General features: G+C 48.3%; 5 protein-coding genes across 13 annotated transcripts in view; 4 read left to right on the top strand and 1 right to left on the bottom strand.

The window, feature by feature from the left end:
• The first annotated feature begins 2455 nt into the window (after window positions 1-2455).
• Window positions 2456-22258, top strand: UCK2 (uridine-cytidine kinase 2). The gene is made up of 7 exons (XM_054212748.1): window positions 2456-2773; window positions 13169-13328; window positions 14259-14355; window positions 15220-15362; window positions 19064-19161; window positions 21228-21276; window positions 21843-22258. The coding sequence occupies exons 1-7, from the start codon at window positions 2675-2677 to the stop codon at window positions 21980-21982; spliced, it is 786 nt and encodes a 261-aa protein (XP_054068723.1). The 5' UTR covers window positions 2456-2674; the 3' UTR covers window positions 21983-22258.
• Window positions 22259-31925: 9667 nt separating this feature from the next.
• On the top strand, window positions 31926-58477 carry KLHL20 (kelch like family member 20). 4 transcript variants are annotated; one of them, XM_054211954.1, is made up of 13 exons: window positions 31926-32025; window positions 34095-34155; window positions 42060-42633; window positions 46953-47111; window positions 48275-48369; window positions 49592-49707; window positions 50076-50259; window positions 51467-51610; window positions 51829-51962; window positions 52580-52788; window positions 54416-54522; window positions 56534-56614; window positions 57366-58477. In XM_054211954.1, the coding sequence occupies exons 2-13, from the start codon at window positions 34133-34135 to the stop codon at window positions 57373-57375; spliced, it is 1836 nt and encodes a 611-aa protein (XP_054067929.1). In that variant the 5' UTR covers window positions 31926-32025; window positions 34095-34132; the 3' UTR covers window positions 57376-58477. The 4 variants fall into 4 exon arrangements, with proteins under 4 accessions (XP_054067929.1, XP_054067930.1, XP_054067927.1 ...); XM_054211955.1 differs by having other exon boundaries at window positions 56534-58477; XM_054211952.1 differs by lacking the exons at window positions 31926-32025; window positions 34095-34155 and having other exon boundaries at window positions 42028-42633.
• A 993-nt stretch (window positions 58478-59470) lies between these two features.
• CENPL (centromere protein L) lies at window positions 59471-64626 on the bottom strand. The gene is made up of 4 exons (XM_054211960.1): window positions 64465-64626; window positions 64018-64269; window positions 62797-63339; window positions 59471-61465 (listed from the first exon to the last, which is right to left on the bottom strand). Exons 1-4 carry the CDS (start codon window positions 64603-64605, stop codon window positions 61394-61396), a joined length of 1008 nt encoding a protein of 335 aa, XP_054067935.1. The 5' UTR covers window positions 64606-64626; the 3' UTR covers window positions 59471-61393.
• Window positions 64627-64692: 66 nt separating this feature from the next.
• On the top strand, window positions 64693-94032 carry DARS2 (aspartyl-tRNA synthetase 2, mitochondrial). Of its 6 annotated transcripts, XR_008468066.1 has the most exons (22): window positions 64694-65120; window positions 66183-66282; window positions 67592-67658; window positions 67939-68040; window positions 69235-69330; window positions 70336-70459; window positions 71104-71150; window positions 71870-71976; window positions 72797-72866; window positions 73481-73660; window positions 74470-74577; window positions 75815-75877; window positions 76058-76210; window positions 77058-77276; window positions 77713-77823; window positions 78013-78088; window positions 79415-79606; window positions 80531-81084; window positions 86196-86390; window positions 89723-90048; window positions 92516-92823; window positions 93321-94032. XR_008468066.1 is itself a non-coding variant. In XM_054211947.1 (18 exons), exons 1-17 carry the CDS (start codon window positions 65006-65008, stop codon window positions 79600-79602), a joined length of 1926 nt encoding a protein of 641 aa, XP_054067922.1. In that variant the 5' UTR covers window positions 64694-65005; the 3' UTR covers window positions 79603-79606; window positions 80534-84118. The 6 variants fall into 6 exon arrangements, 5 of the variants coding, with proteins under 5 accessions (XP_054067926.1, XP_054067922.1, XP_054067921.1 ...); XM_054211947.1 differs by lacking the exons at window positions 86196-86390; window positions 89723-90048; window positions 92516-92823; window positions 93321-94032 and having other exon boundaries at window positions 80534-84118; XM_054211946.1 differs by lacking the exons at window positions 86196-86390; window positions 89723-90048; window positions 92516-92823; window positions 93321-94032 and having other exon boundaries at window positions 80531-84118.
• Window positions 94033-103363: 9331 nt separating this feature from the next.
• RGS8 (regulator of G protein signaling 8) overlaps window positions 103364-122472 on the top strand; it is a 19326-nt gene continuing 217 nt past the window's right edge. The window contains exons 1-5 of the mRNA XM_054211962.1: window positions 103364-103854; window positions 105794-105895; window positions 106822-106886; window positions 116548-116714; window positions 118464-122472. The exon at window positions 118464-122472 is cut by the window's right edge and continues 217 nt beyond it. Coding sequence (XP_054067937.1) covers window positions 103829-103854; window positions 105794-105895; window positions 106822-106886; window positions 116548-116714; window positions 118464-118646 — 543 coding nt within the window. The 5' untranslated portion in view covers window positions 103364-103828 and the 3' untranslated portion in view covers window positions 118647-122472. The remainder of the gene's footprint in view (window positions 103855-105793; window positions 105896-106821; window positions 106887-116547; window positions 116715-118463) is intronic.

Raw genomic sequence — 122472 nt, 5'->3', positions numbered from 1 at the left:
TGATTCACACAACATCACTTATCAATACGGAACATGGTCTCTCTCTGCGGCAGAAGCCAGGCCAGGAGGAGACGGTCAATGACACGAACCTCTTTCCTCTCTAGTGTCCGTGCTTTGAACTGGAGGTAGAGGTGACATGGGCTCTTTGTAATTTCATCCTGTCATTTTGAATCACACCAGGATCCTTATCAGCAGGGTTTTTTTCAGACAACAGAAGGCATATTACTCTCAATGGCATTTCCTTTTTAAAACAGCATTCTGTGCTTTGATCAACATGTAAAGGACAGATGAGGAGTTGGGTGCAGTTTGGTTCAATGTAAGAAGCCTCGGATATGAGAAAAAGGAAAGCATTTGCATAATACATAGCTCAGGGCACAGGAGTAGGGGCCAGTGCAGTCTACAAACATTCTAGCTACAGCAGAGGCAATATTTATGGAGGTACCTCAAAACTAGGTTAGAGAGAGACATGTCTGAACAGATTTCATATGCTGAAGTCTCCGGACTTGGAACAAAAGATGAAGTTGCTTTGCATAGCATGTTAGTGACTGGCGGTTAGGAAGAAGGGTGTGTAAAATTCTCCGGTAAGTTTTGAGGAAAGATGCCACCTAAAACAAACTGGGACTTGGATTTGATTCACTTCCAGTTTACAGCCCTGGCCTGGTTTTGAAAGAGCCGTTAATCTGATCTTTACAAGTTCTCCTTTTGTTCTGTATACTTAAGCCTTGAACATCCTTAGCTTGTACCCCTTGAGGGCCCATCAAGAGGCGTTTACTTATCCTTCCCTCAAGTGTGTCTGCTTTTGCCACGTGTCAAGCGTCTGGTTTAGAAGGGCAACTGGAGATGATGGGCATCCTGCAGAGATGCTCAGCTCTGGGGTGGACGGACAGCGCAGCCTGAAACAGCTTCAGCAGGGCAGAGGTTTTGATCTGTCCCCGGGCAGGGCAGCAGAGAGATCAGGCAGGAGGAGAACCAAATAACCCGGAGGACAGAGGTGCTGAGGGGGTTTTGCCATTCAGATATGGGTGTGTTGCTGTGGGGGTAAGAAAGCAGAGCTGTGAAGGCGGTGTGCACAGGAGCCATGCCCTCGATTAGTGTATGGAAACTGGCACAGGGCCGTGGGAATCCACTGGAATTCATCCCCGCAGGAAGTCCTCATCCGCATATAGCACTTCCCGCCCTGGCACTGGCCGTGCGTGGTGCCATGTTCCTGTGCCACAAGCCGCAGTCCGCGGGGGCATGGTTGGAGGGGAATTGGGAGCGGCGGGCAGAGAGGGACCGCACCTTCCCAGGAGATCCTCTCTCACGCTCTGCGTGATGCGATCTGGGACATGGGACCCCGTCTGGCAAACCTTTCCCATACCTGTTTCACTGTATTGAAGTGGGAAGTTAAAAACCTCACTGAAATTTAGGGTCCTATGAACAGGGCTGGGAGGAACCTTAGGGCATCGCTTAGGCCATCCCCTGCCCCAACGCAGGATCAGCTTTACTAAAAACTTTCTATACAGGAGCTGGCCTAGTGCATTTTTTTTTACATCTTCAGCAGTGGAGAGTCCTTACTCTCCCTAAACAACCTATTACCAGGACTTAACCATTCTCACACTTAGAAAATGTCCCTGAACGTCTATCCTGAATTGCGCTTGTTGCAATTTGAGCTGGCAACATTTTGTTGTAATCCCCATGGGTAAGAGAAACGTATTCCCTTCCTGTCTGTGGAAGCCTTTTATATATTTGGAAATAGTTATCATGTGTCCCTAACAGTCATCTCTTCCCCAGACTAAACGTGCACGGTTCCTGTGGTCCTTCTGCAAAGCCAGACCCCTGCTGTTCCTGAGACCCCACTGGAGTCTCTCCATCAGCCCTCACCTTTCTCGAAATATGGTACCCTGCCGCATTTGTACCCAGCAGAGGGTTAGCCACTGCCTCCTGCCTACGTTTATATGTCCCAGGTGGTTGTTTGCATTGACTCTGATGCACTGTACTCCCGGATCTTTGTCTCGAAAACGGCTAGCTAGCCAGCACGTTCCCACCTTGCATTTTCACAGATGATTACTCCTACCTAAGTGCAGGACTTGGCACTTGCCCGCATGGACTTGCACCCTACATTTTGCTGAGCCTTTTTCCATTTTGTCAAGAGCATTTTGACTTGGAATCCCGGCCTCCAGAGTGCCCGCAGCTCCTCTTAGATGGGTTCTGCTTGCCAAAGGTTTAATTTTTATTCTTGGTCTTGGGTCATTAATAAGCGTTCCTAAGTGCTGGGAGGATCAGGGTGGGGTGGGAGAGGGAGAGTGGGGAGCATAGAATGGGGGTGCTGCTGGGGACCCCCTTGGTGTGGTGCTGGAGGTTGATGGTGAGCGAGCAGAAGGGACAAACCAGCCCGGCGGGGAGAGGGAGCGCGGCCGCATCGCCTTTGTCCCCGGGCGGGCGAGCGGCGGCGGCGAGGTGCGGGCCCATGTGGCCACCGCGCCGCGCCGTGCCGTGCCGCGTCGCGTCGCGTCGTGCCGCCCGCCGGAGCATGTGCAGCTGCGGCAGGCACCTGGCAGGGAGCCGCAGCGGCGGGGATGTGAACCAGGCGGGGAGGAAGGCCCTTGACTCATCAGATAAATCCAGCCCCGCACGGAGAGCGAAGGCGGAGGAGGAGGCAGCGAGGTGGCGGCGCTGCTGCTAGGAGGGGAGGATGGCGGGGGACAGCGAGCAGAGGCTGGAGGAGCACGGGCAGCCCAGCGGCGGCGAGCCCTTCCTCATCGGGGTCAGCGGCGGCACGGCTAGCGGAAAGGTGCGGGGGGCTTTCGCGGCGGGGTCTGGGATGGGATGGGATTGGATTGGGGGGAGCCCGGAGCCTTTCCCCGCCGCTCACCCCCCCCGCCTCCCACCGGCGCCGGGCGCGGCGGCCACATGGCAGCGCGGCGGGTCCGAGAGGCCGCCCCGCCACGTGCGCGGCCCCGGGGACCGGCCGGGCCGTGCCGGGGGAGGCGGCCCCGGGACCGGGCGGGCTCGCTGCCCCGGCGGCTCCGGGAAGGACGAGCACGCCGGAGGGTGCGGGGCCGCCGAGGCCTCTGCCCGGCCAGCGGCTGCGGGAGCCCCAGGGACACGTGGAGGGGGGGGGCTGTGCGGTGTGGGCGCAGGCTTTACCCCCCCCCCGCCCCGGACCGGGACCCCGCTCCCCTCCGCCGCGCCGCGGGGGGGGCAGCGGGCAGGGCTGGGGGCTGCGCGGGGCGTGGGCGGCCCCGGCCCGGCCGGCATGGAGGTGGCATCCCCCCCCCTCCCCTTCCCGCAAAATCCTCCCTCCCGTGGCTTTAAGAAGCGCCTTCTCTCTGTCACCCTTTCGCTCGCAGTGTCCCCCAAGGGCTGCTCGCCCCGCGGTGGTGCGATGCAATTATTTAATATCTTTTTAAATGGTTTCGGTCGTGCATTGCGGGGGGTGGGGGAATATGGTGTGTGCGTACCCTTTTGTGGCCAACTTTGGGGTAAGCAGGAGGGGAAATCCTGCAGTAAATGCTGACTCACAGCGGCAGAACGACCTCCGCGCTGCGCCCGGGAGGGGACGGTCCTTGGCAGCGGCAGGTAGGAGCGGGGCGGGGGGCTGCGGGCCGGGGGCAGCCGCGCCGGCCGCCCTTAATGCGGGCTTTCTCTGGAGGGCTGCTACACCCAAACTGCAGCGCAGGGCAGCTCCGGCAACGTCACGGGTATTTATTTTTAATGTTTTTATTTAGTTATTTCGTACAGTAGGTTTTTCTTTAGGTAGGTTGCTTTCTATCCTAATATGAAAAGAAAATTACTTTTTTTTTTTTTTCTTATTTAAGATCAGTAAAACTAGATCCACGGCTACTCATCTCTCCTGTGCAGGGTAGCACAGACATTCTACCTGCGTTTTTAAGAGCCATGGAGATTTGGAGAGCATGGATTAGAGAGCATGAATAGATTTGGAAGTAGCAATATCTTTGAAATATTGCTTGCTAAGGAAACTGAATGTGCGGCGTCACGGGAGGAAGACAGAGCCTATATCTCCAGGTTGATTCGTGTTTGGAGGGGGGCCCTTTTTCTTTTGAGGGGCAGCATAACCCATCTGCTGCACCTCAGCCTGTAATAACAGTGTTTTAAGAATGTGTCTCTAAGTAGCCTATTGATTCTTGGATCACTGTTGCTACTGCAAGGGGGAAAAATCCAGATATAACAGGGGAAGGATGGTGAGAGAGGATGCAATCTCCTCCACTGGGAACCAAAGCTGGATCATTCCTGCAGTACGGCTCCTGGTGACTCAAACACACTGGGTTTGTTGGCTCTCTGATGCCTGGGTCTGTCTCTCTGTAGCTGTCCCAATAACATTGTGTCTGATGCTGCTGCTGAACTGTTATGTCTCTGAACACTCTGGCCCGAAAGGTAAAAGCAGTGATTACAGTACAATACGCCACAGTTGTTCTCAACTTCAAAGTGAAAATGCTTAGTAGCAGCAGGCTGCCTTAGAAAAAAAAATAGGGAAATGGTTCTTTCTAGCAAAGGAGATGTACTAACTGGCTTTTCCTGTCTCTCAGCTTTGATTTCCCCCCCTCCAGTGATAGCTGGCTGCTAAAAACCTCTGTGCAGTGCTGCCTGTTGAAGGGAATCCAGCAGATCAGTACAGAGTTTGTGGGGAAAGGCTGCAAGAAATATGCTGGCAAAAAAAAAAAAGCTTCCTCAAGGTGAAGCAACAGGAGAAAAAAGGACCTGGGGCTTGTGCACACAGACCCTCAAATCCACATTTGATGCAGCTGCAAGGCCAGGGTGCAGTGGGGCTGTCCCCTGTCTGGCTAGTGAGAGTGCCCTGAGCCAGGCGATGCCGAGTGCCGCAGCACGCTCTGGGAAAGCAGCGGTGGGGCTGGTGCAGTTTGCTCAGCTAAGGGCTCGCCTGCAGCTAAAATCCAGCCCAGGGACTGCCGTGCCGGTGTGCTGGCTCTGGGTGAAAACAAAATGCTTCTAGAGGGAAAGCGATGCAGGCACCTTTCCCACTGGGAAAGCGGCAAATCCATCCGACTCGCCTTCACACCAATTGAGGGTTGTTGTCATAACACACCCCTTTGGCAGGACACCAGCCCGAAGATAACGGAGGGCACTTGCCTTCCAAGGGCCCCCCCGGCTCCTCCCACTCCTGCTTTTGTTGAGTCTAAGATGGGGAAAAAGGATCCATGTCGTCCCCCCATCCCACTCGATGTACCAGCACAGTCAGGCTGTGGAAGGAAGGGATCCTGTTTGTAGCGTGCCACAACTTGTTGTGTCGCATGGTGCCCTGGGGAAGCTGGCATCTGGAGCGGCCAGCCTTCCCCGAAGAGCCGGGGGGGGAAGTGTTTGGCTGGTATTTCTTAAAGGCAAATTGGTGAGAACTCAAATTCAAAGGCTGACTGCTGTTCCCTAGTGAGCAAAAGAGGCTTGAGCAACTTTCAGTACTCAAATAGGAGGTGGAAACATGAGCGCTGTCCTGGTTTTGGCTCATAAAAGAAATCCGGGCTGTGTTAGGAGCAAAACTGGGAGCCGCAGAGGTCCTGGGCAGGCTGTGATGATGCAGCCTCTAGAAGGGCAGTGCCAGCCTCATGGTGGCTGTTTTGTGTTGGCTCAGCTGGGACAGGCTCTTCACAAAGGCTTGCTGGGAGGCAGCATTTCTCCCACCGTCCCCCAAAATCCAAGCACTGTGCAGTCTGAGCAAAGCTTGCTGCCATCTCCTGATGTGGAGGAGATGACGTAGCATTAAGACCCTCTCCTGTGCCAAAGCCAGAGAGAACTGCAACCGCCTCGTTTCCTCAGAGGGATTCCCAAGGCTCGTTGTAGCATTTTCTTTAATCCTAAGTGCTCTGCTAAAGCTCTTGTTTCCGTTTTATATCCATGGTCTTGGTGCTAACAGCTTCTTCCCTCCTTCTTGCAAGAGATTCCTGACTACCAAGGACTGCAGCATGCAAGGCAGGTAGCCAGGCTGAGGGCTGGAGGAAAGTTCAGCAAACTGGCTACTGGGATGAGCTGGGAAGTGCTGGGATACCTCCTTAAGCTCTTCATGTATCCTTACTTCAGCTTAGCTCCTGGGATCCCTCAGCTCTGCTGGCAGTGCTGGAGTGGCTCGCTCCCAGCAGCAGTGGAAGCATCTGGTGCTGGGGTGGTTGCAGGGGTGGGGAGAGCTCTTCAAGCATTTATTGCTTGTCCCCACGTGCCACAAAGCGAGGTGCTGATTGCTACCTTCCAACGGGAGGTTGTAAGAGAAGACAGATTTACAAAGGGCTGAACACTTTCATTGGATGCCTGGCTAATGAGGGATGAATATGGGTGCCATCATGGCCCAGTGGCTGCACCTTCTGGATCTTGAGTTGGTACGTAAAGTTGGAAACGTCTGTTTGAACAGGCAGCCTGAGAATTTCCAGATTGCAGAGCACCAAGATTGCAGCGTGTGTTCGGCCAGGTGTATTCTTCACTGTTAATCCCTTAGGCACTTCTGCTTTAAACACCAAAAACGCTGTCTGAGGCTGAGCTGGCTGCCTAGAAGAGTGAGCTAGCCAGGAGGCTGAAGAAGGCCACCCACCAGCCAGGGTGGGACAGCCAGCATGTTGGTCCCCAGGGCAGCAGTGTCCTCAGCTGCAGCACGTCTCCGCATGAGGCAGTTCCCTCCCCACACGGGGCTTCTTGTGTTACAGAGCTCAGTCCCCTACAGTAGCAAGGGCTGAGGTCCCCCACAGCAGTCTGGGGAGTCATTGCCACCGTGTCACCACCTGGATGCCAGACAAGGAAGCCCGGGGGAGACCTGGGGGGAGCCACGGGAGGGGGACTAGCAGGGATTGCAGCAGTCCTGTGTCGGTTCGGCACCATTTCCTGGTGACGTTCATTCCGTGGCTGGCAGGAGCCCTAAATCACAAGGTTTGACTTGTTAAACACTGGTGTCAATGTGCGCTCGAGACTCGTCAGACTTTCTAGTTGAACATTATTTTGTGCCAGCTCCCGATCAGACTGATACACAGGACGTTTTGATGGGTCAGCCCTTTCCTGTTACTGATTGAATATATGCGAGTTCATTATGGAGCCTGCTTACCATAGTCCCATGAGCTCAGCCAGCTCCAGGCTATGGAGTTTGCAGCAGGGGCTCGAGAAAAATATCCTGCGTCTAAAACCAGTGGATGGGGAGGGATTGTGCTAAGGGGTTTGTTTTCTTCCGCACATGTAATCTGTGTTCAGATCCTCTGTGTTTGTGCATGCCTGTTTACGTTCCAGCCCAGGACTGCTGATCACATGCCCAGTATTCCAGGGTAAGTGAACAGAAACCTGGCTATCCCAGTCCCAAACTGGTTAGCCTGCCTCTCACAAAGGGAAAGGCAGGAATGGTGAACCTGCCTGGGAAAGCTCTGGGTGGAGGCCCAGGCTTTTGGTACAAGAATAGCAAGTTTCCAGTCCCAGTGCTGCTGTACGGATGTGCTCCATTAGGACTGGAAAGGATTGCGTGGGTCATGAACTAGGTCTCTGCAGTCGCAGGCAGACATTTAATAGATGCTCTGGGACCCTTCCCAATTTGGTATCTGTTCTGTGTGTCACCCTAGTCCAGCAAGCACTTCCTAATACCCTATAATTAATATAACCTTACAAGAAGAGACCAAAATCCACAACTAGTGTGCTGCTGGAGATGAGCTGGAGAGAAGCAGGAGTGCTACAGCTCCTGATTTCAAAGACCCAATTGAGTAAAAGTCCCCTGCGATGCCTGGAAAGGGAACCATGCTACAGGGGACATCAGAGAAACGCAACAAGTAATCCCGGTGGTCCTTGATGTGATCTTAGGGAAAATCCTGCCAGATCCCAAAACCGGAGGCTATTTTATCCACAAGCATGTGATGAGGACAGCTCGGCCAGGCTCCTGTGGATGCAAAGCTCTCGACAGCCCTTGCCAAGCCTGTTCACATCCAGATCCTAGAGGAAGGGGGTCATGGCAGCGGCGTCTGTGGATGTAACCTCTGGGCTTCTCTCCTTGGTGGGAGGTGGGATGTGAGTGCTGTAGTCTCTCCTTGCTTCTGGCTATAGCATTTGTTGTGGGCCAAGGGCATTGCTCTGCTGGGCAGGACTGTCCTCATGGTAAGCAGCGTCTTGGCTCAGGGCAAGCAGCCTGCAGCGGTGGCAGAAGTCTGTACCTCTCTTCCTTCTATGCTAGAGCCCAGCACATGTCTCCCCTGGTCGGTCTTGCTTCTGGCGCAGCCCTTCACCCTTTACCTGCTCCTGAGCAGACTGGCAGCTTCAGTACTTCTTTAGGGCTGAAATCACTTTATCTGGCGTAAGTCACTTTTGCTAGGTGTCTAGTCTCGGGTCCTTGGGAGGATGGGAGGTCCTCCCTGCTGCTGTATCGGGAGCCTAATGAGCAGCTCGGTGTAGAGATCCCTCTACAGTGCCAGGCTCCCTGGGGATGGATGGACTGCTCTGAGAGAGTGGGTTTTAGCATATCCACATGCACAAGGCTTATGGTTTCCTCCTAGCCCAGGACAGAAGTACCTGTACTGCCCCATCTGCCACAGCAAACCCAAGGCTGAAAGCATCCTGGTATCCTGCCTGGTACCTTGAGATGGTGGTTGTCCATCAGCTTCCTCTCTAATACCCATCTGAAGTTGTAAATCACTGGCTGATCAGAGCTACCCAAGAGGGACTGTGGGATAATCTGCATAGTAATATTGGGGAATTAGGCAACTCCTAAAGAATATCTGAGCAGCCGGCTATAGGCCATGAGTGAATATGAATTAAATATGTAATGTAATTAATATCTTTCAAATAAATGTCAGGGGTAGAGCTCTGAACACCCGTCGGTTGAGTTTCTTCGCCTGTGCACCACCTCTTTCCTTTTGGGAAAATGTGCAGGAGTTCTTCCCCAGGTGCCCTCTGCGTCTTCCCCTCCCAGCAGAATAAAGCTGTACTTCTTCCTTAAACACTGGTTATTTGTGTGCTGGGTTCAGAGGAGGAATCCTGCAAGGGGAGCTGCAGCTGCTTCTGTGCGGCAATAACATCTCTCTAAGCTCCTTCCTTGCGTTGTGGTGTGCGGATGCCTCCCTCCCCGCCGTCTCTGTGTGGTGTGGGTTGGTTTGTGCAGCTTTCCCAGGGAGCAGCTCAAGCGCAGACCCTGGGGGAATGCAGCTCAGTGGGTCACAGCCAGTCTGCTCCAACCTGCAGCCGAGTTCCCCTCGCTGCAGCGTGTGGAAAGTCCTGAACAATGGCAGAGAGGCTGGGGCTCCCTGCCTGCACGCTCAGAAAGTCCTGCACGGCTTTCATGTGGCTAATATGGGAAAGGTCCGCTTGGCAACCACGGAGGCTCGGAGGCTGCTGCCTCTTATCTATATTTAGTTTTAAACAAGTTCTGGAGGAGGGGAAGGCTCTTGCTTGAGAAAGCGTCCTGTTGCCGGCAGTGCACTGCAGCTGAATCACCATCAGCGTTTGCTTTGGGTCGTGGCGAGGTGTGCATGGACAATGTGGATCTAGGGAAGGGGCTGAGCGGAGGTGAGAAGCCCTGTCATGCCTCTCATCTTCCCATAGATAGGACATATCACACAGGGCAGACCTACTGATGGGGCCCAAATCCCGGAGTTTCTGGGCTGGGATTCATCTCTAGCATCATGTCATCTTCCTCAAGTCATCCTCCATTTGCCTCTGCAGCCCTGGGTTTCTCAGAGAAGAAACAATTGTCATCTTCTCCCCTGGGAGAAGCAGTTAGGAATTGGCAAAGGAAGGAATCTGAGCCCACGTTGTACCTTCAAGTGGGTGCTGAGCGCGTGTGTCAGTACCACGTGTCCCCTGGGTTACCGTGCATCCAGGCTGGTCGCACCCCGGCACGGTACTTCGCAGTCGTGCTTTGGTTTTGGTCTGTGTGGGCATCTGGGCAGGCCTCCCCGGAGCCTAACTGCTATCATTTCCAGTTGATAGCGGATTTTTCACACCTCAGATTAACACCAGTCACACGTATGTATGCAGTGCTGGTCTGGGAGAAGGGGGTTTAAGCAGGGGACATGCGTCATTCATTTGGACAACGCTTCCTGAGGCTGGGAGTTTCTGTTCCCACTGTGTAGGGGATTTTGTAACCTCCGTGTTTCTGGTTTTTCTTCCTCCTTAACATAGGGTGTTTATTGACCGTGGGGGAAAACTGCCTGTCCAGCTGTAGGAGATATTCAGACAGGCATCAGGGAATGCCCCTCGTGAACCGTTCTTGTTTCCATCACAAATGATTGTGAGGAAAGGAAAAACCTTCTTCACTTAGACCTTGTCGAGGTTTGCTGCCCCATTAAGGCAAACTGAATGCAACCCTCGGGTCGGAGGAACGTGCCATGTCACCTGATGTCCTTATGTCCCGCTGCACTTATGCAGGTATAATGTGTGAGCAGTGCCCTGGCCCACATCTTCTGCCTTTTGTGGGACCAAGGTGACACATGTGCCTCTTAGCAGAGCCCAGAGGTGACATCCCTGCCCACCCCGGCAACACGGTATGCTAAACCTGAGCTCGGTCCTGAGAGCAGGATATCCTTGTGATCATCTTTCTCCATCACTTCTGATAGCTGTCCAAAGCCCACCAGAGAAAAGGGAAGGGTCTGTAGCATCTGCCTGGATGCTTTCGCAAGAGGCATTTGCCACCCCAGAGCACTGGATGGTAAACGCAGCCAGGAGACGCTCCGGTCCTCGTCCTGGGCCCCAGTGGGAGGACGTGTTCCTGTTTCCAGCTGCCGAGGGCTACTTTCTCCTTGGGATTTTCTCACCATTGGGTGTCTCGAGTTGTGGGGTATGGAACAGGAAGGTGATTTTCAGAGCTGATGAGGACTCTTTTCTCCACTTTTCAGGATCAGTAGACCAGAGATTAGTGTGCATAAGGCAGAAGAAAGATTGGCAGGAATTATCTGATGCCCTCAAATGATTTTATTGTCCATCCATGTGCTGAGGTCCAAGGGGAGAGCGTGAGTGCAATTGGTGTGCTGCTTCCATTGATCCAAAATAAAGGAGCCCTGCTCCCTCCCCTGGGCTGGGGAAAGCAGTTTCTGATGCAGATCCGTATGGAGCTGTTGATCTACAGGCTGGGGATCTGTCTGGGTGGCTGTGCTGGAAGGTGGTTTGTTCCTAATTGCAAAGGACCTGGGAAGCTTGGTGTCCTTGGCAGCTGTGGCCAAGGCTGAACCCTTCTGCACTGCATCTCCTCACTGCACGGACAGCACGGAAAGGCAGCAGCGTCCGGGGGAGGGAGCAGGGAGGAAAAGTGGAGGAGAGGCACCGTGCACGCCCTGTTTTTGCGAAACCTATGGGATACAGCTGGATAAGCAACAGAGCTGACGCAGGCTGGAGAAGGATGTGGGGAGTGGGAAAACAGAGGAAACGGAGAATGGGTTCCGGGTTTGTGTTTGCACGTGCCGAAGGGCGAGTGACTGGCACTGGCTTGCAGTGCTTTGTTCTGGGTGGTAGCAGCTTGCTGCAGGGCAGGGCTGCCGATGTGGCTCGGGAGGCACGACTTGCCATCTGTGAGAGGCAGGAGAAGAAGGTGGGATGCTCGGCGGAGACCCCATCCCTGACCCAAAACCCCAAACTTGTGCCCGGGGCCACAAGGACTGCTGTTGGGCAGCCCGAGCCGGTTTGCTCTGCAGCAGTGCTGTGTGTGGAGGCTCTCCAGCCGGGCTGGGACTGACTCACAGCACAGCGGTCACAGCCAAGTCAGGTCAGCCTGGCCTGGAGGGGAAGAGACAGTCTCTGGGGACAGGAATGCCGTCAAATCTTCCAGCTTCTCAGGCAAACAGCCTTGCCCTCTGCCTGCTGGGGTGACCTCCTCTGCCAGGCATGCCTTCCCCGCCCTGTTCCCTTCACCACTGCTGTCTTCAGCTCTGCGTCTCTAGGTTGCCAGCCAGGTACGGAGCAGATGGTTGAGCCAGCAGGGAGCTGGGAACATGGAAAGAGCCACAGGCAGGCTGGGGCAAGCAAACCTCTCTTTGCAAAGCAGAGGGCTCAGCGGAGAATATTTGTGGTGATCGAGGCCAGGAGTGGCTCAGCTGGGCATCTGCAGCAAGCGTGATTCACAGGAGGCGAAACAGCTTAGTTTGGCACCAGGTGCACCCCCTTTCTCCCCAAACAGTAGATGCTGTGGGGCTGATGCGCAGGGCTCCTGCAGGCAGCAGAGCACTCCCCCGCCGGCCTGACCTTGGCTCTCGCTGGCCGGAGCAGGCGTGTTGACTGCCAGTTAGTGATGCAGTTGACACCGCTGTGCTGCACAGCAGCCAAGGACTCATATAACTAAGGAGAAGGGACTGAAGCAGGCTTTGGGATTTGCCCCCTAAGCTGTGCTCTGATTTGTGTTGCAATGGCAGGGTCCAGCGTGACCCTTGGCTATGCAGCCAGTGCCTGCTGCGGTGCCAGCAGAGTTGATGCCGGCCACCGGCACCCAGCCCTCTCCATGAGGGGTGTGAGGTGCCGGTCCCTGAGCCAGCAGCGCTCGTGGGGATCTTGCACTGGCAGTCAGAGCCACGTGGCTTTTCAGCTGCTGGCTCCGCAGTGCCCTCAGCCTCGCTGTGCCAAGAGGCACCAGGATATGCTCGCAGCTGCTCCTCCCAGCCCTGGCAGTTGTGGCAGAGATCCCTGATAAAGTCCTAGGGCTCTCTTCCTAGTTTCCTTTCATCCTGGGCTTTGTTTAGGGCATGAAAGCAACCTGGCTCTCCCTCTCTGAGGACTCTGTCCCTCCTTGCGCGTGCTGTGGTGGGGTTTCTGGGCTGGAGCAGGGCTGGAGGAACCAAGGCACTGAGGCTGCCGCCCAGGGAGGAGGCTCAGCCCTGGTGCCGCACGCAGCTCTGCTCCCTGGGGAGCTGCTGGGCAGGCGGGAGCTGGCTGCGGGGGCCCTGGGGGTGCGGCTGAACGCAGGCAGCAGCCGGCTGGTTTCCTGCTGCCATTTGTGCCCAGAATAGGAGCTGCGGGCAGGCCACAGGGATGGAGGAGAGGGAAGCAGGGAGCAAGCTTGGTGCTGCTTTCACACCGAAGGGCCCCACGGCAATGCCTCTGGAGCGCTTTTCCCTCAGTGGCTTTGGGCTGTGCCTTTGAGGGGACCATGAACTCTCGGCTGGAGGTCCAGCAAGCAGGGACCCCATGCACCCAGGAATGGCTGTTACCTGAAGACACTCCCTGTGCGGCTCAGACACCGCTTGCTGCTGACTTGCCTCTTTTGCTGTTCCTTTCCCAGTCCTCAGTATGCTCCAAGATCGTCCAGCTGCTGGGCCAGAACGAGGTGGACTACCGCCAGAAGCAGGTGGTGATCGTGAGCCAAGACAGCTTCTACAGGGTCCTCACCTCAGAGCAGAAATCCAAAGCACTCAAAGGCCAGTTCAATTTTGACCACCCAGGTGAATGGAGAACAGAATCGGGGCTCTGCCACACAGTGGGGGGGGTGAGGGCTGGAGTGGGACCCCCTGCTCCACCAGCAAAGAGCCTTGCGTGGACTTTGGGACTCTTGGGGCAGGAATGAGAGGCTTAGTTAAGCTCTTGTAGAGCTGGGTGCATCCCTGGCAGGGTGGCTGGGGGCCACCTGTGTCCCCTGCACTATGGCCTCTCCCTCTCTTGGGAAAGAAACTGCCTTTGTGGTGGAGTATTAGGGATACGAAAGGGCAGGTTGTGAACCCTCAAACTCCTTAAGACTGCAAAAACATCCCCCAGTTTGAAAACCTTTCTGGTGCAGCTGGATCGGGACCAGGGAGATCTGGCCTGGCACAGCCCCCTGAAGCCAGCAGGTCTGTCTCCCTCCTTCAAGGAGGGAACCGTCTTGTGCAGCTGCTCTGCAAACCCCTCCACCAAGGGGCCCATGCCCTCTTGCTACAACAGGGCCTCTTTGAACCATCTGCGGCTTTGGTGGGGAAATTCCAGAGCCGCTGTCCCTTCGTCCCCCACGAGGACAATGGCTGGAGGCAGCAAGCACCAAGCAAACAGAGCCCTGTCTGTCCGTTGACTTGAGCCTGAAACACTGCTCCAGTCTCTGCGAGGGCTGGAGCCCTGGAGGAGATGCCTTCCCGAGCCCGGGCTGTCGGCGCCACTGTACAAGGGTGGTATTGATCTCTGTGGGACAGATCCCGGGCTGGTGCAAAGCAGTGAAGACCCGAGGGCTGTGGGTGATCTAGGCCTTGCTACATGCATGGGAATGTGCAGGGCTGTCTTCCCAAGTCTGTGTATCTGTGTGTCCCCAGGGCGGGGTGCCAGTGTCTCTGACTAGGTTAAGCTCAGTATCTGGTGAGTGGGAGAGGTTGCAAAGCTGCCTCGGGTAACATTTCCTCTCTCCTCAGATGCCTTTGACAACGAGCTGATCGTGAAAACGCTCAAAGAGATCACGGAAGGGAAGACGGTCCAGATTCCTGTCTATGACTTTGTCTCCCACTCCAGGTCTAACAGCCGCTCCTGCCTTGCTGTGCCTCTGCTAACGCCCTGCGGCGCAGCACGCAGCCCTGCCAGCCCAAACTGCCTGCCCCTCCGCTTGCACCCACTCTTAGGCGCCTAACGGGCCAACAGAAAGTTTCAATCCTAGCTACTCCAGACCCCTTGGTTAGAGGATCCAGGGCAGATACAGGCGCAGTCTGAGGGTCTGGAAAGCTGCGCGGCCATACAGTGGCATCCAGCAACATACAGGCATCAGTGGAGGGCGGTTATGGCCCCCCTTTTCTTCCCCCATCCATGCTTTCTATCGCCATAAAGTCTGTGTTTGCAGCTTTAACGAGTGTTCCAGGCTCAAACAGCCCAGCACTGCCAGGAAAGGAGGAGGAGGACAGTTCTTGCTCTCGTAACTCTTCCCTTGCACGTGTTCAGCTTGTTTTTGCATGCCTGTGCTGGTCATGGATGGTGTGACCCTGCTCCATTTCACACAAAAGCGCTGTGGTGTCAGGGGGGGTGCTGCCTAGTTCCCAGGGGAGCAGAGCTGGCCCTTGCAGGTTCCTGTGGATCAAGCCCTGTGCATAGGCTTTCTGGGCTTTATGGCTTGGCACTTAACGCTTGCAAGCAGCAGCTGGCCAAGGTGGGGGGAGAAGGGCTAGTCTGCTTCCTGCTCTGCCGTTTGTCCTTCTAGGAAGCGTACGTATGCCTTGGATTCCCTCCACCGCGGTGGGGTAGGTCTGCCCTCTCCTTGGTCGTCCCCCTGGTGCAGCAGTGATGTCCCAGGGTTGGAGCAGTGCCTAGGAGCACTGCTGTTTCCCCCCACCTCTCTTAGCTTGTTTCCCCCCACCAGCATGTTTTGACTCTTCTTCCCTCTGCTAGGAAAGAGGAGACGGTGACTGTCTACCCTGCCGACGTGGTGCTCTTCGAAGGCATCCTGGCCTTCTACAGCCAGGAGGTGCGGGATCTCTTCCGCATGAAGCTCTTTGTGGACACGGACGCAGACACCCGGCTGTCCCGCAGAGGTGAGGCCTGAACACGTTTTGTGCAGCAGGGACAGAAACGTCACTTAACTGATCTGAGCAGCTGGTCATGGAGGCAGGTGACAGTGACCGGAACTGGAATTGGCACAAAGCTGTGCTGCTGCTAGCAAAGAGCCAGGGAGCTTTTCTTCCCCAGCACAGAATGTCACGTAGGGCAACTTATGGCAGTGGAGAGCACCTTGCTCCACGTCTGTTAGGATTCAGTGGGGGTTTTGCTGCCTTGTCTGGGATTCCTCCTTTGATGCCTGCAGCAGTGTGACTACCGAGCGTGCTGTGTCCTCACATGGCCCTGTGTCACCAGTCCTGTGCCATCAGCTGAATGGCAGCTACTGCTGGTCAGCAGGTGCCAGCAGGGAAGGGTGCAATGGGCAAGGCAAAGCATCTCCAGTGCTCCGAGGGTGGCATTTGCGGGTGTGGTTATCCATCGTGGATGATGCAGACAGGGAGTTTGGGTTTACATCTTGGTTTGTGCAAGTACAGCCAGTGCAGCGTGGAGCCTTGTTATGGTCCTTGGCACTGGGGTGATGGCTCTGGGGGCAAAGAGCCCTGGAAACCAGAATATCCCTCTCTAGGACTCCCCATGTCCCGCTGGCTCGGCTGTGGGTTGCCAGCTGACATAGGAGGGACTCCAGCTCTGCAGGGTCTGCATGGTTTGAGACGCAGTTCATTTCAAAGCAGCCTTTAGGAGTGGGGTCACTGATGTAGCACCTGAGTCTCCTGGATGACTAGGAAAGCATCTTGGCACTCCCGGGGCACAATTTAGTTCTGTTTGAGCTGTCTCTGCCTGCCTGGCTCTGACAGCCTTCATAGGGTGTTTGGGGATGCAGAAGATGACTTAGAGTAGAGGTCCTATCCACACCTCTGTGCTGTGATGAGAGGAGCGTGTCTCAGTGCGTCAGCCTGGGACTGCTTGTGAACATGGGACTGTTCCACTAAGCGATGGAACTGGTCTTGCCTGCCCTCCTGCTGTCAGACAGATACACAGCCTCCTCCGCTGTTGGGATGTCATCAGTGTTGATGAAGATTACGCATCCTTCTTGACCCTGCCCACTGTTCTTGCATGACTCATCCAGGGAGGTGACAGCACAGTCATTGCAGGGAGACGTATTAGCAGGTTACAGATACGCATTTGCAAGATCCCACAATGTGAGCCTTATCCCTTAAGCAGACTGTGCTTCACACCCAGCCATGGGGTAGCACACGTTTTTGGCAGTGCCCTATGCCACACTCTGGAGTGTGTGGTTCAGTCACTTCGTAGTTGGTACATAACTGTGAGATCAGGGCTTGAGAACTGGTTGAGAACCCATTAACTAAGAACCGAGAGCATCCAGCTGCCGACTACAGTACAGAGCTAAACCCTGTTGTGCTGCAGCTGTTGGACGGGGTCCTGAGCCACATGGGCCCAGCCGTTCTTGGGGTATTTCTCCCACCCCCCCATCAATCGCTAAATCCTTGCCAAGGGGCAGCTAGGCTGGGTGAGGTGCTGGTGTCTCCTTGTTAGGGCAACTTGTCCTCTTGATAGCGAACTGACCATTTGGCAGCCTCCTGGCCTGCCGTCAGCTATCGGTAGGACCACTGCAGCAGCAAATCTGTTTACTGTATGCCTCCCTGGCATTTCTGGGAAAGATGAGCCTGTGTGTGAGGTGCTGAAGGTATAATCATGGCCCTGGAACATAGCTGGAGGCATATTATAGCAAAAGTTGGGATCTTGCATTGCGACATGGCTCTGAGTCATCTTGGTCTCCCAGAAGTCCTGAAGAGTTGCGGCAATGGGTTTTTCAGCTGGGCAACAGCGGGAGATGAGATTCCTGGAAATGTAGCTGACAGCTCAGCTAATCAATAGTGCTGGGGTTCAGTACGTGCAACTTGCACTGACCCCTTCTCAGCACCTTTCCCGAGAATAACGCTGCTACCAGAGCGCAAGGGACAAGGTCTGTCGGGTGCCTCAAACGGCCTGATCTGTGCAAAGCTGATTCTGGCTGAGGTCCCTCGCTGCCCTGTTCTTGATCAGCTTCTGTAAAACAAAGACTAAGTCAGGTGCCATGCGTATGTTTCAGGCCTGATTTGAGTGATGTCTACCTGCTGGCTCTGGACAGGTGCCTATCCATCCTTGGGACATTTGTCTGCCCTGCAAGTAGAGGGTGATACCTCCAGACAGGGTGCCTGGTCTTAGTCTGGGTTGCTCTGGGGCCAGGTACAAGACAATGGGTGCTTGACTCGTGTTTGTGTGTGGGGCGAGTGCCTTGCTGTGGTCTGCCCTGGGAGCGGGCAGGAGTTTTGCCCTGTCAGGACCAGCCCCTGCAGCCTGGGCACTCGCCCTGTGCAGCTTGCAGGCCTCCCGCATGCCATCCTAGGCGGGGTGTGCTGCAAATACACCCTCACTGTGCTTCTTCCATGCCCCAGAGCGGCCAACAAACAGGGTGTGGGACCTGGGAAACAAAAGTCTCTCTGTTTTATTTTCCTTGCCTGTTTTTCTGTATTGTTTGAGCTGGGGCTTGCTCCTGCTCTCTGGAGAAGGCAAGGAGCTGGCTAGAGCGGCCTGGGCTGGGCTGAGCTGTTCGTAGAGCAGGCAGGGAGCTGGCACACATCTTGCTGTCAGCCCTTTCTACCCCCCGTCACCTCCTCTGCGCGGGGCTGCGAAAGGGCATGCTGTGAAGCTGCTGGCCGAGGGCAAACAGAGCCGCGGGGACGGTGCCAAACCAGCGCTGGGAGAACAGCACTGTCCTGGCCCTGCAAGCATATGGGCAACGGCTGCTGAGCAGGTCACGCAGGCTGGCAGTGCTGTGCCTTGGCTCTGCTTGGCACATGGAGAAGGCTCGCTCCAAACCCAGTGCCAGGTGCTAACATGCTGGGGAGAAGCCAGCCAGCCCCTTGGGGAGAGCCAAGAGCCGTCTGCTCCACCACAGGGCTATCTTGGCTTTTACCCGTGGATTGAATTCCTGCTGAACTGGGGCACTTGTCCACGCTGAAGTGGCTTCAGACCAGAGATGGCAATGACCCAAATACCTCGTGCAAACAGGGGGTAAGGCCCAAACAGCAGAACAAGCAGGAGGCCAGCTTGCTCTCCTGCCTCCTGGCTTTCTCCTGAGCTGATCTCCGCCAAGCACCCTCTCAGCCACTGCTTGTGGGAGCCTGCTTCGCCTTCCCATCCCACTCAGCTGGGGACAGCACAAGGAGCCTGGCAGAGATGGGTAGGTGGGCGAGTTTTAGTCTCCTCACCTCTGCAGACCTGAGTTTAATTGCGCCTTAATGTGTGTATGGGTGAACCCCCCTGCTTTTCTATTCTTTGGGCACCTCTGCACGGGGCTGACTGGGAAAATGCCCCATCCTTAGGCCAAGGGCAGGGCGGAGTGACAGGAGGGATCAAGGGCTGAGGCCGGGAACAGTCAGGACTAGGGTGGCACTGGTTACAGCTGGAATATGCTTGCAGAGCTGAGAAGGGAGGGAGGCCAAGAAAAGCCCTTGGTCAGGTCAGCCAGCCCCTTGGCTCCCGGGAAAGCCTGGAAGTGGGTTAAAAAGCATGTAGCTGGGCTGGGGTATGCTCGGACATGTGGGCAGCAATGTCCAGGAACAGAGACCTCAGGCAAAACACCCTGGTGGTTGGCCAAAGGCTGTACTGAAGGGAAGGGGGATGGAGTGATTCATGTCTCAGGTCCTGACTGTGCTTTACGTCTTCCCCGCAGTGCTACGAGACATCAGTGAGCGAGGCAGGGACCTTGAGCAGATCTTATCTCAGTACATCACCTTCGTTAAGCCTGCCTTCGAGGAGTTCTGTTTGCCAGTAAGTAAGGGGAGTGACACCCACTGGAGGCTGCCAAACATGCCTCATACCCTGCCCAGCTCCTCAGACAGGAGCATTTTGTGTCCCAGAGCTCAGGTCAGCCTGCCTTGCCTTGCTCCCTCCCTGTGGGTGATGGCAAAAATGGGGGTGCCAGTGCTGGCTGGGCAGGCTGAGATGGGGACTATTTTTACAGCCACCGCCTTCCTGGTGAGATCACCCTCCCTTATGGGAAGGCCGACACGGCAAGAGAAACCCCTCCCTGCACAGGGTCTGACAAACCAACACCAGGCAGCTCAGCCAGCCCGAGAGGGAAGATCCTTGGCTGCATCTAGGTGGGGAAGGGAAGATCCCTGCCCCCAGGCAGTGTTTGCAGTGTCTGCCTCCTGTTTTGGGCTGTCCCGCCTGCCCTTTTTCACCCTGCAGTGCCACAGGCTTCTTGCTGGGCGGATGCTTGGGAGAGCAGGGGAGCTCCTTCCTTCGCTCTGTGCTGTGGGATGTGGCCTTGCAGGTTGCATTTCCTGGCTGGTGAGAGGCCAAGGTGCAGAGCAGCCAGACCTCGCTTGGGGCCAGTGTTGCAAGGTCTGCCTGGAGAAAGGCAGTTACTTTGGGAGCTGATAGCCAAGACACAGCTCCCTAGCAGACAGGGACTTTGCATGTGTGAGACCACTGCAGTCCTGCAGAACTTGCAGGTGAAATAGCTTGTGTACAGGACTAGCCATTGCACACCTCTTCTGCCTCTCATGGAGAGGAGCCTGTGCATTGGTTTTCAAGGCTTTTCCAGCAGATGTGGTAGTTATATGAGGAATTTCTTTTTATTCTGGAGGAACTGGGCTAGCAGAGTCCTGCAACCTGGGAACTCCTGGCCAGCACCACAGGCAGGAATTGAACCTGTGCCTCCAGCCTCAGGAACATCTTTGTGCCTGTCTATGTGGCCAGCTTTGCCCTTTCCTGTAAGAGGGGCTGATTCTTTCTGTGCTACAAGAGCTTTTTGTGGTGCCTGAGCAGCACCCTTTTCTCTGTCTCACTCCGTTGTGGCTCTGGGGACCAAGGTCCAATTCCAGTGTAATCCCTGAAAGGCTTTTCCCAAGAGGCAGGTCCAGCTTGGTGGCTGCCCTCCTTGCAAATCCCCCGCAGCTTTGCAAAGCAGCAGATGCTGCATCAGTCTCTTCCATTGAAGAGTCTGTAGGAGGATGAAATGTGAAACAAGGAGGGTAGAAAACAACTGCTTTGTCCCTACCCACCAGCTTTGCAGTGGTCTGCTCACACTTCCCACCTGGTGGTGGGCTCAGCTGCAGAGCAATTGCATGTGGATGTCAAGCAGACTCAGCACCCAGTAGTCACTGTTATTCGACTCCTAAACCATCTCTGGGCCAGGTGGTCCAGCACTGAAGCAGTCCAACATGTCCTGGTGACTTTTGATATGGCTGGAGACACCTGGAGGTGTCAGATGACACCCTTCGCCAGCATGGGCTGGCTTGTTTACTGATGGTAGAGCTTGGCTGTCAGGAAGCTGATCAGCTGTAAAAGCTGACACAAATAGGTGAAGAAACTGAGACTGGCACCTGCAGGTGAAAATAGGTCAGGACTGGTGTCCCAAATCAGACCTTTTTTGCAAGCAATGCTGGTAGAAAATTCTCCCCACATCCCAAGCAGATCATATGGCTGTGCCCTGCATGTCCACGCGGCCCAGGCATGCCAGCTCTTGCTCTTGTACTAAGTCTGTCTGGATTCAGTGGGGAGGTTCTTCCCAAAAGCATCAGCTACTGGAGTCTTGCAGTTGTGAGGCACTTTAATTTCAGGTTTTGTTAGGGTGCCTCTTATTGCCTCTTAGTGGAATCTGTATGAGCTCATGAAAGTGGAGTCAAGGCGCAAAGCATGGCCCTCAAAACACAGAGCAGAAGACAAATAAGAGCATCCAAAATGTATTATCAGCAATGACATACCTCCCAGTGGGTTTGGGTTTGGAAAGGGGAGGGGAAAGAGCTTCCCAAGGGAGCAGGGACAATGCCCAAAGCCTGGTGGGTCTCCACTTCCCCTGTAATGCAGTGCTCTCTCTCTCCTTCCAGACCAAGAAGTATGCTGACGTGATCATTCCCAGAGGAGCAGATAATGAAGGTGAGTGGACCCAGACCCTGCCGTTATGTCCTGTCAGCTGGCTTTGGGCTGCTGCTCTTGCAGCGGAGTTCGGTAGGAGGTAGCAAGGCCTGCCATGGAGGTTGACTCAGGCCACTGCCACCCCAGAGTGCTGTTACCACACACACGCTGACGTGAGCCTCTCCCCTTTACTCCTGTCTGGAGCATTAGTGACTGGGAGTTTGTGCTCCTCTGATCGAGCCTGGGAGTCCATCTATGTGCAGTGCCTCCAGGTAAACTCCTGGTTCATCCCACGCAAAGGGAAATGTGGGTCTCCAAGGCCAGATGTGCAATTGGGACAGTCGGGTCTCTGTCTGGCTGGAATCAGCCTGACCATACTGGCTTGAGTGTGGGGTTCAGCTGGGGCAGAGGGATGAAGTCCCAGCAGGGCAGCTCCTCCCAGCAGGGTTGCAGTTCCCCACCATGCGATAGGAGGGGATAGGAGCAGAGGAGACAGGAGGGTCATCGGCTCTGGCTTGGCTCTAGTTTATCTGCGGTTATCCTAATGCAATCTCTCCCTTATGTCTTTCCCTCCTTTTTGCTCACAGTGGCCATAAACCTGATAGTGCAGCACATCCAGGACATTCTTAACGGAGGACTCAGCAAACGCCAGAGCAACGGCTATCTGAATGGCTACACTCCTCCCCGCCAGCGGCAGCCCTCAGAATCCAGCAGCCGGCCTCACTGACCCCGGGCGGCAGGCGTGAGGCTGGGGGTGGAGGGCGCTCGGGCCGTGCCACTGCCCCTCTGTACATACTGTCTGTTCATTTCCCCCCTTATCTATTTAAGAAACCAGACGGAGATGAATGCCTTTAATTTTGTATGTTGGAAATGCCGAATGAGAAGCAGCCGGCTGCTCGGGAGCCCGGACCGCCCACAGCTCCTGGCCTTGCTCAATAACTTCTCCAGCACGGAACCGGCTATAAATCTCTATAAATATAGAATTGCTCTATTTTTGTGTAAATGCAGAATAACGTAAAATTACTTGCCATAAGGTATTTGCCAGGCTCAGTGTTGCTGGGAGGGGGCTGGGAAGAGGGTCCTGGGAAATACTGGTGTCAGGCACTTCAAAGGCGATAAGGTAGGAAGAGCGTTCAACAACTGCTTTAGTATCGCAGTGGTCTCCATCCCAGGGAAACGGATGTGCTGTGGTGGAGGTGGCAGCTTGATGGTGGCATGGGTTTTGCAACTGGGCTGGGGTTGCTGCCTCCTGCCGTTGCTGTTCAGGGCCAAGCAGCCTGATTTTGGCTGGCAGGCACTGCACAATGCCACTGGGAGTTGGGAGAATGATACCTCCCCTGACTGTCTGCACCTCCAGGTCTCAGTCCCTCAACGGCATTCCTTTTTGTGTCTGACACCCCTTCCCACCACAGGCGTGGATCTGCTTTCACACCCTCCAGCAAGGACCTGGTAGGTGATGCTGGGTATGTGATCATATAAACATGGCAGCTTGCATCTTTAGCAGTCTCACTGCCTGGCTTGGGTGGGGACAGCACATGGATACCTTCAGCCCCTCTGGAGCTCTGTAGCCACATGTGTGGTAGGACTCCTAGCTGAGACCTAGGCTCGACCCTAAGCCTGGAGGTTGGCTTGCAGAAGGTCAGAGCTGTGTCTGTCATTCCTCACTTGGAACAGTTTTGCTCTTGGATGGGGGAATTTTGGGTCTGTAAGATACGGTTAAGGGAGAACTAGCTTATTCTGAAAGAAAGGGGCAATAGATGATGAAAGGCAGCTGCTGAGCAGCCTGTCTGAGGTGGGGCAGCAGTGTGTAGCAGTCCCTGGGCTGCCTAGCATCCCCATATGGGACATCCACAGGTCCCAGCTGGGTAGCATGAAACTGGATGTCCAGGAGTCCTCTGCTCCCCTTTTTCAGAGCATGCTCTTCCCTGGCCTGTGTCCCTTTCATTGCGTCCTGGTGGAGGACACTTATGCCCCTGCAGTATGTTGTCCCCAGGGAGTGCCCTCACTTGCCCAGGGTGAGAATTAGTCTCCCCTAACCTGGTAGTCCTGCAACAGCGGTGTCCCAGGAGAGCCTGGTGGGGTTGTACTTCAGGTCTGGGGATGCCTGGAGTGCAAGCCGGGGCAGCTGGGCTGGGGCAGGGGCTTGGTGGGAGCCGGGAAGGGGATGTGGTGGAGTGGTAGCCAGGAAAGATCCTTTGGCCCATGCTGCTGGGACTAACTCGACCCACTGAAAACAGTTTAATAGGCATGCCACGAAGCCTGGAGCAGGGACCCTTAGCCTTGCTGACTCTGATGATTTTTAAGTCTTTCCAGAGCATTGGCTTTGCTCTGCATGGTTAAAAGCTTAAGAGCTTAGAGACTCGATGCTCCATCACTCTCCAGCCCCATGTGAGCTGAGACAAGCTTTGATTTTTAACAAAGAGAACAAGAAAGGAAACACCTTCCCCAGTGACCGCTGCTGGGGCAAATTCATTCCCTCTTGATCTGTGATGGGGGCACACGGCAGCCCTTTATCCCCCTCCCTGTCTGCTGCAGACACTCCCCGAGGCATGTCAGCTTTGCCAAAATCAAGGGCTGGCACTGGCTAATTCTAGGTACAGCCATAGGCAGCGGGGACCAAAGCCCTGCAGAACTGGTGAGGCTTCTCAGGGCTTAAGCAGCCACGAAAGCCCTCAAGATGAAATATGGGCCTCCGCTCCCCTGTAAATAAAGACAGAACAACTGGATGCTGGTGTTTCTTGTCTCCTGTTTGGTGCTGTATTTCGCTGGCTGCAGTCCCAGTGTAGAAGCAGACTTGGCCAACATTGTTTTAGTTCTGCAAGTCAAAGCCAGACCTGGAGCAAAGCTCCTGGCACAGACTGTTTTGGTGAAGGAGGTGCTGAATGCAGTGGCTCTGGCTTTTGGCTGGCCAGCTAGCTCTCGGCAAGTCCTGGTGCACACATGGCTTAGGGCGCTTTTGTGAAATCCCTCTGTGCTCTCAGGACAGCAGAGAGATGGACAAGTTCAGCCCTTCCCAGTAAGTCTCTTGAACAGATGGCAGTCAAGTGAATTTCATCAAAAGACCTTACAGGCAGTGTGGCATTAGCACTAGTTGGGGTATCAGGCAAGAGTGAGACTGCTTTTAGCAAAGGGGTAGACCAGTTCGGGGCAAATCACTTGGTGTCAGCATGGATTCACGAAGGGGACGTCATGCTTAACAATCTGATAACACTCTATGATGAAATGACTGGCTTGGTAGATGAGGGAAGAGCAGGGCATATTGTCTAGCTTGACTTCTGTCAGACTTTTGATACAGTCTCCCACAAGATCCTCGTAGCAAAACTGTTGATTTATGGGCTGGATGAGCAGACAGTGAGATAGACTGAAAACTGGCTGAATGACTGGGCCCAAGAGTGTGGTGATCGGTGGTATGAAATCTGGTTGAAGACCAATAACTAGTGGTGTAGCCCATGGGTCTATACTAGGTCCAATCGTGTTCAACTTCATTAAAGATCTGGATGGTGGGGCAGAGTGTACCCTCAATAAGTCCGCTGATGACACAAAACTGGGAGGAGTAGTTGATACACCGGAGAGTTGTCTTGCCATCCAGAGGGACCTTGACAGGCTGGAGAAATGGGCTAACAGAAACCTTATGACATTCAACAAAGGGAAGTGCAAATTCCTGCACTTGGGGAAGAACAACCCTATGCACCAGTACATGCTGGGGGACACCGATCTGGAAAGCAGCTTTGCAGAAAAGACCTTGCGGTTAACCACGAGACAGCAATGTGCCCTTGCAGCAAAGAGGGGTAATGGCATCCTGGGCTGCATTACAGGTAGTGTTGCCAGCAGGTCAAGGGAGGTGATCCTTCCCTTCTGCTCAGGTGAGGCCACACCTGAGTACAGTGCCCAGTCCTGGTCTCCCCAGTACAAGAGACGCTACTGGTGAGAGTCCAGTGAAGGGTCATGAAGATGATGAATGAAGGGACTGGAGCATCTCTCCTATGAGAAAAGGCTGAGAGAGCTGGGACTGTTCAGGCCGGAGAAGAGAAGGCTGAGAATTAATCCTATGAACGTATATAAATTCCAGAAGGGAGGGTGAAAAGAGGACAGAGCCAGTGACAGGACATGAGGCAATGGGCACAAACTGAAACACCGGAGGTTCCCTCTGAACATCAGGAAACACTTTTTTGCTGTGAAGGTAACTGAGCACTGGCACAGGTTGCCCAGAGATGTTGTGCAGTCTCCATCCTTGGAGATACTCAAAAGCCATCTGGTACAAGGTCCTCAGCAACTGGCTCTGGGCAGTCCTGCCTGAGCAGGGCGGGTTGGACAATCTGCCTCCCCCTGGTGCCTTCCAACCCAAGCCATTCTGTGATTTTTGAAGTATTTTCGGCATTGAGAAATGCCAAGGTTTTCCTGTGGTCAGCCTCCTAAGTCACAAGCCACGAACCTCCAGTGCCTACATCAGGTTCCTGGAAGGCCTTGGCAGATGGCACTGGTGGGCCACTGTGCTCCACGTTCAGCTGGGAGATGAGTTGCTGCCAGCTTTAACCCTCCCCCCTGTGTCCCTGAGCTTGGCTATGAGCTGTGTCCCTGTCCCTCCTCACGGCGACTCCCACCACCGCTGCCCGTCGAGCTCCACCTCAGGCCGGCCTTGAGGTTTTCAATATGGCGCGCGGGGCGGGGCGGGCCCTGGTGTGAGGGAGCGCGCGCTAGAGGGCGCGCCCAAACCGGCTGGAACCGGCTTTGAGGGAGGCTGCCACCGGCCGGCGGCCGGCGGAACTGCCGCTCCTCGGGAGGGCACCCGGGCAGGGCAGGCTGGCGGCCCAGGGAGTAGCTAAATGGCGGGACGGGGGGGGGTGGCCGTCTTCAGCCGTCCTCTGCGCCCAGATCTGCACAGCCGCTAGTCTGTGGGCAGAGAGGGGTTCCTTTGCCTGAGCTGCTGCCCCTCTGCAGGGAGAGTGAACTGCTGCAGCGCGCCTTGAGGGCGGACTGTGGGATGGGAGGAGCGCGCCATACCTAGGGCCAAGTTTGGGGGCGTACAGAAGGACTGGGAGAGCTGGATCTGACGCCGATGCATGCTGCCCAGGACTGCGGGGAGCCTGTGGTTCCCCTCAGCATGTGTCACTGCCATATGTGAGCATGTGGGTCTCTTGTGCCAACTGGAGGTATTTGTGCAAGAGATGGTGATGCTGAGTGGGCGAATTACAGGTCATAGAATCATAGAATCATTGAATGTGTTGGGTTGGAAGGGACCTTTAAAGGCCAGCTAGTCCAACCCCCCTGCAGTGAGCAGGGACATCTTCAACTGGATGAGGTTGCTCAGAGCCTCATCAAGCCTGGCCTTGAATGTCTCCAGGGATGGGGCCTCCACCACCTCTCTGGGCAACCTGGGCCAGTGTCTCACCACCCTCAGTGTAAAGAACTTCTTCCTAATGTCTCATCTAAACCCACCCTGCTCTAGTTTCAAACCATTGCCCCTCGTCCTATCACTACATGCCCTTGCAAACAGCCCCTCCCAGCTCTCTTATAGGCCCCCTTCAGGTACTGGGAGGCTGCTTTAAGGTCTCCACGGAGCCTTCTCTTCTCCAGGTCCTAGATCTGTGAAGGTTTTACTGCATTATAGATCGCAGCAGGCAGGCTTGCTTTCATGAGAGACTACCATGGCCTTTCCTCAAGCTAAACAGAGTAATGGCTGCCCTAGGCTGGCTGTAGGTTCTTTCCTCAAAATCTGCATTTTCCTTCATGGCTACAGAAGAGAGGTGCATCAGGCCTTGATGGGTCTCTCCTCTCCTGGTTGTGCTGCTGCCAAGGCAGGGACAGGATTGCTCTGGTGAAGAACGCGCCTCTGGCTGTGGCCATAGCTAGGATCAGCAACCCCTGCTCCCGTTCCTAAGCCTCACTTGTCTTGCTGCATCCTTGTGAGCTACTGCTGCCTCTGTCTTAGAGAAAAGAGATGGATGCTGTTGCGCCTGGGACAGATATTTTCTATTGTGCATCTTTGGAGGCGAATGTTTAAATGCTACTCAGATCTGAGTTGGGGGGATTGTTGTAGGGCATTAAAGCTGAGACCAGCATCCACAGGGCTCCCTGACGGTCCTTACAAGGCTGGCTTTCTCCCCTGGTCACCTGGCTGCCGTCCAGCTGTCAGATCACAGAACCATGTACATCTGCAGCCTCAGTCACTTCTGATGAAAAGAGAGAACTGCATGGTCCAAAACGCATGCTTTGCAGAAGGCATTTCATTCTTTCATGATTGATGCAACTTAACTTTCACCCTGTAGAGGCCTGCTGTTTTCTGCCTTGCATTACTGCTGGGTACTGAGGCAGAAATGGTTGTGTGCCTCACCAGCCAGGAATCTTAAAAGAAAGCCCAGCACCTTCCTTACCCAGAGGCAGGCAGTATGTGAGTCAACAGGAAAAAGGTCTCACTTTTCATGTGGCACATGCTAAAGGAATGATACATTTTGTTGATATGGAGCATGCTAGAAAATGAAGATGGTAGGTTGGTCTTAAGCAGGAGCTTTGATGTGTTTCCCAGGCAGTGTTGTTGCATGAAGGTGCTCTTAACCATTGAGAATGAGTGCAATTTGTCCAGAATTATTCCTAGAGGGACATGATCCACGGGGTCCTGGGCATGCAGCAGCCACTGCCACCTCACTGGGACATGGGCACTCCCTGGGAACCTCACTGGGACACGGGCAGGTACCCTGCCGGGATGCAGGGTCCTCCTCCTGGAACATGGGCACCTGCGGGGCAGCTCACAGCCATGGATGCCCATTCTCTCCGGCTCCAGCTCTCCCACTTCTCCCAGAGCACATGCTCTGCAAGCTCGCAAACAGCAGCTGAGCTCGCAGCACTGCCTTTCATGTTGCCACTTCCCTGGATCCCCTCGGTACCGAAATGACACGTGCTACAGGAACAAAACACCTTATTGATCTGAACAGCATTAGGAGATTGAGGAAATAGGCTGCTCCCAGCAGGAGTTTCGCCGAGTTTCCCAGATGTCTCTGCTGCACAGGCATGCTCTGCTGTCACCTTCGGAGAGACAGAGATGAGCCCTGGCCTCTAGTACCTTTCGGAGGGTGGAAATGGGGACCCTCCCCAGACATCCTCATCAGAGTTGCCAAATGCCCATTGGCTGTGGTGCCGGGTGAGCATGGGCAACCTACCCTGCAGGAACACGATCATCAGGGCAATAATGGCCTCCAGCCAGCAGAAGAGGTTGTAGTCACTGTAGATGCCCTCACTCCAGGACCTTTTGGCGGGCTGAGGCATGTCCTGACGTACCAGCTGGCTATCACCCTGAAGAGAATTCACTGTTAGCTGGATGAAAATGCTACAACAGGACTTGTTACCAACCCACTTCCTAAAACCTGCCCCTCTTCATGGTGTGAAGAGGCCTTTGTGGCCAAGGCTGCTGTGGTTCCCTGCTCCCCAGAACTTGGTCCCTTCCTGTGTGACTGACCTGAACTGCTCACCTGCCCCTGGAGTCTCTTCACAATTTTCCAGAGGCCAAGGGCAACCAAGCCATGCAGAGCAGTCACGTGGTTTGCCAGGCCCTGCAAAGCAGCCGGGTCATGTCCTGTGCTCCATCTGGGCAGCTGTGTCATGGTTCCTGGGGACAAAGTGGCAGCCCATGTTAAGAGGAAAGCCAAAAATTCACTCACTTCGACAAAAATCTTAACCGTCGAGTATGAGGAGTGCGATTAGCCTAGAATTATTCCTGGAGGGACATGACCCACAGGGTCCTGGGCATGCGGTGGCCACTGCCATCTCAATGGGACATGGGCGTCCCCCAGGGAACCTCAGTGGGACATGGGCACCCTGATGGGATGTGGGCTGCTCCTCCTGGGACATCGCACCCACGGGGCACCTCACAGCCACCACCCAGCCAGCGTGGCTGCGAAAGCGAGGTGGAAGCCTGCCACTCCGTGCCAGCAGGTAATTGTCTCAGCTGTGCCCCCTACTCCTAACTCCTAGTGTGCCGTATTGTGGGGCAGGTGGCCACTAGATATGGGCAAGCTTGTCAGGTACCCACTTTTCCTTTAAAGGGGGACTTAGGTGGGATTTAGACCAGAGCTGCTGGTACTGGATGGCAGACTCGTGATCTGCCGGTTGTTGGTGTCCCCTTCACCCTTGGCTGCTTCCTCTGAGGCTTGAGTGAGTTTTGTGTGTGTACTTGGAGCTCAAGTTTTGTTTAATCTGTTAAAATGCCCTGATCTGCAGAGGGTCTCCAATACTAATTTTGTAAAAGGACACAAACTGCAGAGGGTCCAGGTTAAAATAAATTTTTGATTGTAACAACAACTTTTTCTGTCATCGTTCTACCAAGGATCCCCAACAAATCTGACTGTCCCCGTAGTGTTGGGTGACAGAATTAATTGGTGTAGTAGGCAGGATCCTTGGGTTAGAATGACAACTGATTCCCCTGATAAATGGTATCTCTTGCAAAAGGGTTTTATGGAAAATGGGTAAAATGGATGGCAAGATCTTAAGTGAGATAAGCAGTGACTGAGGGCAATAAGCCATGATCTGAAAGCCATATGGAATTAATTCAGTAATTGGAAGGATTTGTGTAAAATAGAGACAGAGGGAAGGAAGGGATGTGCTGGCTGTTAGCTGCGATAGGGAAAGTTGAGAATGAACAGACTGAGAACTTTGAAGAAGAAATTAGAAAGTGGAAGAGTGAATTTTCAACAAAGGATTGAGATGTAAAGCTAAATTAAAGGCTGGCAGCGAGTCTGGGAAAAGGGCACATCTCGAAAAACAACTAGTGCCACAGGTTATGGAGAAAGCAGGGAAACACCATGAAATGCTATTATAAGGTAGAGATCTAGAGCCCATAAATGTCTGCACAGCTGTGTATGAGAGCAACCGGGATGGAGACGTTTGGAATTGGCCAGATGGGTCTGATGAGGAAGTAAGTAAAGTAAATGACTCTGTACCAATACGGCCCCTGATTAAACAAGAACTCACTACTGATGTCCCACATGGAGACGAATTGCAGAGATGGGATACCACTAAAGTTCATGATTTTAATACAGATGATCTGCGAAAAATTTAGAGAACGTATCAAAGACAACCCGGGGAATTAACAGCTGAACAGTTGTACCGACTTTGGTGTGACAGGGTCTATTTGCAAGAGAAGCAGAAGATTTAGACCTAGGCCCTTGAATTTTCCCCACCCTCCGAGAAAATGCTGCTTGGACCTTATGGACTCTTAATTATTAGATGGGCAAGAGGGGTCCATTGTCAAGATGGGGGTGAGGAGCCCATGCTCTCTCAGCAGGGCCCAGCTGAATCGCAGGGACCGTTGTTACAAGCGGCTGCTCTAACATTGCATAGAGCCGAAGGCCAAGGTGATGAACTTCGTCCTTGGGACATTCCTGCTACATCCCCTGAATTGAGATCTGTTGGGAAGGGGGCCGTGGGGACAGGAAAATTAGTTTTTATGCAAATAGGACAGTGGAAACCTGTGGAAATGCCTTTTCCACAAGACAGGCCGTTTTGCAAATGTGAGAACTAAGCCCTGACAATTAAGACTCCGAGACGCATCAGGTCTTAATTGTCTCGACCTGATCCGGAAGTTGAATGAGTACCCCACGATACCATGGACTAACGCAATCAAACACAATAAGACCATTAGCAGATTTACCAGCCCAACTGAGAAGTGATCGAGCCACGCGAAACAAGTGGTGGCACACTGTCTAGATTGAGGGTACAATCACAGATCACTTCATGTTTATAAGTGATAGGACGAGAGGAAATGGCCTCAAGTTGCGTGAGGGGAAGTTTAGATTAGATATTAGGAAAAAATTCTTCACTGAGAGGGTTATCAATCATTGGAACAGGCTGCCCAGGGAAGTGGTGGTCATGATCCCTGGAGGTATTTAAAAGATGCGTAGATGTGGCGCTTAGGGACATGGTTTAGTGGTGGACTTGGCAGTGTTAGGTTAACGGTTGGACTTGATGATCTTAAGGGTCTTTTCCAACCAAAATGATTCTATAATTCATTTTATTAGTTTACCAAGGAGAGGCACCACCATCTCCGAATCCTGACTTCCTTCAGCTTTCACGGAGGCTTGAGTAATTTCCAAGATTGGGTGATCTTTTTGTCCCAGTAGGGAAGGAATTGTACGTGATGGATTCTTTAGCTTGGACTGCCCTGGAGTGCACTCAGGGAATCATTGCTTTCGTCTGAGTCATACTCATCTTCTTCACCGTTTCATTCTCTGTGGAAACCTTGACTGTGATGGACAATCTACTCTACTGGCCTTATTTTGATTTGTATCTTGTTGCTCCTTATCTCGTCAATTGAGCAACCACCGTGTCATCAACTCATGCATATCATTTCACAAAGAGGCAATAGAACAAACAATTGGTATTTTTTACACTGTGCTCAATTTGCCCGTGCTGACCTTACATGGTCACCTCGCAGGGACACGGGCTCCTACTGAGAACACGGGTCACCCCGCGGGACGGGGTCATCCTACACTGGCCGCCGCCTGGCGGGGTCAGGTGGGCCCGACCGTCGCGCACACCCGGGCTGACACGGGCCCTCCGGGGACCGGCCCACCTCCCGGGACAGGCCGCGGGGCCGCCGCCGTTGCCGCGGGAGGGCGGCGCGGGGCGGGGGCGGAAGGGGCGGGCGCGGCCCGGCGCGGCTCGGCGGCGGTTGGCGGGGCCGGGCCGCTTCCTGCCGCTGAGGAGGGGCCCGGCGGGGTGGGTTCGGCTCGGCGCGGCTGCTGCGGGACCGCGGCTCGGCGGCGGACCCCCCTGCCCGGCGTGAGTGAGCGGGCAGGGGGGGCGGCTTCCCTGGGCTGCGGGCGGCCGGGGGGGGTCCTCCCTTGCCCCTCCGGTGCGGTGCCGGCTCGGGCGCGCTGCCCTGCCCGGCTGCCGCCGGGGCGGCGGGGCAGGGCCGGCAGCGGCGTGTGTCGGGAGGCCGCCGGGGCGCTGGGCCCTCCGCTGCCGGGGCCGGTGGGGTTGCGGCCGCCCTGCGGGAACGCGCCCGGCTCCTCGGCTCGGTCTCCTCCTGCGGGCCGGAGGTCCGCGTCCCTGCCTGCCGCTGGCTGGCGGCGTGGGGTCTTCAGGGGAAGGGGGCGGGAGGGGAGCGGTGCTCGTCCCGCGGGAGGAGCGGCCGCACGCCTCGGGGAGCCTGCTGGTGCCTGCCGGTTCTCCAGGGGCAGGGCCGCCACGTTTTGCTGGGAAAACCGTCGTTTCACCTAGCAGCCGTCCCGGGGAGAACGCGAAATCGAGGACCCTGGACCAAAATTCCGCGCCCCCCCCCCACCCCCGACTTCTCATGTGGGTTTTAAAGGGATTAAATCTGATGCAACCAGGGGGCGAAGAATAGCGTCCTCCACGTTTCCCAGCGTGTGCGAAGTGCTCGGAAGGGCTTTTTGCAGCGTGTTCCCGCAGGCGGGCAGCGGCGGAGATGCCGCGCTGCGGCGGGGCGTCCCGGGTCCCCCGCGGGTCCGGCTCCCCCAGGGAACCCCCTCGGCGCCGGGGAAAGAGGCTAGGCGTCCGTAGCTCGGCTGTAAATCGGGATGGGGTGCCCTAACCGGGAGGAATTGGCTTTCTCTATTTGCAGGAAAGTATGAACCTGAGTAATTTGCAGGTGTCGGAGGGCAGCAAGGCTGAGCTTGTTCTTCATTAGCTGGCAGACTGCTCCGTTTTGTGTTTTCTGCGATAATGTACCTGGAGAATGTTGCATATCTAATAAGGTTCTCGTTCACCTAGCCAAATAAAGCGAGAAAGATTTTGTAGTTTAATTTAAATTGTGCCAGAAGTATTTTGTTATTGTTGGATGCAGGGCTCCAATCTGACAATCTCAGTCTTCCAAAAATGATATTATTCTTCCTAAATTTAAGTTTTTCTATTTTAAATGCTACTTCTGTTTATTTTAAGAGTTATTCAGTCTCATTCTGTCATTGCTTCTCCTACAGTTTCGCTGGTTTCCCGTTTCTCACTCCATTTCTGGATGGGAAGAAATCTGTGAATATCAACATAGAAGCAGAACACGTGTCTGTTCTTTTAATACATGATAAAAAGTTAGGCTTACTGATTTAAATAATGACTGAATTGAATTTATTCCTAATTGAGTAGTCATTAAAAATGAAATCGGGATGAGCGATGCCCTTGTAGAAAGGGTTAATCTACATTAGACTTAGAAGTTAGTGGTTGAATATGGAAGGCCTATGCAGTTTGCAATTGTTATTCCTCTCAGAAAATGAATATTTGGAGAGGAAGAATAGTGAGCATCAGGCAGCATCATTAATCTTTGCAGATGTAGTACCATTATTAGCATCCCTCTTACCTCTGGGGCACACAGTTATCTTCAATTTCCAGACACGAGTTTTATCTTATATCAAATTCTGGCTCTGCAGTGTAGCTGTTGAGCAGTGCTGTGGTGTTTATTAGGTGCCAGCCTGCCTTAAATCTGCGGTAAATGTATGAGGGAGCGATACCTCCTGGCTCTGAGCAAGGAGTGAGAGCGAGCACCCTGTTACTTGAGATATTTTTTTCCTTTGGTAGAACAATTTTAAGGATTCAGGGAGGCAGGCGGTTTACTGACTTTATGATATGTGTGTGTTCCATTTGCCTAAAGAATCATTATGCAGCTGTGATGAAATTACTTTTAATGATGATTATATTTTATTCTGCTTTACTCTCTGCAATCCAGACATCGTTAATCTAAGCTGTGAATTTTATAGCTGGATGAGAGCTTGAAGGCGTATTAGTACCTGGATCTGGTCAGTTCTGTTGTCCTAGAGCCAGACCAAAGAGAGGAAAGAAGGCTCTTTTGCTTCAGAGTATAACCCCCCCCTTTTTTTTTTTCCCCTCTTTTGGGTCAGGTCTTGAAGCATAAGGTGAAGGTTTCTCTTCACGGTGCATGGACGGAAAGCCAATGCGCAGGTAAGACGTGAAAAACAATTGTCCTCTTATCTAAATATGATAAAATATGTGAGTTAGTTTCATAAGTGCCTAGACCATAAAATGTTTGTGTTTGTCTTTTTTTTTTTTAAAGGCCTGGCTAGGAGAATTAGAATATAAAGCGTTCATCTTTAGTCTTTACTTAAACGTATATAGTTTTCAGTATTTACAAGACCAGATGTCTTTAAATGAATACACTGTTACGAAGACTGTGAAAGACAAGTTATCATAATTCTCCACCCACCCCCCTTGCTTCCCCCATTTACTATTTAAAACCCAGTATTTAATTACTTAGGTATTTAAATTGTGTGAAATAAACTGCCTGGGAATAAATTCAAACTTGATTTCTAAGGGGCGTTATTTTTCCCTTAACTAAAGGAGTTTAGTCCTTTTGATGGGGAGAGGTCTTGGGTGAAAAGGAGATTTCCTTTTCTAATTACGGATGCCAGCTGCCTCAGTCCTAATGAGCTGAAGATGCAGCTGAAGTTTAATTCAAGGGAGTTCTTGCTGTGGTTATGTCAGAAATGTTGCCTGTTATATAGAGAAAAAATTGTCACGGTAAATCAGCACGATGGCAGGTTGGTAAACGGGATTGCCTGCTAGTTCTAGTTGCTTTTCGCTCTCCCATGGCAATCCCGTGGCAAAACTTAACAGCAGTTATATTTCTGGATGTGATGCAGGCTGCATGGAAGCAAAGTTTCCTTAAGTTCCACGCCTCTACATGAAGTAAAGAGAACTCATGCAAATTGCTTAGTCTGTCTGCACTTTTTAGGATGTTGAAAGTAGGGAAACTTTTATCATGGATAATTCTGTAAACAGCTGTGTAAGAGAAGGCGAGGCATTTTAACCATAGGTGAATATGTAGAGCATTTCTAGCTACAGCATTTGCAGAACCCATTAGCGTGGGTTCTGTGTTGTGGAAGGAGGTAAGGAATAAATAATCATTTAAACCCTTGAAGAGTGACACTATGTTGTTCAATTAAATGAACCCCTCAAGTGCAACAAAAAGAGACTGTGCCGCTGCTTCAGTTAAGCTAATGAGCAAACCTTGGGACATGATGTGGGCATCATTGGGGCTATCTATTGTTCAATATTTTTGCCAAGATAAGAAGTGTGGTTTAGACAATGAGGAGCTGTATGTGACTTTTACAATGTGTTCCTTTTTCTCCAAGACAGATTAAGTAGCAGACTTGCTCTCTTCCGTCTTAGTCTTCCACAATGGAGACTGTTTAAATCTTAACCAATGTAAAATCACAGCTTTTCAGGTTCTTATGTTGTGTTCCATTTATCAAAAAGGTTTTGCAAAATGACATAAAATTGGTGACTATCTTGGCTTGTGTTCTTGTTTCCTCTCTACTGTCTTCCTAATGGAAAAATTGAGATTCTAAATTTATTTTATGTCTGCCGTTTCCTGCATGTCGCGTTGAGGCAGAGAAATAAAGTGCTGAAGTTCGTATGTCTTTTGTGGGTTTGTGGCTTTGGATTTGCTGTCATGGAAGTTCTGTTGGCCACTTGGACTGGGTAATTGTAGTGGTGGGTGACAGCACTGGGCTGAAGAAGTAGAGGTTTTCTGTTGTGGTGCTGATCCTGGCACTTCAGGCTGCTTTTTTTAATTTTTTTAATTTTACTCGGGTAATGGATGCAGACCAGACCTTTCAGTACCTTTTGTTTTCCCTCCCTCTCTGGCAAGCCAGGGCAGAGCATGGTTTACACATTTGACATATTTAGATGGCTTTACTTTTGAACTAACCTTTCAGCTGACCTCTGTGCCTAGGCGTGTTGTATGGCTGCAGTCTAGCAAGGCTCTATCGTGAGCTGTGGATTTCAGTTCTTGAATATGCTTGCAGGTTTTAAGGGTGTCTGTGTGGATTGTTAAAATTTCTGTTTGTTATTCTACTGCATATCTTAGCAGAAAATGCTAAAAGGTTCCTGATTGGATTTCAGGCTTACAGATCATCTTATGAAGTCCAGCTAAGCAGATGGTGGAGCACTTCCTTTTATCTTTTTACTCAGGGCTCTGCAGCCATTTAGTGCCACATGTGAGGGTCCTGTTAGGTATTGCAAGAAGAAGGGAGTGGGACTTGGTCAGTACTGTGTTAGTAAACATGGTGACTTGGTATCAAATGCATGCAGCATTCAGAGGATGGGAAGTACAATTGGAACGGAAAAGGCCTTGCAGCTATTTCTGTCAAGATTATAGTAGAGAAAATGCATTGCTGTTCAAACAGGATTTATCTTGCGTTAGAAATGAAGTGATAGTTGGGGCAGGCTATTCTTTCTTGCTGTCAGGCAGCGGCAAGCGAACATTGTTTTGCTGAAGGTAGAAGCAAGGCAGAAGGGACCTCTCCAGTGAAGGGCATAGTCCCGCAGTACCCAAGCAAGGAGGGCAGAGCGGATCTGATGACCAGGGTCAGCCAAGAGGGCTGATCAGGGCTCATCAGGCAAGTCCATAGTGATGAGGGAGGGCTGAGGTCAAGCCAGGAAGTCAGTGCAGTAGATCAGTATCAGTGGGGTACATGACCCCATAACCCCAACATAAGAAGGACATGGACCTGTTGGAACGGGTCTGGAGGAGGGCCACAAAGGTGATCCGAGGGCTGGAGCACCTCTGCTGTGAAGAGAGTTGGGGTTGTTCAGCCTGGAGAAGAGAAGGCTCCGGGGAGACCTTATAGTGGCCTTCCAGTACCTAAAGGGGGCCGATAGGAGAGATGGGGAGGGACTCTTTATGAGGGAGTGTAGCAGTAGGACGAGAGGTAATGGTTTTAAACTGAGAGAGGGGAAATTCAGATTAGGTATTAGGAAGAAATTCTTTCTTGTGAGGGTGGTGGGGCACTGGAACAGGTTGCCCAGAGAAGCTGTGGCTGCCCCATCCCTGGAGGTGTTCAAGGCCAGGCTGGATGGGGCTTTGAGCAGCCTGGTCTGGTGGGAGGTGTCCCTGCCCAGGGCAGGGGGTTGGAAATGGATGATCTTTAAGGTCCCTTCCAACCCAAACCATTCTATGATTCTGTGAACAGGTACAGGTGTATCTTTCCCATAGCTCATGCCAGGCATGGGGGCTTGAGCGGCTCCTAAGCAAAGTGGGGATGCCGTCCTGGTGCTCTCTCACGCAGCTCTTTCCTGGCAGCCCAGTCCCTGGTTACAGCAGCGCTGGAGCACAGGCCGCCAGACCCCCCTGGGGGGAGAAGCTGTTAATCCTGATTGTGCACTTGGGGACCTGCATGCACTTGGGAAATTAATCAGCTTGGACATCTCTCTTGCCCAAAACAAACTGCAAAAGGCTTAGGAAGGTTACGGAGGACTCCAGTAACAACCTCATCTTTCTGCATATGGACATCCTCATTCTTGGTGAAATGGAGTTTTCTGTGTTTGGTCTGTGAAAATGAAACTAAACAGTATAAATAGGGACATACACACCAGATCCTTGCTGTTCTCCTTTTGAATAATGTAAAATAATATTGTAGTCAAGTTTATCTGCTTGTTTTCATAACTCATCCGCATTGAGCACGAGTACCTAAACCTCGCTGTCTAGGTAAGAGAAGAAGTCAGTGGCATTTTTACTAATAATTAGACTTCTAGCTAACTAATTCCTAGGGTATTGATTGCCACAATTAAACATTTCCGTTTACTTAGTTGGCAGTGTTGTGGTGGTCACTTCTGTTGCTGCAGGTTTCACCTTTGTCTGGGCCAAATCAAAGATATTTGTTCTTGCAGGTCTGTAACGAGTATAGGAAATATTTTCTTTGTGTACGCATTAAATTCAAAGCGAGGCATTGACAGAAATCACTACTGGCTTGGTTTGTTTTCTTCATTTGCTACTAAAATCCATTGCTACTGAAATCCCCTAGAGCAATGTGTGTGATTTTTGGATTTTGGTTGATGTTTTCAGCCCAAGACTTGTTCTGTTTCACAGGCCTTAGGTCAGCCTGTTGTTTTCTGCTGAACTGTATTAAAGCTTGCTTGTAATCTCATGCTAAAACATACGTTATCTTAAACAAAAAATGCAGGCTACTTTGACTTTAAAGTTAAGGAGCTCTGTGACTATATTGGAGAGTACTTTTCTTAGGTATGTATTATTAGATATTTTTTGAACTTTGGAAGAAGGTGCTATAAGCTCTAAGGATGGATGTCTCGTAGATGCCTGTGTTAATGAATAAAGTTTAGGGAACTGGCATAGCTGAATAAAATGGAGGCGAAGCAGCTTATTTATTTAGCTGACTTAGTGTTGCAGACTGCCTCTGTTCCCATTTGTACTTTCCAGCGGCGTGCTACAAAAACTGATCCTTTGTCAGCCCTTTCTTAATCTCATTGTATTTGCTGATTTCCCCAGCCCTGCATTTTGATGGAAGCTAAGCCTAGAATATCTGCGTAGCTGAGTGTGAATCTTTTATCCTTGCATACATACTTCCTCTCCGATCCTCAGCCCTTCTTAATCACCCCGAGTATTCAGGGAGCAGCTCTTAGCTTTGCATGTGTGTGGAGGGAGGCAGCTGGCCTGCCATGTGAGAATCAAATGCTGCCTTCTGTCTTTCACACCTCTAAGCTACTGACTCATCGTTTCGTTCTCTATGCATATATATGCATAATACACACATAATGCAGTTAAATTATTATCCTTGTGGAGACACATGCCATCAGACGGTGTCCTTTTAATTCACGCTACTGTGCCTAGCAGCAACCCACAGTGCTTAACATCAAGCATCTGGATTGATCCAGTATGGAAATTCCCAAGCCCATTGATCACTAGTGTCTGTGTTACCCAGAGAGAAGCTGTGGATGAATCAAGAGTGCTAATTTGATGATTCCTCTTTCTCCCATCCATTCAGTTTTCTTTAATCATTAACCAGCACTTTCTCTCCTGGAGGAAGGAGGCTGGATACAGTGCAGGCACTCAGATAAACGCTGGTGGGAACAATGCAGGACTGCCTCCAGTTCTTACTAACCAGACTCGTTTTCTGTTAGTTAAAGATGTGTTCAGCAGAGTCTCCTCTGGGCAGAAAAATCCTGTTCTGTCCTGGCTAGGAAGGACTAGGGCTACTGCCTAAATCTGGCCAACTAATCACGTGGCATAAGGTAATCCTCCCCATTGCTCTGTGTCAGTGAAGACTCTTGGGTGGTGGGATTGCCAAGGTACACCATATTCCTTGTGGCAGTATAGCCTTCACCTAATCTTTTTTTGTAGTTAGAACCTGTGCCAGTCCAAAAAGCTCTTTGAGGTCTGCTTTAGGGCTGATTTTACTGGGAGTCTTCTTTGAGGAAAGCCAACAGGCATAACAAAGGGGTTCTGCTTTCCAAAAGGAGATCCTGTCATGGACATAGACTGCCTCTTGTGAGCTGTAGTTATGTGAAATGGGTTTTTATTTGAAGAATGGTTGTTCTGTGCATAGGTGCTTTGACTGACAGCCTGGTCAAGACAGACTGTCCAAAATTATTACAGTAGCATGTGTCTTAATAAGGCTCTTATTTTTTTTCTTTTTTTCTCCCAGGGGTTGATTTGACATAACTTGAAATCCCTAAGGCACAGTAAAATCCATTTGGCCTGTATAGCAAGAGCTAAACTCCACAGGGGGATTTTTGTCACCACCTTTCTCCATCTCTTGGTAGAGGGATTAAATTACCCTCTGGCCTTTAGCTGCTAAGGACTATGAAAGTAAGCCAATTTGGTAAATCTTTAGCCAAGGTTTCTTGGGGTTTTTGTAGGGGTGCCATTAAACTTAGTTTGTGTATGCTGCTGCGAGAACTGCATTGTTCGTGAGGAACTTGGCAGAGCTTTGAAAATGGTTGTCAAACCCCACAAGGTGAATTTGGGTTGTGAGGGACAAGAGTGGGTGGAGGAGAGCGAGAGGCAGTGTAACAGCAGAAGGGTTTGTCAGAGGTGTCAGAAAAGGAGAACGGTGATGGATATAAAAAAGATGGAGTAGGGATGAAAAAACAAGGCATTTAAGGTGCAGAGGCTGAACAGGAGCAAGCAGCAAAACCCAGAGGGGAGAGCCAGCTGGATCTGTGTAACTAAGATATGAGGAAGAGGTAATGGTCTGAAACATCTGAATATGATGATCAAGAAGAGGGGGTGCGGGGGGAATGGGAAAACAGGCTAAGATGCAAGTGAATAATTCGAACTGCTGCAGTGAGACTGGTTTCCCTGTGGTTAGAAAGTGCATTTGACATAATAATGAGAGGAAAATATGTGAGTTATTTTTTTTTTTAATTCTTTCCTGCAAGCATGCTGCAAAATACATTGAGCAATGGCGAAGTGAAGTTAGATTTCATTTTAACTCTTCATATGAAGAAAGTGAGGTAGTGACAGCTCACAAGTGTCAGTACACCAGAGAAGCTGGTAATGCACGAGATGTATTGGGTCTTTCATTATGTCTCCAGCAGCCAGTGCACTCTGGATAATTCATAACCAACAGTATTCTGATATTTTGCTCAGTGTGCTTTAATTGTTCTTAAGTGATGGTTTTTCTTTAAAATGGAAAGAGGCAATAGTTACATATATTTTGTTTATTTTCATAGTAATTGATATGTCACTGGTGCTCATGCACCTTTTAATAATTGTGCATATGATACACAGCAGAAATTCACATAAGCTCGAAACATGCAAAATGGCATGTCAGCTACGTGTGCACTGATGTGCTTATTTAGTCTGGTTGCTGAAAATAGAGTTGGGTTTAATTCTCCTTGTTTAGCGCTGATTTCAGTCATAATGTGATAGTGGAGCCTGGGGTGTAGGCAGACGTCTCTACGAAGTGAGGTATGAGATGTGTCATCTTTGTTCATCCCTGCGGAACTGCAGAAGGGCTCAGGGCAATACTGCATTCCCGTTCTCTTGAGTAAGTAGCCTACATGGTGCAAAACGTGATCTGTCAGCGTTGTCATGCTGCTGTGCAGGGGGGTGTTGCACTTAAGCCATGGTAGAGCTGACATCTGCTCAGGGATGTGAGGGATAAAGGAAAGGTACCAGAAATTTTGTAAAGAAGGACATCAGATAGCTAGAATGTTGCACGCGGAGCTGGGAGTTTTTCCTACTCTGTGCCAGAAACTTGGTTTATATATTCTCAAGTGGTTCCTCATCTCTAAAGTTACTTGACTTTATTTTCTTCCTTTTTTGGTAGGCCAATAGTCATGGATAGATACTTTGGTTGTTTTGACTTTTTCCTGATTGGTCTGATAATCCTGATTGCCTTCTGCAGTTTTTAGTCTGCCGTTCTTGGGAAAGATTAACCTTCTTTTGAAACATGTCAGGGAAGGTGGGTTGAGTCAGAAGCCTCCATAACTCAAAAACATCCGAAGAGGTGATGGTTAAATGGATATTCTGTGAACCTGAAAGATACTTGTGGTAGGCTGCAGGCCATTTTATGTTACTGAAGTCTGTGTGACAGTTTAGTGTGTTCAGATATCACAGTGATGAGCGACCTTATAAAAAATGTGGGTAGAAGAACAGAGAAGTTTGGTTAAATCATGCAGCTGGAAATCCATCTCCAGCTCTGTGAAAACTCAAGTGACAATGGGCAAGTCAGCTAATCTGCTCTGCTTTGAGTCACTCTCTATGACATGGGGGTAATACTTTTCTACCGTACAAGGCTATTATGAGGTTCAGTTAATAAATATGTGTAGTTGGATATTACAGCGGTGTGTCATAGAAAGCATATAAAAATAGGTATAAATATAAGCCTGTTGCAAGTTGGCATTTGTTTACTTCTGGGTACGCTTTGGTTTGAGACAGATTCCTCTTTCACGTGATCACGTGCTTGTTTCCACGTTCCACCATGGAGTTATGGGCATTGCTGGTTTTGAGCTCGTAATCGGTGCGAGCGCTAGAGCTTTGGGTGACAGTTGCTGGTAGATTAGTTCATGATGGTCCTGTCTTATGGCTTCCTCCGCTGCAGGTGTACCAGTACTCGACCAGGAGAGACCGGAATGGATGTGACTAGCCGTTGCACACTCGGAGATCCTAACAAGCTGCCAGAAGGGGTGCCGCAACCTGCTCGCATGCCCTACATCTCTGACAAGCACCCTCGACAAACTTTGGAAGTCATCAATCTTCTCCGGAAGCACCGGGAGTTGTGCGATGTGGTGCTAGTAGTCGGTGCGAAGAAGATCTACGCCCACAGGGTGATTCTCTCAGCCTGCAGCCCTTACTTCCGAGCCATGTTCACCGGGGAGCTGGCAGAGAGTCGGCAGACAGAAGTTGTCATCAGAGACATCGATGAAAGAGCCATGGAACTGCTGATTGACTTTGCATACACCTCTCAGATCACTGTGGAAGAGGGAAATGTCCAGACCTTGTTGCCAGCTGCTTGCCTTCTCCAGCTGGCCGAGATCCAGGAGGCCTGCTGCGAGTTCCTTAAGAGACAGTTGGACCCTTCCAATTGCCTGGGCATCCGAGCTTTTGCTGACACTCACTCGTGCCGTGAACTGCTGAGGATTGCTGACAAATTCACACAGCATAACTTCCAGGAGGTAAGAAGGTAGCGTGCTGGAATCGTGGCATAAAAGGTGTGAATGTGTCCTGTGAGAGCTGGGGCAGCTCTCATTTTGTGCTTTCTAAATTCTGCCTTTACATTTGTTGTGTGCCCTAAGAGCGACAGGTGCCACACACTAGTTGGAGAAGAAAGAGGGAAGAGGCACTTACAGGACTGCGTTGTAGTGATGGTTTATATGTGATCCGCAGCATTTCTTCTCTTAGATTTGTGTGGCGAGTACTACGTGGAAGGCAGGGTCGCAGACATAGTTGGCGTTGGGTACTATATCTGACACGGCTGCATGATGGTGTGATGTTCCACTCCCCTTTCAGAAACGTTCTGGGCTCTACATGATTGAAGGGGAGAGGGGTGTTAAAGTAAGGACAACACATTAATAGAACCAAAAGAAATGATGTTGAGTTTACGGATTGGAAAAGTGAGTGTGTGGGAGCATACAGCTGCCTCAGTGGAGTCTTCAGCTCCCTTGCTGTAGCAGGACTAGGGTTTTGCATCTATTATTCATCAGAATTTATTTGAAAGTAACTAATATGTGTAATTTTGTATCTGACCTTTATAAACTCAGGTCTCTCTTCCTTTGTTAATCCTGCCTAGATGATATTTTTTGGGGAAAAAAATTTGCCAGCAAATGGTTCAGGGAAGGATCAGCATAATAATGAAGGATTCCATGAGCAAGTCTGAGAAGAGTGGGTCTTTACTTAACTGTTACACCCAGATGCAGAAAGGAGCCCAACACTTTTAAGTGGTGTCTTTCTTGAGCCTTTCTAGGGCAAGGATTTGCCTATGTTTTGAAAGCAGGTACTCTCTAGGAGTGTGTTCAGCATGAATGTCTGTTCCCCTGCTAGAGAGATTAATCTCTTGCCTTTTCCAGAAACTCTGCTTTTCCATCCCTTGGAACAGGTAGCCTGCTGCAGAGAAACCTCCTCTTTCCACCTGCTTCATGGATAGATCCTTTCCAAAGGGGGTAACTCCAGTATCAACTCCTGATGCTAATGTAGTTTCCTTGGTATGTAAGTGCTGTGATTGATTGCAGCTTGCCAACCCTTTTTTTCCCTGCAGGAAACAGTTTGGAATTGTATTAATTTCAGTCAGGTGGTACTTAAGAAAATTATGAGCAGAAGCAAGCAGAGTTGAACTTGACTGTTAGACACGTTGAAGACAATACTTGGTATCTAACTGTAGACACATGACATTAGTTTACTCTAAAAGTTGCAATGAAATACCTCTTTCCTCACCATAAAGACTAGAAAATAGAATTTGCTGTTTAAGATCAGAGATTGTTTTTTGTAGAATTTGGTGATTTCCCAAAAGCCCTGTATTTTATCTGGCCACTTCGTGTGCTCTGTGCTTGCTCTGCACTTCTTTTCTTCTGCCTTTTTTTTTTTTTTTTGGGGAGCAGGATGGTAACCAGATGGTCGTTTATTTTCAGTGCTTGGTCGTTCTACTGGTTAGATCTGTGTGCTGCTTGTTATTACATGAGTAGGGCATGCTTGCAAGCCTCTAAATAACTTTAAGAGCATAACAATTTTGTTTTAAAATGTTTTAGCATTAATGCACGCAGCTGGCTGGTGAGAGCTGCCTGTTCTGGGGTTTTTTTGAAGACAACGTCTTGTGTTCCTTATCCCTGTTAAAGCACCCAAAGGCAAGTTTTGGAAAACACCCTCCTCCTCGATGATGATGCAAATTATAGTTGACTTAACTGAATCATGGCCTTTGGAAAACAATTGGTTAGATTAGAGCACTATTTCTTTGGTCTGGGCAGGTTTTCCTGTCCCTTTCTGTGCCCTGGGAGTTTTGCAGCTCTTCATCCTTAACGTTCACCACTTCTGCTTCCAGTGTTTCTCTGCAGACAATCTTTATGGTGCTGCTTGTTGGGATTGTTTTCTGTTCTGCTGTTGTTTTCCATTTGGAGAGTGGATTGGTAATCCCTGATGGAATCCAGTGATTTGGCTACTTAAGCATCCTCCACTGTGGAGGCTGAGAACTGATAGAAAAATTTGCCTTTCTCTGCAGAGGCTGTGTTGTCATTCCTCCAAGCTGGCAAAAAGAAATGCGAGATGGGAATTTCCTGAATAGCAATGTAAAATATTAAGCACTAGGCATCCTGCCAACCCATGCAGTTACTTTGAACGCAGTCTGACTTGCTTCATGTCCTCTGCTGTGCTAACCTCTACTCCTATTAATTTTTATGTGTATTGCTGCATTACATCATTAACTTCTTGGTAAAATGTTTTTCCAAGTTTTCCATTCCCCTCAATTTAATATGTTGCCTAAAACCCCTAGTGAATCTTGTGCGTGTAATGTGAAACGGTTCTATTAACAACTCCGCTGTACAAGAACAGCCTTCGTATTTTTTTGTTTGGTCTCTGACATCTGTGTGAAGGCAAAAAATATACTTAAGGATGAACAACTTGTACTTTGTATCAACAGACAAAAATTGCACTCCATGTTGGATACTCTGACATTTATTCTATCTGTAAAAGCAGTCATACCCATGAATACTGTAGAGGAAGTGAAGCCCATCCAATTCTTGTTTAATAAGCAAGTCAGTCAAACAGACCATTAATACTAGCCAGGTAATTATTAGTGTCCTGATAATTAAGCCAAAATAAGGCAAAGCATTTTAAATAATTATTTGTTTTACTGTGTAAACTAACAAGTTGCGTAGTAGTAATAACTTGCTTTGCAGAAGTGCTTCCAGTACTTAAAGTTTTGTGAGGCCATCAATGCAACTGGGTTTTCTGAGGGTGGAGGGGCGAATCTGGATGACCATCCTTAACTCATAAATTTCCAGAGCCTCTGTTTCCAGAGTCTGAGGCTGCGCTTACAAACTGCCAGGGTAAAGTTTAGACATAAGCTAGTCTATGTAGAAGGAAGGGAAACTTGAGGAAAAATGCTGGTAAACATCTCTAATGACCAACACAGTTCTTTTCCTAAGGCTGAAGGAGTGTGTGGGCTAACCTTGCTGCGGCTCTTACTGCCCCTGAAAGCCCACGGGATCCTAGATCAAAGTCTGGTAACTGATCTCGCTGTCTGTTGTGTTCTTTTTAATTATATTTGCTGTTTTCAGTACTTGGCAGTTTTTGTATATTCGTTCAGTGCTCTCAATTTCTTCAGGTAGTTAAAAGGACTGCACAGCTGACTGCTGTTGAGATGATAGTATCAAAGAATGTATTTTCCTTTCATTTACGCTGCAAATCATAAAATAAGTCTTGGAATCCTAATGTGGTCGCAAACGATAAGGAAAAGCCAATATTCAGTTATTTTCTGTCGCTGAACCTCTCAGATTACAGGCCACAGACTGGGAATGCTTGTAGGGAAGCTGAGCTGGCAGTTATCAATCAAACTATTTCTGCAGTTATCTTTATTTTTGATTCTTGCATCTTTCCCATCTACCTGGTATCAGCGCAGAAGACGTGGTTGTGCGTGAGCTCTGTAACCCCTGAAGGCAGTCGCAGACTGACTCACATGTGCCGTGTGGTGGGAGCAGTTCTCCAGCAGCAGCAAAAGCCTCCTGAGAAACTCAGTCGCTGTCTTGGGCACTGAAGGAATTAACATGTCTGCAGATTGTCGGTGGCTTGAATTTCACAAGAGATCAGTCCTTAGGGCCTTAGGAGGCTCTGCTTCCCTCTTAAGTGCATCTGGACTTGTGCAGACTCCATGTATATATTTTAGAGCAAAGAGGCAGAATCAAATGAGTCGGTCTCCCTCTCCTGAAATGTTTTCTGTTCCAACACAAATCGTCATTCAGGAAGACTTTCCGTGTTCTCTCCAATACCTGTGGTAACTTGTTTCTGAGACTTTTATTTTTGTGCTCTGTGTTGGATTTCTTGTGAATAGAGCCTCCTTATTCTGATACCACTTTTCAGTCACTTATCACCTGTGCAACATTTTTATTTCTGCTTTATATGTTAGACACAGCAAACAAGGAGACTGGTTTTAAAGAAGGGCTTTGTCTTTCCTGAATTTTGAAACTGATCAGTGTGTTCTGTGGTTTAACCCTTTAAAAGTGTCCTACAAAAAGACTTTGTGTAAAATTCCCTTTCGCTTATATCCCCATCTAAAGGTGTCTGTGTTGTGTTGCTAGGGTCTGCGTTTTGCTCTGTGCAGCAAACCCTTCGTGTGTCTTGATGTCAAAACAGTGATGGGTATTTGGCACTGCTGGATCGGTCTATTAGACTCTAATTCAAGTGGACTGTATCCTCTTTAGAGTTGTGCTGAAGTGCTGGATGACTGTGGTGCTTTGGCTGCTGTCCTTAATTTCTTTTTTTTTTTTTTTTCCCCTTTCCATTTAACCAGGTAATGGAGAGTGAGGAGTTCATGCTGCTCCCTGCCAATCAGCTCATAGACATTATATCCAGTGATGAGTTAAATGTTCGCAGCGAAGAGCAGGTGTTCAATGCGGTGATGGCCTGGGTGAAATACAGCATCCAGGAGAGAAGACCCCAGCTGCCACAGGTAATCTGGAGCATAGTAACATTCGAGATCACTTTATCCAGGGGAAGAGTAATGAGGGCTTGATATGGTGGTGCCACAGCAGTGTCACAGTCCTGAATGAATGCAAAGCCCCAGTAATTCTCTCTGACTTCCACCTGTGTTAGGTGTCTTGCACTTTCCCTTCATCTAGGCTGGAAGGTGCAGTGGCTGGAGCCTTCAATAGGGGCTTTGTTGAATTGTTTCCAGGTAGGACTTGCCAAACTTGATCATTCCAGTAGTCTGTCCAGACAAACCTGCCTGCATTGCTTTGAGTGTTGTATAAAAAAACATAGTGGGTAAGAGAAAGCTTGTCTTCATTTGCTGTGTATCTTTAAGCTCTGCCGTTTGATTTACGCCTCAGCCTTCATGATGTTATACTGGAGCTTGTCAGAATGGTTTTGTTGAAATACGATGCTTCATCTAAGCCAAGCCATTTCACAGAGAAGCACTCGTTCTGACAAAGCTGTCAGCCGGAAAGCCTCTGAAGTCTCGGGCTTTCTGATCAAAAGAGGCGAGAGTCTGCCTGCCTCAGTGTTTCTGCTTTGGAAATAGACATTAAATGCAACTCTATTTAGTGGAAAGCTTTTGAAAATTGTTTAAAAAAAACCCCAAACCAATCAACAAAAACCCCACCTATTCTCAAGGTAGCTCTTAATGCCTTTATAGCCATGTGCCTTTTTAGGTCCCTCTGTCTGTACCTGTTTACGCCTCTAAATTCTAAGCTGTTGTGAAAGGCGTGTTACTTGTTATTGTGCAGTAACTGCACAATACCAGTCACATTTAAGAGACCTGAATGGTTTATAAAACTTCTATGCCTGAAACACGTGTTTACTTAGGTATTGACATCTGTAATTTTGTTTTCAGTTGTGATCTTCTTTTCAGCTGTTAATAGATCCAGGGGATTGCCCCTTTTTGAAGACTGATTTTCTGCTGGGTATCTAAATTGATACTGAAAAGGCAAAGGTGCTATAAGATGAGCTGCATTCAGCTAAAATGCCAGAGTTTGGATGAGTGAATGACCATGCAAGTTTGCCAGAGGAATTATTAACTTTTTTATCAAAACTTTTTAGCCACTGTTGTTTTCCATTTGGCTTCTTACATCTTTGTGGGTATATATGGTTTACTATATATGTTCTGTGTTTTAGGTTCTGCAGCATGTGCGTCTACCGCTGCTGAGTCCCAAGTTTCTTGTGGGTACAGTGGGCTCTGATCCGCTTATTAAGAGCGATGAGGAATGCCGGTAAATCTCCTCACTGATTTACAGAATTGGATTTTGTTGCATCTGGGTGCCTCATTTGCATCTATTTTCTAAAACCCTGCTGATTTGTCTGTGGTAAATGGATGATATCTCACAATTTCCTCTTTTGAAACTGGGTGGAGAAGACATGCAAGAAAGTGTGTACTGCTTGCATAATAGTCAATAGTGTGCCCTAGAAGTGTTTTTGTTCTTTCAGGTTTTCAGTGAAATAGTAAACTTTGAGTGCACAGTTTGACTGTTGGTAAAATACCCTTCAGTGTATTGCTTTCCATTTCATGTTTTTTTTTTTTGTTTGTTTGTTTCTTCTAAGCCTTTCATTACGGCTTACCACTTGCGTGGCATTCGTGACCTCATTAGGACTTAAAAGTAGTTTTTCTATGTCTGCACTTTGATAACTGAATTGGCCTCTGGGATTAGAGTCTGTTATTTCCTACAGTGCTAGTGCAGGGAAACTGTAATTTCCTCCTCTTACAGGATGAGTCTCACTTTTTCGAGTTCTGCAGAGTTCTGTATCATCTGTAAAGCACGCAATCTTTCTTGTGCTTAATGTAAAAAAAGTTCAGGGGGTAGGCTAAACTTCTCTTCCTGAATTCATAGTGGGGGAATTCCACATTTGTAGAGGGAAGGAGGACTTTTTTTTTTTCTTTTTTGTTTTATTCAAGGGTTTGGAATATTAGGATTAGTCCAGGTGGCAAGTCATGAATGGATGGACAGTGTGAGCTGGCCAGAGCTGATGGAGAAAATATTCATCAGAAGGGTACTATCTCCATCTATTGGTGATGTGTGTGTATTATGTATTTGTGTGCTTTTCAACTCCTGTTTTGTTCCTAGGCAAAACAACTGGTTGTTAAGTTTTAGCTTGAGGCAGTCTGGGTTATTCTTTTCTGCGTGGTAAGCCTGACAAATCTCTTGTCGCAGTTTGGTTTTTTTATCAGTCTTTTATAGGAAGCGACATCTATTATTAACTCTGGCCAAATATTGATACTGGTCTACTGCTGTCACTGTGTAAATGACTTGTAAACAGCTGATGAGTATTTAGGTGACAGTGTACGTTTTAACTAGAGCTATTCATGCACTTAAGTGATTTGTGAATACCTGAAGTGCATGACTAGTGCTGGCGGCTCTTGCCATTGGTTTTGATTCATACCTTCTGAGTCTGGCATCAGATGAATTTCTGGCACTAATATTTTCCTATCATGCACAGGGATCTAGTGGATGAAGCTAAAAACTATCTGCTGTTGCCCCAAGAGCGGCCACTGATGCAAGGACCAAGAACTAGACCGCGCAAACCCATCCGCTGTGGAGAAGTGCTCTTTGCGGGTATGTATAGCTCCTGCTGGCTTAGGTCGGGAGATTCAAGTCTGGGTTTTCTGGTGATAGTGTTTCTGTAAGGCCAGTCTTTACAACATATTTCTGAAGTGACCTGTGCATTAATATCTGGAGATGAGATAACTTGCACTTTCTTGTGTGATTTCTTTGGTGCTATGAATGCCACAGTACTTCCAAACTAATCCTCTTGAAAATCACATTCTGTCCTCTAATTATAATCCTCAGAATGAGTAACTCGGAGATGGGGCTACTGGGTTAAAGCTGATGAAGTCCAGAGGGATTATTTGTACCAGGCACACACACAGTATGCGAGCTCAGTGCGTTCTTATGATGCTATTTCTTGTGTTTGGTTCCTACAGTGGGCGGCTGGTGTAGCGGGGATGCGATTTCCAGTGTTGAGCGCTATGACCCTCAAACCAATGAGTGGCGGATGGTGGCTTCCATGAGCAAAAGGCGCTGTGGTGTTGGAGTCAGCGTTCTGGATGACCTCCTCTATGCCGTGGGAGGCCATGACGGTTCCTCTTATCTTAACAGTGTAGAAAGGTAGGTCTCCATAAGGCCAATGTGCAAAATGTTGACTCAGAATGTTTAAATCTGGGTGCAGCCTCTTAAAAAATTAGTTCATTTTGCCAGCTACGTTCTTGTTCTGCTGAAATCGTGAAATTTATATTAACGTTTTATCTACACTTCCTCCTCTCTTGCGTAGCCTTCAATATCGTATTGGTTTACTGCTGAACTAGGACTTCATGCATAATGGCTCGTGTCATGTTATCCCCAGCTTAATGAGACAAGGTGTAGCCTACGGTATAAGGAAGGCATATGTAAAAGATGGGTCTGGGTATAATTGATGGGAGAAGTGATGATCCTGGTTAACCTTATTTGTAATTGCTGGTTTGTTTTTAGCATTGTTGGGGAAGGTGAGGTTACAGTAAGCATTTCTTAGATGTTGAGGGAAAGATCCTAGAATTTTGTTGTGGAGTGGTAATTGGAGAATTCAGGAACCTTGCAATCGCTTATACAGAAGAAGGAAAATAGGTCAGTTTTAGACCTGTGAAAGACAGAAGTCAAACAAGCTTTGTCAAGCTTCCTGTTTCTGGGAGCTGCATATGGCAGTCCCCGTGTCTAAAAGCCACATCACTCAAGCACTCCTAGTACTCTAAATCTTGGCCCTGTAACAAATCCAACGAGCTATACAAGTGTCTCCTTTCTCCTCGAGCCTCCCCTTCTTCCTACATATCTCCTTGCATATTCCCAGCTTCCCAAATCGTGACTCTAGTCTTACATCTCCCATGTCCTGTGCTTTTCTGCTATGCACCGTGTTTTCTGGTCTCTGGATTCCCAAGTCCATCTGGTTCCTTCATCTTTTATCTCGAAGTGCCGGTCCCAGTGCTGCCCAAGTTCTTGTGTGAGCTGCAGAGAACATACAGCAGAATAACTCTGCTGTTCTTTGCATAGATGCAAGTTGCCGCATGTCAGCCAGTCCCTGGTAACCTGCTGTCTTACGAACCTGAACCTTTGATCTTCGGTTTGAATCATCTCAATCTGCAGTTTGAACATCCCTGGAATAACACGTATTGGGTGCATTATATCACTTCAGGGGTTTTATCCAACTTTGAAATAGCTGTGTTGCAGTTTAAGCTCAAGCTAGGCAAGTTTCACTGCCTTAGTAGTTCCCAAGCATGGGAGAGTCTGAAGCATAGCTAGACGAGTAATTTGTGCTGTTTGGTGTGTTTTTTTTTTTTTTTCCTAGGTATGATCCAAAGACCAATCAGTGGAGCAGTGATGTGGCCCCCACCAGCACCTGCAGGACCAGTGTTGGAGTAGCAGTTCTTGGGGGCTACCTCTATGCTGTGGGTGGTCAGGATGGTGTCTCTTGCCTCAACATTGTGGAAAGGTACTTCTTAATTGGGGGGGGGGAAGTAAAAAAAAAAGTGGGGCACAGGGAGAAGAGGGTCATTTAGAAGGCGCAGTTGATGTGGACGAGCTGGAGACGAGGTAAGTACTGTACAAATCTTACGGGGATTTCTGTTTGGAGAGGATAAGGTCAGTCTTCCTGCCCCTTTGTGAAGATGTCAACACTTCACTAAGCTTCGGTGTTTGTTCTTTTGCCAGGTATGATCCCAAAGAAAACAAATGGACTCGAGTGGCTTCCATGAGCACCAGGCGCCTGGGAGTTGCAGTGGCTGTGCTAGGGGGCTTCCTCTATGCTGTGGGAGGCTCTGATGGGACTTCTCCTCTCAATACTGGTATGCCTTTTGCTCTCCCTTATTGCAGTCATCACTTGTCACGGTCTTGTTTGTCCTTAGTGTCCTCAGATTGCTATTGAATATTTTAGACGTCAGTTTGCAGTGTTATTTCTTCTTTAAATATGATTTTTGTCATACAGTAATTCACTCCCCAGGCTTGTGAGCTTATTACCTGGTTGTGTGTCATTTTTTTCTTTCTCGATGCTGCATTTGGCAGCGTGTCCTGAATACAGTACTTCGATCATTTGCATAGCAGTTGCAAGCACATCTTTTTTCCTGCAGTAGCCCCTTTTCTGCTGTAGGAAGGAAGGTGCGAAGGGTAAAACTACTGCAAGATGATAATGCAGGTCAGTTTGTAGCATTGCCAGCTCCCTCTTGAGTGAAGATGCTGAATGTGATTGACTGCGTAGGGCTGGAGACAGGAGAGATACCAGCAAGCATTCTATAGAAGAAAAGTGTTAGAGTGAGAGATAACAAACTGGTTCATCGTATTTTTTTATGTGTGAAAATTGTAGCCTCTTTACAGCTTGAGCAATACTTTGGATGCAGGTTTAAAGGTGGTAAGCCCCGCTGGCTGCCAACGCTGTTGTCCAAAGATGTGTCATTTTCCTCTGCAGTGGAACGCTACAATCCCCAGGAGAACCGCTGGCACACAATCGCACCCATGGGGACAAGGAGGAAGCACCTGGGCTGTGCGGTGTACCAAGACATGATATACGCTGTAGGCGGCAGAGATGATACGACAGAGCTCAGTAGTGCTGAGAGATACAACCCTCGAACCAACCAGTGGTCTCCTGTTGTGGCCATGACATCCCGCCGGAGTGGAGTGAGTTTGGCTTGGTTTGCTTGTCTCTGCTGTACATAATCAGGTGTATAGATAAACACATACAAATCTCTTGTGAGGTTTTTCTCTTGCTTCCTCTGTACCTTCACGTCTCTTCTGTGAGGGGAAAGCTTTGCAAAAAGTCAAAGCTCTTTAGCAAGACCAGAGAATGAAGTGGTGGTTGTGTCCTGCCACAGACAACTGTGTAATGTGCCTGAGGATGGGGAAATGGAGTCATTTGACAGTCTCTTTAATAGTTTTGGTCCCTTATATGGAGTCAGCTACTTAGGCCTGAAACAGAGGAGGAGTTTAGGTTTTTAATTGGTGAAGCAGCCGTACTTGATATGAGATACTGTTAGAGAACAATATCAAAATTAGTACCTGAGTCTCATCTTGTAGTCCACTTTGGATGAATTAGGAGGTGAACATACCTACTTGCCCAAAAGAAAGAGCTGGGAAATGGGACGAGTATGTGTTTAGATACAAACATCCAGCCAAGTCTTTTCACTGCCTTGAGATGTGTGTGGGAACAGGGTTTCTGAGCTTTCACTTAATACGTCGCCTCTCTTCACCGAGTCCTGTGAGTATGGGGAGTGACAGCATGTTCTCATCAACTGCTAATCTTCCTGCTTTCTGTAGACGTGTGAGCAAAAGATTAACATACTGTTTTAAGTAGTCATCGTGCTTGGGCAGATGCAAATGTTATGAATGTTTATCATTGGATACCGGATTATATAGTAAAGAGTGGATTAATTCTGTCTGTATGTCAGTATTTCAGTGTCTGGTGAGGCAAGTATGAATGATAATTTGAGGAACTACTGGTTTTGGAGACAGAGGATACATATTTATTTCCGTCCTCAAAGCATACAGTACACTATCCAACACTTTACTTCTTAGTTACCAATTAGGCGTTGACTTTTCATGACCTGCTTCTGTCTTTGCTTTCTGTAGAAACTGCTAAACAGATGCATCTGTATCTGCAGCCCTCCTGAGTTCTTCCTCACTTCCTCAAAGCCAAAACAAGGACCATTTGACATTGTGTTCTCAGCGTCTTTTCTCTGTTATGCCATGAGATGTTTTCACTGGAAGTGATCTTCCTAAACCACAGAACTGTTTGACACTTCAGTGATTTTGTGTTTCAGCAGAAAGACAAAATAGAAAGGCTGGAGGCCAAGGTGCTTAGAGATGGTCCAAGCTCCAGCCTGGAGGACCAGGCCAGAGGCTCACATATGGTTCTCCTAGTTTAAGCAAGCGTTCCGGGCTGTAGGCTGGTAGCTATTCTGATGCGTGTGTGTCATACTTGGTCAAGAATTTTAGTCCGAAACATAGTGAGTTTTGTCTGATAGAAGCTTAGGTTCTCATGTGTCTATTATCACGCAAGCAGTTCTAGTTGTTGTAGCTGGTAATAAGGTGAATCTTCTGCTTTTTCTTTGACAGTGTCTATTTTGAGATATATGTTTAACTTTTAATGTCTTGCTATTTTGTGTGTCCTTTTTTTCCCCCAAAAAACCCTCTGTTGCAGACTTGCCTTTCACCAAACATGGTTATTAAATCCTTTTATTAATGTTTTCATTTTAATCCTTCTTTTCAGGGAATCCCAGCTAATAGCTATCTGTGGTGGTTTTTGCAGGTTGGCCTCGCAGTGGTGAACGGACAGCTGATGGCAGTGGGGGGTTTTGATGGCACAACGTACTTGAAGACCATTGAGGTGTTTGATCCGGATGCTAACACGTGGAGGTAACTGTTAAGTCTGTGAAGCAATCAAATAGTGAGCTCCTGCTGGAGCTGCTGTCACCCAACTGGAGCTGTACCAGCCAAATTAGAAATGTGATGAACACCATGGTGTGGTAACCAGCGTAACATTCGCACTGTGGATTGTTGGTTTTCACGAAAGCCTAAGAAAGAGAATCGCATTTTGAAAAATATCCCAGTATTCCCATGTCTGTGACTATGGCAGTTGAGAAACATTTTCTTGCGGATGTCTGCCATTGACTTGATTTTAAGTAAAATACAAGTTTTCCATAGTTTTCCCATTGTGAGTATCACAACAGATTTAATCAACACTTCATAAATAAAACCTCACTGCATCTTTTGCAGGTAGGAAAATGGTGTATAGATAGGTTACTGAGACACGGGGAAAATAAATGATTTAACAGGCTTTTTGGGTAGCAAGCAAAAGGTCATACCAAAACCTAGTTTGTTTTTAAGAGCTGCTTTTGAACATAACAAAAATGGACCACTCTGAGAGACATATGCCCCCTCTGTTTATTTTGGGCAGTCTCTCCTGCTTCCCAATAAAACTAAGCTTGCCCTTAGCAGAAGGAGCTCACAGTCATGATGTGGAATTCGGCCTACTCCTTTTTTGGTTTCAAGCTGAGGCTCTGATATCCAAATCCTTTTGGAGGAGCTGAAACAGAACACATCAAGCATATGATGTTCTTCCCCTTTAAATCTGCAGGACAGCAATTAGAAGAATTTAATCTGAGAGAAATAATATGAAATTGCTGATCAAAACCATGTACTGAGCAGAAAGGCTATTTTTTCTTTTCTAGTCATAACTACACTTGAAAGCAATTGCTTGTGTCTTTATTCCCAAATCTAATTAGTATTGCATTTCAAGCTCCTATCTGTATTCTTGCTGCTTTAGTAATCTGGCAGGGGTGGGGAATAGGAAGAAATTAATGTCCTTATTCCTTCCAGCCTAGTAATACTAGTAGATTAACCCTTTCCCTATGGGATAAGCTGTCATCAGAAGCAGTGGAGGAACTTGCCCTTGTGTGTTGAGTTATGGACAACACCTTTGGAACTGCAGAGAAAACCAGTTGAGTAGAGAGTAATATGTACTTCATATTCCTTAGCTGAATGTTTTCAGCTACTTTCAGTGACAGTAACAGTAATAAGATCTCTAGAGTTGGGTGTTACTGCCTGGACTAGCATTCACAGAACTTTAGGAGGTTATTCAAGGTATTAGCTTCTGGGTTTTTCCTCCCACTGCATTCAATATAGCTGATCAGCGTCTGTGGCCTTCTCTTTCTTTTGTTTGCTGAACTTCTTGCTCTATGAAGGATATTTTTTATTTGTGTAGCCTGACCAAGGAATGCTTCCAATGCAATTCAGGATTAACAAATGGCATTGGTAGGAGTTGTTTGGAGGACTTGCTTCTCCTCTTTCTGCCAGCAGACTTCAGTGGCACAGAGGGGAATACGCAGCTGATGTGAATAGGATGCTGGAGTCTATAGGGATCAGATTTCCATATGAAATGCAGGCACCATTTCAGTAACATATTTTGGAGAAACAGATGGTGCTTGGGATGTGTTACATCTTTGTTACATCAGCTGAATTTAGGGTATTAGAAATATAAAAGAAATTAGTTGAATTGTAAGTAGCAAACCTATCCTTGCTCTTGTGTTACCCAAAATGTAGCCCAAGGTCAGCTACAGCCTGCAAAGTTCTCTTTTATCTTGCGTATTACCAGACGAGGAGAAAGCAAGTGATTACTCGAGTAGCGGAAAACTGCGGTGTCAAAACGAGAAGCACTTTCTATTTTGAGAGAGAAAGGCATGATCAAATGCAGCTGTTTTTCTTGGAAGTCTATAAAACGACTGCTACCCAACTGACTTGTCATGGTCTGCTTTAACCAGAAGTTAACGATGGTGTAATTGTGCTTACAAAGGCTGGTTCAGTCTTTCCCGCGGTAGCTCCCTGCAGGGGCTGAACCAGTGTGACCACTGAAACCTTGTCTTTGCAGGTTGTATGGTGGGATGAACTACCGGCGGCTGGGAGGAGGAGTAGGTGTTATCAAAATGACACACTGTGAATCCCATATATGGTAAGCATCAAGAGGGAGGGAGACCCCTTGGTTCTCATTCCTAGAAAAACTGAAGAGACTTGTTGACACTGGACCTCCTTGCAGCTCTAGTATGCACGGTCTAGATCCAATGTAACTCTTTGCCGGTGACTCTTTCTATGGAATTACAAAAATGACTTCTGTGAGAGTTTGCCCAATGGGAGACCACGTTGTCAGACTCCAGGGAACCACTGGACAAAAGTATAAGTGTTGCTTATGTCGGTATTTTTTCTAAATAGTCTACACTTTTGAATAAACCAAACTGTAAAAGTTATTGTAGCGTAAACAATGCTGACGTAGAGACCACGTGCTGATACTGGGAGTCTGGCAAGGAGGCGGGTTTCCTGCTTTCCCTCCTGCTGTGAGCAGTGGATGTGGCAGCTGTGTGGTGGGTGAAAGAGGAAAGTGATACAGAAAACATTGCTTTTGCCTTATTTACAGAGAGCTTCAAAAAAGTACTTGACCTGCAAGGTGCCACCTTTGCACAGAAGCTTTTCTGTGCACAGAGTATATTTATTTTTTCATTTAATTTGTATCATGTATTTTCTTTGTATCGCTCACAGCGATGATTCCAGCTTTTTATATTACATATATATGTGTGCGCATATATATATATGTATTTTATATATATATGTATATGTGCATGTGCAATTTGAGTTTTGACAAGCTGGTGGGTAGGGCAGGGCTATGTCCTGCCAGCTATTGTGGTTCCAACCCTTGTGGTATGTTTTAGGGTCTCTTAGAGTACAGGAGAGCTATGAGGATGGGTGCCCTGACTATCTTTTCAGTCTTGCTGGAGGCAAGAAGTAGAACTGGAACTCTCATCTATCGACTGAATCAGTGAAGTGCCCAAAAAAGGGTGAGAGTGAAAAGGATTTCAAATGATGCCTTTTTACTGTACAGCGTATGGTACAAAAGTTCAGCTTTTTGTCTCTCCCCTCCCCTGTATATGAACCTAGAAACAACTAGTTGTTGCTTACATATAAAAACCTTTTTCTCACGTCGCCTGCTAGATATCGGTTCTTGTCTGAAGCTGGGATGCAGGTATCGTCTGTTGATTCTGACTAGCCTAGATCAACACTCACTTCTCAGGTTCTTGCTGGAACGCCAGACCCGCAGTCAGCTCCTACTGAAAAAAGCTTAGACCAGCATCATCTTAGCTGCCCTCCTGCCTCTTGTCTGTGTCTTTAGAATTCCTGTTGTGAAACATTGACCATGATGAGATGGTATCCTCCCTTTTAGTGATTTTTATTTACTTTGCCTGTGTGTGTTTAGAGCAGGGAAAGGTATGAGGCTCATTAAAGAGTTTGGAGGTGAAGGACTATTTGCTGGCACTGGGAGTAACTGTCATGTTTTGGTGACTGCAGAGGTACCCAGGGGCGGGGGGAGAGGAAGGAGGAACTTTAGACTCAAAGGTTCTGATATGTTTGTACTGTAATTTCTATCTAGTATGAAAGAATGACATTTTGCACCTGATATAACTTTGGACCTTACCAAATCTGACTTTTAAAACAGTAAGAGGACTGTAAATTCTTGGGATGAAAAAGGCAGTGCTGACATCTTAAGTTCTTTAACTTCATAGTTTCATTCATGTAACTCAGATTTTAATGTGCTTGAATATAGTAAAAATTACACTACAGTAATAAATGGGTCATTAAAACTTTTTTAAAAGCCCCTTTTCCCCTAAAGGTCGGTATTCTTGTGTTTACATATGAAGATCATTTGCACCTTTACAAGGAAAACAAGTATTCTGTAAACAAATGTTTACATGTATCATTTATGCTTTTTTCTAGCATGAGTAACTTGTATAAATAGTGCTATCTTAATAAATTTCTTCTACGCTGTTCTTTGTTTGTTCCTTGGGGTGGAAGCGGTGGACTATGCTTTTGTATAGTTTGTGTGGATGCAGATGTTGCATTTTTTTTTTTAGATACTAGTCCAAGTAAAATTGGCTTAAACTTCTGCTGTTTGGTGTTATGCTCAATTGCTTAGAAGCACATCATTCAGAACTAGCTTTTTCTGGAAGAAAGTATCTGTGCTATCTGGCTAAATCTAGCTCTGTTCACGTAACTGCAGTTATCAATGAGGGCTATTCTCCAATTTGCTGATAAGCATGTTAAAATAAAAGTAGCTTTTCACTCCTGCAGTACCTTACAGCTAGAGTGTAGTAGATACCACACATACATAGCAAAGCATCACTCTTGCAAGCTGAGTATGGCTGTAGGTCATACACGTACTCTGCTGGAGTTTCATATGCTATTAGTCAGTCTTCTTAAGGCAAGGAAGAGGTTAAAAGAGGCTACATAGAATTTAGTTTTTTTGAAACTATTTATGCAAATTTGTTGGAAAGGTTAGATTTAAAACTAAGCCATGGGTGTAACAGTCCTGTTTTCAAATCAAATACATAGAATCATAGAATTGCTGAGGTTGGAAGGGACCTTTAAGATCATCAAGTCCAACCTTTAACCTACCCTGACAAAAGCCACTTCTAAACCATGTCCCTAAGTGCCCCATCTACCCTTTTTTTAAACACCTCCAGGGATGGTGAATCCACCACCTCCCTGGGCAGCCTATTCCAATGTTTAATAACCCTTTCAGTGAAAAAATGTTTCCTAATATCCAATCTAAACCTCCCCTGACGTAACTTGAACCCGTTTCCTCTCGTCCTATCACTTGTCACCAGGGAGAAGAGGTCAGCCCCAATCTCTCTACAACCTCCTTTCAGGTAGTTGTAGAGGGTGATAAGGTCTCCCCTCAGCCTCCTCTTCTCCAGGCTAAACAACCCCAGCTCCCTCAGTCGTTCTTCATAAGGTTTGTCCTCCAGACCCCTCACCAGCTTTGTAGCCCTTCTCTGGACACGCTCCAACACCTCAATGTCCCACTTGTAGCGAGGGGCCCAAAACTGAACGCAGTACTTGAGGTGGGGCCTCACCAGTGCCGAGTACAGGAGGATTATCACTTCCCTAGTCCGGCTCACCACACTATTCCTGATACAGGCTAGGAGGCTGTTGGCCTTCTTGGCCACCTGGGCACACTGCTGGCTCATATTCAGCCGGCTGTCCACCAACACCCCCAGGTCCTTTTCTGCCGGGCTGCTTTCGAGCCACTCTGCCCCAATCCTGTAGCGCTGCATGGGGTTGTTGTGACCCAAGTGCAGGACCCGGCACTTGGCCTTGTTGAACCTCATACCATTGCTCTCAGCCCATCCTACTCCTGCTTTACCCACTGTTCCTTTGAGTCAAGATAGCAAACTTTGTCTAAGATGTTTTATAAAAGGAAACTAAAGCACCAGAATTGATAGTTTAAAATAGCTGCTGAGCTGTCAAGACCTTCAGAAGATTGCCTAGTTGCTTCTACCAGGGTAGGAGTAATCACTTTACAGACTGCGAACTTTACTAAGCAAAAATAATCCATCTTCATCTTCTAAACAAAACCTAAAACCAAGTCCATGTTTCTTTGCCTAATTCTAAAAATAGATTATTAAAAGTAGATTAGTAACTAGGCATGTAATTAGGTCATGTTAGGGACTTACATAGCTGGTTCATTTCAGCGTTGCTGGGGAAAAGAATGAAGAATGCTTTTAGTGACAGTTGACGCATAGATCCTAAAATTTTGGGAAGGGAAAACTTGCATCCCTCCTTTGGGGGAAGGTCACAGCACAAACTCCTCAGACCTTAGAGATGCTGCACAAATGTGAAGCCATTACAAGTGAATTGTATAGGAAACTAGACTTTAACCTTTGCTGCTCACAGAATTATTTATTAGGGAACAACTAGTTTAGTCAGGTAAGATGTAACTGCAAATAAGCACCATACAAGTGTATACTTCATTGGGCACAGGTGGCCTTTACTTTGCTCAAGACCAAACTATTGGCAAAAGATGACAAATACTTCATTTAGTAGAGCAATACAAAAAATCATAAGACTTCGCATGTACTTATTCTACTTCCTTAAGCTATAGCCAGGCACTGTCCACTAGCTCTTTCAACTCCTACCTGCTGTAGAAGGGAGAGATACAGTATAAAATTTTACCACCCATAACTCCAGCCCTGAGGGCTCTCTGGCCTAAAAGGTTACACCCAAGACTACAAACATCAGGCAAAGCATAGTAAATATCTAGCTTATACACAGACCTCAATTTCCTATGTATTAACTTGTCTGAGAGGACCAACAGGCTGAGAGGACTCACAGGGCAGTTGTCAGTCGTGCTGTTCACCTTAGCCTAACTGGGACATAGATGACTGCTTTATGACTGCTACCAACTGACCTTAGCAAGCTAGAAAGGAGGTTAGAGACCTGCTTTGTACAGCACGCACCCCTTCTTGGATGTGCTTGGCTTTGCATTTTAGGCTGCCCCAAGAGTAGTCACAGTTTAGGCTAAGGTCTGTATAGCTTAGGCTGTCTAGCAATGTGAAAAGCAGCTTGCTATTTGAGACAGAAATACCCATCAGTAAGTTGCATCCAAGAACTTGCAAAGTTTATTTCCTAGCCCCTGGCTGATAACCTACGCATAAATGAAGAGTGACTGGTAAAACAAAGGTGCTTAAGAAGCTCTTAGAAGTTTGTACTGTAGCAAAGGCAAAATGTCTGCTTGTCTTTGCTGGACATGATGTTGAATTACAGCATAGGAGTTAAGAGTCCAACTTAGGATAGACAGCATGAAAGGAAAGAACGTGCTTCAGGAGTGAGTTTCCAATCAGTTTCTCAGCATACATCTTCCAACAGTAACCCTTTTTAGCATGAAGATTTGCTGAAATGACTCTCACTGTATCTGAGAGATTGCTAGTTCCGTCAGCAGCGTCAGCACTCCAGCTAGGTATTTGCTTTGTAGAAACTGCAAGAAAGGAAAAAAAAAAAAGAGCACGTCACATCCTTAAATGGTTGGAAACCAACTACTTAGTGTTCCATGTGATTAGTCAGCTTCTCTGTTGTTTGCAAGGTGCCTTTGTTACTGTTTTGACCCTGGATACAGAGAAAACACCATGCCTACATACTGCTGCTTTCAGAGCCCTTGGACTTCTGCTCCTGTCCCATGTGAAGCAGGGTACCTAAGAAATGCCCTGCTCCTACTCCAGCTTCTTGGAAGGTGAGAATCCTAGGGCTTCTGCTCCTTCCGCTACCCCCCTGCTTCTGTAGGAAGGAGACTATGCCAGTTTCCTTCAATATCCCTGTTTTCCCATACTGAATATGTTTACACAACACATATTCCAGGAGAGAACCCTTCTTCAGAATGCCTGTGTAGTTGAGTATCTGTCTCTCCTGCCCTGTGATATAAAAAGTTGTTTCAGACACTGTTGAACTACTGCAGGTAAAACCAGGCAATGTTAACACTAACATTTAGTGGTTTGCTGTTGTCCTACCAAAGGCTGAAATTGTTAAGAACTGATTCCCAGCAAAGCTAATTTTCTTTCATTTGATGAACTCATGCTCCAGGAAAGAGGTGCGTGAGTGAGGTCCCAAGTTGTAGGCTCTAACATTCCCTCTGTACCCAGAACAATGAAGTCAGTGCATCATGGACAGACTAAATTTAAGCAATTGCATTTACACAAACTGTTCTTTAACTCAGAAGACCATATTGCATTCCTTGAAGAACTTCAGGAAGGACTAATCCTCCATGGTTTTAAAGCATATTATAGATACCTCTACAGGGAGACCAGCACCTTTATGAAAAGGATTAAAAGGGAAGTAGTTTTAAGCAAAATGTTTTGACTCTTAGGATCATCCATCTCTTAGCACACCACACACCAGTTATTTCTATATAGCAGATTTATTATATTTGTCTTCTGTGTCTTAATAACTGCAATAGAAAGCGAGTGAATTTTTTTAAAGGTTTTTGATTAAGTTTGGGATCTTTTTAAGACTAAGTTTTGGCCAGTGGGCAAAGAAACTTTGCTGTTCGTACTGCAGCTAGTACACCTATTTCTGGCCCAGGACTAGGGTTAGTAGCTTCTGCTGCAATACAGTAGTAAAACACTGTATTGATAGCTGCCGCAACTCCAGAACTAATTGTGACTAATAAAAGCTGAGGGTTTAACAACTTCTTGTAGGAAATTATGCATAAGAAAAGTGAAACCTTCATTTTTTAGAAGTAAGGCATTTCTAGACAGGTACAGCTATTTTTTTTCCCAGCATTAGTTAGGACAACATGCTACTTAGAAACCTCACCTTTATAATCCCATCACAGTGTGCTGAGGCAATTGCTGTAGAAACTTTCACCAGTTTTGTAGCTGACAAGTGGATCTTAAAGTGTCTGTGGAAGTGAGAGTAAAGGCAGTCCATAAAAACATCCACTTCTTCTTGAGTGATCTCTCCTGGAGTTTTTTGCACTGTATCCCAGAGAGCTTTTGCGTCCTCGGGATGAATGGCATATGAAATATCCAGAGGGTAGGGGAGGCAGGGGGCAGAGAAAACAAGTTCCATGGCAGATGTGGTTTTGTCCACTTGGCATCCAGTCCACATTGCTGCCATCCAACTGAGATTGAGAGGGCTGATGGCTAAACGGCGGAAGCAGCAGTCAAAAGTCTTCTGAAACCAGCTTCCAACAATGGAGGTGTAACCCTCTGCCCCGTTCACAAGAAACAGAGGTAAACAAGTGAAGTCCTCTGGCAGGTTCTCGGAGAGATGATCTCCGGACACACAGCAGAAGCAGCCTGACCATACCAGTTTCTCTTCTGAGTTTTTTTGGGAAGCTGACGATCTCAAAGAAAGCTGGGACGGGGAAAAGAAGCATTTGAATGCTACAGAGTTAATTTGACTTTTTTTAGCCAAAGATGGTTTCTGTTTTATAATTTCAAGTGTTTGGCATTTTTCTCAGGACCTCTCATGCAACATTCTTTCCTGTAAAGCTCATACAGTTATTCAGTCTATCCACTACATCCCTAAAAGATGTGTGGAATTCTATCAAAAACAGTGGGAAGAGCACTTTTTACTTCATTAGGAACAGTCCTGAAATCAGAGCTTACACTGATTTTTATTCAGAAAAGCCAATCCATAGTACATCCTACAACTATTGCCATACTGAACTTGGCATTTCAGTAGCATCTTTCACTTGAGACAAACATTTCAGGAGTGTTAATTAGACTCAAACTATGTCCAGGAGATAGGATTATACCAACTTTATCCAAGAAGTTAAATTACCTGTCCAAGTTCTTGCAGTAAATTGACTGCTAAGCAAAAAAATTAGAGGATGGCTCCCTATAGTCTTACGCTGATCTTATCAAAGAGTTGAACTCACAGCTGCAATTAAACACATCGATTGCTTATGAGATGTTCTGTTTGAGTTGAAATTAGGCAGGACTCTCTTTCATTAAATCTCAACGGATACTACAGCAATTATTCCGTACAGCCAGGGTTTAGCTTATCAAAACTGCTAGGAAGCCTCCTTACCTGCACGAGAATGGCATCCTGGTCTCGGTCACTACCTTTCAGGTCGGGAATGTTGGAGACAGTCACTTTGATGTCCAGCTCAACCCCCACTTCCACCGCCAGTCCCTTCTGCTTCTCGGCAGCGGTAAAAGCACTAAGCAGCCGAGCGTAATGCTTCAGGTGAGCGCTAGAGAACCCGTACAGAGGGGTCACGCTGTATAAGGTCCATTGCTTGCGCAGCAGAAACGCTGTTTTCTGGGGATCTGCGTTATGCTGAGGGGGGGTGGGGGAAAACAATTAAGAAAATAATATTAAAGTCTGACAAACAAGGATAGCTTCCCCCTTCAGGGCTTGCAAAGGGACCCCCAGCCGCCACGGCCCGCCCTCTGCACTGGAGGGGCGGTTTTCCTGCCCGGCAGGGCCGGCTGAGGGGACAGCTAGGCCCGGCCGACATTGCCCCAGCCCTACCTGGGAGCGCGGCGTCGGCGGTGAGAGCAGCTGACCGCCGTAGCTGAGTCCGAGCCGCCCCTGCGACCACCTGAACGGCGGCCCCCGGGACAACCGCCCGACGCTGTGCGGCATCCGCGCCGGCCCGTCCGCCGACTCCATGGCGGGCGCCGGCCCCGCCACTCCCCGCCCGGCGCCGTTTGAACCCCCTTCCCGTCAGCCCCCGCGGCGCGCGGGGTGGTACCGCCCCCGGTCGCCATTTTTGTGGCGGGCGGAAGCGGGGGAAGGAGCGGGTGAGAGGTTCCTTCGGCCTGGCCGCGGGTCAGGGTGAGGAGAGCTTTCCCCAGCGGGTCTTACCGTGAGGCGATCCGCTTGCTGCAGCCAGCGGCCTCCCTGCCGCTCCCGGCCCTGGCCGCAGGGTCTCTGTTCCCCGCCGGTGGCTCAGGCGTCCCCTGGGAGATAGGGCTTCGGTGCAGGGCTGAGGCTCCGGCGATGGCGCTTTGCCTCCCGCGTCTTTATTTTTAACGACTCGTGGGTTTGTGATTCAGGTGCAGGCTGTGAAATGGCCCTTCCCCGCCTGCTGCGGCCTTTGCTCAGGGGGCTGCCCCCGCTGGCCCGGCTGGGCTGCGGGCGGGCTCTGCACCGGGCGGCCCCTGCCCCGGCACCGGCGGCTCCAGGTGAGAAAGAAGCGTTTGTCTTGTCCCCGCCGCCGCCTCTTCAGGGTTTTTGGTAGGTTTTTTTTTTTTTTTCCTTCGCCTCTGGGACCCAGGTCAGAGTAGTCTGCAGAGGAGTCTAAAGGCACACTCATGATAAACTCTTTTCCCTGGATCACTTTTTAAAACGTTTTCTCCAAATAATGGTTTTGTTTGACCGATGGCATCTCACAGTGAATTGTGATTCAAAGTATATCAAAATCAACTTCTTTAACTTACTTTTTTTTTTTTTAGTTTTTACTGTGCTTTCCCCCCCTTTCTTCTTTCCCCCTTTTCCTCTTTTCTTTCTTCTGTAGCCCACAATCTGTAAGCAACAGGGGTAGCTGCATGCCTAACGTGAAAACAAGCTGCCCTGCCCTCTGCCTTACTCTTTACAGCCTGTGATGAAGGTAGCAAGGGAGACTAGTTCGTATAATTGTACGCAAGTATATATGTCTAGGTAATAGCATCCTTCAAACTTTTTCTTGCAAGCTGAAACGCTAGCAAGTTTTGTAAGTGGTATGCTAGGTTTTACAACGTAAGTTGTGATGCCAGGCCCGCTGGGGTCTGTGTGAAGTCTTCTGTGGTCATGGTTCAGGCCTTGTATCAGTAGTTGCAGGCGGGAATCTGTTCAATTTACGCCCACATGGTGGGTGTCAGTATGTTTCAGTCTTGGCTTGTCAAGCTTCCTTTCTGCTGTGTCTTCTAGATGCAAATGTGGAACTATCAGCGTGCCTCAGGACTGATCTGCAGCTTTCTCTTCTCTTGCCCCTGAAATTCACAGGGTGACAGTTTGCAGCAAGACTGTATTCAGATTTCTGTGTGAAAATTTGACTGAGACAGAGAAATAACTCCTCTTAAAAACTTCTTTAGCATTATTTCATGTCACGTTTATGTCCTAATGTCTTACAGCAGTCGTATTGGGGGCATGTGGAGTAATTTCTTTGTATATGTGTAAATTATTGTGGGGGGTGGGGGAGAACTCCGTAACTGTTTTGTCTTGCTTGTCTGCAAAAAGCACAAAAGAATTTATTATTTTTATTCAAGACTTCAATAGTTTCGTCACTCGGACCAACACTTGTGGGGAGCTGCGCTCTGCTCACGTGGGGCAAGAGGTCACACTGTATGGGTGGATTCAGTATCAAAGGTAGGTGCGAACCAAGGTGAAAACAGATATGCTTATTTACCAAATCCAGTGTATGCTCTAGGCCTGGATTCAAACACTTTTCTTATGCTTCAGGTTGTTTTTTCATATCCTGCAGTAGTCGCTTCTGAAGCGAATAAAACAGTTGAGAACCGTGCCAGATCAGGATTTAAGATTTCAGAGTTTCATACAAATGTTAATTTATCCTCATGACAGTGCTGTAAAGCAGTTATATATTATTACCCTTGTTGTATATGATATAAACAAGTAATAGCATATTTATATCAATTCTAACAGGTGTGAGCAAATAATTTCTTTTATATAGTGTCCTTAAATTTTAAGCAATGTTGTTTGTCTTTTCAACTGCAGGATCTAACGATGCCATTTTAGAGCATGCAAGATTTGCTTAAAAAAGAAATGCTGAAAAAAGATAGTAAGCAGAGGATAAAATGTTAATTCCGAGAGTTTGCTGTAGGTGGCGTTAAACTCCTAATGGAGTTTAACATTTTGTAAAAGTAGGGTGAAAAGCGTGTCTGCGTACAGCAATGGAGATAGGTCCTGTGGCTGTGATGAAAGTACTTTGTATCAAAAGTCGTGTTTTACGGTCCAGAGGCTGCTTTTTATCCGGCATTGTTCTGCAGTGATGATCTGCATGGATTTTTTTCATTTTTTTGGGAGGTCCTGAGCATCTCATCTTTGAGCAGTTGTGGGTGGAGTTCCAGGAAACAGTTAGGATTATTGCGGTGAGATGGTTGCACTTTTGCTTTTAAAGACAGCCAGAGCGTGTTCCATTTGACACCGTCTTGATGGATTAAGTATGATCGTAGCTGTCTGTACTGCGGCTGAAGAGATCAAAATTTATGATTCTGGGTCTAGGAGTGTGGCTTGTTCATGTGAAACTTTTTTATGGGGCCAGTGTTCTCCTTCTTGTTTTGTGGTTGGATTTTTTTTTTTCTGTATCCATGTGAACTTTAGTTTTATTGCTTATCTAAATGTGTTTATCTGAACAATGTTTCCCAGCAGGAAATCCCACGTGTTCAGAATCTCTTCTCTGCATGGATTAATGTTCAGATTAAAATCCTGCCTCTCCTGGTTATTTGCACATTGTCTGTCGCTGGGCAAAATCTGAAACAAATTGTTCAGATTAGATTCAGATGTGGGAAAAGCACCTGTACATACATTACTTGAAAGTGCTTTGAGATTAGTCACAAGGTACAGAAAGTAGATAGTTGCCATGTGCTTTGGCTTAAAAAGCAGAAGACAACTGAATTATTGAAAAAGCTTTTTTCTATTGTGTTTTTTCATGGATCAGGCAAGGCCTGTTTCTTGTTCTGAGGGATTTCCAGGGGCTGACCCAGATCATCATTCCACAAGATGAGGTAAGTGCTACCAAAATATGAGTTTCTATTCTTTTTATTTTTCCTTTGGTAGCTTGGGTCCAGGAGACCTGGAGAGCAGAATGAAGTACTTTGTCAGACTGAGTGCTCTGACTCACAAGTAGATTTAAGCCTTATGAGAGCCCTGATCTGACACTGCAACAGAAGCATTAATGCTGTTTCCTCTGGAGTGATCCCAAATACAAACAAGCCATTAAGAAATGAGGCCCTTGAGCATGGTGTCCTGCTCTTCAAATTCCACTGAGACGTTGTCTTTTTGCAGGCACACGCCCATGTGAAGAAACTCTTGTCTAATGCCCCAGTGGAGTCTGTTGTGCGAGTGACTGGAATTGTGATCCCTCGGCCACCAGGGCAGGAGAATCCGGTGAGAAAGTTAGAGTCTCTCCGGGGTTTTATTTCTTGTGGAAAAGAGCACTGGATAGTAGAGTTATGGTGGGTTTTGTGTCATAGCTTTGATATGATAATGTGAGATGAAATAGCTGCTACAACGTGTAATTTAAGAGAACCTCAAAGCGCATTACAGACACTCAGGAATTAAATTGTATTCCAGCCCTTTGAAAGGATAATGGCTGGCTTTTTCAGGCTTTCAAAGTGTGGTTGAGAATTTCTTTTTCTTGAAAATAAGTATTGTCATCACAAGTTCCAGAGCATGTGATGACCTATTTTTCACTTGGAATAGATTTTGCTGTTCTCATTATATAGGAAACAGAGATTGAATAATTTTTTAAAGTTATGCATTCCTCAGCTCTTGCTGTAATTTGCCATAGATTAATCTGTCAGGGTTGTACGTGTCCTATCACTGGCAGGCCTAAAAAGAGAACATGGATTTATGACGGTAACTTTTTTTGCTCTGACTGCTTATAGGTGTCCATAAAGAATGCAGCCTTCAAGAGATGGCTTTATTTCTTTTAATCATTTTTCATTTTGTTGGAAGGTTGTATATACTTTCCCCTGATAAACAGGAAGAGTTCTGTAGGATCAAATGAACTTTGATGTGGCACAGTGCTAAGTGGGGCAAGCTGTCTGTTCTCCCTTGACATCTAAGAAAAAGACGACTAGTTCTGAGAACTGGCATACGGAACTGGAAGTTCTGAGAAGTTCCTTACAAGTTGCCTTTTTTTTGACTTGTACTAAGGACTGATGGTGATACCGCTAATGCACACTAAAATGTATACTGCGTGGTGTCATTGAAGCTAATGGAACTAGTATTTTGTCCAAATGCATGTGCTGTAGAAGGGTCTGTGCCTGACTGTTCCTCTGTGCTCAGCATGTCCTTCAAAGAGAAGGCAAAGGAAAAGTAATTATATTTCTTGTAGAGATCAGAATGCTACTGGGAAAGAACATGCCATCTTTGGTGAGGTGACTTGTGTTTTTCTGAACAGAAGGGCAATCTAGGAGAAATCTGTCCTTGAGAGAAGTTCGCCGAGTTATACTATGGTAGAAGGCAGGGAGGATAATCACATGGGTTTCTTTTTTTCTCCTGACCATCTGTGAAATACCTTTGTCCAATTGTTTTCCCTAAGTTTTGAATCTATTTTTTTTTCCCTTTCTGTTCCAGAAAATGCCAACAGGGGATATTGAAGTGAAGGCGGAGACTGCAGAGGTCCTAAACTCCTGCAAGAAGCTACCTTTTGAAATCAAGGATTTTATCAAGGTGTCCACATTTTTTCTTTCCCCCCGCTTTTTTTTTTCCTTTTTTTAACTGAAGTGGTGGCTTTTCAATCAATTGCGAATTTGCCCAGGGCGATGTCAAAACATGTGAGAGCTTTGGCTGGTTCTCCCAGCTCTGCTTTGGGGGAAGGATAGTATTTAAAATAGGGGTGCTTCTTGTTAGCATTGGGGATGTATTTCTGATTTGAGTTAAGCAGAAAACAAGGCTTGAATGATTCCAGTGCACAAGGTTTTCCAATATTACTGTAAGAACAGATGGTAAAGGGAAGAGCGAAAGAAATCAGGCTATGCTAGCTTTTTTGAGAGTGTGAAACAGAACCTGGCAATGCACTGCTGTGTTTTAAGGCCAGGGATCTTAGTCTTATCTGGACAAGGAGCTAGTCAGCCAGAGGATTTTCTTCTTCCATAAGTACACAGTCTTAAAGAGGTTAGTTTTAGTGCAGGCTCCATGGTATAGGAGTGGCTGTTAATCACTGTTATCACTGTTAATAGAGGGTATTCTCCGTGCCATCGAAACTGTGGCTGATACGTAGGTGTTGCAATTGGGAGAACTGGGTCCTGTTCCTTCCGTGTGACGGGTCCTGGACAATTTACATCATCTGCAGTGCTTTAGTTTTCCTGCCTGTTGTTCCTTTAGTTCTCTGTATGATACTACTCCTCCGCTTAAAAATTGCGAGTAGGATTGCTACAGTCTGTTGCAGTGGACTGAGAATAAGGAAGGCTGAAATCCTGAGCTTATTGAGGCAGCACTTAGCACAGTAAATGTCTGTCTGGTTTGGGCTGGATTTTTTTAAAGTAATTGTTGTGCATGGAAACACTCTCAGTGGCTAATGTTTGTCTGTGTAGGTTGTGGGTTAATGAATGGGTTGTGGCAAAAGAGAGGCATCCTTTTTTAGCTTCCCCCTTTTGTCCTGTGGCTTTAGGAGCAGCTTCATTGGACATGCAATTTGAATTTTGTCTTTTAATCCTAATTATCTCTTCTCTCCAGAAATCAGAGGCCTTACGGATGCAGTATCGCTATTTGGACTTGCGTAGCTTCCAGTTGCAGTATAACCTGCGGCTGAGGTCACAGATAGTGATGAGGATGCGGGAATATCTGTGTAACCTCCATGGTAAGAAAAGTGCTTGAAGAACAGCGTGCAGCAAATAAAATTTTAGCCCTCCCTTCTTCTGTTTCCTGTTGCTGGGAGAGATTGCCAATCAGCTTGCTACTCCAAACAGGTCCCACTTAGTAAGGACATGTCTGCTTGCAGTGGGGCCTTTAGAGGGATGCTGGAAGGCCTGAAGAACAGCATATGTTGAAATCTCTTAGCAAACTACAAACCAGTTGTTTCAAATGACCTATATCCAATGAGAAAAGGCCTTTTGCAGGTAGTTTCCCTCTTTTGGTCGCCTAGCGTGAGGCATGTCAAAGGAATGGTTTTCATATGGGGCTTTTGCTTATCTAAAATCAGGAAATCCTTTCTGGAAAAGCAAAGCCTAGTTCAAAATGGATAGAGAATTAACAATTTTGCAGGCTGTATGGAGTCCTCTGTTAACAACACTTCTGGCAGGACATCGGAGTAGCTCAGAGCCTTTAAATCTGTCGTTACACAGGTTGTTCTTACAGGCAGCAAAATCTGTAGATTTTGGAGAGGCTACATGGTGTGCTGATTACCTGTTTTGCTGGCTAACCCTACTCTAGCTTACTTTGTGTCATACTAGTTCTCCCTGCTCTCAGCATATTCTGTGTCTGAAGCATGCATTTGTTCTTCAGGGTTTGTGGATGTAGAAACTCCAACGCTCTTTAAAAGAACGCCAGGGGTATGTATTCTGTTAGAATTGCATTTTAGCCTCCTGCGATTGCGTAGGTTGCATGATTGAATTATTGTCAATTGCCACTCGGCCTTCATTGCTGTTCCTGCATTAAGTAACAATTAATGTGCAAATTTCTGATATGATACATGGATCCTTTCTAAAGTAGAGACTATGAAAGGGAAGAGGTGATATCTTTTGTCTTAATTTTGAACCTTCAGATGAATAAAGCTTCTGTCTTGTAGGGTGTGTGTTGAATGCAAGCCCTGTCCTGGGATGGCCAGATTATAAAACTCAAAAACTTCCTCTAAGCGCTGTTTCCCCAGCAATTATCTCTTAACTAGTAGCTTACTGCAGTGACACTACTCCAGTTATTTTAATTTCTGAGTTTATGTTCCTTTCTTTCATTTCAAAAATAATCACAGAGAAGAGAGGTTTAGCCCAGGAATTGTTGATTCAGCTAACACATGGAGTTCTTGCATTTAAACCCCTGGTTTGGATGGTGTATTGTTATGCATTAGTCTCTCAGAGCAGAAGGTGGAGAATCCTCCTTTGGGTTATTTTTGACCAAGTTGATCAACTGATTTTAAGTGTAATGTATAATCACAAGTGGGATTTCATAACAGGGAAAATAGGTCCTTTCCTCTTTTGCTTCTAGTCTGTGCACTCTGCCAGGAATTGAGGCCACTTATTTGCCTAACTGTGTAAGCTTTTCTTTCTGACGCTAGGGAGCAAAAGAATTCCTTGTGCCCTCGAGGGAAGCGGGCAAGTTCTACTGTCTGCCACAGAGTCCTCAGCAGTTCAAGCAGCTCCTCATGGTTGGAGGCCTGGACAGGTAAGAGTTTCTTAGGCTCCTGTTCTCTTCACGTCCTATCCTGAGTTTGCTTGGTTTGATCCATGGAGTTGTAGATACTTCCCAAAAAACTTACTGACAAAGGTTTTGTGTTTTGAAGAGGGATCCTTAAATACTTAGTACTTTTCAGCTAGGCGAGGCCTGTTACCCCCCCCAGCAATAATGCCTCCCAGTAAGAGGAGATGCGTCCTGTTTGAAGGTTGAAATCTTCACTGTTGTTTTAAATGCAGATCTGACCTGAAGCACAGTCTGCCTGAAGGACAGGAAAATCTAGTGTGTGATAAAAGCCCCTCCAAGAGTAACCTATAGTAGTAATTGAGATGAAGCTGGGCAGCCGAGCATTCCTGAGATGAGAAAAGCGTGTTCTCAGGGTGCATGAGTACAAAGCTTTTAATGGGCGTGTTTCTCCAAATAAAATTGAAGGAGAGGGAGACAATTGTTCATGCAGTGAACTGCAGGCCAGGTCTTGACTATGAGTGAATTTTGCCTGGCTGTTAGTAGAGTCAAGGTTCGGAGCAGAAGGTGGGAAAAGCAGTTCTGTGTGGCCCTGTTGGGACACAGCTAATTTGGTCGTCTCCACGTGCCTCCGGAAGATGTGATTGGAGATGGATACAGCTGCTGATGCAGTTGCTTCCACTCAAAATTTCATGCTTTTGAGGGGATGGGAACAACCAGGGCTGTGAACATCTGCTACAAAGGGAGCAGAGCTCTCCCTTTTATTTTTTTTTTTATGATCAGTTCTATAGCCACAATTAAATTTAGGGTACTTTAAATTGTTATCTAAGTAAAAGTATTATTGCAGGTACTTTCAGGTTGCTCGCTGCTACCGAGATGAAGGTTCGCGGCCTGACAGGCAGCCTGAATTCACTCAGGTAACCAGCTCTCACCGCCTTTCACCCTCTTCCTCAACCCAAACAGCTTGTAGCTGTTTTCCCTTCTGAAGGCCTAGTTTCTGCTAGCACTTGTGCTGCCCGGGGGGTACAATGTTGTTTGTGTATTTCACAGACACAGCCCTCTGAAGTTAGTATGGGACATGCACAGGGTGGTTACTGTCCTTGGGTGACTGTACATAGATGCCATAGGAGTATCCACAGATGGATACCTGTATATCCCGGGTGCCATAGATGTGGGGAATTGTGTTGCAGCAGTCATGCTTGATGATGCAATCTCCTCCTGTCCTGCTGGGTCGAGCATCCCATTCCTTGGCCTTGAGATCCCAGGCAGAGCTAGCCTGCTTCATGCACGGTTTCTCCCTCTGTTGTTGTCGTCATTACCTCACTCAGTTCTCCGAGGAGACTGTTTCCCGAGTTGTCAGGCTGTAGTGAGATCATAAGCACACCCTCAGTCTAATGCAGTCATGATATGATTTCATGTAGCATATTGTTTGTTTTCATGCTGGCTTCATAGTTCTAGCTTCTGCAAGTAGCAATGCAAAGGCAAAACCTGTAGCTAATGTGGAATCCCCCCTCTTATTTTCTCTTTTTAGATAGATATAGAGATGTCATTTGTAGATCAAGCTGGGATCCAGAGACTGATAGAGGGTCTCCTGCAATATTCCTGGCCTGAGCAAAGAGGCTCCATTACGGCTCCTTTCCCTTCGATGACATACGAGGAGGCACTGGCTAACTATGGGACTGATAAACCAGACACTCGTTTTGGGATGAAGGTGAGGGTTTTCCCATTGGAAACTTGCAGCTTCTGCTTTCTGCTAGTGTTTTAAGAAAAGCCTTTGCTTAAATCACGTATACGTGATTGGCTGGAGTTCTTAACGCTGTCATTTACCCAAGGTGTTTATCCCATCATTACTGCTTTGTACAGGTAATCATCTCTTGGAGAAGAGAGGGTTTGATTGTTTGGTTGTGGGGAAATGTATGTTTTTAAAACATTTTAAAGATAACGGAGTTTTCGGAAGCAATGTATCTTGACTGTCTTAGGAAGAGAAGCCCATCAGGCATCCACAGATACTGTAAGTGCTTTTCTCTACCGCATTCCAAAGCATACTCCTGGTGAGTGTGCTTCATGAGACAGGCTTCTCCAGTCTTTTCATGGCCTGAAGATACTTTTGAGATAACGAGCTATGGTTGTGTGCATACACTGTTTGTGTATGGAAGTATGAAATAAGAATATTGACAATCGTATTAACAGGAGCAGTGCTGAAAAGCAAGAAAGCATCTTATATTTCCTCAGGAGTTAATTTTGGGGGTTTCTTTTTCAGTATACAGCTCTCTTCGCTGTGGTAGGATGTCACCGTCTCAACTTTAGGTTTTCCTAGCTCTCTTGCACTTCTTTTTCTGCAGTGCTCAGCCTCCTAATCGTTATTCCACCTTGGCCCCATTCACTTCCTTCTGTGAACCATTTGATTTCTCTGAGCAAAGAAATGATATCCCAGTGTTGACGGCATTAAGACACAGGTGCAGGATTTTTGTTTCATGTTCCTACCACCGCTGCTTTTTCCTGTCATCTCTCCTTTCTCAGATAGTGGATATCAGTGACTTTTTACGAAGATCGGACATTCAGTTTGTGCAGGATGCACTCAGTTACCCACATGGCACAGTCAAAGCCATTTGTATCCCTCATGGAGTGGTAAGTGATGCTTTTACATACTGCTTATGGTTTATGTGAAATAAATAAAATACCAATTTGAATTCCTTTGTTGGTATGGAAATGTTCCTCGCTGTTACTGGAGGAGTAGTGCCCTTCAGCGAACTTGGGATTGGTTATGGTTGATGTCAGGTTGGGCTGAGTGGTTGTAGAAGAGGGGAATGGTGACAATCAGGTGACAGGAAGAATATATTGCCCTTAGGAAGGGGAGGAAGAAAAGACCTGCACGGTCACTCAAGGATAGGGAAGCCTCCTTGGGTTTCAGCTTGCTTGTGTCAAGGATGGCTTCTGATGTGCCTCTCAATAATAAATTGTGCCCTGTGGCAAGGGATGGGTATAGAGCCAGGTATGGACTAGTGAGAAAAAGGTCATCTGGTTACGTGCCCTTCTCATGTTTGCTTTTCCCGCGTTTGTGGGCACAACTCATGTCTTGTAAAGAGAACGTCATGGACCAAATCCAAGGCTGACAGTGGGTGTAAAAGATTATTTGACACGGCCCTGTATTTTGGCAGGGAAGCAGATTTAATTCTGGCTGTGGGCATCTTTGCAGCTTGGGCAGTATGGAAAAGAAAGATCCACTAAACACTGAGTTTTATGTGGGGAACAGGACTTTCTGACCATGGTTTCTCTTGGGATGCCTTAATTTTGGCACAAAGTGCAAGTTACTGGCTTCCCACGAGAGGGCAGTAGGGTGTGCATTTGAGCAAAACAAAAGTGGACTCTTGAGCCTTTCTGAACATTAGAGTAGCTGAACAAAAAAATCAAAATCTTGATGCACATCCTCACATCTACTAAACTTCTTTGCACATGAGAGTCAGCCCAGTTAATTTCCTTCTGTTCCTCCAAATTGAACGATGCCTTCCGCATCAACAGTGTGGTGTTATACCCCTGTTCCTGCATGCTGGAGGCAGTGAGCTGGCGTGATCTGACTCTGACTCCGCTGACGAGCTACATCTGATCTGTGAGCAGGCAGGAAAAAACCACAGCCAGATACACAACCTAGAGGGGCCTCTTCCTGAAAGCAGCCTTTGGAGGAGACACCCACCTGCAGTCTAGTGCTGTGGGCCCTGTCCTGTTCCACAGCCCTCAAAAGAACTTGTACTGGAAACAAAAGAACTTGAGAAATTTAGAAACAGCTCAGTCAGTAGATTTGAATCCCAGTCAGACTTTCCATTGGTTTTGCTGATGTTTAATATGTCTTCTCCTACTCTTTCCCCAGAGATATCTTAAAAATAAAGATTTGGAGTCATTAAAGGAGTCTGCAAAATCCCAGTTTAACCAGGTGAGACAGAAACACTGCTGAGGCATTGGAAATGGTGAATGACAAAGTGTGTATAAAGGCACTTGCAGGCAGAGAAAGATAGAAGAGCAGTTTTTAATAGCTGAGTCAGTGCCTGAGCATGTGATGCTTCAAGACAGGAGAGGGCAGCACTGGAATGAACATACTCCTATCTTTCTTCAGGAAATCATGGAAATTATCTGCAGGCCTGATGGAAGCTTGAAGTCTCTGCTCACAAAGTTTCTTGGTGAGAAGCAGCAGTCGGAGCTTATCCAAGCGCTGAACATGCAGGTGGATGACGTGGTGCTGCTGGCAGCTGGCGAACACAAGCAAGTGGTAGGAGGCATTTCTTGGGCGGCTGTGTATGTTGAATGTTGCTGCTGATGGCTTTGATGTTATCTGACCTTAGTCTAATTCTTCTTATTATTAAAATAGGTCACCATCTTATTCTGTGTCTCTCTGGAGCTGAAGCTATAGCAACAGCAAGTAATGCATGAAACATAGCTATTGCTTTTATTTTTCCCCAGTCAAATTCTGGGAAGAACTTGGAACTGAAATGAAAGCTGGAATATAAAACAGGAACAAATCAGTGCCTCCTCTTCTCTCACCTTAACTAAATTTTTAAAGCGTCAAACATTGGAAAACAAGGTCGATTAGGTAATTTTGTCTCCCATAAGCAGATGATGAGAGCGAAACGCAGCTGTGATGGGAGATTCTGTCCCTACCCTTCTCTGTATTCTTGACAGCAGACGTTGCCTTCCAAGCACTGGTTTATGACAAGGTGTTATGCTTTGCTTGATAGCCAAAATTTTGCCATACTCTTTTTCTGTGCCTTCGTTTCTCTGTCTGCAAAGTGAAGATCTTACCTGTGCTCCCCGGTTAATCCACATTTATGTAGAGCTTGAGATTAGTCTAGCAAAGATCTGTGAAGATGGAACAGTTGGAAGAAAATCGACTTTCCAGCTCCTTACTTGGTCTTTGTCAAAGCCTGGAGCTGCTGCTGCTTCAGCAGGAAGGCAGTATCTTTCAGAACACAAGGCAAAAGTGTTTAAGGCAACAATGCATTACAACTGATGCTGTCTGTGATACTACCTTTATGAAACACTCTTTCCCTGGTCGGTGTTTGAGCGACTTCGCTGATAGTAAAATTGCCCTGTCTCATTCTCTCCTTTCTCTTTTGCAGTGCTCTGCATTAGGAAGCCTACGGTTGGAGACTGCTGACCTTCTTGAGGCGGCTGGGCTGGTGCTCCGTGATCCCACAGCCTTTCACTTTCTGTGGGTAGTGGATTTCCCCCTTTTCCTCCCAAAGGAAGAGAATCCCACTGAACTGGAATCTGCTCATCACCCCTTCACTGCTCCTCATCCTTCAGATACCAGCCTCCTCTATTCTGATCCCACAAAGGTAACTGACTTCGTGCCTGCCATGCTGAACCTTTTACAGTTACCTGTCATAGAAAACTAGGCAAGTAGCAGCTGTTTATATTGTAAAAAGAGATGTTGTTTCATGGAACTGATGGTATATTGTCTTTGTCTGTTTGGAAGAGATGTCTTCCGGATTATTGAGTGGCAAATACCCATGTGTGCCCCTGACAAAAGGGCCTTATAGGAAACAGCCTCTTAAGGTGAGGAGTCTTATGTTCTGACCCATCCCATGTTGATTCAGGTTTTGATCAACTTTGCAAAAGGACTTGTACTGTTCCCACCTCTGTCAGCAGCAGTCCGTGCCTCCAATAGGAGTGGTACCTGACCTGCAAGGTACCACTGAGAGCAGTGTTACGTTTGTTAGATGCAGTTGTGCCCTAGCCTTGCTAAGGTGCTTGTTCATTTTTTTTCTGTAGGTCCGTAGCCAACACTATGACCTTGTGCTGAATGGCAATGAAGTTGGAGGTGGCTCCATCAGAATTCATAGTGCAGAACAACAGCGTTTTGTGCTGGAGAAAGTGCTGAAGGTAACATTTAGAGATGTCTCTAACATTCTTTTGGAGAACCATTTCAACTTCTGAAAGAAACGCTTTTGTGCTTCTCTGATAAAGAAACAACTCCTAGCCCTGAGTGATGGATGGCTTCATTGTACCTTTATCTTATGTTGCTAGCAGGAAGAACACTATTTGTCCAGTGACGCTTACATAATTTTGCAGGAGGATTCTGAGGTGCTTTCCCATCTGCTTGAGGCTTTGGAATTTGGAGCTCCACCTCATGGAGGAATTGCTTTAGGTAAGTGCTCTGTAGCTCTCCAGGGTACAGGTGTCTTGCGACTTTTTTTCTTTTTTTTTTTTTTGGCCTATTAGATCCCATTAACAAGCCTTATGCTTGTTAGCAAAAGCTTCATCTCCCCCTGACAGAGATGGCTGTTCTGATGTTGCTATTTGGCGCCACCAACATGATAACACTGTGTGGGCTTACACAGTGCTTCCATCTCTGTAGCTGCTTTGTGGAAGAAAACAGAGGTCTTGTCACCAGGTGTAGAATGTTTTGGTGTTCCTCCCCAGCGTCCTAGTGTGATCTAGTTCTTATGCAAGGACCAAATCACGTGTTGGTGGCTCTAAGTGTGATCCTTATCCGCTCGCTGTTCTACAAAAACAGTGTGTTCATTAAGATGACATCATCTTTATTCTCATTCCTGTAGTGCATGCCCTGAAGCCTGGGACAGCATGGTACTTTGTTTCGTGCCCTGGGTCACTGCCACAACCTCGCCCTCTGCTTCAGTCTCGCTTCCCTTCTTCCTTATCTGTTTTGCTCACTAATTCAGAGAGCTAAACTGGCAGTTAACGAATGCTGCCAAGTTACTTCCCTGATCTGGCTCAGCATGGACTTGATGGATACCTGTGCCAACACAGTGAGAAGATGGAACTCTGGAGTCAGAAAGAGTGGGAGGAGACAGCGGTGCTGACCTAGGTTGGCTTAAGTTGTTGTGGAATGGCGTCCTCCAAAGTCAGCACAGTGCTGTGTACAGCATTATAGCTATGTCAGATTTTTTTTCCTAGAACTTTGCAAGTCTGTGGATTGAAAAAAGAAAAGAAAAAAAACAACCCATGAAAACAAACCAAAAAAAAAACCCACAAAACCCAAAGCTAGCATTTTAACCTGTGGTCTTCCAGTGTGACTTCCCTCCATCCAATCACACAGACGCTCTTGTGAGTTTTTTTTTTTTTTTAATTCCTCCTAGTTGTTGTAATCCTTCAGAACTGGTTGACCAAGAGCTTTATTTGGTCAGTTAAACAGAGCCCTGACAGCGTTCTGTGACTTAACTGCCCTGGCTTGTTATGCTGTCTCTGCAAAGGCACTGTCTCTCTCTTGTAGTCCTTGGTGTGCTGCAGAATTTTCTTGCAATACTGAAAAGCTTTATTTTCCTAAGCCTTTCTGCTCTTTAGGCATGTTTGTTTCTCTCTACTGGTTGAGATTAATTTTTTCCCCTTATTTGCTTCAGCTTTATTCTTCGAGTTTAGTAATATCTACTCCATCTTTCAGATTTTTCTCAATTGGAGGAGGTAATATTGGGCCATAACTCAAGTGGTTCACCGCTTTGTTTTCTGCGTCTAGGACTTGACAGGCTGATCTCTCTCATCGTTGACGCTCCAAGTATCCGAGACGTCATTGCTTTTCCTAAATCCTTCAGGGGACGAGACCTGATGGGCAATGCTCCAGACTACGTCACTCCAGAAGAACTAGAGCCGTATCACATCCAGGTTTCCTGGCTTCTTGCAGAAAAAGAGGCAAAGAAAAACTAGTGATGTAAGCTGTGATGTGTTTAACCGCAGGTGGTTACAGCTTCTAAATACTAGAATTCAGTTCAGAAAACATCAGCTGTTATGGGAGGGGGTGGGTGGGCAGTATAGCCCCACCGTACTATGGCAGTTTGGGGATTGAATGGGAGATAAGTATGAGGGCTCCCCGACAGGAATTCACCTTCAGGTTGGTAATGGGAAGGAGAAGTAGAAAAGCAAAAGAAAAGAACATAATTTTAGCATGGAACATTGAGACTTGGCTTTGGGGTGTCCTATTGGAGGGAGGATGGGTTCTGTTTCTGTCACTCCCCACTTTTTACATGTCCTTTGTAAAGTATTTCTCCTCCCATCTGGAGGAGATAGTTGTCAGCTTCTCTGGCAAGATAATTTATATTCCTGATAATCACTGAATCTTGTAGCTGAGGACTGTTAAAATAAAGCAGTGCTATACTAGGCCAAGAGCTCTGGACACTTCACAGCAAAATGGCAGCGCAGCCAGCAGCTTACCTTCTGCTGGAGAATACAAGATCATCCAGAGCTTGCCACGGGGGATTCAAAGAGGGAGAGAGCAGTGTTCGTAACGTTTGCAATGGTTGTCCTCGTAATACTTGTCAAAGAGGATCTGTCTTTGGGGCCTGTGGTCCTGGTGCTTTTCAGCGCGCTAATTCTGAAGTTTGTATGTTTGTAAATAAAGTTTATCTGCCAATGTGGTTTTGACTGAGCTTGGCTTTGGGCTTTCTCTACAAGAGCAAGCTGCCAGTTTTTCTTCATAATCCCTGATCCCTCCAGGAGATGACAAGAAATCTGTGACAGCGTAGCGGGCTTGCTGCTCTTCTGTGAATTCTGCCTGGTCCTGCAAACCGGCTGATAAGTGTGGTGAGTGATGCAGCGGCAAGTCCCTTGCAAGTAACTGTTCATCCCTGTCCCACAGCAGAACGGCCACAGTGCAGGAGCGAGTCCATCCTGAGTAGAGCACGGGCTCTAGCAGCATCCTCCCAGACCAAGCCACTTGGCTCTGCTCTGTAGCATATAGCAAGCCCCCTGCAGAGGCACTCCAGTAGATGTTCTTAACTCTGCCTAGGTTGGAGAAAGTAGAGAACTGGTGGGAGGAAAGGTGGAAGGTGAAGGAGCTGAGGAAGAGAGAAGACATTACCTAAATAAGCTAGGAAGATGGTGCGAAGGAAGAAGAAGGAGAGCTACTATGTCCCAGCTGGGAAGGACAGCAGGAGATATCTGCCAGAGGAAGTGCATGAGGACAGAAGGAAGACTGCAATTCATGTCTGAGCTGATTCTGAACTCCAGCCTTCTGTGGAAGATTCTGTCTTGCATGTTCTAACAGAGTCTAGGCTGCTCCACGGGTTATTGGCTAATTCAGCCTCCACACTGTGGGATAACACTACATGATGGTGTGCAGCATTGCTGTTTTTAAATACTGGACTGTCCTGTTGATAAGGAACAGTGAGGGAGGCGGCTCATCTCCTTAAGGTTGTTTTTTGAGTACTTTATACAAGTAACAGTAGAGCTGACTTACTGCTGCTTTGCAGATTATAAGATGATGGAGTTATATGTGTAAAAGAAAAACTTAAATCCTTTCTTATCCCATGTTAAGATTGTTATTGTTGGTCTCAGAGCATGGTTAAATACTCTTTTAAAAAAAACCAACAAACCCAAAACACAGTCCTGGATTGGTATTCACATGCGTTCTAGCCAAACACTGTGAATTCCTGATTTTTTTTTCCTTGTATGAGCTGTTCATTCTTATCTAAATTAATTCACCTTTGTTTTACTTCCTTCCCTCCCCAAGTAGAAGCTGTCAGTAATGGAGTGAGGATCAGTTTTCAGAAGCTGAGCTGAAAATTGGATCTGTGTTTAAAGTAGATCTGTGTTTAAAAACAATTTTTAAAAATTTTTGGTGGTGGTTTCGAGGGGGTGGAAAGGAGGTTCTCACCTTGTGAGAATTATACTAGGTGTTTTTGTTCCCTTAACTTAAGTGGTGATGTGGAATACAGACACTAAAAGGCTATATATTATATTCAAACTACTTTTTTAGAGGATGCTGGATTTTGTGATTTCGTTTCTTTGCTGGTAGTGAGGTTTGCTTGAGGGTCATGTGTGTTCCTAAAGCGGGGACGTCAGAGGCTTGTTTGAGGGCATGGGATCACAGAAAATAACAGTTCTGCGAAGTTCTTCACGCCCCCCAGACTATTGTTTATAATAACTGTAAACATATTGTGCTGGGTTTTTCCTTTTAATTGTAAACTAAGGGGTACTGTACCATTTGGTTAGTAACTGTTTGCAAAAGCAAATGCTGTTTACATCGGAAGAGACCCAGTTCTTTGAATTAGGATTATTATCAAGCGTTCAAAGGATAACTGATGCTCTGAGAGTCTTGGGCAGAAACGTAACACTGACTGAAACATTCTTCTTGAGAGCACTTGTTAAAACACGTGAGCAAGCTGTCTCCGAGGCGTACGCATCCCTCTCCCCTGCAAGCTGTTTTGTGTGATGTTTGTTTACCCATTACTCTGTTAAGGACTCACAGCACTTAAAAGTGCGTGACACAGCTACGATTAGCCACAGTGGGAAAAAAAAAATGCAACAAAACATGTCATTGGAGCTGATGCAGTTCTGCCACAATTAGGTCAGTGGAAAAGATGTATCCCAAATTTATGTATGCCACCTGTGCTTGGATTTGTGCATCCAGGTGGTTTACAAGTGCAAGTGTGTGAGTTTGCCAGTGGTTGAGTGAATGTTGTCACAGGGAAGACGTTAATTGTTCTGTTTTCTGTAGAGCATTGTGTAAGGTTTCACTCGGGCTTGTGGAAGCCTGATCTACAGGAAGTCACTTTTAAACCACAATCTTGTCGGCATACTTGGCTGCCTGTTTTGGTGGAAGCAAGATTAGACAAGATATTGCAGAGAAATACAGGGCGGTCGTATTGCAGACCAATATCTCATGTTTGCTGGAGAAGAGCTGCTGGCCTGTGATCCCAAAACCAGATGTTAAACCAAATAATTCAGTTCAGCACAACCTCCATCAGAAAGCCCTGCTGAAAATAAGCTACAGCATAACCACAAGCTGCAACGCTTGCACAGAGCCCTCTTCTTTCTCCTGTGTGAGACAAACCTATGGAGCAATGTTGCTATATTGCTAGAAGATGCAAAGTCCTGGACTCCTCTGTTTAGAGTTAATCTTTAAGTAATCTTTCACTAGAGGCGTGGTGTGTAAGAAAAGGTTGGTGACTCTACATTGCTGCATGGTTTGGGTGGGTTGGTTGGTTGTTTTCCTTCCCCGCGCAGAAGAGGTCTCCAGGCCTAAGCCAAACTAGCAGTATAAATCTGTTCATCAACTTCATGAGAGTCCAAAGTCCTTGGGGGTGCCTTTATACTATTTCTTTTTGTCCAACCGGCAAGCAGTAATAGAGTTAGTATATGCAGACTCCTCCTGGTGTTGGAGGTACTGAGACTGTCGGCTATTACCAGAAACGCCCCTCTGGCACACGGAGCAGCCTCCCGTGCTACAGTATGTATGCAGATAAAATTAGTGACAAACCCCACATTGTTACTGTCTCCAGATTCCTGCAGTGATTTCCACGTGTCATTGTGACTCCTCTGCTCTTCCTTCAACCTCTTCAGCGTGTGTGTGTGAGTTATATATGATGGATAAGAGAATTGTCCAGCTTCTGGGTACTCTACCTGGAACAGTTGGCTTTGTTGGGAATAGAATCACCAGCTGCCTGAAGATTTGGTTTGGGTCTTTGCTGGTGGGGATCAACTTGTGATGGTTGGGTGTCTCCACACGCAAGGGTTGGGCAAGTTCTACTCCAGAGAATTTAAATGAGCTGGTGCTTTGTACAGTCGTGTGGTGAATCCCCAAGCCCGGGAAGACGTGGCTCTGCTGCTCTGTCTTTCACCAGCATCTCTCCCACTGGGAGGAATGGAACAGGTGCGGGGTCGGGTGATGCCGCATTGATGTCCAGCATCTGGTGAATACAGGCAGCCTCAGCAAAAGAGCGTGTAATGGTAAGAGGGGAAGGATAAGGAGAGCTTATGCTCTCAAATAGGAGAGTTTCTATTTTTTCCCTGCTTACTTTATACCTTTAGTTGCTTGCACAATGATTTGTTTTGACCACACTTGCTCGCTGTTGTCGGCGCATGTAACCAGCCGTCTCGTGAGGATGCTTGGTACGCTCCGTGGCCCGTGTGTTTAACAGCAGCAGAAAAGGCACAGACAACTGACAGCCACCTAAACGCTACCAGTTGGAAATACCCCGTGTAAGCTTCACGTGACTTCACCTCTGAATGTTTGGGCTCTTATTTTAGGCTTGTGTTCTAGTTTGTTGGGTTTTTTTCCAAAGTGTTGTTTTATGTAATTAAAAAAGGTTGATTACATGCAGTCACCAGCTGTGCCAGCCACAATTTTACAATAAACAGAGCTCTGTGACAGATACATTCAGCCTGGATTGGTTGCATTTGCCTCTAATAATCCATCAGGCTCCAGCTTTCTTGTTATGTTTTGATAGCCTTTGTGTAGTGCCAAACTAGAGTTGAAGAAAAAACGTTACGGACAATTCTCCCATTAATTCCGTCATATTGTAAATGTATTTGTATTTCTGTACCCATGACTTCTGCTGTTAAATTATGCGTTACTCTAAAAAGTACTTCTTGCTTAATTTGAATCTCTCATCAGATCATTTCATGAGGTGTACCTTTCCATTTAGGTTATTAGAAGGAATTTCAGTATTCATTCCTTCTATATTTTCTATTCCCCTCATCATTTCACAAACTCTTAACCTCCGTTTTTTCAATCCCCTGAATTTTAAGCTGTGGAGTTTTAGGCTATCTCATCTGCCTTCCTGTGGAAATCACTGCATATCTCCTGTGCTATCGGCAGTGACCTTCCGTAACACGCATCGACAGCTGAAGTGGCCAAAAGATGATGCTATTGTAGGCTGGTTAGAGTTTTGGTTTTGTTTTTTCCCCCCATATTTTACTGTTTGTATTTATTACCCTTCACTTTCTGCTCTGTACTGTGTCAAGGTACTAGATAACTTCTTTTGGTGCAAACACTAGTATTAACCATGTCCTTCAGTTACTATTAAGAAAAAAAACCAAAACAAAAAAACAAAAAACAAAACCAAAGCCAAACCACAACAAACTATTATCAGAAAGATCACAAAGTACCTGAAAAAAGAAAGGAGGAAGCTTTGGCAGCACTTTCCCAAGTAGCAGGTGTATGCCAAAGTGAATGATATAAAAACATTTCTGGGAACGGTTAGTACAAGGCAGTTGTACAGTGGCAGTTTTCTCTGGAACAACAATCCCAGTGAACTATTGGATTGATTTATTTATTTTTTTTATATTACCCTCTATTTGGAAAGTGATGGATTTAAAACACTTAGTCCTGAGAATTTTGCTTGTTCGCTCAGCAATTTGAAGAGAATTGTAGATGAAGACTTCAGTTCTTTGATGCTGTCCCTTGAAATGCAGGCTCCTCAGTTGTCACCCGTTCAGTTTTTCTTGTCATTACTTTCTGTATTTGTGTACAAAGAAAAAGACATCCAGCACGGTTTTGTAAAAGAAAAGCCTTAAATGTGGTTTTTGTGGCATGAACAGAACTAATTTGACGGCAATTACGGTGCCAGGGCTCTGAGTAGGGTGGTAGTGAGCAACTCAAATCCTTTCCAATAGCATTGCTTCACTTTGAGTGGCAGAACAGTGTCCAGAGCAAAATGGGAGTGAGATTTCTCATGGCTGCTACAGCCCCCAGTAACTGTAGAATGCCTTTTTTTTTTTTTTTTTTTCCTGTGGTTCTGTACAAACATATGGGAGAACAAACGGGAGAGGTGGGTGGATGAGGGGCTGATCAGCTCAAGGTCACACAGGGTATTGTCCCAGGGGGAGCATCTCAGGAATACTGTAACAGCTCACGTAGAAAGCTAGTGCATCTCTAACCCCCGTACTTCTTTACAAGGAAAAAACGCTGGAGTTTAAGTAAAAAGTACTATGTCGTATTCACAGTAAAAGTTTAAAAAAAGCAATTATGGAAGGCAAGAGCTTGATTTGGATGTTTAGGATGTCTTGTAAAAATCCCAAGAATGCTTTAAATAGAATTTCAAGCGAAAACGCGTATAAAGCCATGAATTCTCTTTCCATGTTTTCACTGTTAATATTGTATAACTAAAGACAGATCCAGAAAATCCCAGGCAAATGTTTGGAGGTGGTGGTGAAATGATTCTTTTAATGGAAGGAGCATAATTTTAGCGCAGCTGCCACAGAAATACACAGGACCAAGCTCTCCCCGCAATTGCCTTTGGAGGTAGCTTGCTGGTTTCGATGCAGTTGCAGGAGCCACCTGAAGCAAATATCTGTCATGCTTTTACTAATTTCATTTGTGGAAGATGAGATAAATAGTAATGAATACAAAGACCCATTAAATGTAGACTCACCAGTTAAATAACTCCGCTGACTAAATTACAAGGAGGTACTACGTCATCAGGATGACATTCAGCTGGAAAGATACTTTCTGAAAGGCAATTTCTGCGAGTTTATAATGTTATTAATTTTACCTAAACAACTTTCTGTTTAAATCTTAGTTGTGAGCCTGCAGACCTTTTTCTTCACGTCAAGGTCGTTTCCGTCCCCCCCTGTTCTGCTCCTCACCGCTTCCTTGGCAGCGCCGATCGAAGGGTTTGAGGGATGCCCGGTGAGCGGCCCTTCATTATTTCAACCAAGACCAGGTTTTGGGTCCAGCACACTGCGTGGCCTCCTAAACAGCTGCTGCAGCGCAGGTGAGGAATAGGAATAAGTGTCTGAGGTTGGGGCAATAGGGAAATGAAGACTGCTTAAGCAGACTTGAAGTAAAATAATATGCGGTTAATTCGTGCTGCTATCTTGTGGCTTCTGCTTAGAAAGTTTCAAAAATACTGGAAATTGTCAAAATAATCAGAATCTCTCATGCGACAGTAGGAAATACTGAAGCCGTTCTTTAAATAGACAGTGACGTAGATTTCTGTGCATTTTCCTTGGGGTCACTGTTCCCTTTGAAATCATAAAGTGTACTGTCATTTTTTTTTTTTTTCCCTTAGCCTTTCACGGTAGCGTGACCTAAAAGCTGGAGATGTACAGTATGTGTTTATTTATATCTTCTGTGATACTATACATCTTATTACGGAGAACAGACATCGCATAATGTTCAGTTACAGAAAAGTTTATGCATTTTAACAAATCCATGAACAGAAAATGGCATTTCACATGAAAGTCGGTTCATAGTGTTCATTTATTTATTAAGTATACCCAGAGGATAAGCAAAATTGGTGATGAGAAGTCTCACCAAAGTCTACTGAAGGCTGTGTCCACCCCAGTGTCGTAAAAGAAGAAACAATGACGGTGATGGGGAGGGTGAGTTGCTTAACCTGCCTTGCTTTCAACAGCCAGGACTTGAACATGATGCTACTGAACAGTAGGATGTTTCTAATTGAGCCTAATACTTTTATGATCTCTTTGGCAGATCTGGTGTTTCACTTGACCTTGCTTTTGAACTGCCGTAGGTTTGTTTCGGTTTGGTTTTTCCTTCCCGGAGCTAGTGTCTCGAATTTCTTCCCTGTCCGGGGATGACTCCCTTCCATTCCCATAGTCACTGCCGTCCCTGTTGCGGGCACGGGCAGGGGCTTCTGGAGGTAGTGCCTCCTGGCAGCTCCTTGGGCTTGTCCAAATCTATCTTCAGGGCACTCCGACACTGTACAAACGGTTACTGCTTAACTGCTGGCATCTGTAATTTAAATCATTTAGTGTAATATTTGATAGATGGTGGTGTTGGACTGTGCTGCAAAGCTTACATGGCCAAATGAAGCTTTTCTTTTTTTAAAAATTATTTTTTTTAATTCCAGGTGTCTATTTCAGTATTACAGCCCGGTTTCTTCCAGCTTGCCCAACTCGGAGCTTGCCTTTTGAGCAAAGGGAACGAGCCTTTGGTGACAGCGACCTAAAGTGCCACCACTAAATGCATAACCACAATTCTCCCTTTGTAACCGTGGGATTAGCTTATATCTCTAAGCCTGCAGGACAAATGCTTTTTGCTTCGTCACGATCCCTTAACGTAAGAAATACTTGTTACAACCTTGACAACCCTTCCTTTCAGTAGCCCCGGTAAGTGCCACAAATGAGCAGGTCAGCACTTTCTTTGATCCTCCTCGTACTATTAATATACGTGTGGGGTAATCATGGGAACAGAAAGACCCATGAAAAAAATGTCAAGGAGGCCAAAATGTTTAATGCTTTATTTTTTGATACCAGTCGTTGCTGGAAAGTTCAAGAGAAAGAAGTGCTGAGTACACTGCTAGTGATAATGACAAATAGTGAGATCTCTGCTTAGAATAGAGGGAAAAAAAATACATTCCAGATAACTCTTGGGAAATCAGGTGGTCTCAAGCTGTCTGAGTGTCAGGAATCTCATTAAAAAGTTAGCTGAAGTGATTTCAGAATCGTTTGTGGTGATTTTTGACAAATTGCAGTGGCTAGGTGAGACACCCGACTGCCACAAAAGTCGTGCAGTACCTGCCTCTAGAAGGAATAAAAAGAGGACCTGGGTAATTACAGATCAATTTGATTTTCATTTACAGAAGAAAACAAAAAAAATATCCGAAACAAAAGCAGTCTGCAAGACGTTGGACAAGTAAACCATGTGGGTTATTTTGGAGGAAAGCAATCTCAAACCAAAGTAATACCATCCTATGACAAGATAAAAAGGTCTTATTGCTAGGGGAGAGGCAGTACGTGACAACATACCAAGTCTTTTTGGCATAGTCGTGCCTCACGTGACTGTAGATGAAACTGGGTACAAAATGGTTGGATGATGCTACCCAGGGGCAAAAAAATATTAAATGTGTATTTTCAGATGCTTGTCCCAGGATTATTTCTTTCAGTCTTGGATGGTGAATAGAAAACATAGTTTCATGGGATTATTAACAAACTAGTGCAAATTTGGAGAATCTATAGGGTATATATCTCTAGATATATAGGGTAGATTTAGATTGGATATCAGGAAGAAATTCTTCACTGTGAGGGTGGTGAGGCACTGGAACAGGTTGCCCAGAGAAGCTGTGGCTGCCCCATCCCTGGAGGTGTTCAAGGCCAGGCTGGATGGGGCTTTGAGCAGCCTGGTCTGGTGGGAGGTGTCCCTGCCCAGGGCAAGGGGGTGGAACTGCGTGATCTTTAAGATCCCTTCCCACCCGAACCATTCTGTGATTCTATGATATTGGGAGAGGGATGTGGTTAGGACTCAAACCTTGACAAACGGAGGTGTAAAAACTAGGATGCCATGCCATGAAGATAAATGCAGGTTGCTGAAATTAGGAAAAAAAGCCAGCTCTGTAGACAGCAGCAGATGACCGGCTGTTCCGACAGCAGAAGCTGCTGATGTTTATACTGGGTCACAAGCTAAACATGAGTCAACAAACTTGTCCTGTTGTGAAAAAGCAAACACCGTGCTGGGGTGCGAACAGTCATGCAGACAGCAAAACACGCGTCGCCATCTCCCCCTTCTGCTCAGCGTGGTGCGGTCTCAGCGACGATACCTGGCTTTGGTGTTTGGAGCGGTGCCCTTGAAGAGAACCTGCATGCTGCTGTAATTCCCAGTCTGTGCTTCTGGATCGGCTGAGAGCCGCGCTGTTCGCGTGCTGCCTCGTGACTTGGGTGTTAAATGATTCTCTTCGATACAGAAAAGCTGTTTCCTCCTGTCTGCGAGCAGGGAAGGCAGAGACTGATGTGAGAGAGTTGAGCGGATGAACAAATCCCGTTCTCTTTCTGGTGTCGTGTGTGGTGCTGGCCTAAAGCTTGACTCCTGGCATGTGCGGAGTTGACCTGTTACGCTGCTGCGCTTTGACAGTTAGTTCTACATTTGACCGTTCCATCATTTTGATGTTTTCCAGGAGGGGGATATACTGATGTTCATGTAGTTGTGAGGGTCCCTTATTGTTAATTTTTTTTTTTTTACTTAATCTCTTTGCATATTTCTCTCAGATGTAACCTTATGGACCCAGCGGGTGATCATGTTCCCAATACTCCTTTTTTTTTTTTTTTTTTTAAGAGCAGAGAGGCTGTTTATATTATACCTTTGTTGCAGATTCTGGGTGCTGCCTGAAGTCCATGGAACTTCTGGAACTTGCATCCACACCACTTTCGGAGGCACCCTGAGCTCAGAATCATCTGGGTCTGGATCTACTTGACTTGCCCGCGCAGTTGTGGGGACTCAGGAGCATCTTGTCTGCCTGCTGTCAGGCAAATAGTGTCTTTGCAAAAGCAGATGACAGAAAATCCTGAAATACAGCCCTCTCTCTGTGGGTCACCTTGTTTGGACATCTTTAGTCATGCACGAGGAGGCTGCAAGCAAGATATGCGCAACTCGGCTAATAAATACGGCGTTATGGCTTTAACACACGGTGAGGACAGGTAGGTTTTAAGTAGCCACTAGACCAAGCGTTAATACAAGCTGCTAGAGCAGGCTTTTACATGCATCTACCCTCCTCTCCCTAAGGCATCCAAAGAGTCTTGGCTGGCCCCACAGGCATTGCCAGGAGCAGAAGGATTGGTCTCCAATGCTCCCTTGCAGCAGATCTTTAATAATGCTCGGTTGCTATTTTCTGCCTCCGTATTTCCTACAGAATTTTCAATATTGATGTTTTTCCCCTTGGATCTTTGAGCTGCTGACTTTCCCTGCTGCGACAATCCTGTAACTTTGCCTGATCTGGAGTAGCTCTGTTTTATACCTTTTTTTCCCACTTCTTGGCAATTTCTTCTGCCCGTTTTCGGGAGCTGGGCTGCATTGAAGTTAGGCGTTGGGCCCTCGGACGCTGCTAAGCCCCTTGGAAAGACAATGGAAAGCTAGAGAGAGAGGATTACACTATCCCCAGTCTTGGAGGCAGTGTCGGTGAAGGCTAAGCGGGTAGGAGTTTCCATTGTCAGGCAAGTGATTGTACGCGGGTCACACCGTCTTCCGCAGGGGGTAAAGAGAGGCACGTCTCCTCTCCAAGTGCCCCGCTCTTTAAATGGAGGCTCAGCAGTTTTCCCAGGTGTTAGTTTAGCAATGCAAGGGCTAAACAAACAGCAACAGATGGGAAGTCCCCTGTTGTCGTGCGCCACACAGCCGGAATACGACTCCAAAACACATTTTGCAGAGTTGCTGCTCACAGTGGGTTACTTTGAACGAGCGGTGAGCTACGGCCGAAGGAAATGAGAGAGCAGCAGGAACATTGTTATATCCTTCTTAGTTGTGATTAGGAAGGAGCACTGGAAGATGATGGCTTACCTCTGAGCTCTGTGTGTTGCTGCCGCAGCAAGGGTAAATGAAGAATTAATAGCAGGTTTTGTAAAGACCTTTTACTTTCTCCAGAAATGCTTTACCAAGAGTGTTGCTCCCAGGGGCGTTTACTTTAGGGGAGAGGGTCGTTATCTTCAGAGTCCTTTCCCAAAAGAGCCCTCTGTTTTGTGATGTTTTAGCAAGAAAGACCTTCTCTAGAGACTGTGCTTTGCCTCAGGAGATTAATCCGTTTTGCTGAGCTTCCCCTTGTGTGTTTCAAAAACTCTTTTTTGCCTCCATTTGTTTGAAAACAGCCCTTAATATCAAGTTGTAGCCTTTGGTCTGATGGTCCCCTGTGATGCGGTGGTCTCCTTTACCTCCCAGGCTGGACTTCAGTCGCACAGAAGTTACAATAAGCCATCTGCGGTCGATGCCTTTGTTCAGCATTGCCCCTGGCTTGGGCTCTGCTCACAGACATTCAAAGCCCTGGGTCACCGTCCTTTCTGGAAATCACCTCCTGCTCTCTTCAGACAGGTGTCCAGGATCATGGCCCCAGGATGAGGGACTAGTAGAACCAGAGGCTACAGAAGCATCCACAATGCAGTGCTTTTTCTCTTGGTTTTCCTTTGGGAGTATATTTGCTTTTTCTGCCATTTGCAAGCCCAGTTTAGCTACTAAAGGGTTTTCCCAGAGTCCCAGGGTCACGAATTCAAAGCCAGACGTGCTGTTTCATGCCAGCGCTGCCACGTGACGGTATCTGGAGCTAAAAGACCTCTTAGGGTGTGGGATGTCTGCAAAACACCTGAGTGACTAGCTCTGGGCTTTGTATTTCCAAGGCTGGGTATTGCTGGATTCACGACCTGGTATAAGTAGGGCAGAATATGTGTGTGTGAGGGGAAGGGGAGGGAAATGTCACGGGCAGGCAGGCTGCTAGTGAAGCTGTCTGCCCCTGCAGGGACCAAGGGCTCCCGAGGTGGATCCGAGCCATCGGACTTTACAGCCAGGACGAGCTGCTGATTTCAGTAATGGCATCGCCCCCGCTGCCTGCTTTGAAAGATGCTTGGGTTTTGTTTATGCACAAGAGAGTCGTGTTTTGCGAGTGCCCCAGCCACCACGGGGGATGTCTCTGCGAGCAAATGGCCAGCACTAATGCCGTCCTGCGTGGCTGTGAATGAATTTGCCCTTTATTCAGTGCTCTCCACCCCTGCTGAGCCCAGAGCCCCGCACCGCTCACAGGCGTGCGTGGATGCTGCCATTTGCAGTGCTCCTTCAGCCAGGCTTCCACACCCCGGTGCCCCTAATCCCGGACAAAACCCGGGCCGTGGAGCAGCAAACACAACAAGACCTCTATTCTTAGCCTGGAAAGCCTCAAAGCCGGTTCTCTGGGGTGTAGGGCGATGAATATGCAGTTGCTGGAGCTCTTGACAAAGCCGAGTGAATAGCAGCGTTTGTCGTTAGCCCTGAACATACCCTCCTCTCCCATTGGATCTGTAGCCTTCACTGCAGCTTTTCACAGTTACATAAATATGGCCTATTTTCCCCTCACAAATTAACATCTTGCTCGCTAAGTTTAGGCTTTCGCACGCATACAAAACAAACCCTCTGATTTTTCACGCGCAGCTGGAAGTCCTGGCTCACCCAGGGAGAAGCCGTCCCTGCCCGTACAAAACCTTCGCAGTGGACGGTGGTGCTGTCGCAGCGTCCCCTTGCGAGCGGTGTGACTCTGCCAGGACACCGCGTCGCGAATCATCCGAGGTGCCTTCTCCTTTTCCCACCCCAGGGAAAGTCGGACCCCAGCCGCGTGGCTGCGAGGATGCCGGAGGGTATGCCTGCCCGGCAGACTGCGTGGTATCCCGCAGACTGGAAGGTTGGCTGCACGCTTTGGGGCACAGAGGAGATGGCTCCTCGCTCCCCCAGAAGACACCGGTGTGGGTATATTTTTCCCTAGAGGTGGTTTGCCCCCACCCCTGTGAATGTACTGGGAGATTGCGCTGCGGTATATCTGCATTAGAAGCAGCCCTATAGAGAACGGATGTCATTTGGAAATCGCCCAGCCCCGGGCTGTAAGAAAGCCGATTCACATCCGCTGAAACTCCGGGCGGCTTTATTAGGGATACAAGTAATACAGAGGCGCAGCGCTGGGAAAAGATGCCTGCGCCCCCGCCTTGCAGTGGTGTTACTCCCTATTTCAGCAGCCTGAAGGGATCCAGCTCCCCAGCGCTGCTGGCGTGTCTCTGATGGCGAGGGACGGGGCCGGGAACTTGACATAGCATCAAATCTCAACTTCTTATTCCTGCTGCAGGGGAAATTAGGATACCTGGGTGTAGGTCCTCAAATGATTATCCCCTGGGCCAGTGTATCTGCTGGTACGGTCAGAGGAACCATCCGTAGCTATGGATCCACAGTGAGACCTTTTCTGTTCTAGGGCTGGTGGCATGCTGTGACTCAAAACACATTCTGACAGCTCCTGGCAGTGACCCGTGAGGGAGATGTTTCCTGGAGCTGGGCACCAACATCCTGAGGCCAGTTGGACACGCAGGCGGCTGGGGTGCTGGATTTTGGCTCAGTAGGACTGGGCCCGATCCTGCTCTGCTGTAGGACATGTGTGTGTGTGTGTGTGTGATCTCAGGTGAGTCCTGAAGATGTATTATTGAGTATTGTCACTTGGAGAGAGAGAGACGGACCTGGCAATGCGGTGTGCTCTCAGGTTAACAGCTGTGGAGGGTATTGACTTGGAGACGTTCTGCACTAGTAGTTCAGTGCATCACACTTACTGGTTTTTATTAAAGGCAGCCATGTGGCTCGGCATCCACGTGTCTCAGAAATCACCAGTAGGAAACCTTGGAGTAGGGATCTGCGGCAAACGGGTGACTGGGGGAGGGTGTACTAGCTTAAGCATCCGACTTTGCTTTTATTTTAATCCTGCTGACTAAACTGAGCACGCCAGGTGAGACCCAGCCCCTCAGAGTGGTAAGCCACTAGGGCAGAAGGGGAGAAGCGGTGTGGGATCTCTCAAAAAGCTGAAAAAGGCATTAGGCACAAAGCTCTTGCTTCTGTCCAAAGGGGCGCGCGCTTCTAAGCACATGATGCTTCAGAAAAGCACATCGTAGAAATCTGTGGAGTGAGGAATTGGTGCCCCTTTGGGGAGGATTGCGGCTAGATCTCCGAATCCCTGGTGTTTTGGGTCTGTCGTTGCAGCGGATCAGCAGAGCGTCAGGAATTGCAGGCAGCTCTGCACGCAGCTTTCTGTGCACTATGCAGCTGGGAGGTGTTATGGCTGGACCTCCAACAGCCCTGCCAGGCCTTTGGACCTGTATCGGCACCGTCCGGATAACGGGAATGGGGCGGGGAGGCTGAGCTTTAAATGATGCTGGTGCGTTGTGTATGTGCAACCCACTTTCTGTCTGTCTTAATGCAATGCCATCTTTAAAAGCTTCAGGTCAGGCTAGCCCTACGCCATCCCTTGGCGCAGCTGAGGAGGACTGGGGCTGGGGATGTTTTTTATGTCCAAAGGAAGAAAGGAATTGTCACAGAAAAGCTGAACTCTACCACCGCAATCCCTTCCGGCCCTCGAGCACGGCCCTTCCTCTCCCAGGTAAAAGCAAAGACTACGAAGCCCCCGGTGCCCAGGCAGTAGTTTTCCTTGCTCCGATGGTCCGTGAGGTCCTAATCTCTTCCTTGTCCCTTTTTCCCCACCGTGCCCCCGGCCAGCAGTGTATGCCGGTGAGTTCCCCCCTGGGCAGCGGCCAGTCTGTGGGAATAATGAGACCAAGTCAGGCAGTGCCATCCTGTACAAGCCTCTGTCTGCTCTGCGTGTGTGCATCTGCGAGAGCCGCACGCTCTCCCTCTCCCTTCTCCCCCTTCCCTCTCTTTCGCAACCCCCCTCCTTCCATCAGCTCTTGTTCTTTTCACGAGATGGAGGGCTAGGGAGCCAGGAAAAGTGGCCGCCGCTCCTCCAGGGATAACTGTGGCCGGGCTGGGTCTTTCTCCCTCCCCGATGCACCGGGAGTCTGCAGACACTCTTCCTTGGGCTCCCAACCAGCACCCAAAAGCTGGCCAAGCTCCATCAAGCACCCAAAGCCACATAGCCACCACCCCGCTGCCCGCTGCAAGACAGGTAAGAGCTAGGAGGGCCGTGGTGGGTGAGGAAAGGCCCCCGTGGTCGTCCGCTTGGTTATGAGTCTCCGGGGGAGGGATTTTCACTTGCTCCTGCCCCAGGTTTCTGTGGGGAAGGATGTCTCTGCAAGCAAAGTGGGAGGGGGAGGGTTTTGCTCAGAAGTCACGCCTATTAATGTTACGGCAGAGCTTCTCCCGGTGCGTTAACCTTCCCTTGGCATCTTAGAAACGGTCAAAGGGACACAGACACCGCTTCTAATTAGCAGGCGGTGAAAGAGCGCGGTGTGGTTCTTACGTTAACCCCAGCCCTGGCTGGGCTGATGGAGGAGCGGGACTGGCTCTGGTGTGATCTCCGTTTCAATGGGATTAGCGGTGGGCCTGTGATGCTGGGAGAAAACATCCGTCTGGGCTGGTGCCTGTAGCTCCGAGATCTTCACTGTCTTTTCATTTTCGACCCACCCCCACCCCAGCCTTTGCCATTGTTGTTATTTTAAAACGGTGGATTGCATTTCCTTTGAATATTTGCATCCAGGGCATCTGTGACGACGTGACTAACACCCGGGCTGAACGCTGGGGCTGAGCTAGTTAAAAATAAGACTAATTGGAGCGAAAGGAGAACGTGTCGGAGGCGAGAGGACTGCATTGAGCAGAGGCTGTAGTGAAAACTTGCAGATGGGCAGGAGAGCGTGCACTCTTTGGGGGAAGAACCCGGGGCTAGGCCGAGGGGGCTTGTTTTCCTGCAGCCCTGACTGGGGGGGCTGCTGCAGCTCATGGAGATCCCTCCAGCGGCAAGGACCGTCTCTTCGCTGTTTGATGGGTGGGGGGAAACAAGCTGGTCATTTGGCGCAGCTAGGAAATACGAGGGACCCGTCGTGCTAGCATCTTCTCTCTGGGGCTATCGCTGCACCCAATCCCGGAGGAATGCAGTCGCATTCCTCCATCTGCAGAGCTGACACATCGCGTAAAGGGCTGCGCTTTTGCCGTCCTGTTGTGCTGCCCTTCTCTGAGACTTGTTCCTGCAGCCCCAGGCTCCTCCGAAGCAGCGCCGTGCGCGCTGGTGGGACAAGCCTGGCCTTTTGCCCTGCAGACCTTCCAGGCGGCTCCGGAGATGTTGCCCGCTCCTTAGGGCTTGACTGGTGCAGGCGTTGGCAGAGCTCGGTGTGCGTCTCCATCCAGACTGGCAGGACACAGGCCAGTCTCCCGGGGAGAGGTTGGTGCTGGATGCAGCAGGCATTTTTATGAAAGAGCCACCGTCTGCTGGAGAAAGAGGACGAGCCCATCTAACTCGCTTCAATTTATGTTTTAATTAATGCTAGAGCCGCAGCCTCCAGAGATGAAAGAGAAATCCCCGTGCGGTTAAATCTGTTTGTATTTCATCGTACAAATAGCCATTCAACTGCTCGTATGTCTAAAGTTAAGCACGTGCTCAGGTGTTTTGCTGCAGTGGGAATGACCTCCCAGAGCCACGTTGTGTATCCGTATAGTGGTTAATAGCCCCAGTAAATCCATGCTGTGGGACCTGGGCGCCCTGTACGCCCGAGCCTTTGAAATAGCAGCGATAAGAGCAGAGAAGCGTAGACCTTGCCCGTCATAAATGGATTTGTGACTGCAACCCCGAGATCTCGGGGCTGATTTCTAACATTCAATAAATGAGTGGTTTGCAGTGTTCAGCTAGCAAAACGCAGGCTGCTTGCAAGCACTTTGAATGATCTCTCAGCAGAAAATTAACCCCATCTGTCAGCAAGCCTCGCTCCCTGGCCCATGTCGAGCACCAGATCTCAATCAAAATGTGCAAGGGACAGAGCATCCGCGGGTAGGGGATCTTCGTGGAGCCCTGTCTGTCGGGGTGGATGTGCCTCGGCTTCCCAGCCATACACACCAACTGCGTTGCAGACGCTGCCATATTGATGGCAGCAGCGATGCTGAAAGCTGGGAGGACTCCAAGGCTGCACAGAGCAGCTCTGTGTCAACTCCGATCCCTTCTGCCTCCCTGCTCCCCACTAACAGCATCCTCTCCGACGCACACGCTGAGGCACCGACGCGCTTCTTCACGCGGAACTGCTCCTGGGCACGGGAGCATGTTTCCTCAGAGGACGATTATGAAATTGTAATAAAGTGCTTTAAAGGGGAAATTCTTCCCTTTGATTCCTGTCTCGCACGCTGCCCCTCTCAGCCTGGAGCCTTCTATGCTGCTTAGCTGTTGGTTTTGCATCCTACCTGCCTGGAGGAATTGGGGAGGGGATGGGGAGGGCTGGGGCCAGGAGCCATCTCGCAGCAGAGGCATCTGTTCTGCTGCAGCAATCGCAACGCCCGAGAGCTGCAAACGTGTCCAGGAGACACTTTTATCATTGACACAGGGAAGATTTTAAATAGCTGCCATGCTCTCGAGCTAAGCCGGAGACAGAACCGTGGCTCACACTTTATGTAACTCGTTTTTATTTTTAAATGCAGTCTTTTGTTTTCAAGGGGAGCTCAGCTCAGTGGGTGTCTCCTATCTCCTGCCCTGCCTCGTTAGCACATGGGAGGTGGCTGCTTTTATCAAGCCCCCATCCAGTAGATCAGATGCTTGGTTTCCCCACCTACCCCTGAAACTCAAGCTCTCCTTGTTTCGCCTTTCAGGATTTCCTGCTTGCCTGGCCTGATGCGGAAAATTATTTGAGGTTTAAAGTGAATAGAAAAATTAACCCCTTAAAAACATTCAGAGCTACATCTGTGGATGTTTCCTGATGTTACTGGAGCTCCTTTCTTTTTGTTTTTTTTTTTTTTCTCCCCGTGGCTCGCTTCACAACTAAGACAAGCCTGTGATTCGTTTTGCAGCTTAGGAAGCCATCCTTGCCAGTCATAATTCCCTTGTGCTGGGCCATGCGTGTTTTCCCCTGGACCCTAAAACAAGCAGGCAGGCAGGCAGCCTGGCATAGCGAGCAGAGCATTGCCTGTCAGATGTCAGTTATGAACAATTTCCTTCCTGCTTTAATTGCAAACAGCGGTGGAGAACAGCAAGCTCTGGAGATAAATGAATGACTACTTTCAATTAGCTTGCAGTTGGGTCTGTATAGGTACCAGTCTGGATAAATTTTGAACGGCCATGTGTCAGAGGAGATCAAATGACACCTCCTGTCATGAGAGAACTGCTAGGATCGTCGCCCCAGGTCAAGGGTGGTTGTTCCTTCCAGTCCTCCAGGAAAAAAACCAAAGCCCCTTTGGGTCACAGCAGAAGCGGACTGTGGCTGAAGGCTTGTGGTTGAGTCAAGGGCGGGCTTCACATTCAGGTCGCCTGAAATCCCAAAGCAGTGACTACTGCGGGAGGCAGCCGGCCTTGTGGAATCGGCGTTTTGTAATCACAGAGCCTACATCACCGAGCATCTTCTGGAGACATCACAGAGGCAACAGGATCTCCTGAAAACACACCAAAGAATGACTTCACCGATGGGGATGTAGCTGCCAAACATCACAGCAGTCTGAAGAAGCACTTTCTTGGCGCTAGGGAAAAACCTCTTGGACTAGTAAGTTGTGAAGCACATCCTCAAACAAGCTCCTTGTGGCACGGTACTAGAAAAGAGAGATGCTGGCACAGACTCCGGAAAAGTCGCAAAGTAAGAGCAAATGCAATCCCAAAGAAGTTCAAAGCCCTTGTGGCGGGGATCACTGTAAATATGACAAGGCCACGAAGTCAGAAATGAGAAGTGGAAGAGACAGCAGCAGGCTCGGCTTGACGGCTCGTTAAACATAAAATAATGGAATCCCGGAGCAGCAGCAGACCCCCGGAGGAAACAGAACAAGAGTGAAAGATAGGGAGAAGTTTGCTTAGATGTCAAGGTGAAGGAGTTTATTTAAGGCAAACCCTCTGGAGATGTCAGCCACGCAAATGAGCTAGTCAGTGCAGGCGTCCTCTGATCTTCCAGCTCCAAACTGAGAAGGGTGGTCATCTGCCAGCCCCGGGAGGAGCATCCCTGTATCTGGAGAGGCAAAAGCCACACAATTACCAGCCAGAGCTGCCTTCCTGGTCCTGCTGGATGTGGGCAGCCGTGCTGGAAGGAAGAGATGCCTTCAGGCTGTGTAATTTTATCTAGCAGTTGGATGGCAGAAACTGGGACCAAGTGAAACCGGTGGAGGTGTTTGGTCCAGAAGAAGTTTTTGGGTAACAAAAGCTTGAACGACGATCAATGGACAAAACACATGGAATAAGCAGGGAGGCATTTAAAATAACAGGCACAGTGAAAAGGACCCTGGAGACGGTGGAGAGAAAATTAATGTCCAGGGAACAGGCTGGCAAGTTCCCTTCCACCCTGCCCGGTGACAGCCAACACCCCCGGCGCCGCACGTGTTCGTTGCTTGTGTGTTTGCTGTTAGCGGGTCATGAGGAAATTGCTTTAAAGTATTTCTTGGAGAGATTTAAAATTTTGGATGGGATTCAAGCCTAATATCAAAATGAGTTATTTTATTAAAAGCTTTTAAATAGAAGCTACAGAGTAGTCAGAAGCAGGAGGGCTATTTTAGAAGGAATTTGCTATAAACCTCTTCCACTGCACAGAAGCTTTCTAAAATATTACCCTGTAAAAAATATAATTCTCTTTATCTGCAATTTAATTACATTTCCCATAGTGCCTGTGTCAACACAGCTCACTTATTTTTGTTCTCTGTTAGCTCACACCTGGCCCAGGAAACTGGAAGAGAAAAACGTTGATGTTGGGAGTCGTTTGTGGGTTGCTCTGGGATGTCACTGAGGTCACAAAAAGGGTGTACTGACGTACTGGAGAAACAGGAACTGGGGGCTCCATCCATACTGGCGATGGCTATCAGATGGCAATATATAAAACTGGTGTAAAAACAGGAGGAGGAGGAGGAGGAGCAGGACTGCTCATGCGGTCCTCTGATAGATTCCTTCCAGAGTTAGCGGATCAGCGTTTTTGATCTGTTTGAGACCATGGCAAAGTCCAGGTATCTGAAAAATGGACCAGAATTATCTAGCGTTTTTTTGATGGAACGTTTTGTTGACCTCCCTTACCCCACAATGTCTGTGTGTGTAAATGAGACGTGAGGGACGTCCTGGAAATGTTATGAAAACAGTGTCGCTCGTGACATCCTGTGGTGGCCCAGAGACAACCTGGAAGTGTGGAAACACATTAAAACAAAAACGACATGTTAGAAGTTAAACCCTTGATGATGTTGTATTAAATTTGGCTCGGGTTTGGGGCAAGGGCTGAAGCTGACTGTTTTTTAACTTGAACAAACCAGCCTGTTTACCAGAGGCGTAAGATGAACCTCAACCTTTGACCTTGGCTGAGAGGAGATTCTATCAGCTGCGGCTTCTTTTTTTTCCCCAGTGCTTGTCTTCTGATAACTTGGAGACATGGTTAATCCAAGCCAGGATGACCTGGGCTTTGCGATGGGAGGATGAGAACAAGGCAAATATTTCCTTGCTCTGTTGAGCTGGGAAGGAAGTGATCCAAGATGATGGAGAGCTGGGATCACTGCTGCAGTGCTGCTAAGCCCGGTGTTTTTGTAGGAAGTTTTGCAGGACTCTGTCTCTCTCCAGGGATGTTGCCTGGTGATAATGTGCTATCTCAAGACGTGCTTCCTGCGAGTAGCACCGGGATGTTGGTCCCAGCGGTGTTTTAGCAGAGAAGAGGCAGATGACTACAAGTTTCCAGGAAAAAGGCAATGACTTCTTTAATGCAGAGGACTTATTATTATAATATTTTTCTTTTTTTCTGTTAGTGAATCAGCTTTGTCAGGATCAAAAAAGCAACAGAGGTGCCATGATTGGAGTCCTCGGCCAGTCAGTGACCCATGTCAGAGCTTGTGCAGCCTGTGTGACACCCAGGTGTTGTTACTGATGGCCGAGCTAAGCCCGGCGCTGGGGGGCTGTGCTGCAGCCCTGCCACGGAGGTGCCGTGGGTCGGGTTGGAGTCCCTGGGGTGTGCCGGACACCCCGTATGCATCCTCTGGAGGATGGGGGTGTGGGTGCAGGAGAGAGAAGGGAATGGGAGACTGTACCGTGGGGCAAGCGTGCCGAGGGAGGCCGCAGGGCGCCTGCTGTGGGGCAGGACCGGGCACATCGGGTGCAGGAAGGGGAGACGGATGGAAGGGGTCAGTCACATCGCTGACTTCCCAGGTGGATTTTTTTTCTTCTCCCGTCCCATGCCCTGCAATAAGGTGCTCCCTTGCCTGTTAACAATTTTATTTAGCCCTGCTGACACCGGGGCTCTTTAATTACACTCTCCCATCCCTTCTGTTTTATGGCAACCCTTAATGATCTGTGGTCCGAGGGCAGCAACCTTCCCCTAAACCTCAGAGGAGCTGATTAAAACGATGTGGGCGGCTGCTTTATTCCAACATACCGAGGGTGACAACAGCGAGCGCTTTCGCAGGCATCCCCCCTCCTGCCCCCCCCCCCCCAAGGATGCTCCCTGCCAGCATTTGGCATCCGCCGCCCGTGCGGGAGCGGTCCCCCATCTCCGACCACGGGGGAGAAGCCGGGGCTCTGCGGCCAGGTTGGGGAGGCGGCGGTGGGCGAGGAGGGCTGCGAGCGGTGGGGGCCGGCTGCGCAGCCCAGCCCCAGCCCCAGCCCGCCGGCTTGAGGCTGCTCCCGGCGTTTTGCCGCTCCGAGCTGCGCCGCTGCCCGGGGAGGGGTGGGGAAGGGAGGGGTGTCCGAGTGTGACTTTTAGCCCCCCCTCGCCGCCGTGCAGGGGGTTGGTTGTCTCTGAAGAAGACCGCTCTGCTCCCTCCCCAGAGCCTCTCTGCCCGCGCTGACAGCACAGACCCCCCGGCAGAGAGGACAGGTCTAAGGCAGTGAGTATCTTTGTGTCTGTCTGTCTGTCCGCAGTGCCTCTGTGGTCGCTCTTTTTTTTCTTTTTTTTTCTGGCTTTCTCTGCATGTGAATGGATGTTCTTAATCTCCTGAAGCCCCTGAGGTCTCACGGGTTTGGGTGTTCGGGTTTTTTTTGTTTGTTTGTTTGTTTTTAACCTTTGTGCCGCTAATTTTTTCTATTGGGATGGCTTCTTTATCTTTGCTCGGGTGATCTCCTGGGGTGGTTTGGTGACCTGAATGTCATAATCGCATCGCTCCCTTTCTGTCTCTCCCAAGGAGAAGCCCCCAAAACACATCCATGATGAGACTGGCAATTCTCCTTGACCAGGGTCCTTTCATAGAGGGAGAGGTAGGATGAATGATGGAGCAGGAGTCAAAAAACCTACAAGGACGCCTTTACCCCGCGCCACAGATTATATTCCTAAAGTCACAATTGACTGGCTTTATTTGCAATCGGAGGAAATATCCGTGGGGATGTCAGCCTAGCAGTGGGATTGCCTTCACGGGCAATATAGGTCTTGGGGTCCATGAAGTCAGACAGACTTTGGGATGACAGGGTAGTTGGGTGCTGCTCAGCCGGGCAGGTTGTTGTCGTGGGGGCTGGCAAGAGGGTGGGAGAGGGGGCGAGCAGAAGGCTGTTTCATAACAGTACCCCAAAACGCAGGCTGCTAGAGGAGGCTGCGAGGGAGAGGGCACCTGGGTCCGCTTCCAGCCCTCGCTTTGGAACGGCAGTGGGAAAGAGGAGTAGGGGCTGCTGGACTCTAGGACATCGTGTGCAGTGGCCCCACATGCGAGTGAGGCTGTTAATGAGGAAATTTAAAGGGGCTTAAGGAATTACAAGGATTGATTTCAGTTAAAGCGCATCGAAGCAGCCGGTCAGGGTAGGGATTAAGGAAATGCACTCACTGGCATGTAGTGCAATCCCAGTTCCATTAATTTAGTTGGGAAGAGGCTTTGTGCGTTTTTAATGTAATCAGATTTTAAAAGGGATGTTGCGATGGGCAGCCCAAGCTCGGGGATCTCCCCAGGCCCCAGCAGAGCCGGGACCTGGCTCCTTTGCACAGTCTCCACTCTCATCAGCCCCTTTGTCTCTTCCTCAGTTGTTCCCTCTGGGAAAGAGGACACAGAGGTTATCTGGAGCTTGGCCCTATCCTGGCAAACAAGAAACCTTGCCCTTTGCTCACTATACAGCCCTGCTCTTTGTCCCGTCGGTCTGCTGGCTGGTGGACCTCACCTTCACTCTCTGATGTGGGATTTGTTCTCAAGCCAAGGCTCACGGGGTCCCTACCATCCTCTCCCTCCCTCCCTTTTTCCCTCCCTCCATCCCTCCCTCCCCTTTGCAGACTGTGCATCTCCTTGGTTGCTCCCTGCAGGCTCCCACCCCCCTGAAGAGGAGATGCTTTCTTTGAGTTATTTTTGTGTGAGTGCTTGAGCCTGTGATGGTGAAAGGACCAGCATCCGCAGACGCGTGAAGTCCTCCTGTTATTTTATTTGCAGCGCCAGCTTTTCCATGATGCCTGGCCAGTAACATCAGCCATGACCTGGAAGGACAGGGACAAGAGGTAGTTTGGTCTTCTTAGCGAGGTCAGCCTGGAGCTCTGCCTGTTGAGGAGAGACCTTCAGAGGTTTTGAATGGTGGGTGCGATAATGCCAACTCCTGCTGCTCCGTGGTGAGCTGTGACGCCAAACTCAAATCACTTTAGACCTGAAGATGGACTTAACCCGCGGCCCTGGTCTTAGAAGGAAATGCTGTCTCTCCTCTGTGATCATCCCTCAACTCTGAACGTCTTCCACTGAAAAATCGACCTTCTGCGCTAGGAGGCAAGGATCAAATGGGTTGAGAACAACTGGCCCTCCCTTTTTTGGCAGAGGATTCTTTGATATATTTTTTAAGTGCCAGGACATGAAACAGTAAATCCCTCCTTTCCGCACTCCTGCCTCCTGCAAACAGCCCCGACTGCTGTCCAAGCCAGCCAGTTAAAGGGTTAACTATAACTGGATGCCTGAATGGCTGCCTTACTGATCCCACGGAGGTAACTGAAAAGACATGATGCATCCCTCACCCCTGCCCATCCTGTCGCTGTCTACCTCGTCCAGTGAGCCGTTCCGCTCGCTGCAGTGTCCCCTCTTCCCTCCTGCCCTTCCCTTGCCTCTCCACCTCCTGCGGACCCCGTTTCTTTCCCTCTCTTTCTCCCGTGTCCTGTCTTGGAAGTCCTCACCTAGAGATCAGTGTTCCATCAGAGACAAGCTCCTTGCTCGTGGCGCAGCCTCTCTGTCCCCCGTACGCTCTGATTCCCCGCTGCAGTCCCTTGATCTCAGGCATCAGAGAGAAATCTGAGCAGCATTGCGGTAATGCATGTCACACCTCTTGCTGAGACATTCGTGAGCTTGCTAGAACAAACCGTGCAGGGAAGATAAAGGTTGGGGGCAGGAGGTATCGGGAAAGGTACCAGAAAGATCCTATGGCAGACTCAGTGTGCGTTTGAGCGCAGCAGGTCCAGCATGCTCAGCTAGGAACGTGACGCTTTGCAAACGGTATTTTTGCATCGATCGTTGAGGTTTGTGTAGCAGTAGCATCCCGAGACCACTGGCCATGGGTCCGTATTTTGAGGCTGTGCAACAATTCCTGCGACTGAAGGTCTCCAGGTTTTGTGCTTGTGAAGTGCTACGAGCTGCCTGCGCTGCGCCAGGGAGACACTCGTTGCATTTAATTAACATTTAATTTGCTTTAAGGTTACATTAAAATGTGCAATAATAGAAACTCTCCGAAGGGCGGGAGGAGAAGAGGGAAACAGGCGTGCTACAGATTGGCTCAGTTGCTGGTGCTGAAGTGTTCTGCAAGAATTACATATGGGAAAGGAAAAATACTGTGCTTCCCTCTGCAGTCACAGAAAGTATTTGGCATCTGTTTGGCAGGAGGGCTTGGAGAAGGGCTTTCTCCAGCTCAGAAGTGGGTCCAGCAGCCGAGAAGTGGAGACGGGGTCGATAAATCCTCCTGCCACGGTCCGGAGGAGAGAATGGCCTCATTCAACATTGGGGGAAGCTAGTAGAAGAGATGCCCTTGGGCTGGAGAGGCAAATCATAGGCTGTGTCCTTCTAGAGGCCGCGTAAAACCATTAACCGTCATCTATATGTATTTGAGAGGAGAAGATGCCAGTCCCATATAATTCGTGTGTGTGTTATGTTTCCCTCTCTCCCTTTGTATTCCTCCCCATCCCGGGGTTGTGTAATGAAAGGATGCTGCGGACGCGCCGGCTATCCCGGGAAGGGGCTGGTAAGGACGCGAGGGGCTGGCAGAGGAGCGAAGGCTCTGGGGCTGGTTTGAAATTTAGAGGAAAAAAAGCAATAAAGCCATTTTCCGCCCGGATAAGCCTGTCGAGAAAGAGGCAGTTTTAGTCTGCTTATGTAACCTGGAGTCTAAAGAAGCTGCTTGAGATCCCGGCCGGTGTCTCATGGCTCTGCAGCACAGGTTCCCCTTGCAGGTGCCTTGCTCCCCCTCTTCTTCCTCCAGCCCCTTCAAGCCCCTGGTATTTGTGCCGTTTCTGGTGCTGCTGGATTGTGGTGACTGATTTCTGGTATTGCTGCCCTTTGCTCTCCTCCCACACCTGACCAGAGCAGGTCTTTCAAGAAACCATCCCAAAGCGCAGCCTTTAGAAGCCTTTTTTGCCAGCCCGAGCAGCTGAACGACTGCTGTGGGTGAGCCTTCACCTGCTCTGGTGCTGGGTCTGTCCTTAGCGTCTGCTTGGCATCTTACTGGAGACGTTTCAGGGTCCCTCCCGCAGATGAGGGAACCAAGGACACAGGTTTGATGAGGCACAGAGCCACTGATTTTTATTTTTTTTGTTTTGGTTGATTTTATTTTTGTTTTTTTTTTTTAATTTTTTTTTTTTTTGCCTCTCCGGCTAAACTTATAATCGTCGTCTTTTTTGGTTTTCCCCTGCTCACACCCCTGCTCCCCCACATCGACCACAGGAACAGAGGGATGAGGACTCGCCTGGGCTGCCTGTCTCACAAATCAGACTCATATAATGATTTCACAGCTATTCTTCCGGACAAGCCCAACCGGGCTTTGAAGTGAGTATAGCTGCAGCATCCCACCCCAACCCCATTTCTGTCCTTCTCCTCCTTGCCCCCTTCCCCCTCTCTAGTATTATCTTCATTTTACTGTGCTTTGTGTAAGCTTTGAGTAGTTCTTTTAGCCACAAGGGAGGAGGGAAACAAAAACAGCGCTGATACAGCAGGAACAGCCTCAGAAAATACCCAGATCATTGACACGAGTTCTCCCATGAGACCGGCCATGCGCACAGTCCCCGCTGCTGTATGTGGGACGTGTCTGCACTTATCTGAGGACGGAATTCACCCCTCTGTCATCACAATTCAAAGTCTGAGTGGTTGACTCGGTATAAGAGATGACCAGCAATTTCAGGCCATAGTCCTCCTTGGTCTTGTCATTAAACAGTACCAAAAAGTCCTATATTAGTTTTGCATAACATCTCAGGTAGGTGCTTCGGGCAGTCCAGAGTCCTGATTTGAGATGAGTGGGATGGGATTCATCTGATCACAAGTCACTGCTTACATCTAGTCTAACCTTCCCCTTGAAGTCAGGAGAGAGAAACAAACACTTCTGCAGGGGTGGCTTTCATTTCACTGAGCTTTTGGCATTTACAATGTAAATGTCTGCAGCTGAACTCGTTCTCTGAGCCTCTGCTTAGAGTCAATGAGGAAAAATTTGTCCCTTTTCGGGTGTGATTCATCTGGCCTATTTTTACCTGCCTGCCCGGGGGACGTGAGGTGAAGAGAGTCAAGTCCCTGCAAGTCCCTTGGTATCTCCTCACTGACTCTAAAGGGAGCCCAGGGTGACTTGCTCACCTGGAGACCTCTACATTGTAGACCTCCAAAGGTGAGAAGAATCCAGCCTTCCTCGGTGTCCTTGTCGAACAGCCCCAGAGTGGATCAGTGGCCATGGGTTGTCTGTAACTTGCCTCTTCCTTCCTTTACAGAAGACTGTCAACAGAAGAAGCAACAAGATGGGCAGACTCTTTTGACATCCTTTTGTCCCATAAATGTGAGTAGAGATCAAACTCAACCTTTTTTTTCCCTTCGTACCCTTAATACTTGTTGGAGCTAGGGCAAACTAAGTGTGCATCACATCGCGTTGCATGGCATAGCACAGGAATGGTCCCTCAGGTAGCCGCTTACTACCCACCAGGCAACGGTCACGGTCATTTAGAGGCAGGATTTGTCCTCTGGTTAAAAGGTGAGGGAGTGGAGTACTGTGTTCAGTTCTGGGCCCCCTGGTTTGAGAAGGACAGGGAACTGCTGGAGAGGGGACAGCAAAGGGCTACCAAGATGCTGAGGGGACTGGAACACCTCTCTTATGAAGAAAGGCTGAGGGATTTGGGTCTCTTCAGTCTGGAAAAAAGACGGCTGAGGGGGGACCTTATCCATGCTTATAAATACTGAAAGGGTGGGTGTCAGGAGGATGGGGCCAGGCTCTTCTCAGTGGTGCCCGGGGACAGGACAAGGGGTAACGGGCACAAACTTGACCATAGGAAGTTCCATCTCAACGTGAGGAGGAACTTCTTTCCTTTGAGGGTGGCAGAGCCCTGGCACAGGCTGCCCAGAGAGGTGGTGGAGTCTCCGTCTCTGGAGACATTCCAAACCCTCCTGGACGCGTTCCTGTGCCACCTGCTCTGGGTGACCCTGCTCTGGCAGGGGGCTGGACTAGATGATCTCCAGAGGTCCCTTCCAACCCTGACCATTCTGTGATTCTGTGAGTGAGTTTCTGTGAGTTCCCTTCCTGGCTTTGTTCTTGACTGGATGATCACAACGATAAAGTCATCAACCCAAGGTCTAGCCTTCTCCAGCTCCTGGGGATGCACTGGAAGCAGGACCCCAAGGCTGTAGCCATGCGTACCGTCCTTTGGCAAGCGCCTCTGGGTCCAGTCTTTCCGCACAAGCAAACGGCAGGTTCTCAGCTCGCTAAAGCCCCCTGAGATCTGCGACACCGGCTTGTCTCCTCTCCCTCCAGCTGCTCTTCCGAGCTGCTGCGTGGTGATGCCGTGCTGAAGCGCAGCCTTTGCTGGGAGCGCCACGACACAACACTGCATGGGGTTCAGTAACCTTGAACAACTCACTCTGTCGCAGAGAAATCACGCATGGTAGCCCTCAGCAGGATCTCATTTACAGTTACCAATGCAAACCTGAAAATTTCCCATCCGGAAATCTTATGCAAACGTATGATCAGCACCCCTCGCTCCATTCAATAGCTCAATCCTATCAGTTCTGTCCAGAAAATAGTATTCTGCTTCACCGACATTTTCATGCTGAGAAATTATAAACGGGACAGCAAGGTTCACAGTATACGTTCATTAATGTGTTTCTGTTGGAGAATAAAACAAGAGCGAGTCAAGGTTGGGGAGAAGTCAATGTGGGCGGTGAACTATTTTATTGCAATCAGGAACCGTCTGGTTTTCTTAGAGATACAGGTTTTTTCCACGCTTACATTTTAAAACCTAAGTGTAGAATTATATTATTATTTAAAATAAAGTGTAATTTTGCTGATCTCTGCGGAGATGACAACAGTTTTGGCAAGGAATTAAGTGACAACTTTAAACAGGCTGGCTGTCCAAGGCAGAAAAAGCAATATATAATTTTAGCAGCAGTATCTTGTTGAGATCATTGCTCTTGCAGCCAGTAGGGAAAAAAAATAAAAAAATATGGTGTAGCTGGGTATGGCTAAGAGGGAACATTTATTTTGTTAAAATTCAAAACAAGATGGGAAAAATACACCAAAAAGACCATAGGCTGCCTGGGGGACGGGGAAGGGGAGAAGAGGATATTCACATCAGTGTTACAATTCTGTACACGAGCCCCTTGCTCCTCCATCACCAGTGCAAAAGTTGGAATTTCCCTGATTAGATACAGACCGCGGCAAAAGTGCTTTGGTTACAAAAGCCAGTGAATTTACCCGTCTGTGTACTGACATTATACGGATCGTTCCCTCTTCAGTTGACTGCTGTGAATGCTAAATCAAACCTTAGTTCAATTATTTCGTCCAACAGCCTCCACAAGAGTGTCTGTTTTTATTAATAAATTAGCTTTATAACAGTGATAAATGAATTATCAGAATTTTCCCTGCCTCTAGAATGGAAAGTAGTTCTGATAACTCTCTTGCACCTAATGAAAAATATTCAGTTCCTAATAGCAACAGAGGTGATCTTTAAAATTTAAATTAATCTTTTTTTATCAGCAGTCATGGTGACATAGCCTGGTGATCAGTGAGGAAAAAAAAAAAAAAAGTGTTGTTTAATAAACTGCTTTCTAAAGGAATATATTACAACTGCTCTGCAGCTGAAGTTTCTGGAATTGCTAGCCTGGCAGTCAAAGGTTATAACGATGCAAATACGAAAAGCTCTCTGGAAACAGAAGTGTTACTTCAGTTACACATGTTTAAAGGAGAGGAGAGCGTATACCCATTAAAGGAATTGTCTTGTAAAATCGTTGTGGTTTCGCCTATGTGCACTTACATCCAAAACACAGAAGAATTGCCAAAGATCTGCTGTCAAAACAGAACAAAAGAGCTGCGTTTCTGCTGTTAGAAACCTGTGCTGATGTTCGGTGAGGGAGTCTTGTGCTGTATCTGACCGAAATTTCAGAGTAAGAAGAGCAGGGCCTGGCCTGCCCGCATCCGTCCGTGGTAAAGCTGCCAGCGAATATGCTGTTTCCAGCGCCGAGAGGAGGACAGAATTGTCTCAGTCTGATTTCCCCGTGACTGCCCAGGTGAACGATAGCCAGGGAAAATTTGAATTCATGCTTGGGGGCATGGGCTGAGCACCAGCTGGGCTCGGGGGGAGGCGGGGGGGTTTCCCCTGGAGCTTACAAGCATCAGCAGGTCTAGGCTGCTTCTGCTTGACACTTCTGTCATAAACTCCTCCTTTGCTAGATAGACAGTTCGTCTATTTTGGAAGGGAGATTGTGATGCCGATTTCAGGGGGTTGAGTCGGATGTTATGGTGGTTTTGGGTCCCTTCCAGCCAACCTGTTCTTTGCGGGGGGAGGGGGAAAAAAACAGAGAACGCTCAAGTCGGATTCAGGAGCTGGATGTACCAGCTGAAAATGGGGCAGTCTTTGCGGGTGATATTGCAGGAGGTTGGACAGATGCAAAAAAGAGCTCCAAGGAGCAAGAAAGTGGATCAGAGCTCCCTAAAAGACTCCCTGAAGGGCCAAGGCGAACAGGCTGCCCTTCTACATGGAGGAGGCTCGCCGGGCTGCGGTACTCTTTACAAGAAAGGCAAACAACTTGTACCCTTCCACTTCCTATTTTCCTGAGTCTCCAAATGGAGGGAGTGATCCGAACGGGTATTATGCATTATACAGATTCTGTGGAGAGTTTCATTATGCTCATTTTTGTCAAATATCCCTCGAAGAGTGATGGCCCCATGGAGCCCCTCCTTTCCCTCTCCCCGTGTTGTTTTAATGAATGATCTCCGTAGGTAGCGTTTGACCCTGACACGCTACTTCTGGCAGCATCTTGAGCCGAGCATTGAAAACCCCTGGGTTTTGAAGCAGTTGCCTGTCGCCAGAGATTCCCAGGCCTGGCAAAGCCCCTCTGTATAGAGTGGTCAGATTCGGATTAATTCCCCGGTCATTTAAAGAATAATTTGTGTTGACGTTAGCAAGAGATTGTGAGCAGGAAAGGCAGGAAGGTGCTCTCTGTCGCTCCCCTCACCTCCCTCTTGCACTGGCACTGGGACCCCAGCGTCCCTCAGCCCAGCCCGCTGAGAGCAGCCAGTGCCGAATGGTAGGATGCAGCTCAGCTCCGTTGTGTTGACGGCCTCAGATGAATAGGTCAGTGCAAAGGTATCCTACTTGGTTTTGCTCGTTGCTTCACCCATTGGTGAAGCAAGTCAACTTGACAGCATAGGGTCAGCCAGTTGATCTCCTTTTTACAGCAGGAGCCTCATCTGAGCTCATTGCAGGAGTGGCGAGCACAGCATTGCAGTGTTCCCTCGGGTCAGGGCTTCTGAGCGCGGCAAACAACAGGACAGAGGGGCTTGATCCTACTTTGCAGCAGGGAACTGAGAGAGCAAGAGACACATCGTACGTAGCATGCTTCCTTGGCTGCTCAGGAAGCAAAAGTGGTGGCTTTAACATGCTAGATTTTGGCATCTTTTCCCATTTTGTGCCCGTGTGGCTTAGTGACAGCTCCCAGGGACGTGGGGCTCAGTGTGGTCCGCAGAGCGTGTGTGCACGCATGTAAGAGAGGAGCAATCCCCCCTCTGTACCCATGCCCAGGAGGTACCGACTGGTCAGCCAGATGGAGATTTCTTTTGACAGGCAGTGGAGGGAAATACAAGCAATGGCATGTCTCATTCTGCATCCCTCGCGGGGCTGGACACATGGCTTGTCATTTGTCCAGAATCCGGCAGGACAGTCTGTACTCAACCCTTAGTCACTTTTCAACGAAGCATCCGATGCAGAAAACCTTTGCGCTGAATTTCCATTTTTATCTCAAGGGTGATTTATTATTTTTTTTTTCCCCTCCACCAATTTTTTGGTGATCTCTTTGCTCTTCTGCCTAAACTTTATTGTCATAGAATCACAGAATGGTTCAGGTTGGAAGGGACCTTAAAGATCACGCAGTTCCACCCCCCTGCCCTGGGCAGGGACACCTCCCACCAGACCAGGCTGCTCAAAGCCCCATCCAGCCTGGCCTTGAACACCTCCAGGGATGGGGCAGCCACAGCTTCTCTGGGCAACCTGTTCCAGTGCCTCACCACCCTCATGGTGAAGAACTTCTTCCTAATGTCCAATATGAATTGTCCCATCTCTAGTTTTAATCCATTCCCTCCAGTCCTCCCATTACCCGACATCCTAAAAAGTCCCTTCCCAGCTTTCTTGTAGGCCCCCTTAAGATACTGGTAGGCCACTATAAGGTCTCCCTGGAGCCTTCTTTTCTCCAGACTGAACAACCCCAACTCCCTCAGTCTGTCCTCACAGGAGAGATGCTCCAGCCCTCTGATCATCCTCGTGGCTCTTCTCTGGACATGTTCCAGCACGTCCAGTGTCCTCCTCCTCCTTCTGTTGTCTACACATTGCTCCTCTTCCTGCACAGCACAAGAACATCCCAACCTCCTCCTGGTTCTTTCTAAGCCGGAACAGCGTTAGCATTAGCGTTGTGCTGGTGACAGGCAGCTAACGTTCACCAAAGCAATGCTCAGCAGCAGCGAGAGCATGTACGTACGCTATGCAGAGCATTGTGGCCTTGTCTCTTCAGCCCTGGACCCAACATGCTCCATAGAGCTAATCCATTCATCTGCCAGCCGTAAGGACTCTACCCTTTATTTGCTGCATGAGGTGCTGATTGTCCCAATGGCGTGAAATGCATGCATTAAATATAGGACTGTTGATTGCTTTCTTACTCTGACAGTGGCTAATGCTTGCTTATTAAGCTGTCTGCCTGAATGATTTAAGCCACTAATCTTGTCTCTTCCTCATCTTGCTGAAGTGTGCCTTAGTTGAGACCTACGTTGTGTTTTTTGCGATTCCGGTTCAGTCCCTTCCTCCACAGCCCTTCTTGCTGGAAAAAAATCCCATCTCCATGGCCTGAAGGACAACATTTGAATTGGGATGTCCTGATCCTCACATAGTTATTGATCTGCCCGGCAGTCCCCATCTATAAAACACAAATCCTTGTCATTGTCTAATTTGCCGGTGACCTGCAGGGTTATATTTGTATGGTTCACTGCAAGAGCCTGGGATGGGGTTATCTATAAATACCTGGCACAATCCTTCCTGACAACCCTCTTGTGCATTCCCTTCGTCTATTTGAATGGAGGGCAGGTCCTTCTGAAGCTTATATTTACACTGCCAAAAAAAAAAAAGCTAATGTCTTCTGCTCCTCTTTCAGACTCTTGACACTCAGTGGAAGAGCTCCATTTCTTTGCTTTCATCCTACCTGCTGTATCAGTACTGATCTACTCCTTCGGCTTCAAGCAAGGCTCACCACTCTGTTGAGTCAAATTCCTGATGCCCCATCCCTGGAGGTGTCCAAGGCCAGGCTGGATGGGGCTTTGAGCAGCCTGGTCTGGTGGGAGGTGTCCCTGCCCAGGGCAGGGGGTTGGAACTGGGTGGTCTTTAAGGTCCCTTCCAACCCAAACTGTTCTATGATTCTATAATAAGTGTCCAATAGCTGTCTTGAAAGGTCGTGCATCTATACCAGTACATCTCTGTCTTCTTGAATGGCCATGGCTTTAGGCTACAGATTTTAAGGATATCTTGTGCTGCTGCATCTGAAAACTTCTAATCCTGCTTCTCATTTCTGTGCTTTTTCTGTCAAGCACCCCTTTGGAATTGCACTTCTCAGGTGCTCCGGCTGCCTTCCAGGATATTTCAGGAGGCTGACTCAGTAGGTGATGCTCTCCTGCTCGTACCACACTGCAATCCAGTGCCGGTTGCCCCAGTAAAAAAGCTGTCCAGTTGGGTGGGATGGGCTTTGAAATGCTGATACTTGGTGAGGGATGCTTCCTTGATAGCCATCATGTGCAGGGGGAGATTGAAGCCGACATCCTGGTCAAATTCCAGCTCAGGTGGTGGCAGCCCCCTTACCTAATGGCTCCCCTCAATCAGATTTGTCATTGTTCCGTGATAAACTTGTGGGCAGTGATTTACTACTGTGCGGTCATCTGGGCTCCCATCTCCAAACTCTGGCTGCCAAGCACAGCTGTAAATGCTGGCAGGCAGTCAAAGGCTAAAGATGAAATCTGTGGAGAGCCAGGCAGCCTCGAGTCAAGGATGACCTCTCCTGCGGCCAAGGCCTTCTCTGCAAGGTCTTCCGAGGTCCAGCCTCATCATTTCCAGCTCCTCAAAGGCTGTGAGGAGGAACAGGAACATATAAAGAAGTGGAGAACAGCCAGACGCCATTATTTATCTATCTGCTGTCTAAACTTCAAGATAAAAAAGAGCTGATTAACGTGAGAGCAGGAGGCAGAGCATATGGAAACCTCCTGGTCCCAGGAGGGACCTGCTGTGGCTGCTTTCTGGGGCAGGGCTGAAGCAAACACCTTTCTCACCTCATCAATCATGACATCCCCTTCTTTTAGCGGATAATATTTTGCAGATATTGTATCTTGTAGATATTACATTTGCCACGCAAAGCTGCTATTTCTGCAAGCGTTCCTCTGTCAGTGCTGGGCTCTGGGGCTGTTGTTCAAGGACGAAAAAAAAAAAAAAGACCAGGACAGAGAAAGGGCGGCAAGATCTCTGGAGGGACAAGAGCAGAAGTTGTGGAGTCATAGCAGTGTGCTTGGGTGCTGGAAAGTTTAACGTCAAATGTCCTGGGAGCTGATGATATATAAAATGACATACATCTTGGGGAACCGCTGCCTTCTCCCTTTTGTACTTTCTTCTTTCTGAAACCCGTCAGCCTGCCGTTACGTCCTCTCCTTTTCCTCCCGCAAAGACTCCCCGCTCTATTCACAAGTCTATTCACCCTTGCTCCCACACCGGCCCTGTGAATTTATAAGCATTACGGGGGACACGGGCTTCAAAAAATGTTTCTGTCTCCTAGATTTCAGGAAGGGGACCAGCCCTAAAACACTTCTCTCATTCACCATATTTATCTATGCATGGAGAGGCTCAAAGCAGCCACGGGCAGCATGATCCCGACGGGTCCCCTGCCCCTGGAGATGCCTTTGGCACTCTCTGCTCTGCTGGCATCTCCAGGGCTAATGTCATACTATTGCCCCGGGCTTGAACCCACAATTTGCGCTGTTAATCGCTCTGCAGTGCTCATGGACAAAAGCCCTGGTTTTGTCCACAGGAGCAGCCTGAAACTCTGCTCTCCTCCTACAAGAACGTTAATTAAGAAGTGGCGGGACGAGTTGGTGTGATACAGCTAATTTCCATCCCTCCTGGGGCTGACGGAAGAAGCAAGCGTCGCTGGGATGGGATGTCCCCATTTTAGTGGCCGGTTGCTGTGCTCTTTGCAATGCCGAGCGCTGATGGAGCAGTTCGCAGAGCAGAGCCCGTTACTGAAGGAGCTCTGAGAAACGCGGAGTGGGGAGGTTTAGCCTGTAGTGCGGTCCTGTCTGGCCTAATATCTTTTCTGCCTTCCCCTTTGAGAATCTGGGCAGTTCAGACGTCTCCACTGACTTACGGGCAGCCAGAAATAGGCTTGTTAGTTGCTGTTCGACACCTGGGGCCATTTCTTAGGGCTTGAGGCTCAGGACCCAGAACTGAAAAAAACATCTCCGTGTCCTAAGTTGTTACTGGAAACAAGAGAAGCAGGAATAAGATTAGGACGCACAAGGGAGGAAAAGGGCAGTGTTACACTGCTGCTTCTCCTCGCGTACCTGGTGCAGGCAAGAAAACAGGGACAAAGCCGTAAGGGAGTTTGTGACAGATCCTGTGACGTGGCCAGCCCCTGTCCCTGGTGGGCCTGGGCTTGCCGTGGATGTGTGAAAATGACCCACACCAAGCATCAGGCATCGCCCCTTGGGCTCCATCCCAGCTCCCATTCCCCCTGCCCCGGGGAGGAGGGAGGGAAGGCAGCACTGCCAAGATCTCCTACAGCAGAAAGGGGGCAGGTGGAGCCCCCAGCCCACAGCACTGCAGGAGTTCAGGTCCTACAAACCCTCATTGGTCTTTGCCCGTCCCTGTCGGGCGCACATGTGCTTGCTCTTCTCATCCTTTTGGGGAGTCTGACCTTGCCAAATACGTTCCTGATTCCATCAATATTTTTAGACGCTTGCTTGGAAGTAGCCAGTGCTGACTCAGGAGGTTTCCAGTCATGAACTACAAATACTCAGACCTGATAGAAAAAGACCAGGAAAAGTTAGAAACATGTAACTGGAAAAAAAAAATAAAAATTAGGAGCCAAATCTATTCCCAGGCTAAAGGAAAGAGAAAGGGCATGTGGGAAACCTTCAGCTACTTCAGCTCTGCTGGTGCCATTCAGGGAAAGGAAATAAAAAACAATAGCTGTGTCCATAAATACGCCCAGGCAGGGGTTTAAGAGGACACAGATTGCCTAATAAATCTTTCCGTATTTCTAATCTGCCCTGGCTGACTCAGATTACATTACTGAAATGTCACAATTGCTAAGCATTAACAAGCGATAAGAACACTTTTACCACCGACTAGACAAGTAGTAATTATGCTGCGCCCTTTCCCTCTCTCCCCTTTATTGTAGCTGTAACAGTTAGACTCTCCAAGCTCCTTCCTCTGTTTAAAGAAGAACTAAAAATATGTCACAAGGCAATAAAGCAAAGTGACAGAAAACAGAGGAGACAAGTCCACAGACGCTATGTTTTATTAAAGGTTTTTCTTAATGATGGATAGGACATTGCAAAGTGCTGCATTAACGCGCACAACATGCTGTTGGCAAAGAGATCTATCATTGAAGCTGGATGTTTTCAAGAGGAATTTTTCAAAGGTTAGGTGCCCCAATCCCGAAGAAAGCCTTTTGCCACGTTAGCTGGGCAAAACACTTTTTCAGAGCAACAGCAAACGGTGTTTGGCTTTGTGGCAGCTCGCAAGACACCAGCTGATGCGATGGTATAAATTATGGACGTGTCCCAGGAGCGTGGACTGTGCTATCGCAGACCTCGTGAGAAAAACCAAACAGCCTTTCATAGGCAGGAGTAGACGGAGGGATGCTTATTAAATGGACTGCTCCCTGCCCTCTTTCTCCTCCCATTGTAACTCCCTGTGTCTCCCTTGCAGATGGGCTGGCCGCTTTCCGCGCTTTCCTGAAGACGGAGTTCAGCGAGGAAAACCTGGAGTTCTGGCTCGCCTGCGAGGATTTCAAGAAGACCCGCTCGGCAGCCAAGCTGGCCTCCAAGGCTCAGCGCATCTTTGAGGAGTTCATCGATGTGCAGGCTCCTCGAGAGGTGGGTACGCCAGCACCCCGGGCAAGCAGAGCATCCCTCGGCCGCTGGATGCAGGTCCATCTCCTCCAGGTGGGACCTGCGGGGCGCTGGGGGGTCCGGGAAGCCCTCCCTTCCCTCCAGGAGGAGGTAATGGTGAGGAGTGGGTGTGGGGGACGGGAATGCCATCCTGCCTTGCTAGAGCTGCCTCTGCTCATGGTGACTCATCCCCTGGTGAGGGCAACTACTTTGACGAGACTGAATTAGTCACAGCCAGTGACTTCGCTGGCAACTGCAACCTACATTTCCTAACCTCTATGAGCTTCCTAGGAGTATTTCACCTTACTCCTCTCATTTACTATCAATCCCCAAGCAGGCTCTCGGGCTCATTTCTCGCAGGACATTTTGTATAGAAGCATCCCACGAATGACTAACTTGTTGTCTCTCCAGGGAGGAGTGCTTACCTGCTGACTAACTCCCAACTCAATTAGACCTCCTAAAGGATGCGAGCGATAACTCAGAGCTGAACAAAAAGTGCAGTCGCAACCCGAAGCCGGGAATCGTTAAGTCCTCTTTCAAGTACTGACAGGCTGATGCGACTGTCAGATCCTGCGTCGTGATGTTGGGTTGTGTTATTGTATTCGTAACGCAACCAGGTGGGTGCTCACCGCACCCGCTCTCCCACGGCAGTCCTCCTGCTAGATTGCACGGCTGCTCGTCGCCATGCAGGTGCCTGCGAGGGGATCCGCCTAAAAGGGCTCTCTCTCGCTCCATCCTCGAACTAGAAAGGCTTTTGTGAGGCCCCTGAGAAGCGCCCAGATCTACACCAAGTGGTGGGAAGCACCTTGGGGCACGCTTCGATCCCCATCGCCCTCAGTGAGCATCTTCCCTCTGTTATTCACAAAGCTGGGTGAGATCTTTCCGGAGCGTAGGGCTGAATTTGCATTAGAAACGTGAGCGCAGGTTGGATGGGGTCTTTCCTAAAATTTGCTCCTGTTGCCATAATTTTGGCCGGCTAGAATGTGAAATGACCCTTAAGTGACACAGGGAGCTAGTCTCTATTGCTGTCATCTGAGTTAAGGCAGACAGCTTTACTTTCTAGACTCCTTTAAGTTTGGACTCTGGGTTAATAACAACAAATATCATCTTTTCAGCCAGGTTTTAAACAATAACCCTAACAAACGCTGACTGCTTTTGCTGGGGAAAGAAAGCAGGAAAACTCAGGTTGTTGGCTTTGCAAACAAGCAGCAGTCATAACACCAGGGCCGTTTATTTTTTCAGCGTCCCCAAGCAAGATATTGTAACACCAAGCTGTTGTGGGAAAAATCAAACAATTGATTTTATGACAGCAGAGTTTAAAAACATTTAATAAATGTACTACTAGTTTAAACCCCGCCAAAAGTTCGTTCACGTTTATCTCGGGCATGTCGCAAAGAATAAAGTGAATAGAGAAATTTTGGTCGACAGGAGAGAGGTTAGGCTAAGTCAGAGTTTTTTAGAAGATGTGCCACGTAAACCTATGCTTAAGAGCCTGAAGAAAAGTAACGTAATTTCAGAAGTACTCAGATCAGTATAAATCTAGTTAAATTTGGGGCAGGATTTCTAACGCTGGATCGCTAAACCCTGCAGAGTTTGGGGTGCTCTTTAGGCATGGACGAGGGTAGGACCTTGGTGGTTCTGCTGCTTTTACAGGAACAGCTGAGGTGAAATGTGCCATTTTAAGCGGGCAAACTGGTCGCTCAATACCAAACTCTCTTCTGCTGCTTTTCCCAGGTGAACATAGACTTCCAGACGCGGGAGCTGACAAGAAGAAATATGCAGGAGCCCTCCCTCACTTGCTTTGACCAAGCTCAGGGGAAGGTGCACAGCCTGATGGAGAAAGACTCTTACCCCAGGTTCCTGAGATCCAAAATTTACACAGACCTGCTGTCTCAAACCCAGAGGAGGCTCAGCTAGAGCAGTGATGGGGCCTCAGAAACCACGTGCTTCCCACAACAGCCAAAACCCATGTCTAAATGTGAAACTTCCTCGGTGTTAAAGGCAGTGGGAATGAGAAAAGAGGGAGAAAGGGAAGAGGAGGCTTCCAGAGCATAATCCAGATGTGTGGCATTAGGACTCTCTGAGTTTCTGTGCTTTTTTCGGTTAGCGGTAGCATCTTGCAGTTGTTGCCTCTCTCTAGCACAAATCCATAATCCTCTCTAGTCACGGGGTCATCTGTTGGGAAGGCAGGTTTCCTTTAAAATTACTCCATTGGTTTGTGTGTAAATAACGCTGCTGCACCTTTCCATCCCTCCAAGTCCTCTCCTTGGCTCTCATCTCTCCCCTCCGCTTGGAGGGGCCCTAAGGGCAGTTCTGAAACTTGTGAAGCCGAGACTAGTCCAAAGCATCGTCTCCCACCCGGCCGCTGGGGTCTGGATCCAGGGACCGTGGGGAGGGAGAGAGGGGAGGAGAGAGAAGGCAAAGGCACATGATTCATGCCGCTTCCCAGAGCAGAAGCCATCAGTGAACTTGGCTCACCTTTCCATTTCGGTGGCGCACCTTATGACACCAGCTGCTACCCTGTCACAGCCCCTCCCCACCTCTGACGTGCTTATCTTCCAGGGATGGGGAATAAGTGCTATTTTCCGTATGACTGTCGAGCAGCTGAGTTTTTCTCGTGAGGAAGGTAATGCCAAAAGCTCTCGCTAGACCTGGTCAGGCAAGTCTCCTAGTGCGAACGAGTGTTTTCCATTAATATTATTTATTTGTACTGTAGTTCAGCCTCATGACTCCGGTCGCCGTTCAGGATTCATTGTGCTAGGGCACTGTACCAAAACCTAACACAAAGAGGCTCCTGGACGCCAGAGACATTAACAGGCTTGGTGGCTTCTTGGGAACGACCCACCAGCTGTGGGGAAAGAGTCGCGAGAAGGAATGTCCCATCTGCCCCACGCTGAGATGTAAGACGAGCACAAGACCTGTCTGCTACTGCAGATAGCGTTTTTCATGTAGTACCCGACCAGCGCGCGGCAGGGAGAGGTAACATGAAAAATCACAATTTTATTGTTGTTGTTTACTGATTATTGACTGTTGTTGTTACCTACCGATTGTCCACTGTGGGTTCAATGCCATGTAAAGAACTCCTGAAGACACAAGCCCTGCTGCACGGTGCTTGCTTAAAAGCAGGACGCAGGGAAGCACGCAGTGGAGCAGGGCGAGCGTCCAGGGGTGAAGTGGTGCGTGAAGGGGTACTTGGCCTTATTCCCGTAGCCCAGATAGCCAGCTGCAGGAGAAGACTCCGTGCAGATGTCAGTTGTGTAGCACCTCCTCTGCGCTGTGCAGTAACGCCCACCATCTGAAGGCCCCATTCCAGCTTGTTGGCCGTCAAGATTCTTGCAATATTTTCTAGTGCAGAAGCAGACAGCCTGTCTGTGGATTTGAGCCTACAGACCAGAGGTCTATTTTCTTAGTTTTATGAAGGCCTAGAAAGTGACCTCGTGGATCTTTTCCTTCTCTCTGTCGCCCACAGAGCAGAGACTGTAAACTTCTGCTCTAGTTGAGGGCGGCGGGTAGGTTTGCTACATCAGAAAACTGGCGATAAAGGTTTAGTGTAATGGTGGTGTGAACTAGGCAGGCTGAATTCTAAGCATAAAGTGTTGGGAACGAGATACGAAAAGCTTGCTTGGATATTAAAAGTTACTCTCCGTGCATTAGGTAGGAAGCAGGTTTTGAGGCTTTTTGTAAGGATGCTGTGCATGAGGACAAATAGGTTTAGGATCAAGATAGGGATGGTGAGCATGCATGTTTTATTTTGGAGGTGGATTCCTCAGTAGGGAGACCTGCTTTTCAGTACCTGGTTGATTGGCTCTAGAATTCTCCAGTTGTTTCGTAGGAAAAGATTGGTGAAAAGTGAGCACTGGAAAGTGCCCCAGATTCATCCAGGGGGTCTACATTGTGCATGGCTCAACTGACCGTGAGCGTAGCTGTTCGTGGGCCCATAGCTTTACGGCAAACAAGGTACCTGGCAAAGAAGGTCTAACGGGACGGGTGTCTGGGCAAACTTGTGCAATGCTCTGGAAGGAGTCAAAGACAGAAGGAGTGGAGTCATGCATCCAGTGCCTGTCCCTGGTGGTATCTGGGCTATAGGAAGTGGAACAGAGTCACGTTACCTATACAGCTCCTTCCTGCTATAGGTAAAAGGGAAGGAGGAGGGCAAATCACCCCACATTGCAGCGAAACGCTCTCAATACTTGACCTGCAAGGGAGGATGCACAGCCACCGACTGTGAGGGGGGGCTGGAAGAACTCTTCTTTCCAAGAAACACTACGTCTACTGCACCTGCGTAACACAGGATGGGCTGGGATCTCTCAGGGACACAGGTTGCTTTGGCTGAAGTATCTCCCCTTGGGATGGCCTGCGGTGCCGGTTGTACCCAGTGTCACTGCGACTGCAAAATGGCACAGCGAGCGGTGATCCAACTGCTGCAACGCAGCAGCTCAGCTTCCCAAGGCTGTGGCATCGAACAAGCTGTGGTACAAGGGATGAAGGGAGGCCGCCTCGCCTGGCCCTGCCTTCCTCCGTTTCAGCCTCCTCTTGACTGTACATGCAAAAAGCGTCCCTGGATGTGAGCGACACCACCAGCCGGCTTATGCGGTCATCGCTTTTAAAGAGAAGGCAGAAGGCCGTGTTAAATGCCTTGTGGTATTTCTCTTAAAGCCACCAATACACCTTCTGAGTGGGCTTGGATGATGCTGACCTCTAGTGCCAGCTGATGCACCCCAGACTAGACTTTTCAGCGAAGTGCCCTGCAGGCACCCATGGTGGTGAGGGTCCCAGAGACAACCAGGCCATGAGGAAACAGCAGAACAAGATGGTTTTGTCGAGGAATGAGGAACAGAAACTCGGAAGTGAGGACAATCCCCAGGCTTCCCTGATGGCTACAAGGGCCGGTCCTACTTGGAGTGTGACTCCAGAATGCCCAGGAGGTACCATTTCTCAGCAAGATCCTCCAGCATCACTGCTGGCATCCTTTCAGTTTGTGTCAGAATTCATCAAAAAACTTCATAGTCAACACCGTGTGAAAACCAAGCTCCCCTCTCTCCTCCACTGACCCGGGGAATTGCTTTGCAGGGGGCATGCTCGGAGATGGCGTTGCTGCGGTTGTGACAGGAACTGTATTCACGCCGGCTGATGTAGGAGAAGTGTTTTGCCCATTAAACTGGTGCCGGAGAACATCCTCCACGGGAAACATCCTAGAGCCTAGAGTGGAGCAAAAGTATTGTCTGAGGCATATGAGTCTGTCACGGTTATTTTTGTTGCTGCTCTTACAGTTTGTCTCTCTTGAAGGAAAGCAGACTAGTTATTTTAAGTAATTTCTTTTTTTTTTTTTTTAAAAAACAAGAAATTGGCACCAGCTGCTTCTTTTATGCCAAATGTCAGTCTGAAGTGAATTAAAACAGGCAGCTTATAGCTCTTCCCCTTAAACCAGGGGCTGATGAAGGAAATAATGACTGAGCCAAAGCTTCGGAAAGCACCAAGTGATGACTAATCCCCATCAAGGACAAATATCCTATCTTTGATTCATCTCTTACTGATGTGAAAGGGGTATTCATAACTTACAAACCCTATTTCCCCCCCACCGACTTCCACAAGCACACACCTCCAAAATTTTGCTCCTGTATCAAGTAATGTCAGAGTGTGCCATCACACGGAGAGAGGAGAAAAAAATCAGTTTGCTCAGCTCTTTTTATTCTGTGTGTTTGCTGGCACGTCCCCAGTCGGCTCCCAACTCCTTTGACAGCAA

This window comes from Rissa tridactyla, chromosome 8 (genome assembly GCF_028500815.1).
Source record: "Rissa tridactyla isolate bRisTri1 chromosome 8, bRisTri1.patW.cur.20221130, whole genome shotgun sequence".
In the NCBI taxonomy this organism is placed as follows: Eukaryota; Metazoa; Chordata; class Aves; order Charadriiformes; family Laridae; genus Rissa; species Rissa tridactyla.
The sequence above is the reverse complement of the archived record's forward strand: the minus strand, read 5'-3'. Positions and strand labels throughout refer to the sequence as shown.

What these genes read in the sequence shown, in the direction of transcription:
- UCK2 (XM_054212748.1), top strand. Translation starts at nt 2,675, where the DNA reads ATGGCGGGGGACAGCGAGCAGAGGCTGGAGGAGCACGGGCAGCCCAGC. An exon ending in GCGGCACGGCTAGCGGAAAG is followed by an intron (nt 2,774 to 13,168) that starts GTGCGGGGGGCT and finishes TTCCTTTCCCAG; the next exon opens with TCCTCAGTATGCTCCAAGAT. An exon ending in CACCCGGCTGTCCCGCAGAG is followed by an intron (nt 15,363 to 19,063) that starts GTGAGGCCTGAA and finishes TCTTCCCCGCAG; the next exon opens with TGCTACGAGACATCAGTGAG.
- KLHL20 (XM_054211952.1), top strand. Translation starts at nt 42,028, where the DNA reads ATGGTCCTGTCTTATGGCTTCCTCCGCTGCAGGTGTACCAGTACTCGA. An exon ending in GAAGACCCCAGCTGCCACAG is followed by an intron (nt 47,112 to 48,274) that starts GTAATCTGGAGC and finishes TCTGTGTTTTAG; the next exon opens with GTTCTGCAGCATGTGCGTCT. An exon ending in TGGAGAAGTGCTCTTTGCGG is followed by an intron (nt 49,708 to 50,075) that starts GTATGTATAGCT and finishes TGGTTCCTACAG; the next exon opens with TGGGCGGCTGGTGTAGCGGG.
- CENPL (XM_054211960.1), bottom strand. Translation starts at nt 64,605, where the DNA reads ATGGAGTCGGCGGACGGGCCGGCGCGGATGCCGCACAGCGTCGGGCGG. An exon ending in CGCCGACGCCGCGCTCCCAG is followed by an intron (nt 64,270 to 64,464) that starts GTAGGGCTGGGG and finishes ACCCCCCCTCAG; the next exon opens with CATAACGCAGATCCCCAGAA. An exon ending in AGGATGCCATTCTCGTGCAG is followed by an intron (nt 63,340 to 64,017) that starts GTAAGGAGGCTT and finishes TCCCCGTCCCAG; the next exon opens with CTTTCTTTGAGATCGTCAGC.
- DARS2 (XM_054211947.1), top strand. Translation starts at nt 65,006, where the DNA reads ATGGCCCTTCCCCGCCTGCTGCGGCCTTTGCTCAGGGGGCTGCCCCCG. An exon ending in ATATCTGTGTAACCTCCATG is followed by an intron (nt 70,460 to 71,103) that starts GTAAGAAAAGTG and finishes TTTGTTCTTCAG; the next exon opens with GGTTTGTGGATGTAGAAACT. An exon ending in TCTTTAAAAGAACGCCAGGG is followed by an intron (nt 71,151 to 71,869) that starts GTATGTATTCTG and finishes TTCTGACGCTAG; the next exon opens with GGAGCAAAAGAATTCCTTGT.